This window comes from Cebidichthys violaceus, unplaced genomic scaffold (genome assembly GCF_023349555.1).
Source record: "Cebidichthys violaceus isolate CVI_PGR_0920_01 unplaced genomic scaffold, fCebVio1.0.p SCAF_62, whole genome shotgun sequence".
In the NCBI taxonomy this organism is placed as follows: domain Eukaryota; kingdom Metazoa; phylum Chordata; class Actinopteri; order Perciformes; family Stichaeidae; genus Cebidichthys; species Cebidichthys violaceus.
This window is the reverse complement of record NW_027176839.1, coordinates 6,582-125,924: the sequence shown is the minus strand read 5'-3', so window position 1 is coordinate 125,924 and position 119,343 is coordinate 6,582. Positions and strand designations below refer to the sequence as shown.

General features: G+C 40.3%; 6 protein-coding genes and 6 non-coding genes across 14 annotated transcripts; 2 read left to right on the top strand and 10 right to left on the bottom strand.

The window, feature by feature from the left end:
- Positions 1-23,787: 23,787 nt before the first annotated feature.
- fam151b (family with sequence similarity 151 member B) lies at positions 23,788-34,902 on the bottom strand. The gene is made up of 6 exons (XM_068734282.1): positions 34,760-34,902; positions 34,494-34,619; positions 33,024-33,183; positions 32,731-32,945; positions 32,406-32,541; positions 23,788-24,260 (listed from the first exon to the last, which is right to left on the bottom strand). Exons 1-6 carry the CDS (start codon positions 34,845-34,847, stop codon positions 24,155-24,157), a joined length of 831 nt encoding a protein of 276 aa, XP_068590383.1. The 5' UTR covers positions 34,848-34,902; the 3' UTR covers positions 23,788-24,154.
- A 3,978-nt stretch (positions 34,903-38,880) lies between these two features.
- LOC137890145 (perforin-1-like) lies at positions 38,881-43,411 on the bottom strand. The gene is made up of 2 exons (XM_068734268.1): positions 43,333-43,411; positions 38,881-39,547 (listed from the first exon to the last, which is right to left on the bottom strand). The coding sequence occupies exon 2, from the start codon at positions 39,531-39,533 to the stop codon at positions 39,147-39,149; it is 387 nt and encodes a 128-aa protein (XP_068590369.1). The 5' UTR covers positions 39,534-39,547; positions 43,333-43,411; the 3' UTR covers positions 38,881-39,146.
- A 5,761-nt stretch (positions 43,412-49,172) lies between these two features.
- Positions 49,173-56,946, bottom strand: dhfr (dihydrofolate reductase). Its single transcript, XM_068734294.1, has 6 exons — positions 56,745-56,946; positions 56,497-56,546; positions 52,679-52,784; positions 51,108-51,231; positions 50,604-50,719; positions 49,173-49,290 (listed from the first exon to the last, which is right to left on the bottom strand). The coding sequence occupies exons 1-6, from the start codon at positions 56,834-56,836 to the stop codon at positions 49,209-49,211; spliced, it is 570 nt and encodes a 189-aa protein (XP_068590395.1). The 5' UTR covers positions 56,837-56,946; the 3' UTR covers positions 49,173-49,208.
- A 487-nt stretch (positions 56,947-57,433) lies between these two features.
- Positions 57,434-68,147, bottom strand: gtf2h2 (general transcription factor IIH, polypeptide 2). 3 transcript variants are annotated; one of them, XM_068734285.1, is made up of 15 exons: positions 68,069-68,147; positions 65,647-65,707; positions 64,389-64,466; positions 64,000-64,036; positions 63,316-63,402; positions 63,171-63,221; positions 62,504-62,558; positions 61,680-61,785; positions 61,442-61,532; positions 61,051-61,246; positions 59,312-59,375; positions 59,102-59,205; positions 58,699-58,801; positions 58,581-58,620; positions 57,434-57,923 (listed from the first exon to the last, which is right to left on the bottom strand). In XM_068734285.1, exons 2-15 carry the CDS (start codon positions 65,700-65,702, stop codon positions 57,813-57,815), a joined length of 1,179 nt encoding a protein of 392 aa, XP_068590386.1. In that variant the 5' UTR covers positions 65,703-65,707; positions 68,069-68,147; the 3' UTR covers positions 57,434-57,812. The 3 variants fall into 3 exon arrangements, with proteins under 3 accessions (XP_068590386.1, XP_068590387.1, XP_068590388.1); XM_068734286.1 differs by having other exon boundaries at positions 68,065-68,127; XM_068734287.1 differs by lacking the exon at positions 68,069-68,147 and adding an exon at positions 68,035-68,055.
- Positions 68,148-78,124: 9,977 nt separating this feature from the next.
- On the bottom strand, positions 78,125-78,331 carry trnas-gcu (transfer RNA serine (anticodon GCU)). The gene is made up of 2 exons: positions 78,295-78,331; positions 78,125-78,169 (listed from the first exon to the last, which is right to left on the bottom strand). It is a non-coding gene; the product is annotated as a tRNA-Ser (tRNA).
- Positions 78,332-78,798: 467 nt separating this feature from the next.
- Positions 78,799-78,880, bottom strand: trnas-gcu (transfer RNA serine (anticodon GCU)). The gene has a single exon. It is a non-coding gene; the product is annotated as a tRNA-Ser (tRNA).
- Positions 78,881-79,363: 483 nt separating this feature from the next.
- trnas-gcu (transfer RNA serine (anticodon GCU)) lies at positions 79,364-79,445 on the bottom strand. The gene has a single exon. It is a non-coding gene; the product is annotated as a tRNA-Ser (tRNA).
- Positions 79,446-79,909: 464 nt separating this feature from the next.
- Positions 79,910-79,991, bottom strand: trnas-gcu (transfer RNA serine (anticodon GCU)). The gene has a single exon. It is a non-coding gene; the product is annotated as a tRNA-Ser (tRNA).
- A 460-nt stretch (positions 79,992-80,451) lies between these two features.
- Positions 80,452-80,534, bottom strand: trnas-gcu (transfer RNA serine (anticodon GCU)). The gene has a single exon. It is a non-coding gene; the product is annotated as a tRNA-Ser (tRNA).
- Positions 80,535-82,285: 1,751 nt separating this feature from the next.
- On the bottom strand, positions 82,286-82,367 carry trnas-gcu (transfer RNA serine (anticodon GCU)). The gene has a single exon. It is a non-coding gene; the product is annotated as a tRNA-Ser (tRNA).
- A 12,064-nt stretch (positions 82,368-94,431) lies between these two features.
- On the top strand, positions 94,432-97,182 carry gp1bb (glycoprotein Ib platelet subunit beta). Its single transcript, XM_068734303.1, has 2 exons — positions 94,432-94,769; positions 95,936-97,182. The coding sequence occupies exon 2, from the start codon at positions 95,948-95,950 to the stop codon at positions 96,569-96,571; it is 624 nt and encodes a 207-aa protein (XP_068590404.1). The 5' UTR covers positions 94,432-94,769; positions 95,936-95,947; the 3' UTR covers positions 96,572-97,182.
- An 11,617-nt stretch (positions 97,183-108,799) lies between these two features.
- Positions 108,800-109,855, top strand: LOC137890144 (transcriptional and immune response regulator-like). Its single transcript, XM_068734267.1, has one exon. It carries the CDS (start codon positions 108,947-108,949, stop codon positions 109,247-109,249), a length of 303 nt encoding a protein of 100 aa, XP_068590368.1. The 5' UTR covers positions 108,800-108,946; the 3' UTR covers positions 109,250-109,855.
- The last annotated feature ends 9,488 nt before the right edge of the window (positions 109,856-119,343 follow it).

The window sequence follows — 119,343 nt, the reverse complement described above, 5'->3', positions numbered from 1 at the left end:
CCAGCGGAGAGTGAGGGAAGGAAGACATGAGCTGGAGTACTGGATTGGACTCATTCAACACTTAATTTTTTTTCACATTTACATGTTTTCAGGAACTACTCATTGCACACACCTGCATTTAAATACAAAGTGTCACCAATCAATCAGAGAGATGCTGGGATTTCCAGGGCTGCAACTTACAACTAGTAACTTGATCATGATAGATTCAAGTGGCTGATTATGTTGCTGATTAATAGAAGAATTGACATAAAATGTCAGAAATGACTGAGTCCATGGTGATGTCAGCAAACAAGTAGGGATCATGATACAGAGCAATAATTATCAAAACTTGTTGGAAATCGATTAATCAACTAATTGTTTCACTTCTTATTGGAGAAATAATATTTGAGATATATAAAATAAGAGATGAATTACAAATCAAATTGAATGAAATGAACCAGTGCCAGATTAAGACTTCCTTCATGTCAAATATATCAGGGGCATCAACATGTACATTTTTATACTTATTGAATTGTCCTGTATCTACCTGTGCCATAGTCTATAGGGAAACGTGTTACTCTGACAATTTCCACGAAAACAATGTATAGACTGATAAAAAAAAGAATCCCTCTCAATCATCCCTTGTGATCATAGAAGTGTTTGGCATTGAAGATCTACAGGCTGCATTCATTCAAAACCCAGCACCTTCCTGTGTGGATGTGATTATTAGTGCTTTGGAACGAAACGGCCATGAAGGAATCAGAAAATAACCTTTTATTCTTTATTCACAGCTTTGTTCTCATTAAGGAGTATCTCTCTCTCTCTCTCTCTCTCTCTCTCTCTCTCTCTCTCTCTCTCTCTCTCTCTCTCTCTCTCTCTCTCTCTCTCTCTAGCTCCTAGATGACAGGTAAACTTTGAATGCCATGTTTACAAGCAACAACTGAAATGTGACTACATATACCTTTAATAAAGGGTTAATTAAACTGTCATCCATAGCAATCTTAAACTATATATTTTAGAACATATTGATTTTACCACTAACCAAGTAACATTATTTTCATAAACTGTATTAACTATGAATCATGATTTAGCATTTTTAAATTGAACAACTAATGTATTCGCCACTATGGTTTTAACTGATTTACTGACTATTGACTATTTTGGAGGAAATTCACCGGCATTTTTTTTTTTCAGAAAGTGTGACATTCTTGAAAGGAATACAAATTACAAGACACTGAACTCCAGGGTGTATGTCCTGCATCCTGAATGTGGTTAGATTTGGTTAAGGCGAAATACTGAGAAAGTTAACGCCTCCTTTCTGTCACCATTGACGTTTTCAGTGTTTAACCAAAACAACTTTTTAATAAAGTAGTCTAGTTTTACACTTTCAAGTGCCGGTTGTAGATCGATGAATTGTTGCTCCCCAGTTCACTCAACTTCCACCCCCACTTTTGGGAGCAGGGGTGGAGGGAGCTTACCCAGCACCTTTCTGGTTGGTGGAGGCCTCTATGGTAGGTTGACGAATGCCTTACTCACCCCCTCTCCACCTTCCACTCCTACTCGCACTCCCACCCCCAACTGCATCCCCAGGCCCTGATCCCAGCATCAGGCTTAACTCCAAACTGCTGCGTTCACAACAACAAAAAAGTTTAATTAAACACTCAGCGAGGAGGTGGGGCAGGGGGGGCAGAGGGTGGCGTTCAACAAGCGGCATGCAAATGTAAAGTAGTGAGTCACAGCAGCTCCACATTCCTCAGTGACTGGCTGCTGAGCATTAAAGCAGCAACACAATAGTGAAATAGACAGCAGGCTGACATGGAGCCTCAGCCAGTTGTCTGTTTGTCTGTACGTCTGTCTTTCTGTCAAGGAAAAGTGAGGTACAAATGTCATTAACATATACTGTGCCATGTTTTCCCTGAACTCAGCTCACTTTGTGGCTCCCTCTATTCATCGGTCTTATGACACAACATATAGAAAACATTGTAAATAGAGGAGTAGTGGCCTGTTCCACACCTCTTAATTACCCCATCTCCGACTTATTCGAGACCGCTACGACCTGCATGGAAAGGGTTATGACTCTTTAGTAGAGCTAACCTACTGCTAGCGAGCTTTTTTAATAGCATGTTTACTGCTGGCAATGAATTTGATAATTCTGTTAAATGCATTTATTTATGTTACAATAGATAGATTGCAGTAGGAGATGATATTTTACAATGCAGTGCTTTTCTTTCTGCTAAGATGCCATTGATCTGATTCATAATCATAATATGTTGTGTTTCCAGGCAGACAATCTGAATAGAGTTATTGGAAGTGTTTTGTTGGGTGTCAAAAGGATAACTACACCTTCAAATTTTGCTAGAAGAACTCTTCCTCCAAACATATCTAAAAAAACACTGCAGTGCCTGTTCATAGCCATATCTTGTTCTCTCGGTTGTTGAGAATCGCTCATCACGCGTTGCCTCCAGGGAAGTGAAGAAAAGTTCAGTTGTAATGGCAGTATATCATATATATATGTATGCAGCAGCAAAAGTGAACTGCAGTCTGGACGACATAATTGACTCAACTTGTGGCATCCTGAAGCCCCGGCCCCACTGTTGTGCAGAGTGTTATTGATCGTTTATTCAAAGTTTATTAATGTTGAACTTGGTGCATATCCAAATTCCATCAAATCGGTAGAACATCTAATGAACAAAATTTATGAAGGACACATACACACATAAACACATATATACACATCCATACAGACAGAAATTCCTTGATTTATAGTTTTATATAGCTATTGGCTACATGGTACCGAATTTGCCAGGGACAATTAACGATTCAATATATACACATGTCCACCAAATGTGGTTGTGTAGAGGAAAAGAAGTTCAGACCAGGCCAGTTGATGAAGTCTAAACTAATGTTCCCCAACTCTATTGTTATTCTTACTTAATACCTATTGGTGTCCAGATGATCTTTGAAGAACGCGCTGGAATCAGACAGAGTTTGATGCAATAGAGTTTATTCTTCAAGCAAAGAACACAACCCGAGCCATTCTCCGAAAAATGGCTGACTTATTCTGTTCTTACAAAGTCTTACATAGTGTGGCTGACACCGGATTTGCCCTTTTAAGCTCTTCCTCTGTAGGCTGTTCCAGCGGTGTGTGAATGGGTATGAATGATAGTTAGAATCCTGATGGGCAGGTGGCACCTTGCATGGTAGCCGCTGTCATTAGTGGGTGTGAATGGGTGAATAATGACATGGAGTGTTTAAGTCCAATACACTTGAACACTATATCCTGTATATATGCTAAACAAGTATACTTTTATAGCATATACATACCATTTGTATACAGACCATTTACCATTTAACTGAACAAAATGTAAAGTTTGTTGTTATAGCACCATCATCTGGCCTCATTGCACCAACTTCAACACTGCACGTCCTTGGGTCTCCACATCGCCTTGTGGCTACATAGTGTTACGCCGGAGGTCAAGGGACTTGGGGGAGACAGATTGACCACTGTGTAGCATGGACAGCAATGTAGAGCTGCTTAATAGTGAGAGCTAACCAGCCATGAGAAGAAGCTACTGTCAGACACTGTTTCTTTACTGGAGAGCCGGGAGTCTGGTGGAGCTTTGACCACCAGACTAGCCATCAGCAGAACTAGATCTCTAGATCTTGATGAATGAGGCAGGAGTTGCTCAGTGACATGCCCTGGCCAGAGGAAAATGGAGAATGACACAAGATCACAAGGCTTCTATGCCACAGAAGGTTCTGTCACTGTCCAGCAGCATGGCCGATACAAGGCTTATAATACCAATGTGGCTCGAAGGATATCTCAAGTAAAGACAGTAAGCTCCATTAGCGGTAATAACATAGTTAGTGTTAGTTAGTGGTAGGCCACCAAATAGTCTGAAGCTTCATTCACAACATTGACATTTGAATCATTATTATTAACAAAATACAGAACCATTGCATGCAAATCCTCTCTCTCTCTCTCTCTCTCTCTCTCTCTCTCTCTCTCTCTCTCTCTCTCTCTCTCTCTCTCTCTCTCTCTCTCTCTCATACACAGCAACGTGGCCATTCACATTTATCTAAAAAAAATGTTCCATCTAAATCCACATTTGTTGGCGCTGTCAAAAAAAAGTTTGTTCTCCAGCTTGTTGGCTGGCACACACCTGTATGTACCAGTATGTTTATCCCTCTTAGGCTACTCCCCATCATAAGCAAGTTCAACTACTTCGGATTGGCATCCGAAATTAGCAGAAACCAAAACTGCTGCAAAAAAAATTGCACTGTGAAATACATAAGTTTCGGGTTTGGTTTGGGATGGCACATAGAGATAAATAGATAGGCTCAAATCTTGAAATTGACGTGTGATTATTTGCACGCAGGGTGATTTCACTTCCCTCTTTCAGAATGCAAATCAAATTCATTGTCAATAGTTTTACGGTACCAAATGGCAGAACTAATCATTGAAAATAAGGATATTTTAATGATCTACAAGGGCCGTTTATCCACGGTGCCACACAGAACAGTGGTCAGAGGGATCAGCTGGAAGTGGTCTGTGTGGGTAAACAAACATGCCTACAATACAAAATACAGTCACAAGAAATGATCAACTTCACACCAGGAAAATAGCAGCTAACAGGAAGCCAACACTCCCTCCTCTTTTACACCTGCACTGTATGGTAATACAGAGAGATTTACAGACTGCAACAGGAGGATTAACAGATTAACCACGCCACAAACATCTAAAACTGTGTTAAACAAGAGGAATACCAGGTGTTATATTCTGACTTTTGTTGTTGTTGTTTTAACTTTTTCTTTTCACATCTCTATTTTTTTTTGTCATTGCTGGTTAAACTTTTAACTGACACTGCAGAGGCCATGTTTCGCATCCCATCACCTACCAACAGTCAACATTACATTCTTTTAACAATAGTCAATAATTAATAATCAATAATTTATGTGCAAGAACCTAACCAAATTTTAGCCACGAAGGAGACATATCAGAAAACATATTTACATTTAGGAAAACACTGACAAACAATATAGAGGATATAATAGCCAAAACAGATTCGTCAGGACTAAGGCTGTTGATACTCTATCCAACTGTGAATTGAACCTACAAGTATTGTGTATCAAAGTCCGATATCTGTTCTTCCTCTGTGCCATAGAGCTCCATTAAAACACATCAATGAGCCTTGCTGTTGCACTGCATGACCTGTTTTTAAAGATTTACATATTCAGTAAAACCAATGGGTTTGGAACTAACTGCCACAGCCAGGGTAGAGAAATTATTGAGAGATGGACGAACACATTATTAGCTTTGCTCTTTACATGTGGTTTGTTGAAATAAGGGAAATAATACCAGCCTTATCTTTGACATATCTTGATTTTTTTTGGGGGGAGCTGGGGATTTATAACCTCACAAAGGTATAACCTCACACCATCATAGTGCATTAATGTGGGGTTTAGACATATAATCTAAATCCATCACAATTAAATCCAAATAAATAACACATTATTAAACTGCGTATAATCTCTGAGATTAACATGCACTTGCTCTTGTGTCTGTATCTCTGTCGGTTCCACAGGTACAAAGCTGATGCAGAGCAAACACTGTTGGTGGTATTTTACAAGCAGTGGGAAGAGCAGCAGCTGTCTGCTAATGGGCTACAAATGCTAATTCTGCTTTTGAAAGGTAACAGAGGTTTATGACTGTCAGTCATTGCCCACTGAGGTGTTGCCATTAACAACTGACTACGACAGTATGCCAATGTCCAAATAACACTCTGACAAATTTGACAATGTGTCACACATATCAGACGTATGCAACACATGAAATAAAAGGTTAATGGTTCTTTAGAAGAGAGTGTGTAACAGTGTGATGCCTCTCATTCTGTTTTTTCTTCAAGAAAAATTCCAGCTTACACTTTCCTTTGAGAGACTGAGTTGTTTATAATTAATGGGGTACCTTATAAAGTTCCAGACGGGATTTGCTGTGGGTTCTCTCTCTCTCTCTCTCTCTCTCTCTCTCTCTCTCTCTCTCTCTCTCTCTCTCTCTCTTGCACACAAACGGGCACACCACACACACACACACACACACACACACACACACACACACACACACACACACACACACACACACTTTTCCTTCCCCTGCACATCTTAACATCCATTCCTGTCTGACCCTCCACAACAATGGCATCTCAAAAGAGCTCCAATTGCCTTGTGACCCTTAACTTCACCCCCTCACTCCCCCTCTTCTAAACTATGCCAACAAAGAATGCTGCTGGAGCTCAGATGGGGAGGCATTCAAACATCCAATCCATCATTACTAACGGCCATGTTCAAAGGTTCCCATGTCCACAATAGCTCAGCTCTGTACTAAACTAAAGTGTTTATTTCGTTGCATTTGAAAAAAAGTTGCCCGTTTGAACTACCGACCCTGAAATTAATTGAGGTGAAATAAATGAAACACTCAACCCAGTCACAAGAACATTTTTGGCATTGTATGTTTCTACAAACCACGGATACATTGAAAGTCGATGTTTCCGAACCAAAAAGATGTTTCATATATACTTTTCATGTCAGCTATGTATCACGCTAATCTAAAGGCTTACAATGCTCCTACTGCCAAAAAAACAAACCACTGGGTGAAATTAACTTGGTAAATTTAGAGCAAGGAAGATTTGGCTGAAGATTGCTGAACATGACACAAGCACACGCCACTGAAGAGGATAAATAGTGTGTAGATAGTGTGTAGATAGTTTTAAATAGTGAACATAGCAGAGGAGAATGTACTCTACGGTGCTACAGCTAAACATCTGGGACTTATAGACAGTCTTTACTCCCTGCAGAACACCCAGCTCACTACAGACTGACCCAGTTGGACCGGATGATTACCCAGAAATGACATGTACCAATGGAACACTGCCACTACCATATGCATGATGTAGAGGAAGTTGTGTCCACGATACCAAATGGCAAAGTCTGGATTCCTTCAGACAGCATTGGATAAAGCGTTGACCCTGCTCACAACCTTTAACACCTCATTCCTTAGGTTTCCGGTGGCTAAGGATACCATTTAGCCTGAAATTATCCCCAGAACTATTCTGATAACAGCAGAGTGGCTGAGGCCTGACCCAGCAAAAAGAGGGGCATTAGAGCGCATGCCATCCCAGACCAACAGAGATGGGGTCCGTTGGTTCTTAGGCTTTGTAACATGCCACAATTCAAGTATGCCATAAATGGCTGGTCTTTAGTGTGTGTCCATGAACAGCTTTGCATCAGTCAGTGATGAGAAATACTCAGAACTGCAGGAATGCACCAAACGTTAATCTCCAACCGACAATTGAACAAGACTGGCCTGGAAGTGCCATTCCCAGTGCAGCCGCCAATCTCACCTGGGTATAGTCAAGAGCAAGCAGCGAGCCCGGAAAGTGCTATACTGGCCAAGCAAGGTTCATTGAGGCAGAGGAACTGAAAGACTACCATCGAAGTACTGAAAGCCCAGTTCAGCAGACACAGCATTTCCACCACTCTTTGGTGGAAATTAACTCTGACTTCTGTCAGGGTTACAGTATCTCGCATTGAACATTCTCGCTTCATGTGCCGCATTCAAATGGCAAAGCAGGACGGGAAGTGCAGACAGTCAAGAGGCTGTGGAGACAATTGAGAGCATTTCTTTTTCTATTTGGGAGTAGTGTGTTCCAGAAGCCGTGAGTGACCTTGACAAGTAGGCTACAGGCTGATTCTCCTGCAGAAGGGCTGCCTCTAATCCTTTACTACTGGCCTAACAGAGTATTTCAGCAGTTTTGTGAGATCAAAGTATCTAAGGACTGGATGAAGCACGCACGGTGTGTTGAACGCCTGCTGCTGTGCTGGTTGCCATTTGAATTCCACAACATGCCTCTCTTTTAGCTGGGTCAGGTCTACGCCTCTCTGCTGTTATCAGATGTCCAACTTATGGCACCAATGCATGACGGATGTGGTATTTCTTAAAATTGAGCCTCAGGTTGTAGCTTGTGGCTCTCTCAATTACTTTCCGCAGGATGGTAACACCCCTACACTGTGGGTGCTGCTATGAGAAGGCTCCATGACACCATTGGATTATAAGGCACTGTTTTAAACTGGTTCTCCTACTACCTCAGATGCAGAGGCCCTCTTGCGAACGTGTTTTTAAAAAGCACCGTAGCTTGTAAGTGTCCTGTTGTGCTATGGTGTCTTGTTGCTGCCTTGGTTAGTCAACCCAGGTTAGCAAATCCAGTGTAGCTCCAAACACCAAGACGCTCAGTCGCAAATAAAACACATTCCCAGCCATAACATGTGCAACGCTTCTCCGACGCTGTTAGCCAGAAATACCGTTCGTAATTGCTGGACTGAAAGTGACACACATCCTTTTCCTGGCTGGGTCAGGGCTGACGTCCAGCTTTTCTTGAAATGTCCTTCTCGAGAAATCTGTTTCTCCTCCTCCTTCAGCCATTGTGTTAAAAAGTCAAAGCTAGGTAAAAAAAAAGGATACACAGGCCTCTCTTCTTACCTAGAGACATAGGGGAGAAATCTGATTGGATAAAAGCTCTACTTAAAACAAGCTGCGCTGGAAGCAGCACTGGATGCAGAGCAACTGAGGAAGACAGTAGCTGTGCAATGAGAAAAAAAGCTAATGGGAAAAATTATTAGAATGCATGTAGTGTATTTATGAAAAAAGATTAAATTATAAAATAGCTATAACTTTGTGATTCTGTTTAGGCCAGCAGAGAAGGCTTTGTTGAATTAACCACTGGTAGTCAATCAGCAATCAAGACTGTTGATATTTGTTTTCTTCCGGAAAAGAGTCACGTGATAGGGGCGTGACGAATCAGGGAAGGACATGTCATGACTGATCAAGTAGCAAACTCGGTTGTCTACGTCATCTTTTTTCAAAGTACTTTGGTTCTGCACCTGCAGCAGATATGCATTTCCAAACGCAAACGTAGTAGTGTGGATGTAGCCTTAGTTACTGTGGACCTACCCTCTGGGATGCTTTGCTTGACGAGCTGTGATCTATGAAGAGTGCGTACATTTAAAGCTAAGCTTTAATCCTCACTGTTTTCTAAGGCCTGTGAACAGCGTTAAAGTGTGTGTGTGTGTGTGTGTGTGTGTGTGTGTGTGTGGGTATTGGGTGTCAGTATAAATATGTTGCTTTTCTTTTGGTGTTGCATTTTATTTTATTTAAATTAATGTCTTACTTTAATTTGTCTTTTATTAAATGTAAAGCACATTGAGTTTTTCTGTATTGAAATGTGCATTATAATAAAGTAAAAAAAAAGATCTGTAAAGAATTGCATTGCCTTGACTTACCCAAATCCCAAGCCAAAAACCCAGTGATATTGGTCTACAGAACTACACAGCTGGAAACAGTGGGTCTGTGACCAGCCCAGCTCCTCGTGGTCAGAAGACCATGAAACAAACTGCAAACTGCAAGAGCACTTCTTTCCCTACATCCTATTGGATGCGCCTGTTGGATAAAAGCAAGGACATCAAGAAATAACAAAATTACTTCAAGGGAGCAAGAATCCCATTTACAGCCAGCACCTTCGACCAAGCACACCAGTTGCCAATCAATCACGACACTGGATATGGGAAAAGCCGTGGACTGAGCAACAAGATCCATCTGGAGGCATTATGAGAAAGCCCGCATTACCAACGGGGGTTGAGGAATTTAAAAGACAAAGGCAAAAAAATTGTCTATGGTTGAATCTAATTGCCTGAAAATGATATTTACAGACTTTATATGTTGTCCATATGGCACGAGAGGAAAGCTCAGTGAGTGTCCAAAAGGGTCCATCTTCTGAAGAGCAGGAATATCCTCAGTAAATTTAGCTGATCTCTGTTTTTTCATATTAAGTTTGATATTTCTCGTGTTCAAATGGAATCTTTGACCAAATGCTGGCACAACAGGAAAGGTCCTGGGTTTCCCAGAAACAAGAGGGTTAATCAATTTGGGCTCATGAAAGTCAACTGCCAAGTTAATGTAAATGTGGCCAGTAGTTTTGGGATACCTTGTCATGGATAGAAATGTTGGCCACCCTTCACTGTGGTGACTGTGGCTAAGTGGAGAGCAAGGTCGTCCTTCAATCAGAGGATCGGCGGTTCAATCAGCTTAACCCCAAATATTGCTCCCATAGCTGTGTTTACGGTGTGTGAATGAGTTAGTCTGATAGGCAGGTGGCACTTAGCCCCTGCCATCAGTGTGTGAATGGGTGAATGATGACAAGTAGTGTGAAAGCGTTTTGGGTAGTCGGAAAGACTAGAAAAGCGCTATACAAGTACAGACCATTTACCATTCATGTCCCGTGTGGAATCAAAAGTCAAAGGTGACTTTTCGCTTTCTAGGCAATATTGTTACTCTTGTTACAGAACATTTTTCTGTGAGAAAGTGGAAAGTTGTTATTTACTTACTATGGAAGCCCATTTCCACCACTGTGAGGAAAAAATAAAGATCCAGCTATCTCGAAATTTTGACTTACTGTCTTGAAATTTCGACTTACTGTTTCGAAATTTCGACTTACTAGCACAACAGCTTGTGACCGCTGAAAGCGGCTTTCAGTGTCACTTTAACAGTAGTTTAAGAAGCGGCAATAAGGCTGTATAGACATGAGGCAACAAAAACATCAGCCCATAACTTAAATCTAATTTAACAAGGATAGTCCTTACAACAACAGTCCTCTCGTCATATTTCTATTGAAATATATATCCATATTTCTATGGAAATGAAAATAGAAATATGCCGAGAGGACTGTTGTTTTAAGAACTATCCTTGAGGACGTGTTTCACCTGTGTATGGAACTTATGACAGAGCACAACCTGACAATGTCTGATGATGTGTATGAAATTACAGCCCTTTATCTAAGACTTCATCAAATGATTACTCATGGGCTGGGGGAATGAAGTATGTGCTATGAGAAAGTGTCAGCTAGGCCTACTATTGTATATATATCTATGTCCTGAATTGTTTATTGTAAATGCCATCTGAAATACAGGCTGGAAATTAGATTTAAGTTATGGGCTGATGTTTTTGTTGCCCCATGTCTATACAGCCTTATAGCCGCTTCTTACACTGCTGTTAAAGTGACACTGAAAGCCGCTTTCAGCAGTCACAAGCTGTTGTGCTAGTAAGTCAAAATTTCGAGATAGTAAGTCGAAATTTTGAGATAACTGGATCTTTATTTTTTCTTCACAGCGTCGGAAATGGGCTTCCATAACTTAGTGTTACGTTATTATTTTAACACGTACAATAACCTTTTTTTCTAACCTTAAGCAAGTAGTTTTCTTGCCTAACCCTAACCAATTGCTTCACAATATTAACCACAGGGCAATGTGTGTTTCTGAAAACCTATTTTATTGGTTCAGAAATGTTGACATTCAACGCATCCAGTTATTTTGCAGGGGTCCATGAAAATCTGTACAAAAAGCAGCCTGACATCTGAGGCCATGATAAGAGGCTGTGATAACTCTAACACAGCAGTTCATGTCCTCCACGAGAATTAGTGTGGATAGTGGGAGTAACAGTAAGAGGATTCTGGCCCATTCAAGCATCTTAAAGAGCAACAGCACTAGATGCATGACCAAATCCCTGAGGTTTCTCATGGAGGGAGAAATGTTGTTGCCTCGCCTATACAAATCTCTGTTGTAACTCACTAATTGCTCCGGCTGTCTCTAATACCTGATTAGCACAATGAAGTGATTTACACGCCAACTGGGGGCTTTCGCACTACCTGTCTTTGTGGGGGTCTTTGTCCTCTCCTGGCTCTTATTAAGGTGTCATCCATGCTCGTCTGGAGTCTGCAAACTACTGTATATAATAAACTAGACGGATGTATGACTAAATCTCCAAGTTCAACATGAGAATGGCTGTGGTTCAGACAAACAGCTGACCTCTTCTCTAATGATATTTTCTCTGTATGGTATAAAGAGATTGTCAGGCCTCAATCTGTTGTCCTGTCCTCTGGCCTCCTGTCTGCAGTAATCTTGAGAAGGGGCTAATAAGCCAGAAACACAGCTGCTCCCAGCAGTGGTCCCCTGGTGGGCCCCACGACCTTCGAAAACATCCTCCGTTAACCCTTGATCACCCAAACCTGGTCTGAAGTATGCTCGCTCAAATGCTCAAGTAATGAAAGGGATTTGAACAAAGCTTGGAAGGATCAAAGCAGACATCCTCCCGTAATATTTGGAAGGCAAATATAATAGTAAAACATTGCATTCCATGTGTTTTTTAAGATGATGTCTGTCTCTTAGCTTAGCTCGGACATTACTACTAGGAATTCACAGCAGGGGACAGAAGACCAGACATGTTTTTGTTGTTCAGCTGCATACATTTTTCTGTGTTATAGACTCTTTGTGGCAGTTGTTATGTACCTGTCATAAGAAAGTGCTATATGTTTACAAGGAAAGCAATAGAACATAAATGAGAAATGAATGAGGTTTGTAATGCTTAACTTAAAGGAGCACTCCGCTTATTTTACACATAAAGGTCCCTTTACTTGTCATAAGGATCACTAATCAGCTTAGTAATGTCTTTAGTGTCTCTTGAGAAAATATCCTGATGATACGATAACATAGAGTGGCATTATGGGAAATGTAGGATTTAGTGTTTTCGGAGCTCAGCCTATAGTAGGGACTAAAAGAGCAGAATATCTCAGCCTCTGCTGCAACAATTTAAGACATGGTCTTCAAGCACTAATAGGTCACATGTTTAGTCTAGTTTTAGTTTAGTTTATATTCACAATTTAAAAATAAATAAATAAATAATATCACAGTGCAGGAAGAGGCAGAACTGGTCTTACTTGAAGCCTCCACCTAAATAATGTTAAAAATGTCACAATAGTAAGGAGAACACAACATTCATATACATAAAGATATGACTACGTAATATTGATGACAAAGTACTTCAACAAGATACAAAATGAACCTATGAATTTGCTTTAAAGTAGGTCTTGAACTGTTCAGGAATAGTCCCTTTATTTAAAAGTAGCTTTTGAATAAAAATACATATTAGAGAAATATTGACGTCATCAATAGTAAATAGATTGTTTTTTTTATTAAAATGTATTGATAAGGAATAACAATGGTCCAAGAATGGACCCCTGTGGAACCCCACAGATCAGTCCGGCTTTGTTGGAATAGCAACCCATAACACAAACAGTCATCTGTTGGAGATATCACATTTTTAACGATTCATACATAGTATCCTGAAAACAATATTTATCCAACTTTGCCAATAAACATTATGGTTAACTGTATCAAAGGCTTTTGAAAGTTCTATGAAAACACTGCAAATAAAATAATTATTATCAGGTGCAGCAATAACTTTGTCAATCAGGTGATGTAAAGCCATATACGCATAATGCAAATAAGTGGAAACCATACTGATGTTTTTAAAGAATTGAATTAGAATCTAGATGAAACAGAATCCTTTTTTATATATAATTTTTTACAAATCATTTTGAAAAACATGGCAAAATAGATAATTGCTAAAAATTGATTTTCTGCTTGAGTGGATTGTTGGAATAAAATCAGTGGATTAAAATGACAAGCAAGAATATCGTTAGCTAATTTATGACCATCTCATCTTCAACCGCTTATCCGGGATCGGGTCACGGGGGCAACAGCTCCAGCAGGGGACCCCAAACTTCCCTTTCCCGGGCCACATCAGCCAGCTCTGACTGGGGGATCCCGAGGCGCTCCCAGGCCAGTTTGGAGATATAGTCCCTCCACCTGGTCCTGGGCCTCCCTCGGGGTCTCCTCCCAGCTGGTCGTGTCTGGAACACCTCCCTAGGGAGGCGCCCTGGTGGCATCCTTACCAGATGCCCAAACCACCTCAACTGGCTCCTTTCCACGCAAAGGAGCAGCGGCTCTACTCCGAGTCCCTCACGGATGACCGAACTTCTCACCCTATCTCTAAGGGAGATGCCAGCCACCCTCCTGAGGAAACCCATTTTGGCCATTTGTACCCGCGATCTAATTCTTTCGGTCATGACCCAGTCCACATGACCATAGGTGAGGGTAGGAACGAAGATTGCCCGGTAGATAGAGAGCTTTGCCTTGCGGCTCAGCTCTCTTTTCGTCACAACGGTGCGGTAGAGCGACTGCAATACCGCCCCAGCTGCTCCGATTCTCTGTCCAATCGCACGTTCCATTGTTCCCTCACTCGCGAACAAGACCCCGAGGTACTTGAACTCCTTCACTTGGGGTAAGGACTCATTCCCTACCCGGAGTGGGCAATCCACCGGTTTTCTGCAGAGAACCATGGCCTCAGATTTAGAGGTGCTGATCCTCATCCCAACCGCTTCACACTCGGCTGCGAACCAATCCAGTGAGTGCTGGAGGTCACAGCCCAATGAAGACATCAGGACCACATCATCTGCAAACAGCAGCGATGCAATCCTCAGCCCACCGAACTGTAAACACTCCTCCCCACGACTACGCCTCGATATCCTGTCCATGAATACCACAAACAGGATTGGTGACAAAGCGCAGCCCCGGTGGAGGCCAACCCTCACCAGAAACGAGTCCGACTTACTGCCGAGAACCCGGACACAGCTCTCGCTTTGGGCGTACAGGGATTGGATGGCCCCCAGAAGTGGCCCCCTCACCCCATACTCCCGCAGCACCTCCCACAGTATCTCCTGGGGGACCCGGTCATACGCCTTCTCCAGGTCCACAAAACACATGTAGACCGAATGGGCGTATTCCCAAGCCCCCTCCAGGATCCTTGCGAGAGTGAAAAGCTGGTCCGTTGTTCCACGGCCAGGACGGAATCCGCATTGTTCCTCTTCAATCCGAGGTTCGACTATCGGCCGAACCCTCCTTTCCAGCACCTTGGAGTAGACTTTACCAGGGAGGCTGAGTAGTGTGACACCGCGGTAATTGGCACACACCCTCTGGTCCCCCTTTTTGAACAGGGGAACCACCACCCCAGTCTGCCACTCCCTAGGCACCGTCCCAGACCTCCACACAATGTTGAAGAGACGTGTCATCCAAGACAGCCCCTCCACACCCAGTGCCTTCAGCATTTCTGGACGGATCTCATCAATCCCTGGGGCTTCATGACCAATATTTACAAAGAATTCATAATTTGAGCAATATTAGCAGTTGCATGTTTCGCAATGAATCTGTTGTAACTTGACTTTACATTGTACAATCTGCCCCAAATTTCACACGTGGTATAAGAGCCCAGGTCTCAAGGCATCTAAAAGCCCATATTGATTCATAGTGCCACCTGACAATTGGACATGCTGCTGCTGGTAGCTAGCATTAATGTTGCTAAATTTTTGTTTTAATTTGTTGTCATATGAAAAAATACACGCAAGGCCGACCACTCACCCAGACGTGATGACCAAATGCAATGGTAAGCGGGTCTCCCTCTAGTCTAGAGGGAGGAGAGCCGAGACGGAAGTTAACCTTTTTTACTGCCGTTTACATTCAACAATTATTATTTTTTTAAAGTTCTACAACAATGCGCTACTGTTTTTTTTTTGGGGGGGGTTGTCATGTTTTTTCTTTCTTCTGTAGCAAAATAGGCTACAACATTTTGTTGTGCAACCCTTTGTTGCATAATGAGGTCTACACATAATATAACAAAGAAAATTGTGTTTGTCCCCTTCCTGTTTCAACATGGCAATGTCCCTGTGTAAAAAGACAGCTCCATAAAGAAAAGATTTCCTAGTTTGGTGTGGCCTGCACAGAGCCCTGACCTCAACCCCATCCAACACACCTTTGGGATGAACTCGAGCACCAACTTTGATGATGATGATGGATAAAATAGAACAGGGGTATTCAATTAAATTTCTAAAAGGTCCAGATTGAGAAAATCTCCTCGGGCAAAGGTCCGGAACATTATAAAAATATCTAACCTGCGCTATTTAGTGCCATATATATATATATATATATATATATATATATATATATATATATATATATTCAAGAAGCCTAGTAGTAGCAAAATCGTCTCTGTGTAGCCAAAAACTGTCAAATCAAATAAATAAAGTACACATCAATTATATTTTAACAATTATTATTCTCAGTTTTCAAATTTAACTGGATGGATTATGAATAATACATAGAAATATATAAATAAATGTTCTTCTTCAAGTAAAATAAGGGCTGGATTAAAGAATAACTGACATGACAGAAAGATTTTGAAAAATGTGCATCTTAAAATAAAGTACTTAATTTTAGAAAAATGTATTTCACTGAATTGTCCTGCAGCTTTAAATTCAGTTCATTCAGGTGTGAAGTGATGCCAATCAAAAAAAGCCACGATTTTATATTGTTCTCATCTTCTAATAAGATACATTTTTGAGCATGGACTTTATCTGTGGTTATTAAACCACTTGTTTCAGCTCTATTCTCTCTGTTAACATCAGTGTTGGTCAGTGAATTCATGTGTTAGGATTCTGATCATATTGGACTCTTAGGTTGTTTATTTTCTGTGACTTCATTTCAGATGTGAGTGGGTACGTTTGCTCAAAAGAGTTGTGCTTTGTCTCGTAGTGATGCTTCACATTACCGCTACATTACATGTGAGACATACTGGTTTTAAACTGTCCGTGGGAAGAATGAACATAATAATGAGACATTCATAAGAGTCTGTTCATTGTTGGTTAAAGACTCTGGTCTCTCTGGTCTCTCTGACCACTTTTCTCTCTTTGGAGAACGTCATGTGAAATAACTTCTCTGACTCACATAATAATTCTCCTACTCCTCGTTCTCTTTCCTCATCTCCCCTGTGTGTGTACATCTCACTCAAGTCAGGAACAGAATACACACATTTGATTGGCTGAGCTGCATCACGTGATATGATTTACGCCGCTGAACAAGTGCCTTAAAGGCTGAAAAAGCTGCACTGGTTAAAATAAAAGCGCTCCGTCAAAATGTAATAATTCTCAATTATCTATCGGTTTTAGGTCCTGGGTCCGGATACAACGGCGTCTGGGTCCGGATAGTGACCCCTGAAATAGAACATTGAATACATCACTACTATATATAGTGATACCGAAGATAAATAATACATAAAGTACTAAACTGACTGTTAAGTTTAACAGATGATATCTCCACAATATTATAGAAGAAATACGTTGTTATTAAGTAACTGCAAAAAATGCCATTATAGATAACTACAGAAGAGAAAATATCAGATACACACACCATAGTATGTTCTTAGTGTGATTACAGTGATGTTGATTTCTCATCCTCTATTAGTGGAGTGAATGTTTCAGATGTTTCAGAACTCCTCCCACCAGGTACAGGTTGCCGGTCACCAGCACAGAGCCGTAACTCGCCTCCATCCACACTAAACTCCATTTTTAAACGAAAACGATCTCCTTCCTCACGGCATCAGCATCATTTTTGAAATGATCTCCGTCCAGACTAAAACGCCTGAAAACGAATATCACGTGACTATTCACGTACACTACATCTCTCTCTCTCACATCAAATTTACTTTAAAATCAACACTTACACATAAAGGTTTACTAGATTATGGGTCTATAAATGTGGTCAACACACGTCTCTCACTCGTTTCCTCAGTTTCGTTGTCTGTTCTTACTCGTAACTGCTGGTGGCTGAAGTCTCTGTTGTACTGGAGAGCCGCTCCCTAATCGCTCCAATAACAGCTGCTTCCTCCGCAAAAATGCAGACTTTAACTGCACAACAGCTGTTAGTAAAGACAACAAGGTCAGCAACACCTGTAATCAATTGTCCATGTTGAATTAACCTGGCAGTCGATCGGTAATCAAGGCTGTTGTTGTTTGTGATCTTCCGGGAAAGGGTCACGTGATAGGGGCGTGACGAATCAGGGAAGGACACGCCATGACTGCTAGGAACCAATCAAGTAGCGAACGTTGGTGTGGGCGTCATCGTTTCCAAACGTATCCGTTTTCGACCGTCCACACGAAGAGGCAACCCTGGAGTTTTCAAACGTATCCGTTTTCGGGAGCGAAAACTCCAGTATAGTGTGGACACTCAGTGTAAACGTGGCAAAACATTTGCGTTTTAAAATGGAAACGTAGCCGTGTGGACATGGCCTCAGTCAGGGTGCTCAGTGGACTGAGGAGGGATCCACCTTGAGGCCGACTGCAGCTCCTTTCGTTGGCTGATCCACTGGAGGGTGCTAATGATGCAGGAGAACACCATGCTGTGACTCACAGAGCTGCTCACCAGATGGCGATGGTGGTGATCTGTTGTGTCTGTTACATTAAAGCTCTTCCTTCTGATCTGGTTTTCTCTGCAGCAGGCCAACATGTGCTGCGCACACACACACACACTAATGTTGTGTTGAGCTGCAGAGAACCACAGCACAGGTAAAGCAAGAGTACATGTGACTGACTTTAATTTTTGTGAGGCTGTATAAGATTTCAAATCAGGTTAAGAAAAAATCATAAACCAATGGATTCATAAACATTTGGACCTCTGAGCTGTCAGTCAAGTGTTAAACTCCTATAGTGATCTGCTTTAACATAAGTGGGACATGTAAAGGTATTGTACAACATTTCAGATCAGAGTACATGTTCCCCTCAATTTAAGAAAAGCATCCCTAAAACACTGATCCTGTCGAAGTGTCCAGTTCTCAATACAGAATTTAGAGCATATTTATTGCCTCAACATGGCTCTCAATTTAGCCACTGCTGAGCCGACAGCTAGAAGCTAACATTGCTAACAGCAGCAACAGTGCTGACTGAGCTAACAGTGTAACCTGAGTGGGAAGTGAAGGGTCGGGACGGCGTTATCAGCTGTAATCACTGTATGAGCGCAGTGCAGAGCGGCAGCCATCTGCTAGCCTTTTGGATACGATACACTCACCTGTACTAACATGTGAGATATGATGTGACTGGCTGTCATGGCAACAATTGAAGAGGAGGAAGTTACACAGGCAGGACATGTGGGAATGCAGCTGAATCTCCTGTGCAGACAGACGTCTTGTCCTCGGTAACGCTTGGACAGCAGGGGGACATCCGGGACGGTCCTTTAATGTCCTCACCTGATGGTTGACGACGACCGTCTCACCTTTTACACCATGTCTCTGCTGAACGAGGTGCAGGACGGCGAGCCGAGAGATTCCCGTCTCCGGCGAGCTAATTAGTTAGCCTTCCAATTTATTTCTACTAAAGAAGCTAAACCTGCAGCGCCATGATTTGTGGAACTTCCAAAACCTTGCTTCAGAGCTGGAGATACAACAGAAGGCATGTGCGCAACTTGACAGTGCGCGCTACACAGAGCAGATTGACAAGTGTCTGTCAGAGTTTGACAAACACTTTCAAGACTTTGCTTTCCTCGAGCCAGTCGCTACATTTATATCTTACCCATTTCGGGAAGATGTTGAGGTTAATTCACTCGCATTAAAAATTGCAACGCTGTTTCACCTGAACTCGTCTGGAGTGAAGGATGACATTTTGACACTACAGGCTGACATTCAGCTGAAGTCCAGGGCTCATGGACAGTTTTGGAACTTACTCACAGAGGAAAAGTACCCAAAAAGCTACCTTCTTGACTGCATTATTCGGCTCTACTTATTTATGTGAGTCAGCCTTTTTCCACATGAAGAATATTAAGTCCAAATACCGTTCCACCATGACTGATGATCATTTGGAAGTCTGCTTGAGGCTGGCTACCAGCAGCTACTGTCCGGATTATGCAACTCGATCTGGTTGATTTCATTCAGTGCAAGTCATCATAGTAAGGTATGACCAAAAATGTACGGAATTGTATTGTGCCATAAGGGTTCATGCAGTTATGCAAGGTACGCCAACATATATTGTAAATATAAAGTATACTCAGTATATATGTATATATAAATAAATAGATATTTAGCATTTTTAATGTATACATTAAAGGTAGATAATTTTGACTTGGTCATTTTAAAAGTAGCTTGCAAGCCGAAAAAGTGTGGGTACACCTGTTCTACACCTTCATTACTTACAATCTCTCAAACACTCAAATAATTCTCAAACACTGTCTTAATCTTGGACTGAAGAACACTTTGTCGTTCAAGAAAGTGTCAAAACCGGGGAGAGGCATTAGTGTAGAGCTTGAGTAATTGATGATTAATAAGGATTGTGTTGCTTTTCAACTAATCATAGTCTTTGTTTTTGTCTTTTTTTGAATTATAGTTTTGTAAAACAGCAGATTTGCTGAGAATGAATGCCTTTTCTTTTTAAGATCTCCTGATTTCACATATTGTTACACAGATTATCGTGGAATCTCACGTTGTTCACGGGTGGTGCCCGCGAGCGCTCCACTTCTGAAACGCTCCCGGTGGGGCAGATCGCGGCGCACACGCTCCCGGTGTAATCAAATATGTACCTTACCTATGTGTGTGTGTAAATAATGCTGATATGAAAAACAACCAGTAGTCAATGTGCAAGCTGCCAATTGAATGGTGATTTAAGCTTCTCTATTGGGTTCATATATTTGTAAATCTGACTTATGTAGTGTCAGTGCCTCACCAGCCACGAACCTCACCACACTTCACTGCAGTTGTGAGTGTTGATTTGAACTTCAAACCTACATTGACATTCATGTAGCCTGCATATATTCACAGATGGTCTGGGCCAATACAGTTCTAGTCCTTTACAATCCTCAGGTATCAAAGCGCCACACACTGAAGATAATGTTAAAAACAGTATCTCAAATAAGCACAAACTCTGAAGAGATCTAACAGGATATATTGACACATGTTTACTGTGCAAAAGCCAAGTGTTGTACCTGCTTGGTGCTGGCCTCTCTCCACCAGTAGTTGTGATCTCGGAGGTGAGATGGCACATCACACATCTGTAATGATTAACATCCAGTTTAGGAGTGGACTCTGCTTAATTCAACAACAGCATTTTAGGCCTACTGAAGGAGGTGTGTGCAATATGCAATATTTCATTTCATTTCAGCTAATGTAAACTGGAACTATTAGCTTGAAAAACAGCTTTCGTTTCAGGATTTGGCAGCTCTATCCTCACATTTAGTTATTAACACCAACGACCAACAAGTAAGCAAGATGGCGCCGCGGATGGCAGCCTCGGTACTGCGCTCTCGTATTTTTTTGTCTCGCTTCCAGCTCGCCCTCTCTGATCACATTTAGCAGGGAGGAACTTTTAAACATCCGACAATCCACTGGTCAAACTTTTTCACCATATTTCATTGAACCGGAAAGTTTTACAGAGCTTTTAGTTGGAGGAGCAGCGGCTCTTCTCGGGATTTGCCAGAGATGCCGACGGGGGAAGCGAGCAGGAGCGCTCGTTAAACTGCGTCAGCAGGGATTCAGAACTGCGCTCCCGTCAATACATCTGGCGAATGTTCGTTCTCTGGCCAACAAGATGGATGAACTGCTGCTCCTCAACAGAGCAAACACAGACTTTAGCAGATCCGCCGCCCTGTGCTTTACTGAAACCTGGCTTGGTGAGCACATCCCGGACAGCGCACTACATCTGCCGGGCTTCAAACCCTTTTCATAGACTGTAAACCATGTTATTCACCGTGGGAGTATTCCTCATTCATTCTGGACGGTGTTTACATCCCACCTCAGGCCTGTGTGAGTGAGGCACTCCAACACCTGGCTGAGCAGATCAACAACATGGAGGACAAACATTCAGACTCCCTGCCCATTGTTCTTGAGGACTTTAACAGAGCAAACCTCAGCAAAGAACTGCTTAAATACAGACAACATTATTAAGTGTAGCACCAGGGACAAAAACACACTGGACCACTGCTACACTGTAATAAAGGATGTCTATCACTCAGTCCCCCGTGCAGCTTTGGGAGTCTTTGATCATTGTCTGGTTCATCTTCTCCAGACCTACAGGCAGTCTGTGAGGAGATGGACCAACGAGGCAAAGCTGGAGTTACAGTCCTGCTTTGTCTGCACTGATTGGAGTGTTTTTGAGGCTGCTGTTACAGACCTGGATGAGCTCACTGACACTGTGACATGTTATATCAGTTTTTTGTGAGGACATGTGAGTGCCGACTAAAAAGGTAGCAATGAAGAGCTACACTGAAAAGTTGGAACACAGGTACTACAGGAGACCCCCCCACACACACACACACACACTGAATAGAATCACCAACTGGCTGACGACCTGAATGTTTTCTACTGCAGGTTTGATAAGCCCACTTCCACACCCACCCCCCCCCAACTGCCCTGACATCAAACAAAACACCTACACCCCCTGCCTCCTTTTCACCTCTCCCAACCGACTTCCCGCCGGCACCTGCGAAGAGGATGTGAGTCAGCTCTTCCACAGACAGAAGATCAGGAAGGCACAAGGCCCAGACGGTGGCAGTCTTTCCTGCCTGAAAGTCTGTGCTGACCAGCTGGCCTCCATCTTTACGCAGATCTTCAACCGATCACTGGAGCTGTGTGAAGTCCCCTCCTGCTTCAAACGCTCCACGATCATCCCGGTCCCCAAGAAATCCTCCATCACAGGATTAAATGACTACAGGCCCGTCACCCTGACGTCTGTGGTCATGAAATCCTTTGAGAGACTGGTGTTGACCCACCTGATGGACATCACAGGCCCCCTGCTGGACCCCCTGTAGTTTGCCTACCGTGCAAACAGGTTGGTGGATGATGCAGTCAACATGGGACTACATGCTGCAACACCTCGATTCCTCAGGGACATACGCAAGGGTTCTGTTTGTGGACTTCAAATAACTAGCGTAATACACTGTAAATACATGTGACAACACAGCGTATCCCTTGTTCTAACGTCTTTCTTCTAATTTTCACCTCATCTATGCTGAGGCATTATAGAGACCAACCAACTTGGACCAAGCTCAGGAAAGCCACTTTAGGATGCAATGATAAGACAGCATACAAATGACATGGTACGTCTGTATTAGACAACATTAATTTATATTTTAAATGTGAGTAATTAATGACATCTGTAATTGAATACTGCATTTTCTTTGTCATCAGCAGAGAAGAATGATGTGGATGAGGCCAATATGGTGATTGAGGATTCCCAGCCCTTTACTATTGTGGAGGACAAAGGGTTCTACCCTACCTATGTTCTCCCCACAAGGCACATGAAACATTTTTCCACATTTCCCCATTCCAAAAGTGTTCTCTTCTTTCCGTTAGGCTTTGAAAGCTATGGTGGAGGACAGATATAAGGAATCCAAGGAGAAAGCCAAAGCCATTGTGTCGAAGGCATCTGCAGTTAGTTTAACATCAGATATGTGGACCTCTATCAACACCGATGCGTATCTAGCTGTGACATGCCATTTTATAGATGCAAGCACCTCTTTGCATTCTGTTGTTTTAGGGGTGCAGCATTTCCCTGAGGCACATACTGCTTGGCAACAGTAAAAGTAGCACTTATGTCACAGTGGGGTATTACACACAAAGTTGCTTGCCTTGTGACTGATGGTGCAGGAAATATGGGTGCTTGTGCCAGGAAGCTTCGTTTGCGTCACACAAAATGTGATTAATAAGTTCATAGTTTGTATTGGCATCACAAACATTCATTTAGTCAATTCAAAGCTTCACACACCAAAGCGATGGTGTCATTATAATAACTCTGCCTGTTTTACATTTATTGTCCACTTGATGGCACAGTAGAGCAATAAGTGAACCAATTGGATGGAAAGCTAAACACCCCAAAAGCTAAAAGACAAAACTTGCTTTAGTTGAATAATTATTTTATTATTTACAAATATCACAGCCGTCACATTTTATTTTACAATCATAAAAGCAAATCTGATTCAGAAAACTTTAATAATGTTTCATTATTTAACACACTACACCTTACATAATAATGTGCTTAGGCGTGGTAAGTGTTGCGCATGGACACACACACACACACACACACACACACACACACACACACACACACACACACACACACACACACACACACACACAAACCAGTTTGCCATTTCTTTTCCATGAATCTGACATTCCGAATCTCCGTTCCTACTCACCAAAACGTGACTCTGCTTCTCAGTGTTTGATTGTAACAATTTCTAGAGCCAGAAGTATAACTCTACAGCATTTCACAAGTTAAACAAATACATTAGAGAAAAGTCATTATTTGTGCAGAAAAACAACAGAAATGCATGCAAAAAACTACATCCATATGACTTCACAGTATGTGCTGGCAGATTATCAGTTATTGTCTTGCAATGTCATATTGAGCTCTGTCCTTCGAGAGTCCTACAGGTCATAGTAGATCCGACTGACGTCAAATTCTTCTTTGTAGGGCAGCAAGTCCTGTAGTGTAAACTCGTCATTCTGGCCCGTCCACACTGTTAGAGTGTACCTGTGCAGAACATGGGCAAGCATAAGCATTCAATGAATAGCTCAAAGTTAACATATATGTCAATGCAATGTCAGACAAATTATTATTCGTTCAAGAGGTCATCTACTGTTGGTAGGAGCAGTGATAGCTACCATTACTGAACAAAGACCATCACTTGTAGATTACATTACCGTATTTTTCGGACAATAAGGCGCACTTAAAATCCTTACATTTTCTCAAAAATTGACAGTTCGCCTTATAATCCAGCGCGCCTTATGTATGGTTACTTGTTGTGCTTATTGATCGATTTTATGTGGTACAATGCGCTCAAAAATCTGTCGAAATGTGTAAGTACGACTTTGGTAAGCAACGAAGCCGCTCCGCTCAATGGATATTCGGAGCATTACGGTACGCACGGGAGGCAACGGCGGGCTAGTTACGCCACTATCTGCCAATGGATTGCTGATGCGTGGGCTGAGGTGTCGGTCGCAACTGTTGTCCGAGCTTTCACGAAAGCTGGAATCATCACTGAACAGCCAAGTACCGATAACAGCAACAAGACTGACTCGGAAAATGACGAGAGGGATTCGGGCATTCTTGATGCCGAAATCGCACAGCTGTTTCACTCAGACACTGAAGATGAAGAATTCGATGGATTTGTGGAAGAGGAATGAATCGATAAGTGAGTGTATTTTTCCGTACCGGTATTTGTTGTTACAACTGAGTTGAATAAAGTTTGATTTACCGGACTGTGTTGTTTTGCTTAATGCGCCATATAATCCGGTGCGGTTTATGTGTGAACATAGACACGTTAATTCACAGTGCGCCTTATAGTCCGAAAAATACGGTACATTACAGTCATTTAGCAGATGCTTTTATCCAAAGCGACATACAATAAGTGTATTCAACATAGTTATTCAAAAGAACTACTGGTCACCAGAAGTCATAAGTACATCTCCTTTTTCAAACAAGCATCTAAGAGCATAACCCAGAGCCAAAGTACAGTGCAGAAACAAACGAAAATAATAAGTGCAACAAAGTAATACGAATACAATAAGTGCAACAAACTAGTATGAATACTAAGTGCTAAGTGGAAGGCTCAGGGTAGTACTTCCTGAAGAGGCGAGTTTTCAGCCTGCGCCGAAAGATGGGCAGCGACTCTGCTGTCCTGACGTCAGTGGGAAGTTCATTCCACCATTGTAGGGCCAGGACAGAAGACAGCCGTGACCGGGTCAATCGGCCGCAGGGACCTCTGAGCGATGGGGCAACCAATCGCCCCGAGGCAGCAGAGCGAAGTGGTTGGGCGGGGGTGTAGGGCTTGACCATGACCTGGAGATAGGAAGGAGCTGTTCCTTTCACTCCCCTGTAGGCTAGCACCAGAGTCTTAGACTGGATGCGAGCTCTTACAGGGAGCCAGTGTAGAGAACGGAGAAACGAAGTTGTGTGGGAGAACTTGGGGCGATTGAACACCAGGCGAGCTGCGGCTTTCTGAACAAGCTCCAGAGGTCTGATGGCCGTCGCCGGGGCTCCGGCGACTAGAGATTTGCAGTAGTCCAGGCGGGAGATGACAAGAGCCTGGATGAACCTGCGCTGTCTCGTCAGTGAGGAAGGGACGAATCCTCCTGATGTTGTAGAGCAGGAATCTGCAGGAGCGTGTAACAGATGAAATGTTTGCTGAGAATGACAGTTGGTCATCCAGGGTCACACCCAGGTTCCTCGCAGTCCGAGTTGGTGTCACCACGGTATCATCAATGGTGATGGACAGGTCTCGGTGTGGGCAACCCTTCCCCGGGAGGAACAGTAGCTCAGTTTTGTCTAGGTTGAGCTTGAGGTGGTGTGTCATCATCCACTTCGAGATGTCAGCCAAGCACGCAGCGATGCGCGTCTCCACTTGGGTGTCACCGGGGGGAAATGACAAGACCAGCTGGGTGTCATCGGCATAACAATGGTAGGAGAAGTCATGCGAGCGAATAACAGAACCCAGAGATGTTGTGTAGAGCAAGAAGAGAAGGGGGCCCAGGACTGAACCTTGCGGAACCCCCGTAGTCAGCATGCGTGGTTCCGACACGGCCCCCCCTCCAGGTCACTTGGTAGGATCGACCTGTCAGGTAGGATGCAAACAGGGAGAGTGCATAGCCTGAGACGCTCATCCCCTCGAGGGTGGAAAGGAGGATCTGATGGTTCACAGTGTCAAACGGCGTAGACAGGTCCAGGAGAATCAGGACAGAGAGTTAGCTCTCGGGAGAGAGAGTTAGCTCTTCATCCTCTACTTGCTACATCTCAGCAACATCATACGCCACCATGGTCTCCACTTCCACTGCTCTGCTGACGACACTCAGCGCTACACAGCGGAGCACTTTCTCCAACAGAATGATCCAGCTCCGCTGTCATAAGGACAGGTACAGGAGAACATTCCTGCCTACTGCTATAAGACTGTACAATAAATCACCTCGGGCCAAATCAAATCGTTAAACCTCTGCACTACTGTTTATTTAGTTGATTTAATATTATTCTGTTCTATTCACTGTGTATATAGTGTGCATTTTTTTTATATAACATCTTTACTATATTATAATTGTATATATTGTGACGTGTATTTTTCTTTTTTTCTTTATATATAATAAGATTTTTTACCTGTGACCTATTGCTGCTCTGTAACCTATTGCTGCTTGTAACAAAATAATTCCCCCTCGCGGGATCAATAAAGTTAGTATCTATCTATCTATCTATCTACATCTCCACCAAATCCATAACCCACTGCCTCACAGATATAAAAACCTGGATGCAAGCCAACTTTCTCAAACTCAACAGCGACAAATCTGAAATCCTCATCAAATCACTAAACAAATCCCTCCACAACTTCTCTCTCTGCATCGATGGCTTCACTGTTCCTGCTTCCACACATGTTCGTAATCAAGGAATCATTTTTGATCGAACCCTCTCCTTTGTCAATCACATCACAAAAAACACCTTCTTTCGTCTCAAAAACATTGCCCGTCTATGCTCCTCCAGTCGCTGAAACATTCATCCACGCCTTCATCACCTCTCAACTGGCATGTTGAGAGGTGAAGAATGTGGCTAAGTGGAGAGCAGGGCCACCTTTCAATCAGAGGGTTGGCGGTTCAATTCCCCAGCTTCTGCTTTACTAGTCTCACGTCAATGTGTCCTTGACACTTAACCCCAAAATTGCTCCCGTAGCTGCGTCTACGGTGTGTAGATAGATACTGAATTGTAAGTCGCTTTGGATAAAAGCGTCTGCTAAATGACCATAATGTAATGACTAGACTACTGCAACAGGTGTTACTGCTGATCTAGGTGTGTGTGTGTGTGCCTTGCTGATGACATGTGACGCATCAAGCTGTAAAAAAGAAGAATGCAGAAGCATGCATCTAGTTTTGTAAATGACTGTTATTTCTTTATTTTCACATAATAGGCAATCATCTTAAGTAGATTCAGATCAGGATTGGGTTAGACCTTTTAGACTAGGTATGTGACTATGGTTACCAAGGGTCTCCAAATAGCCTTTTTGGGAAAACGCCTAGACATACCCTTAGAAAAACATGTGTGAAATATACATTTTCTCTGGTATTGTTATCAAATTTAAACTTGGACTAGGTAATGATGTGGTCCCATTGTGTTTTCCAGCTGATACGTCCCAGCTATAGTCATCTGCAGGCATCTGTTTGCAAAGAAATATTCAGGCGGAAATAAAAACCTTCTACTTCAGTGTGTTCAAACTTCTATCACTCAATGCCAGTAGCACTTACAGTGATTCTGACTGTTGGGAAAAAAAAAACTGTTACATTTCAAAAGAGACCAAAACCATGCATGTACTCCAAATGGTTCAACAGCTTTCAATTTACTTTGGGTATGCTTTGGATAGGCGTTTTAGGCTAATTTTACAGGAATGGTTACAGGTATGTATGTTTTTCTTTTTTTTCATGCTGTTCCTTACTCTTATGTCATCTATTTTGTTTTTATTGTAATTACTTCTATTGTTTCTGTTTTTACCATGTAAAGTGTCTTTGAGTACCTTTTAAAGCACTATACAAATACAATGTATTATTATTAATAATAGACGAAAAACAGGGCTGGACCCCCTGTCTGATTCCTGTTAAGTTACTACTGATGAAAACCCAACATTTCCTGATTTTGTTGCTTCAAAATAAAAGCTTTTACATGACAAAATAATGGGGGCATATCATGGTGAATAATTTATTGGAAATTTCCTTTGCAGCTATGAGCCAGCTATGAGAACTACAAAGTGCAACGCCAAAAGGACATATTACAAAAATGTTCAATAACTTCACTTTTATGCAGTGCAGTGTGGTCAAAATCAATTCATACACCAATGGGCTTCTACTGGTTAGACTACAATCCTTATTTTGGAAAAATATGTTTTTGCATAATTTTGGTGAATTTCTATAGGGACAATGCAATGTAGCACCACAAAATTCAGTTCAACCACCAAGCTGTGGTCCTCCTGTGGGTTATACTAAAACACTTATGATGGAAAAATGTGCTTTGGCATAATTGTAGGGATTTTCTGTTGCGACAAATATTCATTAACTTTCATGTTATGCAGTGTAGTTACAACAAACGTACATATAAATGCATACATTTGGGTATTTTAATTTGTTGTAAGGCTGCTTCATGAGTTTGGCTAACTCTTATAGGAGGGTTCAGCTCTGGAGAATTTAGGGATTGCGTCATTAACTACTCCCATTACGTTGTAAACCGCATGTCAGGCAAAAACAAGGCCAAAAAAAGGAAACAAAAGGCTGTGCTGCAAAATATGTTTAACTGAAATCATCATGTCAATTTTTTTTATTCTATATTTTTCCGTTTGATTCTATATTTTTCCTTGCAGAAGAAAGTAGTAACCAGTTTTGCCCTTTCTTTTCAATATCAAAATTAGGATTGTGGATTTATTTAAGAATAATGTACAGTAAGATTTGTGGTAAAGCTATTCAATTCAATGTATTTGTATTGCCCAAAATCACAAATTTGCCTAAGAAGGATTTACAATCTTTACAGCATAAGGCATGCTCTGTGCAGGAGTACTTGCTTTTCATATAATTGTGCAGAATCAAAACTCATAAAAATTTAAATTTATGTCTTAAGGCTGAAACATATCAATATATGCACATATATATAGTTTCTTGCAGATTAAATGAGTGTTCTACATTTGATGGCTCTTCTCTTGAAGTATGTGAAACTATGGTTTTATTCAAGACGAATGCACAATACAAAACAAAGGTCGACAATTACATCAGTTTGACCAAATCACTGACACTTTATAGTTTTGTCACTCGGAATCGTCACCATAAAGAGAACGTCTGCCAAAAGTGATCATAAATCTTTTCACTTATTGGTCACCAAAAAGAAAAGGAGGTTCACAAATAATTTCCTCCACAAATACTTTTATTTTGAGACTGTAATGCACCAACAAGCTGTTCAGAGTGAACAGGTAATAATTCCCTCTCTAATATCATCTTCAAACAACTGAATTTATTCAAGTGTCTTGCCAAAAACTGAATTTTACTAGATTACATTTGAATATATCATGATAACATAATTTACATTCGCCGAATCCCCATTTCTTTCTGTTTGGACCAGGAACCCACCATAATGGAACTGAATGGAACCTCTGTCCATTAGCATTTAGCTCTGCAATAAGCAGGAGATAGAGAGAGACTTTGTTATCTGCAGAGGAGTCGGTGACTTTGATAACTCTAGACAACATACTTGGAAGTGAAATACATCGTAGGCCTATGCGTATGGTTAAGTTAGTTGTTCCAAATGTTGCTATGCTGTTACCTTACACACGTTTAAAATAAAAATAAAAACATGAAGATATGAACCTGTGTATTATTTGAATAGCTTAGTATTGAATGCACAATAACAAGGTATGTTTATACATAGTTCTAGGCCCAGTTTAATACAAAACACAATTTTATACAATATATATAGTAGGGGGTCCCTGCTCCATCTCTCTATCAGTTTGGGGGTCCTTGGCCTGAAAAACATTGAAGACCCCTGATTTACGGCCAAGAAGTTGTTCAACTGTTGAAAAAACGCTTTTTCAATTATTTTACTTAAAAATGGGAGGTTTGATATTGGACTATAATTATTCATTGTTGCGGAGTCTAAATTAGCCTTCTTTAGGAGTGGTTTAATAACTGCAGTTTTTAGGGCTTGTGGGAAGACACCTGAGAGAAGGGATGTGTTTACAATCTGTAAAAGATCAGTGGTCATGCAGTTTGAAATGTTTTTTAAAAGTGTGTTGGTAGAATATCCAAGCAGCAGGAGGATGACTTCAGATGTTGTATAATGTATTCTAGGCTTCTAAGGTCGATTGAATGAAATTGTGTCATGATATTTGAACGGATGTTATTGAGAGATGGGGACAACACATATCCTGTGGTTGGTGTGGAGGCACTGCTTGTCTAATTTTCTGAATTTTGTCAGTAAAAAAGGAGGCAAATTGATTGCATGCCCAGGTGGATTGGAGCTCAGCAGCTACTGACACTGGAGGGTTTGTTAGCCTGTCGACGGTAGCAAATAAGAAGCGTGTATTGTTATTGTTTTTGGTGATGATGTCAGAGAAGAAGGACTGCCTTGTTCCAAATTATAATTGCGAAGTCTCTCTTTATAGATGTCACAGTGAACCTGGAGATTTGTTTTTCTCTACCTGCGTTCAGCTTTCCGACACTCTCTTTTCTTTATTCTGATCAGCGTGGCATTTCTCCAAGGAGATCTTTGCTTACCCAAGACAACCTTCACTTTAGTGGGTGCAATGACATCAATAACATGTTTAACTTTAGAAGGTAGTACTATGAAGGTAGATTTGTGTCTTTATTACGCAAACAAAAAAATATGTTTTGAAAGCAAATTTCTCGCACTGCAATCAAAAATCAAGTTTGTAAGTGAAAATATATAAACTGAGAATAAATTATTTGTTAGTTTTGCTTATGAAACTATAATTTTTGGTTGCAAAACAAAAACCTTTGCTTTCAAAACGAAAAGCTACGGTTTCAAAACCAAAAGCTACGGTTTCAAAACCAAAAGCTACGGTTTCAAAACCAAAACCAAAACGTAAAGCTACGAGTTGAGTTTGGACGTAGTGGGCGGGGCATACGCTGCTGAATGAGCCAGGAGTTTCTATTGGTGGGTTCGACTTACGTCACATGCACGCAGAAAGTGAAGCTTCATGTCAACAACACCTCATGTCGTTCTTTAAAAAAAAGAGACTCTACGACACTAACAACATGAAAACAAAGTGAAGTGCTAACAGAGCAATATAATGTCAACTTACCTCCATGCCGCTCATCACAGTAACCTCTACAGTGGAAGTAGAAGTAGGAAGTAGTCATATATTGTTTTTATATATATTTTTTGTTTATTTGTATATTCCATGTCCGTACGTTGTGAGCAATATGTAATCCGGAGTCAATAAAGCTGATTCTGATTCCGATTTATGAAGCAAAATCTAGGTCCACACAGTGTAGTATGTCTGACATTGAAAGCTATTGTACGAGGTAAACCGTAATTGTTATTGGTAGAGAGCTTAATGGTAAGAGACGAAACAATCATTCCATGTCTCTTGATTAGCTTGGCTATATTTTTCAACCATTACTTAAAAAAAAAGACAACTGTCCTCTTTCTGCGTAATTTAACGTAACAACTCATACCAGAGTACTTGCATGCCTGCTATGCAAAATGCACACAGGTTACCAGGTTTGCTGATGTGAAGGACTGGCCTTGCTGTGTTATTTAATTACCGTATTTTCCGCACTATAAGGCGCACCGGATTATAAGGCGCACCTTCAATGAATGGCCTATTTTAGAACTGTTTTTATATATAGGGCGTACCGGATTATAAGGCGCATAGAATAGAGTAGGAGTAAGCACAGTACCGGTGTTTACCGCTATTACTTCGGCGACGCCCCTGACTACGGTAGCCGTAATGCTGCAAGCGGTGCGGCTTTGTAGTTTACCAGTCGTACTGAAACATTTTGACAGAGCGCCGTGTACAACCAGTATGGATCAACCAATTAACCAATTGATCCATATATAAGGCGCTCCGGATTACAAGGCGCACTGTCGTTTTTTGAGAAAATTAAAGGCTTTTAAGTGCGCCTTATAGTGCGGAAAATACGGTACCTGTCCGACTGTTGGAGCAGCCATGAGAGCTGAGGGAACGACTGGGCCAGGAGAGCTGCACGCACTGGGAAGGTGACTGGATTTTCAAGGCCTCTACATATCTCCTCCATCACACGCACCACATTCCAGCTGTAACCTAAAAAAAAAATGCAAGCATCCGTCCAACATTATCTACGAGTTCCACAATAAAAGCCAACTGAGTCCCCACAGACTTCTGTGAACTCGGACATGATAATGAATACTCTGACTGAGGTTTCATTCTTCTATAATTAGTAGAAACAAAGCCTCCACATAAACAAAGCTAGTAGTACTGAAGTGTCTTCACCTGCGTTATCTGTCCCAGCAGTCCATCCCGTAGTCCACCCAAGCGAAAGCACGGTGTGAGTAGGAAGAGTTTTCACAGAAGAAAGGAAAGCCTGGGGGTCCAGAGGTGTGGCCTGTCCCCCAGGACCAGAGAGGATATCTGCATTGATCCACACAGGACGGTTTGGCTGATACAGCTCCTCCAGCAAGACGACAGATGGAGACACCGCCTCCAGGCTGTGTGGAGAGGACACCACAGTGTTGGCATAACACACAACCACATGTTGCATTTAACAAATATAAGATGCGTCTCACCTCTTGAAATCTAGTTTTATTCCCTTGTTGTAATCTTTCACTCCTTCCAGCCACTCTTTCAGTGTGATATCACTGTCTGTGTCAGGGGGATGGGCCATGATTGGCTCTTTGGGGTCACGGCCTCTGATTATTACGTCGGCTTCAATCATATGAGTGGGACCTACGGGTGAAGGTCGGTGGTCAAAATAGTCAGTGATGAACCGCATGGGTCAAAACAAAATCAAAATGTCTCGCACTGTTCATTTCCAGCTTTTGAATTTACATTATGATCATGCCTGTTCAGTTCATTGTAAAACATATTATAAATCTTCCATTCATGAAGGGTCTAATGACAGGGTTCATACACATTTTGACCAATGGATTTCCATGACTTTTCAATAACTTTAAACAAAATTTCCATGACCAAACATTTTTGTGAAATCTCAGTGTATACATGAAAAAGTGAGAAAATGTAGTATTTAAACTAACAGTGAGAATTCCAAAGCATACAGTATACCTTAAATGACACAAATGAATGAGACAATAGTTTGATTAAAAGAATAAACATTTATAAATATACTCTGGTTGACAGGCATTCATAACACTGACACATCAATAAGAGCTTTAGTAGGTAGTAGCAGCCAGCTAGTTCGCATTCGTGCTTTCTTTTTGTGTTGCACGCATAACACACGCGCATGCATGCTCCCTTGAGAGGCTAGTGAGAGAGAATAGCTGGTGGCAACCTGACCAAGTTGTAATGAGAGAAAAAAAAAGTGCTTTCTTGCGTCTTACTGTCCACGGGACCCTGAACAGTCACCTGCCAGATTAGCGTTTCATTTCTGCAAGCTTCGCATCTATCTGCTTTTCAATCTCCAGCAGAGGTTCCTTCTTCTCTTTCGTAGTTCGGCGGAAGCTGTTGGATTTGGTGATGAAGGTCAGTTTGCTTTTGGCTTCTGCTTTCTCAGCATATTAATTTGCTGATTTCTGAAGTGCGCCGATATCAGTCTCCATTCTTGCCCTCTTCTTTTTCAAGTCATCCAGCTCATCTATGAGGGCCTTTCTCTTCAGGGCATTGGCAGAGAAGATTTGGCACATTTTTCATGGGTGCAACCCACATACTCAGCTCTGCTGCTCATCCCACAAATGCATGTTCCTTACAAATGTGGCACCATTTAAAAAGGTAAATAAACAGGCTTTCCAACGGTATAAGATGTATTGCCAAGAAGCATAGTTACAACAAAGAAATAATCTAGCAAACACACATTTCCTTACTTTTTGTGCTATTATTAAGTCCAGTTAACTTGACTTAACTGCTGTATTGATTGCATTATTCTACTTTGACTGTAATGCTGGATGTTGGATAAAATGGGTGGCACAACTTCGCAGGCATTATGTGCAGAGTTATTTTTCAATTTTGGAATAAACAGTCAAAAGAATATGGACCCACTGGCCCGCTGTGGTGTCGTCGTGGTGAACGCGGCGTAGACCCACCTGAGAGCGCCTCCGTCAGCCTGCTCCTGCTGTTGACAGCGTGCGACCATCTGACCTCGGCAGCGTCCCTTTTCTTAATTTGACTCCGACTTAAGAAATACTCCAGCGTCTGGTCAGACATCCTCTCTACAAAATAAAACGTGTCATAAATCGCTAAAAGACAGAGACAAGTAATGTTGCCGTGAGACCAAGAAGGCAGCGTAGTGTTAGTTCATAGTTTTGTAGATTGCCATACGTAACTTCGATGGTATTTTTGGCTGTTTTACCATTTAAATTCCAAACGACGAAAACTATAAAACATCCGAATAAAACTAAGGCAGTACTGCGCCAGTTAGACAAAATAATCCTCTTCATAGCTCATTTCCATGATTAATTAATATTGCTGCTGCTGCTGCTGCTCCTTCTTCTTCTTCTTCTTTGGTGGTTTTACAGCAGCCGGTATCCATACGTTGCATTGCTGCCACCTTCTGGAACTAGACCATGGCTGCAGTTGAACAGTCATTTTTGCTACAGGGTGCATCCTATGAAATTTCTCGCACTGCAATCAAAAATCAAGTTTGTAAGTGAAAATACATAAACTGAGAATAAATTATTTGTTAGTTTTGCTTATGAAACTATAATTTTTGGTTGCAAAACAAAAACCTTTGCTTTCAAAACGAAAAGCTACGGTTTCAAAACCAAAAGCTATGGTTTCAAAACCAAAACCAAAACGTAAAGCTATGAGTTGAGTTTGGACGTAGTGGGCGGGGCATACGCTGCTGAATGAGCCAGGAGTTTCTATTGGTGGGTTCGACTTACGTCACATGCACGCAGAAAGTGAAGCTTCATGTCAACAACACCTCATGTCGTTCTTTAAAAAAAGAGACTCTACGACACTAACAACATGAAAACAAAGTGAAGTGCTAACAGAGCAATATAATGTCAACTTACCTCCATGCCGCTCATCACAGTAACCTCTACAGTGGAAGTAGATGCCGGGATCCAAGTCGAACCCACCAATAGAAACTCCTGGCTCATTCAGCAGCGTATGCCCCGCCCACTACGTCCAAACTCAACTCGTAGCTTTACGTTTTGGTTTTGGTTTTGGTTTTGAAACCGTAGCTTTTGGTTTTGAAACCATAGCTTTTCGTTTTGAAAGCAAAGGTTTTTGTTTTGCAACCAAAAATTATAGTTTCATAAGCAAAACTAACAAATAATTTATTCTCAGTTTATATATTTTCACTTACAAACTTGAATTTTGATTGCAGTGCGAGAAATTTGCTTTCAAAACATATTTTTTTTGTTTGCGTAATAAAGACACAAATCTACCTTCATAGCATCCCAAGTCTTTTATTTGCATCACTGTTTCCCTCACTTGCGTCTTTTCTTTGCGTCTTAGTCCCTCCCACTAGAGATGCATGGAGAAACGCAAGGAAACCATGCAAGGAGAGAGGAAACGAGGAAATATGTAAAGAGATTTATTTATTTTTTTCAAAGCGAACATTAAAGTGTTTCACAGGCAGACATAAACAGAACAAACACTATCATACAAATACATGATATAAATATATATTTACAAACATAAATCTGAACGAGGTCTGCAAACTACAAGTAGCCTACAGCTCGGATCTAACAGGAAGTAACTGTTTCTTTAACTTCCTGTATATTCTTTGAAGGCGGCTGAAAACTGTCCGACTTGACCGCAGTCTTTTGTCACCGCCCCCTGCTGCTGTCGCCTGCTCTCGTCCACTTTCAAGGTGAGGCGGAGCTCTAATTTCGAACGAGCCTCTTATCTTTTTTTTATTTTATTCAATACAAAAAACAATTCACAAATTGTCAGTAAGAAACGGCAAAATACTGACATTTAAACTAATATGCCCGGGGGGCAACTGCAAACATATAGACAGAAATAAAAACGTCAATGAATGACATAAAGAGAAAAGAGGACACTAAGGCATAAACTCTGATTGTGTAATTACAAACGTATTACAGGCTATGTGCCAATACGGTTCTTGTGGCCTTTTTGTAGGAACAGCATTTCAGAGTTTTTAAATACATTTCAAACTTATTTCAAACCCTCTTCTAACCCCAACCCATGAATATAGAATTTGGCAAAAATAATCAATACATTTATGATATACGCCCTTTCCTCAAATTTTCTGTCATAGCTAAAGAATCATTTTGAGACATTTTCCCATAACTTTTTAGAGTACTGACAATGCCAAAAAAAGGCACAGTTTTAGGTTGAGCTGTGCAAAAGGTATATGTATATCTTTTTAAATTTCTTGAAAACATGTTCTGCAGGGTAAAACTTGTGTTTAATCTTAAAGGAGACCTCTCTAATCTTATTTGTAATACAATATTTGTGGGGCAATGGCCAAACTTTTATCCAAGGAATATTCTTAGCAAAGTTACTCCAATATGTAATGACATAAGGTTTTGAGACAACTTCACACTGAAAAAGAGAGCGAACAGCTCCGTTCTTATTCTTACAGGATGGTGAGAAACAAATTTTACCCCAAGGGGTGTCAACAATATTAACCAAAGAAAGTCCAAAGTATTCACAAAGGAAGCTGGTGAACTGGATATTTTGATAGATGCTTATGGTTTTAGTTCCGTTTTGATTTGAAAGACTACAACCAGATGCAACACCTAACTGAGGGTAAAGCTGGCATTGAATTTAACTGAACTTGAAGTCAAACATAAATGTTTTTTTAAGCATTTTATTTAGACATTTTTCTTTTTTTTTCATGAGCACCAAGGTAAAATTTGCAAAGTTTTTTTAAATGGAAGCTGTGATTAATTCTTGTACCTGATAGTAACAGTAAACGTATGTAAAATAACAGAAGATATATATATTTTTTTATCATTCTTTTCTTTACAAATTATTACGAATTATGTACGGTATTAATCCTAATTTTAGGTGGTAAATAACTTTATTGTAAAGCAAGTATCTGTAAAATTACATTAAAATATTGTATTTTTAATCGTATAAACATGTAATTTTACAATTTTACATTTCTTTTTCAGCCTCATTAAAATCACAAATACATTTCATATAACAATACATCTATTTAGAATAACAGAATAACGTTTTCTATTACTACTACTTTTTCTTCTTTTCAATAATAAAAACTATATTTTTAACTGTATTTTGTAACCAATGCTAAAATATATTATACACTCTTAAAACCCATATTCAACATTTTTGTTCCATAATTATACAAAATATCAATGTCAATTAACAATAAAATCTATGTGAAATTACAGAAACAATGTTTCTTTTACTGTTAATTGTCACTTATCTATTTTAAAACATGCATTAACATGATTAAACATGAATCTAACAATTATATCTATTAAAAAAAGTAAATATTTGTGAAAGGATGATACATTTTCTTTTTATGTGAAAAATAATCTGGAAAATGGTAATTTTTTTTTCTTCACAGTTACAGGTTTGTCATGTTATTTTACATTAGTTTTTACACGAGAGGAAAATTCTGTATTTTTTTTTTACAATATATTGCTGGTGATTGTTTGTTTTAATAATTGATACAATTATTAATCAGAGTTCTAAAATGATAGTTTGGTATACTTTGTTTTCTAGTTCATTAGACTACATAAATTGGTTACAACAATTTCCCTTTCTTAAAAGGGGGTGTCTTGAGGAGATTTAAAGTAAATTAAATCATATTATTCAACATAATTAATAATTATTTGTGACAATTACTAATTACATCTGATAGCCATTTAAATGGCTGTTTGAGCTACTGCACCTACATCATTTTGGTGCCTTGTTATCATTATTATCTATGAACAATTTAATTAATATTAATAATGGTATTGATATTAATATTTGATATTTGCTAATAACCAGACCAGGTCATATACCCGTTACCTGGATTACATTCAGTGGCAATGGGTTTTAGTTTTAACATTCAATGCCAATGATTTTAAAAGTCGGAAATGTTTTACTATATCTGCGCAAGACAACTACGGTATGATTTTGATCAGGATTAATGCAAAAAGGCAAATGTTAATTGCAGGTCTGTGACTGGACGCCGTCTCCTGTTTCCTATGTGGAAATCCACGAATCCAACCCTTACATGTGGCATATTTCTTCCTGTATTAGCAATGTTGGCGTTTGTCAATCTTTGACGTCTCAGTGAATAAATGGGAAATGTGAAATGTGTATTAAAAGAGCAACATTTTTTACTTTGTTTCAACTCTCCCATATATGTACCTTACTCTCACAATTGGTTTGCAAGAATTTGTGTGATTATTCATAATAAACTAAACTTTATCAGCCCTAGTGGGTGGTAAACTCCTGTCAAGAAGAAGAGGTAAAATTATTAGTTATATCTTTCACTACCACAGTATTATGCTAAATGACTGAAAACATATACACTTTGGTTGTTCCAGCACACTTTATTTCTTATTGACAATCTAAGAAACAGGGTAAAATAGCCAATGATAGTGTGACAGCTACCAGAACAAGGTTTATTGATTAAGTTAATGAGTCACACTTTTTCTGGTCTAATCATAATTCTAAATTACAAATCATAGATTTGGGACTATTAGAATGAAAACAATCCTCAGAGCCAGTCTGAGTGAATTGTAGGCTGCATGTGAAGACTTAAGGTCAAATACATCTATACATGCCCAATGACTGTCTCAACCGAGTGTGTAGGTATAATGGAGGGTGCCACCTTTCTTCAGGAAGCAGTCATGCTTGTGTGTTCCCAGTTTGATCTGACGCTGGCAGACTCCCAGCAAGTCATCGAAGACAACGTCACTGTCATGAACCTCAAGCCTCAGCACGTCATTCTCCTGGGCCTTAAAATTGGTGAACTCCTCCTCCCACCAGGGGTTTGGGTCGTTGTTGCGAATAGACGTTTCACCCAGAGAGGCGGATCCACAGAACACTTTGACATAGCCGTCTGTGGTTCCCAGGATGCTGGTGGGAAGTTCGCTGCCCCGCAGGTTAAACAGCTTCAACTGGGCATCAGCCAGAGTCAGACTGCACAGGACCAAAAGCAGGAGGGGACGACTGGAGGCCATGGCGTCACAGGAGGCTGTGGAGAACGAAACGCAGCATTTTAATAGAGGATATGGATTTACACTGCAATGACTCAACCGTTAGGATTAGTCTTATGACACACTCTTAGCTTATGATGCCTGTGACCTCACTATTTTACCCACCGTAGACCTCTTCATGTCTGCTTTTGAAACAGTGGACCATTACATTCCAATTAGCTGTCAAAATGCTACGCTGTTGCACTTATTGTATTCGTATTACTTTTTTTTGCACTTACTGTTTTTGGTTGTTTCTGCACTGTACTTTGGCTCTGAGTTATGCTCTGCTTCATGCTCTTAGATGCTTGTTTGGAAAAGGAGATGTACTTATGACTTCTGGTGACTAGTAGTTCTCTTGAATACCTATGTTGAATGCACTTATTGTAAGTCGCTTTGGATAAAAGTGTCTGCTAAATGACTGTAATGTAATGTAATGTAATGCCGTGTGTAGTGTCGGAGGGGCACCATGCACCATGCTGGCGCTAAAATTTTAATATAAATTACTATAGGGTTAATGCTGAAATGTGTGCATGGAGAAACCCATGACCAGGAGGAAGATACAGACAACCAACTATCTACCAGTTCAGTTTCACAAGATAAGCACACACAACCAGCTGAAGAGAAACCTACTAACACTCTCAAAAATGTCACCGTAAAATAACGATAAATTATTACTACTGTAAATTATTCTAACAGTGTCTTACCATATATTACATTTTTACAGTAATTTTACAGTATATATCAGCATGTTACCGTACATTTACAAAAAGTAATACATTCTGCTACTTTTGCATTTAATTCCCCACAACAACAAAAAAGTAGAAAACACAAGAATTCATATACAATACAACATTGCTGAAGTTTATTACTTGTCCTCAGTCATTTATACAGCTGGCTTTATAAGACAGATAATATTAGGAACATTTATATTCCAAAACTGAAGAGGTACTGCATGTTTAGAAGAAAAATAAATAATTACACACACATTTTACACACGTAAATGTGAACTGCATGAACTACATGACAGTGTTAAGGAGAGAGAGAAGAGAAGGAGAAAGAGAGAGCGAACGGTGAGAGAGGATTTGACTGCCTCACTTCTTCATCGTCTTAGAGACACCTTTTGGCAACTCTAGGTCTCAACTCCCTTTTGTTTCTTCGGGTTTAGTTCTACAGTCGGCTCTATAATAGCACAACAAAAACACAGTTAGGTAATCAATGTAACATCTTCACATTGTTATTGGCGATTAACTTTACTAACGTTATCTTTGCTGGATATGCTGTTAGCTAACTAATGTTACTACAGCTACTTGAGCTCAAGCTAGCTAAGGTTACAGAGCAAAACATTATCTGAGATGTTAACAAATCAATAATCATGAAAACAAAACAATACTGGACACAATCAAGTCAATTTTTGGTGATAAGCGTAACTTTACCTCGGCTCCTCGGTTGATCTCCTGGCTGTACTCAGAAGGATGACTACTGAAGCTGTGCTGTCCGAAGTCACACTCAGGAATAGCTGGTTACTCAAAAATGATTAGTGGGCTATGAGCAAATTTGATTAATAAAAATGTGCTATCATCATAGCAGAAACATTAGTCTATAATCAACAGTACGATGCAGATGGATAGTGACTAACTGAACTTGCAAAGAGAAGCGTATTTCCACCACTTCACAGAAAATACTGGATTATGCTGATAAATTACATGTGCCGCCATGGTTAAATGACAGCATTACATGGTTAAATCACAGCTTTAACTGTACATTTACAGGTGAAGGATGAATATTTAACTGTATGTAACAGTTATTTTGAAATGCTGTAAGATACCCCACAGCAACACAGCACAGAATCCCACATAAATTTATTACAATTCATTACAGTGAGTCAGGGCTACTGATATTACTGTCATTGTATGGTTCAGGATTTCTTTTTTGTGTAACATTTATAATGACAATATATTTCTTTGGTTTAAAGGAGATAGCGCCTCCAAAAATGTGTGGGTGTTTTTTCCCTTTTTTTGGGGGGTGGACCACCCCCAAGCATTTACCTTTAGTTCACCCAAATGGCAGCAGCAGTCTTGAAAATGAAGTTGGCATTAAAAGCACAATCCTGGTATGGTTGAAATTAATTAATTAACTTATTATTTACTTTTTCAGTCAATATGGGCAGTTTCATATTCTACTTAGCTGGTATTCCCTGTGAGGTCCCTGAAGGATCACTGTTAGGCCCCACATTTCTTGCTTTCTCTTGGTCAAACCATTAAGGATTGAATTTATTTGACTGTTATGCACGCTTTCACCAGACACAAGTTTATTAAAAGAGACTTGAGTTTTTTTAAGTTAAAATTCGTACTTTCTACAATATCTGTAGAAAGTCACATCCTATTGTCCAAATAGCCCACTACTACTGTCAGTATACAGCAGCTATATAGCAGTTACTGTAGTCACTCCATAGGTGTTGAAGGGATCCCGGGATTACAGGATGTCACATTGATATAGTAACTGTTCTTGGATTCAGTTGGACACTTCAAAACTCGCTTAAACACCTCAATGGTCCTGTGCTCATTGCAAATAATTCTAATAATGGACTAATACATGTGAAAATAAACCTATAAAAACAAAGAAAAGTAATCAGTAATTCTTCTTAATATTCCAGTAAGAAGAAAGGAAACACTTTAGTTTTGATACAAAGTTTAAACTTTTTTATGAAACGATTTAGTTTATTATAATACCTGGTTTTAGTCATTGCTGTAACAAATTCATCTAGACCAACTACAAAGACACTGCAAAGAGGATTGTGCAACATGGAAATGCCATAAACAGTATCTTCCTAATCTCTTAAAAAAAGCAGCTCAGTCAATCCAGACACCAAATATTACGACTCATTGAGTTTTCAGCAGTCAGGGTTCTCTGACTTCTCTCTGAAGATGATAACACAGAAGTGTTATCATCTTCAAAGGAAAACAGTGTGAAAACTTAGCCTGATAACAGCTGTATTTAAAAAGGAAACTCCCTTTGGTTCAGATCAACGGGGTGACAAGCCATTTGTTTCATCATAAGAAACAAATGGCTTGTGTATTGAAACTAGACTTTTTGCAAGTGTGATTTTTTTTAGTCTTTTTCTTTTTAAATTCAGACCTTCAGACTCTTGGTTGGTTATCAGTGTTGGTCACAGTGGACTGAAGGATGAATCCCTCAAACACAGTTGCATTTAATTTAAAACACGTAATGGAAAATAATCAAGGGCAAAATAAGAAATTTATTATTTAAAAAAAAAGAAACAACTATGGTTGGAACAAGAAACAGAAACCAAAATAAAGACTTTATGAAATGTTGGGTACCACAAGTTTTCTTTAAAATAAGAATCGCCAAGTATTCAAAACTAATGGAAAATTAAGGTTAAAAATAGGGTATACATGTGACATAAAACAAGAATGAATGAATTATATATATATATATATATATATATATATATATATATATATATATATATATTCTGCAAAAGGGAAGACCTAAAAAAAAACTGCGGACGACAGAATTCTTTTCGGCATTTTTTTCCTTTTCTTCACAATTTCTATTTATGAAATTAAAAAGAAAATATTAGCAACACAATGAGCAAATACGCCAGTTTGTGAGACCTGAATAGCCTGATTAGAGGTGATGAAGAGTATAGATATCTCTTCATAAACAGGTAAAAAGAATGGCTTATGGGCATGGATTTGTTTGAAGAAAGTAAAAGGGATAATACAAACACTATACTAAAGCGCAATTACAGTTCAAGTCTTACCTGTAGTCTTGAAATCGTGTCTCTCGCCACGTATGCAGTCCCATACGTTTTTAAAGGCCAGCAAACCTCTTATCAGCTTCATCTTACCCTCCCACAAAAAAAACAGGCAACACTCAGCATTACATAATATGACAGAACAGGGATTTTAGGCTTTTGGTTGGGTTGGATTTTACTTTTCAATCATAAGCTATTCATTTTTTCAACTGAAAAGATTGAAAAGAACCCAGCAAGCATTTTTCTACTGAAAAGACATTTAAAAGCCAACTATAGTCACCAGTGAAGTTCAATATTGTAAAGTTAAAAAAAAAAGTTTTGTTAATTATCGGGTCATCAGGTTTGAAAAATATGAACCGTACATAATTGTTTGATTAATGTATTCATGCTAAGATTTGTTCTATTTAGTTTTTTAACCATAAAACTCTTTATTAATGCCAAGTAAATTACTGAAGTTAGAAAGCATATTCAACTCTGCATGTATATGCAGCCACAGAGAGCAGATCATCGGCCTCATCAGGGACGGTGATGAGTCTGCGTACAGACGGGAGGTTGAACAGCTGGTCCTCTGTGGTCAGAACAATCTTGAGCTGAACAAGCTCAAAACTGTGGAGATGACTGTGGACTTCAGGAGGAGCCCCCCAACACTGCCCCCCCTCACCATACTCAACAGGTCTGCGGTGGAGACCTTCAGGTTTCTGGGATCCACAATCTCCCAGGACCTGAAGTGGGCCCCCAACATCGACACCATCTCAAAAAAGGCCCAGCAGAGGATGTACTTCCTTCCTGCAACCTGCAGAGAAAATCATTGGTGCCAGCCTGCCCTCCATCCAGGACTTGTACATCTCCAGAATCAGGAAACATCACTGTAGACCTCCCCTCTGGTAGGCACTACAGAGCTCTGTACGCCAAAACCACCAGACACAGGAACAGCTTCTTCCCACTGGCCGTCACTCTGATGAACACTTAGTCATACAGTATCAGAAACAAATCCCTGTGCAATAATCTGGTACTTTTACATTATATATATATATATATATATATATATATATATATATATATATATATATATATACACACACACACACACACACACATTTTCAACCTACCTCATGTACATTAAGAATCCTGTGACAACTTTTCCATATTTATTAAAGCATCCTTGCACTCTGTTGTGTTTTATGTTCATATATATATATATATACTTTGTATATACATTTACATGTGTACATAGTTAAATGTTTATGCTTACCTTTGTTCTACTTTGTTGTCCTTGTTTTTGTTTATTTGTTGATTTCTGTGTATATCCTTGTATGTACTGTATATGCATACATTACCAATAAAGCTGATTCTAATATGCTAATTAATTTCCCTTGTATTTGGATACTGTTAAGGCTAATGTAATAATATAAAGTGTAATATATATTGTCATTGTATAGTTCAGGTTTTCTTTTATGTATTTAAAGAAGATTGCACCTCCAAATATTTGTGTGTGTGTGTGTGTGTGTGTTTTTCCCCTTGTTTTGGGGGGTGGAGCATCACAAAGTACAGTATTTACCCTTAGGACACTCACATGGCAGCAGTGGCCCTGAGACCTACTAATACCAGCTCCTTCTTAGCTGGTATTCCCTGTGGGTCACTGAAAGATTGCTATAAGGCCCCATATTACTTGCTTCTCCTTGTTCAAACCATTGCAGGGTTATAACGTATTTGATTGTTACTCCCTCTTTCACCATACAATAAGTGTCATTTAAAGACATTTTGACACTTGAGGCAACCACTTGCCAGAGATTCAATGATCAATTAAAACATACTTTTTACAACCTACACATGGCAACCACTCTATGGTTAAGAAAATATTCTACAGTTAATAGAAAGGCAAGTGTTAATTGCAGGTCTGTGGCAGGGTGAAAACTCTCAGACATGCTACATCTCCTGACCTACACACCATTTTTTTCTACATCACTGCATTAGAATTAGTAATCCACAACTGTGAAAACCAGTCGTACAATACAGCGTTTCAATGCATGTGTGAGACAGAGCTGCTTGCTTGCATGTAAAGTTAGATTAAGGCAACATCACATAGTTAGGTTTGGTAAAACAAAAATCATTGTTTGACTTAAAATAACTACCTACAGTTTGGGTATATGCAACAAAACCACTTAGGTTTAGAAAAATCATCACAAATGTATGGTTTAGGGGACAATGAACAACAATTAATACTAAGTTACCAGCTCTGACCATTACATAATTAGATATATGCATTTAATTTGTGTGTCCACCACAAAAAAGGGTCCTTATTGACTTACCATTGCCATTGATTTCATTCTGAGGAACACAAAAAAATAAACGAACAATTTGTGCCCATGAACACAAAACCAATAGATTGCATTTTGTGATTATTTCATAACCTGCCCAAATACTGGGTTGGTACACCACATATCATGACTCAATGAGTTTTTAGCAAGCAGGGAGAGGTGTTATCATCTTCAAAGGAAAAGAGTGTGAAAACTCAGTGTGGTAACAGCTGGATTTGTATTCCATTCACTTTATCTCGAATCAATCCAAACACATATTCATGGAGTGGACACCTTCAACTTGTGACCTATTTGTGTCAGACCCACTGTCCATTTTAATTCATTAATCTCAAGCAATCTTAATCAAGTTGGCTCGAGCCAAATCTTTTCCATGTATTTTCAATTATTGTTCAAGCTCTCAGTCTTCACTGTTGCAACTGAGGTTGAGAGAGAAAGTGTCTTTGGTTCACTTCAATGGGGTGACATACCATTTGTTTCATCATAAGAAACAAATGTCATGTGTGTGTTTTTTTGTTTTATTTATTAATTCAAACCATGAGACTCGCTTGTCAGTGTTGGTCACAGCGGACAAAAGAATGAAACCCTCAAACACAGAAGCATAATCCCAAATGAAGGGCACAGTGGGACGTGTTAAGTTAAGAAGTAAAGAAATCATTTGAAAAAACAGGATGTGGCTTTAACAAGAAACAGAAATAATTTGTTTATGAAATGTTGGCTACCTCACATTTTCACTAAAGTAAGAATCAAGACAAAACTAAACATTAAATACAAAAAATTAAACAGATGACAAAAACAACCACAAATCAAGGTTATAATGTGATATCAAATAATATGACTGAATAAAAAAAATAATATACAGGAAGAGGGGAGACCTGAAGAGATCATGTTATCAAAGTACATCTTTTTTTAAATGATAGTAGGTTGAGCAAAAATATGGGGCATTTCTTTATACCGTGTTAGGCTGTTTTCACATTTGTCATTCAGAGCTCTATAGATGCCAGTACCTGTTCTTTTGGGTTTCATAATTCCAGTTCACCTACAACAGGCCAGCCTATTAAAAATACCATCAGGCTGAAAAGTGTACATTGCAAAGCCGTTAAGCTGCAACCACTCTCAATAATTCCTATATTTGCATGCGAGCCTGTGAGTGATTGCTAAACTGGGAAAACCTAGTTTGAATAGATAGATAGATAGATAGTAACTTTATTGAGTTATGAGTGAACTCAACACAGATGACTTCCGTAGCTTGCAAGACTGTTTATTCTAATAATATAACAATACAACAAACAATAGTGTGTGCATGGCTACGCATTCCAAAACTGTGTTCATCCCGATCTCCAATCACTCAAATCACTTCCACCTGTCCTGGTGAGCTCGCCTATATGCCTTCCTGCACCAATACACCACCAAGTGTTACAATAGAATATTACAACAAATAACTCATACATATAAAATGGCGGCAACGCACCGGATCTTAATTGTTAAATGGCTAGAGACATAACAATCCACTAAACATAAAGCCATTACAGCTATAAAGATAATATAAAGATAATTTATGATAGCCATATTATAGTCCATTTAGGATATCATATTCATGCATACTGCTTGGTGTCAAAGGTGATTAATACTTAATCCAACGCTGGGACCAAGTTTTTTGCAGCGGGTCCAAACAAACAAGTTACTGTGCTGCTTGTGATCTGCCTTTCCAATTCTCTAGTCTTTGTCTGTCTGTCTGCCTAGCAGCCAAGAACTGCGAGAGCCCTAGAGTCAGATATCAAGACTATGTCTGCACGAACAATATTTCTTTTCTCCTTATTTCGCCTGTGCCACGCATGTATAGCAAAAGCCCATATTCTTGTATCCATTATTCCCAGAACAAGTCAAAGAAGTACTGTTTTTGTTTCCAACATCTCTTTGAATAATAGTCTGTGCTGTCAAAAAGTCTTGGTAGCAACACTGGTTTGTCTTTCATTGTCAACAGAGAATTGGGAGTTAGAGCTTTCAAATCATTGGTATTATCAGACACCTTTGTAATGGGACGGTCATTAGGAATAGCCTCCACTTCACACAAAACTGGGCAAAAGCCTTTATCGTCCAACGTCTGCTGCTGCAGAACTGAGCTAAATATCTTTCTGATCATCTTAATGAACCATTCCCATGTCCCTCGGTAGTGGAACCAATTCAATTTGTTCTATTGTCTGATCCCATGTGTGAAACTATGTCTACATAAAGCATAGATACAAGAGCCTGTGTTCATAGAGTAAGCACCTTCCAAATGAACAGCCCTGCTTGCCATCCATGTGAAACGAACACCATAGCATTTCACTAAACTGGGCCCTCTTTTCACCTGAACAGGTCCAAAATAATCCACTCAAACGTTAGTAAATGGAGGATGGTCAGGATAAGTTCTGTATGTACTACCATACAGCAGAGATGTGGACTTGAGTCACTTGACTTGGACTCTTGGAATTTGATGACTTCAGACTTGTCACCACCATGGCCGTGCCCCTATCTATCTCTTGTGTTTCCTCTTTGCCATTCCTCTTGTCTTCCATGTCCCTACATGTGTGTGTCTCTGCCTGTGTTTATTTCAAGTTTTTTCAAATTGTTTCTTCGTGTCCTAGAATCTGTATGCCTACTCGCCTGCTGCTTTCCCACTTACAGCCTGCCATCTCCGTTACCCTGCCTTGCTTGGCAGTCAGCTCCTTCAACCACTGCCTTTTTGGATTTGTGACTTCATTTGGATTTGAGCTTTTCGACTTGAAAATAATTGATACTTCCAAGCCCAAAGATGATAAAGTAGCCAATGTTATTTAATAAGTTTGCCACAAATCAATTTATTTGTCTTCATTTCCTAAATGCTGTGAGGAACCAATGAGCACATATAGTAGGTCATAATGTGTCTTAACCAGTAAGAACATGGACTGTAGAATCTACAGTAGATTATTCAGTAAATAAAGATACTTGCATAACAAACAAAATATGGTTAGAAGCTGCAATGGATGAACTACACTGAGCACCTACTATCTGCTATAATTAAATGTTCAGGCACGGGTGACTTAAGGCTGTAGATGCAATATAGCTCTAGCTGCTTGAGGCATTTGACTGTCATCATTCTGATATCCAGACTTGTGGCATTGATGCCTGTAACTTTCAATATAGTCACTCCCATGTTAAGATATTGAAATTTTGAGGAAAATTGTAAACATTTCAAATATTGGTTGATGTATTATGGGTCCTAATATAACATTACCTGGTCCTCATGAAATATTTGTTTGTGCTCATTGGTATAAATAATGATTTTACCAGATTTGGAATACATTTCAAGCATTGTTCTGATTTGTGATCATGATGCAGAGCTGATAAGACAGAGACTGACCAACAATATTCAGCTGGTCTGTAAAATGCCCGACAAAATATAGGACTATGTTAAGGATAACCCGTTGTTTAAATACATACAGTATATGTGTTTTTTGTTAAATCCCTACACCTACAAATAACTAAAAGTAAATCACTAAAAGCCCAGAATTTACATTCTTCTGGTTTTATTTTTCATACTTCACTTCATTGCTCAATGCTCTCATATACTTCAAATCTGTACTGGATACCATTCTCCTCCTGGAGCTCTTGTGGTACTCCTGGAAACCTGTGGGAAAAAAACAGCATTTCTGTATGTTTTATCTTGTATACATTACATTACATTACAGTCATTTAGCAGACGCTTTTATCCAAAGCGACTTACAATAAGTGCATTCAACATTGGTAATCAAAAGAACTACTAGTCACCAGAAGTCATAAGTACATTTCCTTTTCCAAACAAGCATGTAAGAGCATGAAGCAGAGCATAACTCAGAGCCAAAGTACAGTGCAGAAACAAGAAAAACAGTTAGTGCTATAAGTAATACGAATACAATAAGTGCAACAAGCTAGTATGAATATAATAAGAGCTAAGTGGAAGGCTCAGGGTAGCACTTCCTGAAGAGGTGGGTTTTCAGCCTGCGCCGAAAGACGGGCAGCGACTCTGCTGTCCTGACGTCAGTGGGAAGTTCATTCCACCACTGTGGGGCCAGGACAGAAAACAGCCGTGACCGGGTCGATCGGCCGCCAGGACCTCTGAGCGACGGGGCAACCAATCGCCCCGAGGCAGCAGAGCGAAGTGGTCGGGCGGGGGTGTAGGGCTTGACCATGGCCTGGAGATAGGAAGGAGCTGTTCCTTTCACTGCCCTGTAGGCTAGCACCAGAGTCTTAAACTGGATGCGAGCTCTTACAGGGAGCCAGTGTAGAGAACGGAGAAACCTTAACACATAGTGTTAAAGGTTTAATGTGCATCATTTCATATTAAAACGTTTTTAATTTTAGCAGCCAACAGCTGTCAGTGACCCTCACTGAGACACACCTCAAGGGATGTTACTGAACAAATAAAACATTTGCTTTTACTACCATGATTTGGAATTACTGTTAATTTTTAATTTTTTAGAATGTATAGCGATTCAACTTCAAGGGACAATTCAACTTTATTAAAAGTTGGGTATTCATTTCCCCAAGTTATTCAAACTTATTGAGATGAAAAAAACAAAGGCGAACAAAAGAGATGATGACCCAGACTGTCATTCTGTGTTTGTTGTAAACATGCATTGCAGTTTACAGACCAACGTCCTGCTTTAACTTTGACCTAAAAACAATTTTTCTTGTACAATGAGGGATTATTTGCAATATTTCAGGTGTGCTCACTTTCAGATTGATCTCCAAATAAAGTGGTTAAAATGATCTGGATAAACTGTCTGTTCGTCTAACTGCTCGAGTTTCTTGACCCATCGGATGTCAACTTGCTCCAAGATCTCAGCAATTACCTTAGTAAGTACAAGATTATCATAACTGAAAAAAATGACTCATAATACTCAAATTGTACAACGCCTGAATTATACATTAAAATGTGCTGAACATGTGTGCTGATCTTACTCTGGCAGTAGACGATATTTGTCTGGAAGGATTTCAGGGATAAATGTGTCACACTCAAACTGCTTCAGGATTTGCGTGACAAACAGTCTCCTGGTCCCCAGGCTCTCCATCAACTCCTGGGTAGCCCAAAGCAACCAAAACATAATTACAGAAAGAAGAGAACTGTCTGTAGGCAGTGTGTGTAAATTCAGCTTATCCTGGAGGAGGTTCACCATGACTTAATGGCTGCAACCAGTTGGACAGTAAAATGGAACACTGGATAATTATTTAGATGTTATTTTCCATTGTTCATTAGTAATCAGATACCTAAGCCTAGTTGTTATTTGAAAATGATCTGTTTCTGTGGCAGTTTTCCACCAAGACTACAAAACTATGACAAAAGTTTAAGACAATTAAACAATTAAAGAATGTGTAAGACAGTAAAATTCCCCAACATTGTAATTTTTTTTTTACAGATTTTAAAACATCCCAACCCTTGTGAGCAGTGGATGGTCCATGAAGTACCTTGTAGAGAGAGCTTCCCCCTATAACCCAGACCTGGTCAACCTGTTCTGCCAGCTCCATGTTGACCAGCCTGAGAGCCGAGTTAAAGTCTGGTGCCAGGTGATGTGCTCCTGCAGGGGGCGTTCTGGAGGAGATATGTTAAGTCACTGCAGTGAACAATATTCGAGACAAAGTAACATTTGCGTCAAGGCTGCTGAGCAATGTAGTTCGCCCAAATTACTTAAAAACATATTTTCTTCCTCACCCCTACCATCCATGCAGATCATTCTGGCTTTTTTTCTCCATGTTTTGTAAAATCTGTCCCACATATTACTGCCTCCACATCAGTAAAATTAAGTTGAAAGGAATTTAGCCATTCGTCTCTCTTGATGCAAACCTAATTAATGGTAATGATTTTTGTCCTCCATTTTGACTTCTACAAGCTGCATTTATCAGAGGTCCTGTCTACTAACAATATATAAATATACTATACTAAAAATTAATTGCAGGTGAAAACTGTACTAATACCACCAGATTCATCTCTAAACTCAGTACTAAAAGCTAAAAAAAGTTAACATTAGAATTTGAACAAATGGAGCAACAATTTAGTAAGACCGAAAAGCCCTTTAAGCTAGATATAGTGCATCTACAGTAGAACATCAGATTTCATATGTACACATATGTAAAGCAACATTGACTAAAGGTGCGTGCACACCAAACGTGGCGCGAATTATTAATCGTGTCATTCGCGGCGTGTTCACTCGCCGGGGACCATTTGTGGTCATTCGAGTGAATCGCCCTATTTGCGCCAAACCTGCCAGAGAGGGGGCGTGGCTTATCACCCTGGAAGCCGTTCGACTGTCCGCCATTTATTTCCGCCATCAACCATGGAAAAAAATAACCTCTATTTCTGCTTAGTACTTGTTGTGGAAGTCCCAGATATCCCGGGAAACTAAACGCTGTCTTTTCTGGGTACATAACATCATCCGGAGGTGCTGCGTGGATTTTATCGAGCTGTATTCACTGTGTCTAGCAAGCCACACATCAGCTGGTTTACTACAGCTGTACGAACAGATTGTGTTCGTACAGCTGTGATTTAACTGTAATAAATGGACAAAAAGGGATGCCAAAATAACTACATAATGATGCCGATTTGTAAAAAGTTTGAATTCATGTTTTGTTTCTCTTCGCAAGACAACAAGCAAATAACTTTTAAAATGGTTGTTTTCTCAATGGACCTCGGATCGATCGGTGCTATTCCAAGCTAACATTGTAGCAGCTCCATCAACACTCAAAATAACGTCATCTCAGCGTAAATACAGCAGCGTCTTTTTCATTGTTTGTACCATATGGTTTATACATTTATACACATAGTTTGGTCCGGTCTTTATTGATATGAGGAGAAACATCTCAACACTGATTTTTTTCGCCGGAGTTGAAAAATTTCAACTCACGCGTTTGTGGTGTTTGGCGATTGACGCGCCAAATTCGCGTCACTCCAGTCTCATCGCATCTTTGCATAAACTTTGTATGTAATCTACTCGTGTGAATAATTCGCGCCACGTTTGATGTGAGCGCACCATGACACATACTTGAGCTCCCTGCTGAGGACGATGTTGATCCTGTTGTTCAGAGGTCTGTTCTTCTCCGGGATGGAAAACCACGTTTTTCTACCCATGATCACCACATTCTGCTTGTCTGCAGGACAGAAAGTTTTGAATTGAATAATTTTTAGTTAACTCGCTAGTGCTGGTGAAGCCGCAGATCCGTCTCAGTTCTCTTAGTTAGTGATGGATTTTAAAAACAATTCTATTGAATCTACTAATATTGGTTTGAAAAACACAATATATTTCTCTAATACTACAGAGCCTTCCGAATAGGGTTTGACACGAATATTTGATTATTGGGTTTTTCGTTCATTGGGTAGGTATTTGGTTTTTAATTTTGATATTAATTTTCTTTTCTTCTTTTTAAACTCCTTGGGATTACAAAAGTTCATAAAATACAGCAAACCTTTTGAAACATAGTTCTAATTCAATAACAACTAAAAATTCAAACAATAACAGCACACTAGAATGACAGAATCCTTAAAAACGAATGCCTTTAATCTAACCTAAAGACATGTCACAGCACTGTGCCGTCTATCTCAGGCGAGAATGGAGAAATGAGTCCTTCCGAGACTTGAATTTAATGAGTCAAGCCAGAGCCCTTGTCGCCATTGTGCTGCTTTAATGACACAAGTGTTCCATACTAACTGAAAGGTTAAAGTGCTCCTCCGGTAATGGCGGTCTTACAGGTTGAGCCCCCACCCCCACCCCCTCCTGGCCAAAGCTCAGAATATTCACTATTGATTACTACTGAAGCTGTGGAGCCAAAACAAAAGCTCTTTGGGACAGCCCTACTTGATACTTAAAAATCTACACGAGGGACCATTTTTATGTTGAAAAATGCCATAAAAAAGTGCAATTTTCAACACTTTCCAAAGACTTGGTGAAGTGAAGTTCACATATGACAAGCAGTTTGTAAATGCAGGTTCAGCATATAAATGTAACAGCCATGTTTTTAATGAAAATTTCAAATTCTTTTAATTAAATACATATATTTCTTACATGTATATTACATGTATTTATGACAAATATTTGTGTGTGCATCAGAAATATATTTGTGTTTTTTATTTTTTTATGGATATGTTTACATTACTTTTACTATGTTTGAATAATATTTTTGTGGAGAGAGTAATTGACATATAAATTACAAAATATATTTATGAATCCTTTTAATTTTTTACAGCAATGGCAGAAGAGACGGTATATTATCAGCACTTCTGAACAAAATTGACATGTGTATTAAAACATGTCACTAGATTAACCCCTACTAAATTAGTTGATTTAGGGAGCATTTACAGATAACAGATGGATTCTGGTTAGCAACACTAAATGTAACCACAAACAGCTGTTCTCTCAATGCTATTTCATCCAATGTTGTGGAATTATAGAAAAAAGCTTCTTAAAGGGATATTTGTTTTACTGGGTGGGGGAAGTTCAATCTTAGATCATTACATCAGGGCATGTGATTAGTGGTGGATGGAGGTGGGGAAATGATGGTATGAGATACTTGTACTTGTGTTTCATGTGTTCCCTCTTTATGACTTTAATGTTTCTCTCCTGTTTTACAATGCATGTATTTAAATGTATTTTTTGTTTTCTCTCAGGTAATGTTAGTCTTACCTCGTCTTTGGTGTATAGCTGTAATGTCGGTTTGCTATGTGTTGTTTTAAGCCGATTGCAGCTGTGTGCAGCACTATTGCCCAAGCAAAATATCCTTAACTTACAGAGCTAGTATAATAAAGTTAATGTTACACAACAATAGGAAAGGGTGCTGTTTTTGTCATACGTTGCTATTGGTATGGATTTAGAATGCATATCGAGACTTCTTTACAGTAAACAAAAAACGTAATATATGGGATTGTCAATGGAACTTGAAGACTCCTGCAATGTGACAGCACCCTCACCTTGAGTCTCAACTCCCTGGGTTTTGCAAGCCTTTCCTTGTCCTTATTTGAATAAACCAAACATTAAGATTCCTATTGGTTTGGTCTTCATTTGTGAATACGTGCAAATGTCGTGTTATAGCTGTAATTAATGGTGTAACGGATCATAGATCGATCTGTTTTTTTTGTTATTTCTTACAGTTTAATCATCATAGTGTGTGATAAAGTTGTACTGCTCCTGTTCCTTTTCAAGTAACAAGTCCCCAAATATCCACGCAGAGTGTTAAAAGCATTTAACGGTGAAAGTCATGGCGAGCGGAGGAACTTGAGAAGCCACCGGCGTCATTGAAGTCGCAAGTTTGGGAGCATTTTGTCTTCACTGTAACTTATAATGACGGGATAAGGGTGGTGGACAAAAGCGTTATGGTATGTAGGCGTTGTTTAAAGAGAAAGACACACGACAACGGCAATACATCAGGCATGTCCACACATATGAAGAGACACCATCCCGGTCTGTCAGCGACGGGGGACACTCCGTTGTGGAAAACAAAGGATTTCAAAATCTGGTTAAAGTGCTTGAGCCACGCTACGAAATCCCCTCACGCACCCAACTCAGTGTAAAGATCGTTCCTCTATGAAGAGGAAAAGACTGACCGCTCATCACGGCGGAGTGGAAATTCAAAGTCCGGTGCTGCAGACACTGTGAGAGTCACACAGACACATCTGGCGCTACCCTTTACCCAGATAATGTAGATATTCGCATCTTTTTGAAAATAAATATCTTAAATATTGTGGTTTTCATTGAAGACTATAGCCTAAGTGGTCTTGAAGTTCTTTAATTAATAAATGGAAAGCAAAGTTATATTTGTCTCATCTCCCTTTTCTTTGCTGATCTGAACCGTGACTCAAAAACCGTGATCCGAACCGAACCGTGAGTTTTGTGATCCGTTGCACCCCTAGCTGTAATCTTAATCGATAGTAGGATTGCTCCTGCTGAACTTGAGCTGACCATCCCCATGCAGCACAGCAAACCATCGGGGAGACTATATGCAAGGCAACACAGAGGAAAGGGTACAGACAAACTGACAACTGACATGCTATTCATGTTTCTGAGTTTATTAGAAATATATTTAATCTATTAATTGAGGCAAATAAGTGCATAGTAAAAATACATATATACAATATTTACAGCATTTTTTTTAATATACCTTTTGCATGCAAAAAGTGACAATAAAGTTATTACGCATTTGAATATATCATGTATATGTTAATAAGCGCAGGGGTGCATGACACTTGTAAACAGAAAGATTAATTTAATTCCACTTATTTGCAATGGATTTCTTAAGACAACACACTTCACATCATCGTGCTGCTGCTGGTAGTCCACTGACCCATTGTGCTGTAAGTGGACAATCATTGACTAACTTGTTGATCTCCTTCTGTCCTTTCAGCTGTGTGCTTACACATAAATAGACACTACACTTGGAGAACAAAGCTGGACCAATAAAGGTAAAGAAGAGACCACTATTACGTACCCACGTGGAAAAAAATAGGTGATTTATAAATTCTATATAAATAGATAGCCTATAAAAAGCAACAATGAGCAACAACATGAATCGAAAGTCCAAGTCAAGTGTTTTGTTTGTTGTAAACTATTCAACCAGTGCAAATGAATGGTTACTGAATGGAAGATTATGTACAGTATTTGAATGTATATCCAGATACAGCAAGTAGGAATATCAGCAGTGACAGATAATAGTAGGTAGGTGTCTATACCTGTTCAAAACACTCACATCAATACATTCTTTACAGAATGCTCTATAGCGAAGCCAGTTACAGGGCAACGCACAAACTCATAGATTCGGAGTTACATCAAGTAGCTGCTACTATCACGTAAACAAACCCCAGAATTGAAGTTACCTTTCACAGATGGCGTCGCTGTCATCCTTCGGAAATGTTTGAATTCGTTACTATAAGAGAAGAACATATAATTCAATTATTTACTAAGTTAATACATGTGAAGGTCGTTGTTGTTGAGCGTCAGCGCGGGCGTCAATTTCTCGTGCTCTTCATTGTTTAAACACCGAACGCTGACGCCTGATCGAGCTCATTTCGAGGTGTTAATATTCCTGCATTAACAGAAACCCCCATCCATCAACATGACTTACTTGAGTCTGATAGGATGCCAGGGTAGGTTTCCATTACTCCCGATACCCAGGTCAGGACACACCGCCACGATGCCGTTAAGGATGCGGGACATGGTAAAGAGACAACTACGCTATGTATCGGTAGCCGTGGATTATCACCGGCAACCGTAACTTCCTGGCGGCAATCGACTGTGCAGTTTTTTTCTTCTTCTTCTTCTTCTTTTGCTTCGGCGGTTGGCTAACAGCTTTAGAGTGCATTACCGCCACTAACTAACCTGGAGTGTGGACTGAGATCTGGACTGAGGTCTACCCTCTCTCAGATCCGACAACAAAGAAAACTACATTTTAAGAACCTTAAGGAAACACAAATGGGACCCTCAATCCTCAAGATTTCTGTCGTGGTGCATTTAGAATCTCTATTCGAGTCAAAACAAAGTAATTGTGCTTGGAATTTGAAACTTGAAAATCTTTATTCACTTGTTTCCAGTTTTCAGAATTGTGTGTGCATAGTTCAATATTTTGTGTGCATACAATAGAAAAAGCAGTTTTTTCCAGGAATGTTGCCACAGATTTCCAGTCTGTTATACTGCAAATATGTAAATATTGCAATAGTTTCATTAGTGAGCCATAGGCTCAATTACCATTGTGTTACCTCCTTCAGTGATAGTGACTTAACAGACATGTATTTTAATGAAACTCTTTGAAAGCACTTTAACAAGTAGAAAAAATATGTTTTATTGTAAATGCCATGTCACAAACAGAACTGTAGTACAAAAGTGTGTATAAACAATGCCCACAAAATTCATTTCTGACATATAGTGGTGTGCTATTTTACAGCTGAAAGTGCAGCGGCTCAGCGGCCTAACTTTAGCAAGAAGCTGCTGAACCTTCAAATGATATGGATAAACCCAAATAGTCCAATATTGTATGCATATCTTCAACAACTTTGAAATATGGTCCGTTGCCTGTGTGCATCATGACTATTCTATCAGAAGTGGACAACACTGATAGGACGGACACAATGAGTCATTAAGGGGACATGACCACTGAGTTTATTTCAATCTCTGTCCAACTGTTAGCCTCTCAGTTTCAGGGGTTGCTCTGATTGTGAATACAGCAGGGGCAGCAGTGCAGCGAGTCATGGATGAAGAGATCACACTCCACACAGAACACACAGCGACATGATGGACAGGTGAATATCTAGACAGAGAGGGGAGAGCAGATAAAGATGGATGGACAGACTGAAGTTACAATGAATAAACAAATTCAAGTATACAATTTTCACATGGGATATGAAGATATTTTTTAAGCAACTGGCATTTTATGACTGCAGTTTCACATAGTTGACCTAAAAAAAGAATAGTCAAAATTGAAGCAACGACCAAGAGAGCTTCAATGACACTGGATCCTACAGTTCCTATATTAATTCAATAACTAATAAACTCCACACCTCTAGTTTGTATTGCAGACCTGTCTGTTGTAGCTGGAAGATTACTGGTAAGTGTGACAGTAAATATGATTAAAATCAGTGTGGGGACCTATATTTCGTTCCCCATCTCTCTTCTCTCATTTCCTGTTATCCCTCTACTGCCGCCATCTAAACAAAAAGGCATAGAATGCCAAAAAAAACAATGGGAATAATTAAGACAACTTTACATTATTAGGGTTATTTTCTCATACTTGACAAGGTTCCTTCAGAGTCAAAGAAGGTATTTTACAACTATGTTTTACAAGCTGAAAAATACTTTGTGATGACAAACTGAACTTTTAAATATGTGGCCCTTTAAAAGGAAAACACTGTTCTATCATCTGAATGGCCTCTACAGATCCAGATGTACAGTCAACTATTGTACTTACACTTGTATCTTTCAGCTCCCCTTGACAAGCTTGACAGAACCTGAAACCAAATTACAACAAGTTTAGCTACACAGCAGCACTGTATCTGTGAATGATTGTGTGAATGCATGAGAGCCACCTGTCTGCTTGGAGCTCCCTCGCAGGACTCTCTGTAAAGGCTTGGAGGGGGAAAAGGTGGTGGAAGGATCTGGCGAGATGGGGCGCCGCCACCAGAGTCAAACCTTCGAGACAACACGCCGGTCAGAGCTACAGTACCTCCATTGGTTTTAAACACAAAGTACTTTTTAAGCAGCAAAAATAACTAGTACTTTTTTGACACAGGAAGAAAAATTAATCAAAGTCTCCTCTAATCTTACACACACACTCTCTCCTCTCTTCTCCCCCACACACACACACACACACACACACACACACACACACACACACACACACACACACACACACACACACACACACACACACACACACACACACACACACACACACACACACACACACACACACACACACACGACACATACCACAGACTTTACACTCCACCGGAAGCTCTGTGTACTTGGCGTGGCATTGCGGACAGAAGTATCCTCCTAGAGACAGACCGGCACCACTGCTGCTGTCCAGATGACTGGAAGACACACAACAGGAGCAGCCCAGCGCAAAGACAATTCACTTTAGTAGTGGCTGCCAACAGTCCTGGCCAAAAGGTTTAAATAGCACTGCTTTTGACTTACGACATGCTGAATGAAGGCTTAGCATCCTGGTCAATCAGAGAAGCAATGGTGTGCTGAGGAAAACCTGAACGAACAAGTGGGTATGAGACAAATATTCAGTAGATGTTTTTATAGTCACAAATAATCTTACTATTTTGAAGAGGAGCAAGAACAAATGTAATTTAGGGAAACAAAAAACATTATATTTGTGTCTTCCTTGTCTAATGGGAAAATGGGGAGGGACTATTCTTTAGGTTCAAAAGTGCTTTGCTCCCAAGGTTGACTTAGAATTTCCATTTGAGTGAAAACGATGGAATTGTGCTTCGAGTTCAGCAGTCTGGAGTATTGAGCTGCGTCCAAAATCCCATACAAACGTGCTATTTTTCTGATTTGTGTGCATAGTTCAAATTTGTGTGTGTAGGCAATGGAGAAAAACGTGCCTGATATTAGACAGAATTGTCAACTTGTTACACTCAGTTTCCATCTTCTGTCTGTCATTCCCTCCACTCTTATCAATTTCCATGGGGGATGGGTTTGATTTTTGCTAATCATGACAATTTAGTTTGTGCCGGTGCCGTTCGGAGCGAGTTAAAGAGGAAAGTAAAAAGAACAGAACTAGCCTGTGATGTATGAAGATATTGAGAAGATATTCAAGGATGATTCATTGTCATTATGCAACATTACAAAACAATTAAACAAAAGTAGTACAATTCTGTGCATTTTCTGAATAAGCATCAAGAGGACATTCAACATTCCAACCACGAAAGAGAGGACATTGAGTGAACGATTCAATAATGTCTGAACCGTTCTCCATTGTTATTACTCTTCAGTTCCAGCGCACAGTTGACAATGCTTGACACAAGGGTTAGTCGCGCCCCTGGCCCTGATTGGTGAATTTCCTTGTTGTGCTTATTTGACAATTACTATCTAATTGTTTCATGCAAAGTTTTATTGCAATATTTTCATCAGTGGGCCATAGAATCAATCACCATTGTGTTACCTCCTCAGGAGACAGTGACCCAACAGACGTTTATTCAAATGAAAATCTTTACGATTGCCACTTTAATCTTCTTTCAAACTAATTATTTCAAATCCTAAGCAATTCAGTAATGCCCGAAAACAGCTAGTCATGATAGTTTTAACAAACCTTACTGAAACAGGAGAAAATAGTACATTTGTTTGGGACTACTTTCAGCACCGCAGTGATCCACATTTTGGGCTTCAGTGAGTATCCGAGAAGCAGGATGGCATACGTGCGATTTAGTCTACTACAGTGTGTGGTCATGGTCATAATGATGGAACACATGGGATTTGTTGACAGTAATAATAATATATTGCCAGCCTTTCGCTCAAGAACAACCAGAGTTTTCACCGTGTTACCAGTGAGATTTTACATTTAGATCCCTACATATTAAAATGAATTGGCAAATGCATCACCTTGCCCTCAAAGTGGTATCTTTACGCCTACAAAAGTCATATCGCAGTAACTCGGAGCTCATACAGGATACCGACTATCTCTGTCTTTGTCCCTTTGTTAATATTGTTTCATGTTTAAAGACGCAGTCCTAGTTCTGCAACGGCAGCAGAATGCTTTTTGTTTGTTAGGCCAACATTTCAGCCAGTTCATAAGTGCTGCTATTCAACACTTGATGTCTGATAACTCTGTTGTGTCTTATGTTACAACTTAGTTTAGAAACAGAAGAGTAGCTTATCCTTCTTTCTCAGATGGAAAAAGATGGAAACTGCCTCTGAATACTGACCCATGCGTATTAAAGAGCATTCAGATGAGGAGCTGGCTGGAGGGGGTTTGACATGCAGCATCAGTAGCTCTTTGAAGTGACTCTCATCCAGGATAACGTGGTAAGAGCCGCCCGTTTCCCTGGTCAATACCGTACACACCCTGACCTCTGCTGACAGGCCGATCACAGAGACCCTCACCTTCAGAGACTTCAGGGTCTGACAGAGAGGAACACGGTTATACATCACAGTATTTGTTTTAGGTTTTTCTTAAGAGCATGAAAGACACACTAGAAACGTCAGGAAAGAGAGATTCACATTTTCATTAAGTTGAAATTAAACTAGTAAGCTTAGCAGCAGAACTGCATATCAACAAAGGTTATGACTATCCCCCCTAAGGAAGGGTGTCTGTACCTTAATCAGCTCACAGATGTTTGCTGGGTCACATGTAGTGAGGCTGCTGAGGATTACCAGGATCTCCCGACTCGTATGTCCAGGCATGTTCCTTCATACAGAGATCAAGGAACAAGCTGAGTGACACTCAGTCAGTAATATTACAGAAATGACAACTAACAATAACAACTATTAAAAAATAATAGAAACATGACTTATAATAATAATAATAATAGGACTGCAACACTGCAGAACATACTTGAGGGTCTGTATGGCCAGGTTGAGAGAGTTGTAGAGGGACGGCTCGCCTACGCACACAGTGTCCACTGCTTTCTTCAGAGCAACAATGTGTTTCTTTGGATTTCCTGGTGGTGAACAAAATACATCACAGTACATTAAAGCGGCACCCAGTCCCGGCAGCATTGGGGGTCTGGGCCCAGCCACTGAGGTCACCTGTGCCCGCCTTGGATGAGTTCACGTCCCCAAAGACGGACTAGTTAAATGTAATGAATATTAGCCACCACGCACACATAGTGTTGCAAAGTGCCCCAGGATGTAGCTGAGTTCCATTTCCTAATCTGCAGCCAGGTGAATTCTATTTCTCCTGACCGGCTAAATGTATTAACAACATATGTTGCTTCCAGGTAGATCAGTGAAAATTCAGCCTATCTTGGCTGTTGCACAGGATATGGAATACAGCCTTTGTGCGACGCACAATAAGCCCACTCACGGAAATCAAATGCTCGGCCACTGATTTCTGTCTCCCTGCACGTGGTAACTTCACAGACTGGAGGCTGTAGTTGACACAAGTGAAAAGTTTGAACAGATGACACTAGCACTGATCATGGAGGATTGTAGCTCTGTTTCGACAGAGCCGTGGTCACTGCTGACACATGGTTTATCTAAGGCATCATCAGCTTGAAAGTGCCATTTTTCTTCTGTTGCAATAGAGACAAAAATGAGAAATCCTAACATTAATAACATGCCCCAAGCAAAAACATGTTCATTATTCATTTCACTATACTCCTTTAGGTATTACATTGAGAGGTGGAGTCTAACATTAGCAGTTTACGTGATCCTCACCTGCCAGGTCAGTCAGCTTCTCGGCTCTTTTGTTCTTCGTGGTGATAATACCCAGCTGTAGACACACAACACATGTTAGATCAACCACTGCAAAATTATTGTTTTAACTCTTTTGCAGATATTGGATGATTGTATAAGAAAGATTGTTTCTGATTGGGGACTGACAGCAGTGCTATGTTACCATAACGAATGGGCCTCCAACACTTTTTCTGTTGCTGGTCTATGTATTTTTCCCTCAATGACTCATTTATGAAGGAGAACCATAAGTGCCAGAAAGATCCCTTACAGTCAATGGTTTTATAATGTAAATCTGCTGTTGTGTATCCTGTTGAAGCTTTTGCCACTTGGTAGCCATCATCTACTTTTACCCTGCATGGAATATAATATTCAGGGAGTGGATACAATTGGTAAAAAAATAATCTAAAATGATAACTTTGCGTCACAAGTTATGAGGCAAGTACCTTGGCCAAAAGTATTTGCCAATGCAGCAATAAGGATCGGGAACCCTTCAATTTCTGTGTACTAACAATATGATGGCGCAGACTTACACTCTTTTTCTCCAATAAACCAGAATGTGCCATGTTTAAATAAGAACTGATGGGATATAAATGTAAAGTATTAAGTTCAGTATAAAACATGCACAGAACTCACGATTGTATAAACATACCTGACTGATGGGGTTTTGGTCAAAATACTCCTCGACAAAAGTTTCCATCAGCTGAGGAGGAAAGTAAAAAGGAGATGGTGCTTCACAGCTGATCCTACCGTATGGCTGCTGGTGTACAGGGTGATTGGTCTGCTATAGAATATACCTTTAGAGAGGAGGTGAGGCGGTTTGGTTTCAAGTCCTGGTCTTCCATACTTCTTGAACAGTCAATCACCACATGGAGGTGTCGCATCTAGAGAACAACATCCTTTAACACCTTGACGTTTTTGGTAATGATACATTCTAAACATTATATTTTATTTTCCTCATAGCAAAATACACTAATCCCAATATGGCATTTAATGTTATGCTGAGTGTGTCCACAGTAGTCCCTAGTACAGTGTTCTGATGGCCAAATCATTTCTTTGCACCGCAACCCAAACAGACCAGTTAACACTAACAACTGAAGCTGTCAGCTTATTTGATTTAGGTATCCCAATCAGTGGCCTTGCATTGAATTGGTGCCTTGAAAATTTGTTGTTTTTGCCATATTCACAACAAGGGTCATTGCAACCTGCAGTGCCATTCATGACTTATATTAACAGTTATATTGTGAAACAAAATAAAAATGAGTTCTGTGCTTTGCATCTTTTGTCTGATGATATGATCCCATATTAATCGAAACAGTTACAACAATGTTGACCAAAAGTGTAAGTGGCTATTTTTGCCTTTACATATATATAAAAATAATGTGGTGTAGTATTTTGCCACCATGCTGACATGAGATCTCTAAAATAATACAGATAAGTGAAGCACGAGGCTCTGTAGGAAGGAGGCAGAACTCACTCACCATTCCAAGCCTCACTTGTCCATGGCTCTCGGTTACCCTATGAGGTCAACAAAGCAGCAGATACGTTTGATGTAACTTTTGGAGAATTAAGTGACTTCTTCTTTGGACTGAGCAGTACAGAGTACTGGGGTATACAAATATATACAGCAGCCAGAGGAAAAGGTTCCAGAGACAATCTAGTAGAACATACCTTGATCAAAGAAGGAAGAGCGTGAGAAGAAAAATGCATTTCAAAAGTGCCAGCAGAAGAAAATAGGTCTCATTTACATCATACAAGCGAGGTGTCTAAACAAATAGAATGGAGTCTGAAGAATAACAACGAATTATCAAATCAACAATTTTCACGTTTCTTTGTACTTGTCAGACAACAGGCACATGCACACACAAACCTTTTCCTTTTAGACTGGAACAGGATCTCTTCTACTGTGGCTTTTAGTGAGCCAGAATCATCCTCTTTCAGCACCTCCCTGTAGGAAAACACATATATTCCACAATGTTGCACCATAGAGAGTCATGGACATACATTGTACATATATGACCTGGGCTCATTGGTTAGTAAGCTTTATTCATGCTTTGTTTCTAAATATCATTGCCAATAGTACTCCTTTATTTTAGCTCCTTTCAGGCACTGGTGTTAGTATTACTTCTTATAAACTTAGATTTGTACTCTTGTTTTTAATCATATGTTGTTGTAATTTACATTTTCTATTTTAGTTGACTTTTTTAACTATATTTATCTCACTCTTATTGCTCTTCTATTTTTGCACTAGTGTCAGTATTACTTCTTCAACACTTAATGGCATTATTATATTGTTTATAACATACTCCAATTTTTTTTTTCTTCTTCTGTTGTAATCTTCGATCAATCTCTGGCACAGGAGTTTATTTTATTTCTCTCTTTGGAATTAATAAAGTTCTATTTTATCTTATTCAGTATGGTCATTTATTCAGCGCCTATTGACAAAGCTTTGTCTAATTCAAAGCCTGATTTTTTTGGCTATTCAAAAGGTCCTGAATAAATTCAGGCTTTTACTGAACCCAGATAAGACTAATTACACTCTCTTCACTCGATACATGAGAAACCCTCAGTACAATAACTGGGGCTCAAATAAAAAGTCCTGTGTTATAAATACCCATTATTGCTTAAATCACAGGTCTCTTAAATGTATTGCATTTAGAACCCATCATTGTAACCTCTATGAGGAGGTAGGGTGCCCCATCACTTACCACTCGAAGGGAACAACACTGTCTATTTTGTATTTACCAGGCAACCATTTTATTTATCATCGCTTAAAAAGGTATTAGAAATATGCCATACCAAACTTGTTCATTGTTCAAAGAATGCATTACCTTGGATACCCCATGTATGAATACGGAAGTGAGAAAAACTGCATTCTCCTATTATGCCCTTCATAGGTGGAATACATTCAGGACTCCCTTAAGTTAGACAACCCAGGAACAGTTTACGTTTCTATTGATCGATAGTGAACGCTCCTGTTTTAGTAAATTTGTCTGCTTTGTCCTTGTTTTACTGTTTGTGTTTACTTATTTTTGATTGTGTATCTGCAGGGCACCATTGTGAAATATATTTATGTAAACAACAACACATATTTCAAGTTGAAAACTGAATTAGTTTAATGGTCTTACCATGTCCTCTCATAGCCCCCTTCCCAGCGCTTGGCTCTCTCCGGTTCTTCATCCATTATGTCTGCCAGCAGATATTCAAGTAAAGTTAGAGCCAAAAAACAGAGAAAATTCAGCTTCACATCAATACACAAGTCTTCTGCGCAGGGTGTTAAACTTCATTAATAGCCCAGGAATTGCAAGGAGTCACTTATCATGCTGTTTAGCCATTTTACTCTAATATTAATATAAACTAAAGCTAAAACTGGTTTATTACAAATATTTATATGACAAATACTAGTATTCTATATCAGAAGACACTAATGATTCCTAAAAGGCTGTGTTTGAAACGTAATGACAGGAAATTAAGACATTATTCAGTTGCAAGTATATTTAATGGTCAAAGCCAAAAACATCATCAGAGATTCTAGCGTTACCATAAACAGTCAATAATGGTCTGTACACGAAGTACAATTCATTTGCCGTTCTTCACGTTGTTTGATTAACAATGTCAGTTTAGGGGTGTTACCTAATGACTGTAATGTAATGTAATGTACCTAATCTCATTGGTCCACTTGTGTTCATGTAAATGTGTTCCGCAAAGTGAGAGTTCGTTGTTCGATAGCCGATGCTGCCTAAACGCGGTGAAAGCTTTGCCTGTGTTATTGTCGCATTAAATAAACACATGCAATGAAATTCAGCGCACCAAAAACATCAGTTCCAGTTATCCAACTTTAATAATGACAACTGAGTAAGGAAGTCGAGAGTTGGAAACAGAGACAGCTCGTCTTCAAAGTAAAAGTTGCGCATTTTCAAACGTGTTTGCTCCATAGTGCAATTTAAGGAGAGCTAAATTAAATAAACAAACAAATAGCCAAAATAATTAACAGAATATATAACTGTGATAGTCATATTTCTGCCACTTTCCCACAGTTGAACATGAATAAACTGCACAAACACTGAATTATTTGTATGCAATGATTCATTATATTATCAATTTATGTATTTAAATAAAGGCTTCTATTCACTATTTGGGTGAATGTTTCAGGCTGTTGTGTGGAGACTTGCAATGAGTCTGACTTGAACTTTGATTTTATTGCTGGCTCTGTTGTCATGACAATGAAGCCACTAAGCTATTCAATGCAAAATCCTTCAAGTTTATTTACTGTTTACACTTTTAACTATTCTACATGAAATAAAATGAATTAATAATAACAGGATAATCCTCTTGACTGTGTACAGAATGCTTCATCATCATGACTTTCCACCAAATAAGAGTCACTTTCAAGCATCCTCTCATACTTTAATAGCATTTTCAATATGGCAGTCTGCACATGTTTCTGTTTACAACACAAGCCTGTGTTATAATGCTTATTAACAACAGTGATAACATACTGTATAACACAAAATTTCACTCTCCAAATTGCTATATTTTTAACAAATTACAGTTGTGTCTGCTGCCCATTGGCATCATGGTAACATGAATTTCAGGCCAGCCAATCAGCTCCTTCCCCATCTTCAAACTTTATTTCAGAATCTTTTGTTATCTACTATTAAGTAGTACTAATCCTTATTATTGCAGTATTTTTTCTTACAGGATCTGAATATGAAAAGGCGAGTTTGTTCAGGAGCAATTCACTGTTCATTAAAAGTGGTTTAATGAAACCCAGAACCTGTTAATTAACTATAGTGTATTGACCATTTTAAATGACAAAATAGCATGAAACTTGTTGTGCTTTGACAAACTTTGACACGTGTATTTGAGGACAAATACTGAGGTCATAGAACCAGCAGATCTAGATTTTTCTCTCATAAAGTTATTGCACGAATTAATTTAGCTTTCATGTGTGCGGTGTCTCTGTGCAGCCTACACTGAATCAGTGCGCTGAATTGCATTGAACAGTGGCAAATTAATTATACTACGTGCACGGACCAATAACGTTATGTTAAGCCGAATTGTTTGCTGACCGTTCAGATGATCAATAGCATTATGCATTATTATTACATGTCGTTAATTGTACCGAATACTGGAGCGAATGTATAAGAAGACGCTAAATTGTTATTAGAATAGCGTTCGACACAACAGCCAACACTAGTTGGCAGAGCTGAATGATTTGCTAACATCACATTTAATCACTAGTATTATGCACATCTTATTTCAAACACTGCAGTAAGATAAAGTAGTTTATTGTACCCTTCACGTCACTTGAAGTAATTAACGTTAACTTAGCATTAACTTTTTACACAGCGAGCTAGCTAACAATTCTGTTCAAGAGCGTGACGTTAGGTTGTTTATGGAACGTTAATTCAAGCTGCTAATGTGAACCAAGTTAATGTATCATCTAGTTATTATTTATTGTTGTGTACGATACGAATTTATATCGCACTCATGAACATATAAAGACAACTTACGTTACGTGAATAACAAAAAATCAGTTGTACCTACAATGCCGTTTGAGTGCAATGCCAGATGGTGCAACGGATATTTCTTCCGGAAAGAAACACGTTTTCCGGAAAAAAAACAAAAAAGCGCGTTGTCCGTCTTCTTCTTCCTGTACTCGTTCTCATCTTCTTCTCTGGTTTTATTGGCAGTTGGCAAACACGCTTAGAGAAACCCTACCGCCAGCTACTGGACTTGAGTGTGAACCAGTAGGTTTTGCAGGGAAAAGTTATTACTGTTGTTAATTAGAAGCGAAGCAAAGCTGCTGCTGGGCGCTTAGCTCTCCTCCTTGTTGCTGCTGGAGGCTCCACTGAAGCCTGGGGTGAAGCACATACATCTGATTTCCAGCAGAATCCGACAGAAGTACAGGAAACAATATTTAAGAAAAGCTCTATAGAAATAGCGAGTCTTCTCACTCATGGTCTCGTTTACTTCTGAAGGTCATATCATATACTGGTAAATCTATTGTTCTGAAGCACTTTCTTGAACAAAATAATGTAAACTTTGTTTGCTTTCACAAAAGCCACATTTGGGCTATTCTCAGCCTGAAACTTCAACTAGGACCCTAAAATATGAAAATTCAGTTTTGGGCAGTAAAGTGGTAAAACCATCATGTATCAATTAAATCAACATTGAATACATATTTAGTTCTGAAGAACTTTCTGGAAGAATGTCATGTGAACTGTGTTTTTTTTTTCTTCAGAAAATCGACTTTTGGACTATTCTCAGTCTGGAAAATCTTTTGTGAGCCTAAAAGAGGAAAATGCAGCTTTGGACAGTAAAGTGATGAAAACTTAAGGTATTCATGAAATCAACTTTGGAATGGTAAATCTGTTCTGAAGCACTTTCTTGAAGTGCTATTCTCAGCCTGAAACATCAACTTAAAAAGGTGAAAATTAGGGTTTAGGCAGTAAAGTGGTGAAAGCATCAGGTGTTCATGAAAATGACACAAAACTGTAAAATCATGTTTGCTTTCACAAAATCCACTTTTGGCTTCTTCCCAGCCTGAAACGTCTTTTAATGTAAAAAAAAAAAAAAAAAGTCATAAAAGAACAAGTATAATATATTGAAAAAAGTCATAGTATAGTTTGTTGAATAAAACAGTATAAAAAGTAAATACATATAATGTCCAAAAAACATTATGAAAGGTCATCGTATGCTATGTCCAAAACAATTAATTGTATTTTATGTAAAAGAAAGTCATTTAAAAGACCAAGTATAATATGTTGAAAAAAAAGTCATAGTGTCAGGAAGGGAGCTCTGGAGGAGGACTCGGACGCAGAGTAGAGGTTCAGCTGACGATCTTTTATTTCCAACAAAAATACACAGGGAAATCCCTGGAAACAAAAAACTCCTCCGAAGAGGGAAGAACAGGGAAATGCTCTGGCTAAACTAATAGAGCTGGGCAATATTAAATACGGGAAGCCAACAAAAACCTCTCTTAGCGAGGAAAAAAGAAAATAACAAAGTAGAACTAAAAATGCTCTGATTTAACTCAAAGAGCTGCAAAGTCAAACGGCAAAAACCAAACCAAAAATCTCTTCTCGAGGAAGGTAGTAAACTACAAGTAAAAATGCTCTGATTTAACTCGAAGAGCTGAATAGTCGAAAAGGCAAAAAGCAAAACCAAAATCTCTCTTACCGAGGAAACAAGAAAATAATCAGTCACTAACAAAAAGGCTGTGAAGCAAAAGACGGCACAAGGCCAACCAAGGACTCTATAACAAGGTTCGGAACAGACAAAACTATGACTTGATACTCGCATAAGGCGGGTGTGCAAGACGAAAGGACATGACACACTGGCACAGGACAAGGGGAGACGCAGACTATAAGTACACATGAGGGAAGTGGGGGAACAGTTGGACACAATCAGGAATCAGGGAAGACAATCAGACTGGTGACACATGAGGAAGGGCAAGGAACCTGAAACGAGAGGAGAGTTCATTTCCAAAATAAAACAGGAAGTCACAAAACAAACGTGGAGACAGGACAAAAACCCAGCTTGACATACAGGTGTGACACATAGTATAGAATGTCGAAAAAACATAATGAAAAATCATAGTGTCCAAAACAATTCATTGTATTTTATGTCAAAAAAGTCATAAAAAAGACCAAGTATAATATATTGAAAAAAAGTCATAGTATATAAGTAGGTCAAAAACAAGTATTTTATTATAGTATTTTATGTAAAAGACAGTCATTTAAAAGTCCAAGTATAACACACACTACTACTATACACACTATTACATGCACTGCCACACACACTACATATACCACTACACCAGTAGGCCGTCAGGGCCAGCAAAGCCTTCTCTGCTGGCCTAAACAGAATCACAAAATGATAGCTATTTTATCATTTAATAATTTTTCACAAATACACTATATGTATTATCATTTTTTTCCAGCTTTTTTTCCAGCTTTTTTTCTCATTGCACAGCTACTTCCTCAGTTGCTCTGCTCCTAGCCTGCAGCATTGCTTCCAGTGCAGCTTGTTTTAAGTAGAGCTTTTATCCAATCAGATTTCACATCTCTATGTAAGGAGAGAGGCCCAATGCCCTCTAGGTACACTTTGCAGATTAAAGTAAATGGGGACGATATTGTTGATTGTCATAGAGTTCAACCAATCAGATCTTTAGTTTGACATGTTGGGCGTATTCTTTGACATGCAAGAGGCACGTGCGTAGGCTAACGTACTTCTCGGTAGCCTACAAGTATGTTAGCATTAACGTGCAGCTCAGCACTAACGTGCGCCGTGATTGATCAGTGGGCTAGCGTGACTGTTGTGAAGCTGAAGCTAGCTAGCAGAAGTTAGTATTAGTAGTAAGAGTTCAAGTTGAAAGATATGTAAGTTATGACATTGACATGACATTTTTATTTTTTGCAGATTCTTTTGTAGATTCTTTTTTTTTTACCTAGCTTTGTTTTATTACACTTTTAACACTCAATGGCTGAAGGAGACGGATTTGGTGGCGGAGTGTAATGGTAATTTTTACGTGGTATATTTTTCTACTAGTATATTGCATTCAAGCATAAGTAATTTTGCTCTGAACTTTGTTGAACTTCACCGTGTCTCTGTTGTGCAAAAGAAGAATTCTCTCTTGCCTGTTCACAAAGATAACTAACTGTGTTGTATGAGAATGTTCCACCACCGAGGCCTTTGGGCCGCTTGTTTTAGTTGCTGGCCGATTGTTTTTCATTGTTGTTCCTATCAGTCTGAGCCCAAAATATCTGTAATATTGGCCATTGGCCCCCACCTTTGCTCATTCTGTATAAAGAAAGCTTGTTCACTTTTTTCGAGGTTCTTCCTCACTGAGACTGTACGCATTCTGTTGTGATGATTGAACCTTCTCTGCGCAGAGAATGAATACTTAAAAGACAACCTGGTTTTTGGTAGTATGTATTTCAGCATTAAAAGACTCACGTAAAGCGGGTATAGGAATATTTTCCACCACAAATTGGCGTCACAAACAGGATCCCTTGTAAGATCGTCAGGAGCCAACAGGGATGGGCGAACTGGCCCTTCTGCCTCTACTTACCTCCAGACAAAATTAAGAGAGAGAGGCCCGATCCCTGTCCTGATCGTTTTCACTGGGATCTAATCCTGATGGACTCGTTAAGTCCAAATAACTACAAATTCTCATTTGGTAAGTCGCTGAATTTTTTAAAAATAATTGTATGAGTGAAATTGATCCAGGAAGACTATAAAGGTATATTTGTGTCTTTATTACGCAAACAAACAAAAAAGGTTTTGAGAGCAAATTTCTCGCACTGCAATCAAAAATCAAGTTTGTAAGTAAAATTACATAAACTGAGAATAAATTGTTTGTTAGTTTTGGTTCTGAAACTTGGCTGCAAATCACAAATCAAAAACGTTTGCTTTCAAAACAAAAACCTTTGCTCTCAAAACAAAAACCTTTGCTCTCAAAACAAAAACTTTTGCTCTCAAAATGAAAACGTACGAGTTGAGTTTGGATGTAGTGGGCGGGGAATGAGCCAGGAGTTTTTATTGGTGCATGTAACATCAGCCTGCAGTGGGTCTTTAAAAAAAGAGACTCCATGACACAAACAACATGAAAGCAAAGTGAAGTGCTGCTACATTTAAAATAATTTTGACAAAACAGAGCAATATAATGTCAACTTACCTCAATGTCGCAGTGTTTCCCCAAGGTTTACAGCTTTGGGGGGATGGGGGGAGGTGAGGACACCGACACAAACACTTAAAGGAATCATGGTTTTCATTGTGATTCTTTTAATGACAGCAGTCAATATAACAACTGAACAATTATTTGAACTGTACATTGAACTAAACATCGAAATCATATAACCCACAATAATCCACAATTTTGTCACTGCAGTGTATCTTTCAGGGCTTCTGGATGAACATTTCCAGAGCCTCTTGATAGTTATTTGAAAGACAAAATGTTGTCCTACATCAGAACTTCAACTCTGATTAGTCCGTCTGGTTTGTATGATCTGTCAAGTACAGATCAGAATACTCACAGCATGGAGGAGCAGTCTGTCAAGCAGCCAATTCCTGTTCTCAGATGTGACTGGAGGCAAATCCCAGGAGAGTGCCAACTCATTAATAATGTTCTTTTCTTTTGATGACAACTCTGCTGTACCCTCCAACTAATAATGACAATTAGAATTAAAGCTGCAAGCAGCATTGATCGGGCCCTCGCAACTACGCGCACGTCGAGGATACCGGCAGGACTCTGGTTGACGCGGTCATGCATTTCTGTGACCATCATACACTGCGTGCACGAGTTAGATGATATTTCTGCGTCGACCAGCAGCATAGCAAGATCATGTTGCCAGGCATTATGCCTCAAATGTTTTGAGTTTACTCCGATGCAATCATAAATGTAAGCCTGTTAAGATCATTAAGAAAATGAATGTGCGTGAATGCGCTTCAGTGTTTGGAACATAACAGACTTGTCAGTTTACTGGGTGCAGTGTCCTACTGATTGTATTTGGACTCACATGAAAGTTAACAGAACAGTAGTGTAATTTGCTTGTACTTGAACACTTTAATTTAACACTGTTTTCATTTTAAGCTCTTCTGTAACTTTAGATTGTAGTGTGAAGCATTCATTGCAACATTTATTCTGATTCTCGAGTAGAAGCTCTGGACAGATCATTTATACTAATGCCCACTGATATGGTTTGAGAACCACTGTTGTCTAACTTTTGCTCTCCAAGCATCTTAGTTTGCACATCGTCGAAATATTGTAGGGGGCGCTATCGAGCCGAGTTGCCACTCTGAAGCATTAAAATCACATCAGATAATTACATTCAGGATTTTAAATGTGTGTTACAAGTTTTGATTTTGTTTTGAGTATTTTTAGCCCCTCAAAAACACCTTTGTTTTTCATGGCGAGGAATGCATCGCCACGGCAACGGCATTTCACGAAACAACAAGCTTTGAGTAACTTTTAATCACAAAGGTCTTTAGATTGTTCTGACCAAATTCTAAGTTGATCTGATTAATTCCCTGGGAGGAGTTCGTTAAAGTAGAGCGCCTGGAAATTGAAAAAACGACACTAGAAATTCAGACTAAATTCAAAATGGCTGACTTCCGGTTGGGTTTAGGGCATGGCCCCAAGAGACTTTTATTTAAGTCCACATGTGATACATGTGCCTACCAAATTTTGTTAATCTATCACTGACATTTTGTTCTCCAAGCATCTTAGTTTGCACATATTTAGATCAGAGAAGTCTTTTTCTCATGGTGTGCCCACAAACCCTGTTTGGGCCGCTGTTATTATAGAATTCTGTTTACGTTCGTGGTTGCCAGTAGGTGGCGCTATGACTATGAGTTAATATTGGCATGCAGAAGTCCTAAAATCACGACAGCAATCAAGCATGTCAAGTTTGGGGCAGTTTTGACAAAGTAAGGTTGAGTTACAAAAGCTTGATGGATGATGGCGAATCATGTAAAATTGACGCTACACCAAGTCCATGTTATCCGATGAAACATCAAGCTTTTAGTAACTTTTAATCGTTAAGGTCTTTAGGTTGTTCTGACCAAATTCTAAGCTGATTGGATTATTTCCCAGGAGGAGTTCGTAGTGCAGCACCTGGAAAAGGAAATAAAACCACAAGAAATTCATACAAAATTCAAATTGGCTGACTTCCGGTTGGGTTTAGAGCATGGACCCCTAAGACTTTTTTTTAAGTCTACATGTGATACACCTGCTTACTTAATTTCATACATCTCGGTGAAACGTACAGCGAGGGCTGCATCGTCGAAATATTGTAGGGGGCGCTATCGAGCCGAGTTGCCACTCTGAAGCATTAAAATCACATCAGATAACTACATTCAGGATTTTAAATGTGTGTGACAAGTTTGATTTTGTTTTGAGTATTTTTAGCCCCTCAAAAACACCTTTGTTTTTCATGGCGAGGAATGCATCGCCACGGCAACGGCATTTCATGAAACAACAAGCTTTGAGTAACTTTTAATCACAAAGGTCTTTCGATTGTTCTGACCAAATTCTAAGTTGATCTGATTAATTCCCTGGGAGGAGTTTGTTAAAGTAGAGCGCCTGGAAATTGCAAAAACGACACTAGAAATTCAGACTAAATTCAAAATGGCTGACTTCCGGTTGGGTTTAGGGCATGGCCCCAAGAGACTTTTATTTAAGTCCACATGTGATACATGTGCCTACCAAATTTTGTTATTCTATGTGAAACGTACTGCGAGGGCTGCTTCGTCGAAATTTTGTAGGGGGCGCTATTGAGCCGATTTGACACTCTGATTGAATAAAATCATATTATATAACTACATTTTGGCCTTGTGATCTGTGTGTCAAGTTTGCTTGTGTTTCGAGCTTTTTTAACCTCTCCAAATGACCATCGTTTTTCACGGCAAAGACTGCGTTACCACGGCAACGGCGTTCGACAAAACATCAAAAGCTTGGAGAACTGGCATTATGAACTTCTTACATTTGTGTGGAACAAATTTGATGTTGATCTGATTTTCCAACTAAGAGAAACAAGCCAAAGTATAAAGACTTTAACTTACTGTTGCCAGTAGGTGGCGCTATGACTATGATTCAAAATTGTCATATACATGTGTTCAGGGTCAGGATGTTATGACATCTGAGAAATTTGGAGCAGATTAGGCAATGTACAGCCGAGTTACAACAACTTCCTGTTTCATGGCGAATGGTGTTTTTTTGCTGCCACGCCACGGACACATAGTTCGATAACTTTTTGATCTTTGAGTATCGTTTCACTGCCAAGGTCTCAAGAGCATACTGACCAAATCTGAAGGCAATCGGGTTTAATCTCTTGGAGAAGTTTGTTAAAGTAGAGCGCCTGGAAATTGAAAAAACGACACTAGAAATTCAGACTAAATTCAAAATGGCTGACTTCCGGTTGGGTTTAGGGCATGGCCCCAAGAGACTTTTATTTAAGTCCACATGTGATACATGTGCCTACCAAATTTTGTTATTCTATGTGAAACGTACTGCAAGGGCTGCTTCATCGAAATTTTGTAGGGGGCGCTATTGAGCCAATTTAACACTCTGATTGAATAAAATCATATTATAGAACTACATTTTGGCCTTGTGATCTGTGTGTCAAGTTTGCTTGTGTTTCGAGCTTTTTTAACCTCTCCAAATGACCATCGTTTTTCACGGCGAAGACTGCGTTACCACAGCAACGGCGTTTGACGAAACATTAAAAGCTTAGAGAACTGGCATTATGAACTTCTTCCATTTGTGTGGAACAAATTTGATGTTGATCTGATTTTCCAACTAAGAGAAACAAGCCAAAGTATAAAGACTTTAACTTACTGTTACCAGTAGGTGGCGCTATGACTATGATTCAAAATTGGCTTGCAGATGTCTTCAGGCCTGAAGTTTAATCAAACATGTGAAATCTGGTAAAGATCTGATGATGCGGAGTCGAGTTACATCAGTTTATTCGTTCATGGCGAAGGATCGAAATTCGCAGAGCCGCCACGTCGCCACGCTTCGACAACTTCCTACAATTTTCACAATGAAGCATTATCAAGGTCTTAAGGCTTTTGTGACAAAATTTGAGAGGGATCCGATTAATCTGTGAGCAGTAGGGTGTCAAAGTACACAACCTATGACTTCCAGTTGCCACTAGGTGGCGGTATTACTGTGATTCAAAATTGTCATATACATGTGTTCAGGGTCAGGATGTTATGACATATGAAAAATTTGGAGCAGATTAGGCAATGTACAGCCGAGTTACAACAACTTCCTGTTTCATGGCGAATGGTGTTTTTTTGCCGCCACGCCACGGACACATAGTTCGATAACTTTTTGATCTTTGAGTATCGTTTCACTGCCAAGGTCTCAAGAGCATACTGACCAAATCTGAAGGCAATCGGGTTTAATCTCTAGGAGGAGTTCGTTAAAGTACGGCGCCTTGAAACGGTCCAAAAACGTCATAAAATTCAAAATGGCCGACTTCCTGTTTGGTTTAGGATATACCTCCTTTTGACTTTTTTGTACGTCCCATCACGTTCCACATACCTACCAAATTTCATACAGCTAGGTGAAACCCAAAGTTGGGGCTACTCTGTAGGGGGCGCTATCGAGCCAAAATGTCATGCCGCAGCTGGACACCCCAATAATACTGGAATTTTCACCACGACTGAATTTTGTGCCAAATTTCAAAAGATTCCCAGTATCCCAAGCACCTCCTTTTTGCGATGAAACTGGTACGATAATAATAATAATAATAATAATAATAATAATAATAATAATAACAATAATAAAAAACATTAGAATAACAATAGGTCCTCCGCTCCGACTACGTCGGTGCTTGGGCCCTAATAATAATAATAAAAAACATTAGAATAACATTAGGTCCTCCGCTCCGACTACGTCGGTGCTCGGGCCCTAATAATAAAAAACATTAGAATAACAATAGGTCCTCTGCTCCGACTACGTCAGTGCTCGGGCCCTAATTAGAATAGATTGGAATTCCTGAGTTCTGAAGACTTGCATATTATTCAGATTTGATACAACAAATAGGGATAGGACAACTTGACAATAACTATCAATCATGCGGTTGACAACACCCACTGGTCTCAAACCACATGCCAAATAATGTCATTTTGTATCACTTTTGAATAGCATGTTGGGAACCTGTTAAACTATGTTTGCTCTAAAAACACATTTTACATGATGACATCCATCACTATAATTAGATTGTAATCTCCATTTCAGATGTTTTCTTCAATAAAACGTGTGAGGACATACAGACAAAGAAACACTGGTTTCTTCTCAGTCTATGGAGAATACAATGGATTAGCAATGCATCACCTCAAACACTCGGCCACCTCGTCTTTTGTATACAGCATGTCTAGGTAACCTTATAGCGTTTTTTCTGTGACAAGGATGGGATTCAAACCCACGCATTTAGAGCAAAATGGATTAGCAGTCCAGCGCCTTAACCACTCTGCCACCTCATCCTGCGTAAAGCACTTTTTACCTCACAAGTCTGATCCAAGTCACTGTCCAAAGTGTTTACATTGACCTGGAAAGTGTAGAAAAGTGTGCAATGAAGCAGGCTAGGCGGTTCTACCAAAATGTTTATTTTATCGGGGAATTAGCTCAAATGGTAGAGTGCTCGCTTTGCATGAGAAAAGTAGCTGGATCGATACCTGTATTCTCCACAAGTCCAAAGTACTTTTATTTTAGATGAGGAGAAATTGAGAGAAAATGACGTACTAGGAATCGACTTGGTTATCCTGGTGACTGGCAGCCAAAACCACAATCTGTTTGTCATTATTCAGCAAGATTTGTCATAGTACAAGCAGCATGCGCTTTGGAAAAGGAAATGTACTTATGACTTCTGGTGACTAGTAGTTCTTTTGATTACCAATGTTGATGCACTTATTGTAAGTCGCTTTGGATAAAAGCGTCTGCTAAATGACTGTAATGTAATGTAATGTAATGTAATGCTTTACCATTTCTCTGACTCCCCTGTGAGTTTACATTGTAATCTCCTGTTCAGATGTTTTGTTCAATAAAATGTGTGAAGACATAAGAAGAAAAAACCAACTGGTTTTCTTCTGCGACGAGGATGGGATTCAAACCCACGCGTGCAGAGCACAATGGATTAGCAGTCCATCGCCTTAACATTGTAATCTCCAGTTCAGATGTTTTGTTCAATAAAATGTGTGAAGACATACGAAAAAAAAAAAAACTGGTTTTCTTCTGCGACGAGGATGGGATTCGAACCCAGTAGCAGTCCATCGCATGAACCACTCGGCCACCTCGTCCTGCGCAGATCACTTTTTAACTCAGAAGTCAGATCCAAGTCACCTTTCAAAATGTTTACATTGACCTGGAAAGTCTAGAAAAGCGTGTAATGAAGCGGGCTAGGCGGTTCTACCAAAATGTTTGCTTTAAGGGGAATTAGCTCAAATGGTAGAGTGCTCGCTTTGCATGAGAGAAGTAGCGCAATTGCTACCTGCATTCTCCACAAGTCCAAAGTACTTTTATTTTAGATGAGGAGAAATTGAGAGAAAATGACGTACTAGGAATCGACTTCGTTATCCTGGTGTCTGGCAGCCAAAACCACAATCTGTTTGTCATAATTCAGCAAGATTTGTCATAGTACAAGCAGCATGCGCTTTACCATTTCTCTGACTCCCCTGTGAGTTTACATTGTAATTTCCAGTTCAGATGTTTTGTTCAATAAAATGTGTGAAGACATACGAAAAAAACAACAACTAGTTTTCTTCTGCGACGAGGATGGGATTCGAACCCACGCGTGCAGAGCACAATGGATTAGCAGTCCATCGCCTTAACCACTCGGCCACCTCGTCTTGCGTTGATCAATTTTTACCTCAAAAGTCCGATCCAAGTCACCTTCCTAAGTGTTTACATTGACCTTCAAAGTGTAGAAAAGCGTGCAATGAAGCGAGTTAGGTTACTCTACCAAAATGTTTGCTTTAAGGGGAATTAGCTCAAATGGTAGAGTGCTCGCTTTGCATGTGAGAAGTAGCTCGATTGCTACCTGCATTCTCCACAAGTCCAATGTACTTTTATTTTAGATGAGGAGAAATTGAGAGAAAGTGACGTACTAGGAATCAACTTGGTTATCCTGGTGTCTGGCAGCCAAAACAACAATCTGTTTGTCATAATTCAGCAAGTTTTGTCATAGTACAAGCAGCATGCGCTTAACCATTTCCTTGACTCCCCTGTGAGTTAACATTGCTTCGCAATCCATCACCACAAACACCTTTTATTTTGTATCCTGCACGTTATGGGGAAATTCCTTTCATGGTGACCTTTTAACGTTTCTTCAGCGACGAGGATGGGATTCGAACCCATTCGTGCAGAGCACAATGGATTAGCAGTCCATCGCCTTAACCACTCGGCCACCTCGTACTGCATTGGTAGATTTTTACCTCAAAAGTCAGATCCAAGTCACCTTCCTAAGTCTTTACATTGACCTTCAAACTGTTGAGAGGCGTTAAATGAAGCGGCTAGGCGGTTCTACCAAAATGTTTGCTTTAAGGGGAATTAGCTCAAATGGTAGAGTGCTCGCTTTGCATGCGAGAAGTTGCGCGATTGCTACCTGCATTCTCCACAAGTCCAATGTACTTTTATTTTAGATGAGGAGAAATTGAGAGAAAATGACGTACTAGGAATCGACTTCGTTATCCTGGTGTCTGGCAGCCAAAACCACAATCTGTTTGTCATAATTCAGCAAGATTTGTCATAGTACAAGCAGCATGCGCTTTACCATTTCTCTGACTCCCCTGTGAGTTTACATTGTAATCTCCAGTTCAGATGTGTTGTTCAATAAAATGTGTAAACACAAACGAAAAAAAAAAACTGGTTTTCTTCTGCGACGAGGATGGGATTCGAACCCACGCGTGCAGAGCACAATGGATTAGCAGTCCATCGCCTTAACCACTCGGCCACCTCGTCCTGCACAGACCAAGTTTTAACTCAAAAGTCAAATCCAAGTCACCTTTCAAAGTGTTTACATTGACCTGGAAAGTCTAGAAAAGCGTGTAATGAAGCGGGCTAGGCGGTTCTACCAAAATGTTTGCTTTATTAAGGGGAATTAGCTCAAATGGTAGAGTGCTCGCTTTGCATGCGAGAAGTAGTGCGATTGCTACCTGCATTCTCCTCAAGTCCAAAGTACTTTTATTTTAGATGAGGAGAAATTGAGGTACTAGGAATCGACTTGGTTATCCTGGTGTCTGGCAGCCAAAACCACAATCTGTTTGTCATAATTCAGCAAGATTTGTCATAGTACAAGCAGCATGCGCTTTACCATTTCTCTGACTCCCCTGTGAGTTTACATTGTAATCTCCTGTTCAGATGTTTTGTTCAATAAAATGTGTGAAGACATACGAAAAAAAAAAGAACTGGTTATCTTATACGGCGAGGATGGGTTTCGAACCCACGCCTGCAGAGCACAATGGATTAGCAGTCCATCACCTTAACCACTCAGCCACCTCTTCCTGCATAGATAGCTTTTTACCTCAAAAGTCAGATCCAAGTCACCTTCCTAAGTGTTTACATTGACCTTCGAAGTGTTGAGAGGCGTTAAATGAAGCGGGCTAGGCGGTTCTACCAAAAAGTTTGCTTTAAGGGGAATTAGCTCAAATGGTAGAGTGCTCGCTTTGCATGTGAGAAGTAGCGCGATTGCTACCTGCATTCTCCACAAGTCCAATGTACTTTTATTTTAGATGAGGAGAAATTGAGAAAACGTGACGTATTAGGAATCAACTTGGTTATCTTGGTGTCTGGCAGCCAAAACCTCAACATGTTTGTCATAATTCAGCAAGTTTTGTCATAGTACAAGCAGCATGCGCTTAACCATTTCCTTGACTCCCTTGTGAGTTTACATTGCTTAGCAGTCCATCACCACAAAGACCTTTTATTTTGTATCCTGCATGTTATGGGGAAATTCCTTTCATGGTGACCTTCTAGCGTTTCTTCTGCGACGAGGATGGGATTCGACCCCACGCGTGCAGATCACAATGGATTAGCAGTTCATCGCCTCACCCGTCGGCCACCTCGTCCTGAATTGATACATTTTTACCTCAAAAGTCAGATCCAAGTCACCTTCCAAAGTTTTTACATTGACCTGGAAAGTCTAGAAAAGCGTGTAATGAAGCGGGCTAGGCGGTTCTACCAAAATGTTTGCTTTAAGGGGAATTAGCTCAAATGGTAGAGTGTTCGCTTTGCATGCAAGAAGTAGCGCGATTGCTACCTGCATTTTCCACAAGTCCAATGTACTTTTTTTTTAGATATGGAGAAATTGAGAGAACGTGACGTACTCGGAATCGTCTTGGTTATCCTGGTGTCTGGCATCCAAAACCACAATCTGTCATAATTCAGCAAGTTTTCTTAAAGTACAAGTAGCATGCGCTTCACCATTTCTCTGACTCCCCTGTGTGTTTACATTGCTTAGCAGTCTATCACCTCAAACACCTATTCTTTTATATCCTGCATGTTATGGGTAAATTCCTTTCATGGTGAACTTCTAGCGTTTCTTCTGCGACGAGGATGGGATTCGAACCCACACGTGCGGAGCACAATGGATTAGCAGTCCATCGCCTTAACATTGTAATCTCCAGTTCAGATGTGTTGTTCAAGAAAATGTGTGAAGACATATGAAAAAAAAAACAACTGTTTTTTTTTTGCGACGAGGATGGGATTAGAACCAAGTGTGCAGAGCACAATGGATTAGCAGTCCATCGCCTTAATCACTCGGCCACCTCGTACTGCACAGATCACTTTTTAACTCAAAAGTCAGATCCAAGTTACCTTTCAAAGTGTTTACATTGACCTGGAAAGTCTAGAAAAGCGTGTAATGAAGCGGGCTAGGCAGTTCTACCAAAATGTTTGCTTTAAGGGGAATTAGCTCAAATGGTAGAGTGCTCGCTTTGCATGCGAGAAGTAGCTTGTTTGCTACCTGCATTCTCCACAAGTCCAATGTACTTTTATTTTAGATGAGGAGAAATTGAGAGAACGTGACGTACTAGGAATCGACTTGGTTATCCTGGTGTCTGGCAGCCAAAACCACAATCTGTTTGTCATAATTCAGCAAGATTTGTCATAGTACAAGCAGCATGCGCTTTACCATTTCTCTGACTCCACTGTGAGTTTACATTGCTTAGCAGTCCATCACCACAAACACCTTTTATTTTGTATCCTGCATGTTATGGGGAAATTCCTTTCATGGTGAGCTTCTAGCGCTTCTTCTGCGACGAGGATGGGATTCGACCACACGCGTGCAGAGCACAATGGATTAGCAGTCCATCGCCTTAACCACTCGTCCACCTCGTCCTGCATAGATAGATTTTTACCTCAAAAGTCAAATCCAAGTCACCTTTCAAAGTGTTTACATTGACCTGGAAAGTCGAGTAAAGCGTGTAATGAAGCGGGCTAGGCGGTTCTACCAAAATGTTTGCTTTAAGGGGAATTAGCTCAAATGGTAGAGTGCTCGCTTTGCATGCGAGAAGTAGTGCGATTGCTACCTGCATTCTCCACAAGTCCAATGTACTTTCATTTTAGATGAGGAGAAATTGAGGTACTAGGAATCGACTTGGTTATCCTGGTGTCTGGCAGCCAAAACCACAATCTGTTTGTCATAATTCAGCAAGATTTGTCATAGTACAAGCAGCATGCGCTTTACCATTTCTCTGACTCCCCTGTGAGTTTACATTGTAATCTCCAGTTCAGATGTTTTGTTCAATAAAATGTGTGAAGACATACGAAAAAAAACAAAACAGGTTTTCTTCTGCAACAAGGATGGGATTTGAACCTATGCTTGCAGAGCACAATGGATTAGCAGTGCATCGCCTTAACCACTCTGCCACCTCTTCCTGCCCGGATCACTTTTTACCTCAAAAGTCCGATCCAAGTAACCTTCCAAAGTGTTTACATTGACCTTCAAAGTGTTGAGAGGCGTTAAATGAAGCGGGCTAGGCGGTTCTACCAAAATGTTTGCTTTAAGGGGAATTAGCTCAAATGGTAGAGTGCTCGCTTTGCATGCGAGAAGTTGCGCGATTGCTACCTGCATTCTCCACAAGTCCAATGTACTTTTATTTTAGATGAGGAGAAATTGAGAGAACGTGACGTACTAGGAATCAACTTGGTTATCCTGGTGTCTGGCAGCCAAAACAACAATCTGTTTGTCATAATTCAGCAAGTTTTGTCATAGTACAAGCAGCATGCGCTTAACCATTTCTCTGACTCCCCTGTGAGTTTACATTGTAATCTCCAGTTCAGATGTTTTGTTCAATAAAATGTGTGAAGACAAACGGAAAAAAAAAAACTGGTTTTCATCTGCGACTAGGATGGGATTCAAACCCACGCATGCAGAGCACAATGGATTAGCAGTCCATCAGCTACACCGATTCTACCCACTTACATTCTGCAGAGGGGATTTAGCTCAAATGGTGGAGTGCTTGCTGAGCATACGAGAGGTAGTGTGATCACTGTTGTTTACCAACTGAATAGTGGACAAAGAAGATATTCTGCAGTTTTCCTGTTTTTCAGGGTTTCAGTGTTCTGGAAACTTTGGTGAAGACCTGTCCATTTCAGGTATTATATGGCTTGCTTAGTCATGATCACTAAGTCTTAGACACAGCACACCAAAGTAGAGAGAACTCAACGAGAATGGCAATCGAACCCACAGGTGCAGAGCACAAGGGATTAGCTGTCCAGCACCCTAAACAATCGGCCACCTGGTCTTTTGTATCCTGCATTTTATAGCAAAATTCCCTGACAGGTGACCTTCTAGCATTTTTTCATGAGCCTGGAAAGTTTTCAAAAGTTTTCTGTAGAGGCAAAATAGCTCAAATGGTAGAATGCTTGCTTAGCGTGCCAAAGGTAGTGGGATCGATGCCCACCTTCTCCAGAAGCAATTTGTTTCTTCTGAGCTTGTGATTAGTGGAGAAAAAAAAGATTAAATTTAAGAACACAAAATGGGAAGTCTTGCAATAGTCCCATTTGCAGACTGCAGTTGAGTGTGGTTGCACGACAACTTGTTCATTGCGATCAATGTTGTTTACCAACTGAATAGTGGACAAAGAACATATTCTGCAGTTTTCTTGTATTTCAGGGCTTCAGTGTTCTGGAAACTTTGATGAAAACGAATGAATTTCAGGTATTACATGGCTTGCTTAGTCATGGTCACATCTGAGCCCATTCTTCCAATGACAATCGAGCGTCATATTCCACGTAGACACGGCAGACCATAGTGAAGTGGACTGAACAAGAATGGGAATCAAACCCACAGGTGCAGAGCACAAGGGATTAGCAGTCCATCACCCGAAACACTCGGCCACCTCATCTTTTGTATCCTGCATCTTATAGCAAAATTCCGTTACAGGCGACCTTCGAGCATTTTTACATGAGCCTGGGAAGTTTTGAAAAGCGTTATGTGGAGGGGAGGATGAGAAAAGCTACATACAGTTGTGGTCAAAAGTTTACATACACTTGTAAAGAACATAATGTCATGGCTCTCTTGAGTTTCCCCGTTATTTCTACAACTCTGATTTTTCTCTGATAGAGTGATTGGAACAGATACTTCTTTGTTACAAAAAACATTCATGAAGTTTGGTTCTTTCATGACTTTATTATGGGTTAACAGAAAAAGTGACAAAATCTGCTGGGTCAAAAATATACATACAGCAACATGAATTAGCAATTTTGGTGACTTAGAAAGTTGGGTCAATGAAATGAGCTTCATAGCATGGCCTCTTAACTTCTTATAAGTGATTATGAGTGACTACAGCTGGTGACTTCTCTGAGGCCATTTAAATAGGGCTCATTGGATACAAACACCCACAAACGCTACAATGGGAAAGTCAAAGGAGCTCAGCATGGATCTGAAAAAGCGAATCATTGACTTGGAACAAGTCAGGAAAGTCACTTGGAGCCATTTCAAAGCAGCTGCAGGTCCCAAGAGCAACAGTGCAAACAATTGTTTGTAAGTATAAAGTGCATGGCACTGTTTTGTCACTGCCACGATCAGGAAGAAAACGCAAGCTATCACCTGCTGCTGAGAGAAAATTGGTCAGGAGGGTGAAGAGTCAACCGAGAACCACCAAAAAGCAGATCTGCCAAGAATTAGAAGCTGCTGGAACACAGGTGTCAGTGTCCACAGTCAAGCGTGTTTTGCATCTCCATGGACTGAGAGGCTGCCGTGCAAGAAGGAAGCCCTTGCTCCAAAAGCGGCACCTTAAGGCTCGACTGAAGTTTGCTGCTGATCACGTGGACAAAGATAAGACCTTCTGGAGGAAAGTTCTGTGGTCAGACGAAACAAAAATCGAGCTGTTTGGCCACAATGCCCAGCAATATGTTTGGAGGAGAAAAGGTGAGGCCTTTAACCCCAAGAACACCATGCCTACCGTCAAGCACGGTGGTGGTAGTATTATGCTGTGGGGCTGTTTTGCTGCCAATGGAACTGGTGCTTTACAGAGAGTAAATGGGATAATGAAGAAGGAGGATTACCTTCAAATTCTTCAAGATAACCTAAAATCATCAGCCCGAAGGTTGGGTCTTGGGCGCAGTTGGGTGTTCCAACAGGACAATGACCCCAAACACACATCAAAAGTGGTAATGGAATGGCTAAATCAGGCTAGAATTAGGGTTTTAGAATGGCCTTCCCAAAGTCCTGACTTAAAATCCCATTGAGAACATGTGGACAATGCTGAAGAAACAAGTCCATGTCAGAAAGCCATCAAATTTAACTGAACTGCACCAATTCTGTCAAGAGTGGTCAAAGATTCAACGAGAAGCTTGCCAGAAGCTTGTGGATGGCTACCAAAAGCGCCTAATTGAAGTGAAAATGGCCAAGGGACATGTAACCAAATATTAGCACTGCTGTATGTATATTTTTGACCCAGCAGATTTGATCACTTTTTCTGTTAACCCATAATAAAGTCATGAAAGAACTAAACTTCATGAATGTTTTTTGTGACAAAGAAGTATCTGTTCCAATCACTCTATCAGAGAAAAATCAGAGTTGTAGAAATAACGGGGAAACTCAAGAGAGCCATGACATTATGTTCTTTACAAGTGTATGTAAACTTTTGACCACAACTGTATATTCTACCAACATACCTTCTCCAGAGGGGAATTAGCTCAAATGGTAGAGTGCTTGCTTTGCATGCGAGAGGTAGTGGGATCGATGCCCATGTTCTCCAGAATAAATCATTTACTTCTGAGTTTGTGATTAGTGGAGAAAAAAAAGATTACATTTAAGAACACAATGGGAAGTCTTGCAATAGTTCCATTTGCCGACAGCACTTGAGTGTGGTTGCACGACAACTTGTTTATTGCGATCACTGTTGTTTACCAACTGAATAGTGGACAAAGAAGATATTCTGCAGTTTTCCTGTTTTTCAGGGTTTCAGTGTTCTGGAAACTTTGGTGAAGACCTGTCCATTTCAGGTATTATATGGCTTGCTTAGTCATGATCACTAAGTCTTAGACACAGCACACCAAAGTAGAGAGAACTCAACGAGAATGGCAATCGAACCCACAGGTGCAGAGCACAAGGGATTAGCTGTCCAGCACCCTAAACAATCGGCCACCTGGTCTTTTGTATCCTGCATTTTATAGCAAAATTCCCTGACAGGTGACCTTCTAGCATTTTTTCATGAGCCTGGAAAGTTTTCAAAAGTTTTCTGTAGAGGCAAAATAGCTCAAATGGTAGAATGCTTGCTTAGCGTGCCAAAGGTAGTGGGATCGATGCCCACCTTCTCCAGAAGCAATTTGTTTCTTCTGAGCTTGTGATTAGTGGAGAAAAAAAAGATTAAATTTAAGAACACAATGGGAAGTCTTGCAATAGTTCCATTTGCAGACTGCACTTGAGTGTGGTTGCACGACAACTTGTTCATTGCGATCAATGTTGTTTACCAACTGAATAGTGGACAAAGAACATATTCTGCAGTTTTCTTGTTTTTCAGGGCTTCAGTGTTTTGGAAACTTTGGTGAAAACGAGTGAATTTCAGGTATTACATGGCTTGCTTAGTCATGGTCACATCTGAGCCCATTCTTCCAATGACAATCGAGCGTCATATTCCACGTAGACACGGCAGACCATAGTGAAGTGGACTGAACAAGAATGGGAATCGAACCCAAAGGTGCAGAGCACAAGGGATTAGCAGTCCATCACCCTAAACACTCGGCCACCTCATCTTTTGTATCCTGCATCTTATAGCAAAATTCCGTTACAGGCGACCTTTGAGCATTTTTACATGAGCCTGGGAAGTTTTGAAAAGCGTTATGTGGAGGGGAGGATGAGAAAAGCTACATATATTCTACCAACATACCTTCTCCAGAGGGGAATTAGCTCAAATGGTAGAGCGCTTGCTTCGCATGCGAGAGGTAGTGGGATCGATGCCCATATTCTCCAGAATAAATCATTTACTTCTGAGCTTGTGATTAGTGGAGAAAAAAAAGATTAACTTTAAGAACACAATGGGAAGTCTTTGCAATAGTTCCATTTGCCGACAGCACTTGAGTGTGGTTGCATGACAACTTGTTTATTGCGATCACTGTTGTTTACCAACTGAATAGTGGACAAAGAAGATATTCTGCAGTTTTCCTGTTTTTCAGGGTTTCAGTGTTCTGGAACCTTTGGTGAAGACCTGTGCATTTCAGGTATTATATGGCTTGCTTAGTCATGGTCACATCTGAGCCCATTGTTCCAATGACAATGGAGAGCCATATTCCACTTAGACACAGCACACCAAAGTAGAGAGAACTCAACGAGAATGGCAATCGAACCCACAGGTGCAGAGCACAAGGGATTAGCTGTCCAGCACCCTAAACAATCGGCCACCTGGTCTTTTGTATCCTGCATTTTATAGCAAAATTCCCTTACAGGTGTCCTTCTAGCGTTTTTTCATGAGCCTGGAAAGTTTTGAAAAGCGTTATGTGGAGGGGAGGGGGAGAAAAATTACACTAATTCTACCCACTTACATTCCGCAGATGGGAATTAGCTCAAATGGTAGAGGGCTTGCTTAGCATGTGAGAGGTAGTGGGGTCAATGCCCACATTCTCCAGAAGAAAACTGTTTCTTCTGAGCTTGTGATTAGTGGACAAAAAAAGATTAAATTTAAGAACACAATGGGAAGTCTTGCAATAGTTCTATCTGCAGACTGCACTTGAGTGTGGTTGCACGACAACTTGTTCATTGCGATCAATGTTGTTTACCAACTGAATAGCGGACAAAGAAGATATTCTGCAGTTTTCTTGTTTTTCAGGGCTTCAGTGTTTTGGAAACTTTGGTGAAAACGAGTGCATTTCAGGTAATACATGGCTTGCTTAGTCATGGTCACATCTGAGCCCATTGTTCCAATGACAATGGAGTATTAGTCCCAGATCAAATTTTTTATATTTCTTTGAATGATTTAATCATTTTAATGAAAAACTTTAAACCAGCAGAAAGGGGCTCCTTTGAGGTAACAAATGGACCAACTTGATGCATCACTTGTGCTGTGAGTGTAATTATTTGAAATACTGCTAACCCCACATATTTAATAAATGCTCCTGTTGTTTGGTCCATTAAACTCTAACTCAAGTGATCACGAGATGAGAGATGTCATGACCACCACCTCAGCCAAACTGTTTCCTGGTGAACTTGCTGCAGCCCAGTGCTTCAGGCCTTTGCTTACAGCAATAATAACGGGCCGAGGCGGAACCAAACGCACTGTCGGCAGAACGACGCGTCTTCTTACGGGCGCCGCATGAAGACCTGAAGTAGCATAAACAATCAGTGGGTCAGCTGCCTGCAGTACATACAGCCAGAGAAAGTGAAGACAGGTGTTACTGCTGCTTCCAGTAGAGGGACACAGGCCAACATGAGGGATTACAGGCAGAAACCATATCACAGCAACACGAGACATGATGTGACTGGCTGTCATGACAACATTTGAGGAGGAGGAAGTTACACAGGCAGGACATGTGGGAATGCAGCTGAATCTCCTGTGCAGACAGACGTCTTGTCCTCTGTAATGCTTGGACAGCAGGGGGACATGCGGGACGCTCCTTTAATGTTCTCACCTGATGGTTGACAACGACCGTCTCACCTTTTACACCATGTCTCTGCTGAGCGAAGTTTCAGCATGTGTTTCACTGTAACTTGTTACGTCTCGGTCGTCCCATTGTCACAAACATGACATGACAGTTTTGAGTGTTGATTTTAACTTCAATCCTACGTTGACATTCATGTAGCCTGCATACATTCACAGATGGTCTGGGCCAATACAGTTCTAGTCATTTATAATCCTCAGGTATCAAAGCGCTACACACTGAAGATAATGTTCAAAATAATAAATTAGCACAAACTGAATGATTGACTATAGCTTTGCTTTGACATGTTTGCTCAAGGCTGTTTATTGCCTACTGTGGATTGTCTTTGTTGTCTGGTCTTGAAAGCCAGGCATCGTGGGTTTGAGTCCCACATGGGGTGACAGACAGCAGAGTGGCGCAGCGGAAGCGTGCTTGGCCCATAACCCAGAGATCAATGGATAAAAACCATCCTCCGGTAACAGCATTCCAGTCTCGCCCACTATATTCGAGCTGACTTGATGACGAACACAGTATACTCTATCGGAGGGAAAGGTTGCATTGTTTGACCTTTACTCTACCTTAAAAAGAGGTTCCACTGAGATTTGAACTGAGAACACTGTATTCAGAGTTCAGAGTGCTAACTATTACACCACTGAACAGCTATTCACCAGAGCAATACACAGGCTTCCTAGACAGTTTCTTATTTGGAATCAGAATCAGATCAGAATCAGAATCAGAATCAGAATCAGAACCGTTTATTGCCATGGTATGTTGAACATACGAGGAATTTGACATGACGAGAGGTGCATAACATTTAACAGTCAACAACAAACACAGTGCAAAGAATCTGCTAATATGTTATCTGTCCAGGGAATAGGACATAGAAGGCATACACTGGTACCAATGACAAAGAAACTAACAAGACACAGCAACCGCTACAGGCTAACTTAAGAATTTTAATAAGCTCATCAGAGGATTTTGGAGGATCACAATGGATTTGGGAAATGACAAGTCAATAAATTGTTTTAAAAGACTTCCTACAAACAATAAATCCAGGAGCATGTAGCCCAACTGTATACAGACACATGGTAAGATTACACTGGTTGATAATGTAAAGGCTTACAAATGCTGCGGTTGCAGTAGTAGTGCAGTATTTTGTCAAATGCCTGCTCCTTAACATACAAAGCAATGCTGACCTTTCTTTCACAATATCTTTTTTACAAGCAACGGATTCAGTGAAAAACAGTTGTTGTCAGAAGTGGGATTTGAACAAATGCCTCAAATGGAGACTGCGACCTGAACGCAGCACCTTGGACCACTCAGCCATCCTGACTGAAAAAGTCCTAATTTCAATGGAAATTATCATAAATATCATAATATAGTACATTAAATACGTCATGAGATCGTATATTATTGGTATACTATGCCATGATATATCATGTCTCAACTTTTGCCGCAATGCAGCGTCTTCCCTTGAAGCATACCATTCATGCAAGTGCACATTCCTCGTAGATTACTTTGTACTATTAAGGCGTTAATAACCATAGGATTTGGATTTGACAAAAATAAAACAGTTCCTGCAACGATAAGTTTCCAGAGTTGAAAAATCTGGTCTGTGAGTACTCTAAAATAGTTTGCTTTGTTTTGCCATCTGATGAGCCTTTAAGTGTATTAATCTGTTCCACCAACACAACATTTTGAATCAGTATTCATTACAGTTGACCCCACCAACACAGATCCTTGTGTTTTTTTAACACAGAAATGGTTGGACACAGCCCCCATCTGACATCGGAAAGCTGTGGGTGGATGGGGTTTACAGAGTTGGTCGACCGTCCAACAAAGACTTCTGATGGACTATAGGGGTCCCTTGATGATGAACACTGTAGACTCTAACGGCAGGAACCAAGTTGAAATCTCAGTCAAACTTCTTTTTTTATGGTGATTACAAGACACAATTCAAAGTGTTTGTGTCAAATGCCTGCTCCCATACAAAGCATTGCTAACCTTTCTTTCACAATATCTTGTTACAGGCAACAGAAGAAGTGAAAAACAGTTGCTGTCCACAACATCCACTGGTCGTGTACTTAATGTGAACAGTCTTTGTATGCCAAGCCACGAAAATATGACACTTTTCTTTAATGTTTTTTCTGTTAATAGGTCTCACTCCTGAAGAGATGATTCGGACAGTTCGGGGGAACCTGACCCTTCGGAGCGTTTGGAGGGATTGGTGTCGTGGGTCCAGTGTGACAGCAGTCACAAATGGAATCACACCATGTGTGTGGGCTGGGACGAGGAGCTGGATGATGAGGATGATAATTTTAAATTATATTTGTGTCCTGATGTTTGATTTTTTTTTTTTTTTTTTACATTTTTATCTCGTCCATTTTTGAATAAATGTTTGTATCATCTTTTCAATCAGTTGCACAGGTCATTTTTATTTTGCCTAAACAATGTGTCTTTTTAAACATGAATACTTGTAAAACTGGCTCTGCAGGACGCCGCAGCACGGGCAGAGAAACACAAAATGTCAGTCAGGATACTTGTGAAGCGGCTGCTTTTGTAGATCTTCAACAAAGCAAAGGCGAGCGTGGATCCTGGAAACCAAAAGGCCGTCCTCGAGCACCTGTTTCAAAACATATGGGCTGGAGTTGAGGAAGCAGTGCTCAGAGCTGGAGCCGCTGCAGGAAAAACATCAACTGCTGAGTCACGTTTATCTCCTGCAGCCATTCTTCCTCTGCACACTGCACACAGCATCTTCTTCCTGCCAGTCAGAATAGATGTCACATCAGTATGAAAGAGACACATACAGATGCACTCAAAATTATTCAACCCCCATTGAAAATTAGGTTTACTGGCAAGATGTACAAACTTTCAGCTGTTTTCAATAAACAACTCAAACAAGAACATATTAAATAGCTCAACACAACTAATACTACAAGTAGTTTCTCCAAATTCAACACAAAATGCCAATTTTAATAATGACTACTGCAGTCTCAAAATTACACTCTAGAAACTTTCAGGACTTTTTCTAAAATCAAGCCTTGGTGGACTTTGAGTTCAAAGTTAAAGAAACACTGGCTACACTACCTGGACGTGGCAGAAAGCAGAAGCTATCAACGGCTGCCACCAGATTTCTGAGGAGGCAGGTGACCAAAAACCCTCGAGTAAGCTGCATACTAAATGCTAAATGTCTCCATGCCCGAAATCCAAGACATACACCACTACTGACCCAAAAGCACAAGAAAAGTCAGCTCCAATATGCTCAAAACCATATTAATAAGCCACATAAGTTTTGGGATTCTGTTCTGTGGAGCAATGAAACAAAACTGGAACTTTTCGGGCCTATGGCTCAGCGGTGTGTCTGGAGGGGGAAGAATGAAGCATACACTGAGAAGAACATCCTGCTTATAGTAAAGCATGGCGGTGGTTCGGTGATGCTCTGGGGTTGCTTCTTTTGACACTGGGAACCTGCAGCGTTAGGAGGGCAAGATGGATTCAATCAAGTATCAGGAAATCCTAGGAGAAACGTCATGCCGTCTGTGAGGAAGCTGAAGCTTGGCCGTCATTGGACCTTCCAACAAGACAATGATCCCAAGCATACCTCAAAGTCCACCAAGGCTTGGTTTCAGAAAAAGTCCTGGAAGATTCTAGAGTGGCCGTCACAGTCGCCTGACTTGAACCCCACAGAAAATCTCTGGTGGGATTTGAAGAAGGCGGTTGCAGCACGCAAACCCAAGAATATTCGAGAGCTGGAGGCCATTGCGGAAAGGGTCAATAAGATTCTTCAGGAACGCTGTCAGAACCTGGTGTCTCGTTATGCATCACGTTTGCATCAGGTCATAACAGCAAAAGGGTGCTCTACTAAGTACTAAAGATGCTTGTCATGAAGGGGTTGAATCCTTTTGAGACTGCAGTAGTCAATACCATTTTGTGTTGAATTTGGAGAAACCACTTGTATTAGTTGTGTTGAGCTATTTAAATTGTTCTTGTTTGAGTTGTTCATTGGAAACAGCTGAAAGTTTGTACATTTTGCCAATAAACTTAATTTTCAATGAGGGTTGAATCATTTTGAGTGCAACTGTATGTGTATTTTCTGTGCCGAGACTTTGACTCACACATTTTGTGGTGGAAGAATACTAAGATCTTGTACTTCTGTAAAAGTAGCAAAACTACAGAAATACTGAAGAAAAAGTCCTGCTCTGAAAATGTTACCTCGTGCAAAAGTAGAAGCATCAAAATATACTAAAAGTACTCATTATGCACTATGGCCTTTTTCATGATAATGCATATTAGATTACTAGATTATAATTATTGATCCATTAAAGCTTTAATGTTGAAGCTGGTAAAAGTAGAGCTAATTTTAAATACTTTATATACTGCTGGGTAGTTGGTGAATATCCCCGCGGGGATCAATAAACTTATCTTACCTTATAATGATACAATGATATAATGATTATAAGTTATTATTTAATTATATTTTGTATTATTAGTCAGAATCTACAGAGTAACCAGTAACTTAGGTAATCAAATAAATGCTCTGGAGTAACAAGTACAATATTTGCATCTGAAATGTATAAATGGAAATAAATGAAAGTACAAGTACCTCAAAAGTGTAGTTGGGTAAACAACCACTTTATATTACAGATCTGTTATTTTCCCAATAATCTAAAAAAAACAAATTTGATGCTAATTACAGTGAAAATAGCAAAATGTCCTGAAAAGAACATCTTCATTTAAACTCATAAATATTAATAAATATAATTTATCATCGTAAACTTTATTTTTCTCACATGTTGAATTGTGTTCCTGTGTTTAGCTGCTGTAATGTGACTAAACAGCTCTCTAGGTTACACTAGTAATTAATTAAAGACAATAGTAACTAACTCATTGAACACTGTCTCTATTTTACCTCTAAGTACATTACGTTACATTACATTACAGTCATTTAGCAGACGCTTTTATCCAAAGCGACTTACAATAAGTGCATTCAACATTGGTAATCAAAAGAACTACTAGTCACCAGAAGTCATAAGTACATTTCCTTTTCCAAACAAGCATCTAAGAGCATGAAGCAGAGCATAACTCAGAGCCAAAGTACAGTGCAGAAACAAGAAAAACAGTTAGTGCTATAAGTAATACGAATACAATAAGTGCAACAAGCTAGTATGAATACAATAAGTGCTAAGTGGAAGGCTCAGGGTAGCACTTCCTGAAGAGGTGGGTTTTCAGCCTGCGCCGAAAGATGGGCAGCGACTCTGCTGTCCTGAAGTCAGTGGGAAGTTCATTCCACCACTGTGGGGCCAGGACAGAAAACAGCCGTGACCGGGTCGATTGGCCGCCAGGACCTCTGAGCGACGGGGCAACCAGAGGTACCAAAGTACCAAACGGTTCTTTCCAGAGAGCTTCCTGCAGTAGAAAGTCATTCGAAATGAAGGACCCATAAGATAAAGCGTTACTGAGATACTTCTCATGTCCTGTTAGACGTCTGTGTGTGTGTGTGTGTGTGTGTGTGTGTGTGTTGTACTGTACATGTGTGTGTGTGTTCATATCAGTCAGTGGTCTTTATCAGTGAGTGCCAGCTGGTAGTAACACACACACTCTGCCTCTCAGAGCGACTGTAGAGACACAGTTCTCTCCTGAAGACACGCAGCACTGAAGGTAAATTACTCTTTAGTTCTGTAGCTGTCTTTAACATTAATGACATTAAAACAGGGTTTCCTGACCCATCACTCAATGTATTGCTCTTAACATATCACAGAAAGCTTGGGGAAGTTCAGTTTGGCAGAATAACTCTATTCTGTTTGTAAGAGGAGGAAGGATCTTGTAAAAGATACATTTCAAACTTGTTTTCCGATTAAAAAAGAATCAAACTAAAATCTCTGTAAAGTATCGGTGCTTTGTGTCTCTGTCTGCTCATCAAGCGACCTCAAGGTGGCCAAATGTGGCTGGTCGTTCATCAGTTTTTATTGCCGTCAGTGCACTAAATGAACAAAACATCCAAAGGAATGCTACATGTTTTGATATGAACACATTGTGTCAATATATGTTAACACTATGTTTTGGACCTGCTACTTGAGTAAATCCTATCATGTACGTGTTTGATACTCAACTATTGTTAAACTAATTTTAGGTTACTCAGTAGAACATCACATGTATATTTAATTTCATAAAATGTGTATGAAAGTCGGCAGAAATATTCTATTAGTTTGAGACAAATTGCACAAACAGCTTGTCCTATTATATACAAAGCAGGTATTGTAGATGTACATTTGAAATAAACAGAGTGACAAGAACCATTTTAAAACCTGCACAGTCCAACAACACTACAATTTACAGCCTCACATGAAAATAAGTTTCATGAAGATAATGCTATTATATCGATAATGATTTGCCTAATAGCTAGTGGGGTGCCTGTTTGGAGCGGCCCAATTGCGTGGCCCCCAAAAGTGATCATTGCAGCGCTGTCGAGAACTAAGGTGATTAGTAATGGAAGAAGTGCTCAGATCATTTATTTCAGTTAAAGTAGTAATACTACAATGAAGTAGAAGTTCAGCATACAAAATGTTACTTCAGTAAAAATACTTTGTATAATTCATTTGAGTTTGCAAAGTAACTAATAAATATAATGTTAAAAGTACAATATACACCTCTGAATTGCAGCAGAAGTATAAAGTAGAAGAAAATGGGAAATGTTCAAGTACCTCAACATTGTATTGAAGGGGACATATCATGAACAACTGACTCTCCTCTCCTCTCCTCTCCTCTCCTCTCCTCTCCTCTCTTCACCTCTCCTCTCCTCTCCTCTCCTCTCCTCTCCTCTCCAGTGATCAGTAACCATGAAGGGACTTCTGCTCCTGTGCCTGCTCCCCTTGTTCGGAGGTCAAAGGTCATCAGAATGCCCCCACCTTTGCTCCTGTCATAGCAGTCAGGTGGATTGCAGCAGCAGGTCTCTCACCTCCTCCTCGCTTCCCACCAGTTTTCCTGCTGGAACCACCTCCCTCCGTCTCCACGACAACCGGCTGACCAGCCTCCCCAATGAGCTCCTGGATGATCTGACCTCCCTCCGCTCCGTCTCCCTTCATGGTAACCCCTGGCAGTGTGACTGCGGCGTCCTCTACCTGAGATCCTGGCTGCTCCGTCAGCCCGCCACCCTTACATCACACCTGGGCGTCAACTGCAGCTTCCCTCCAGGCCTGAGAGGGCGACTGGTGGTGTATTTAACGGAGAAGGAGGTCTTGGAGTCCTGCCACTACTGGTACTGTGACCTGGCTCTGGCCTCTCAGGTGTGTCTGTTTGTGTTTGTGCTGGTGCAGGCCGCTCTGCTGGTGGCTCTCATCGTGTTCCTGAGGAGGTTCGAGAGGCTTTCCAAAGAGGCGAGGAGGACCACGGAGGAGAGCTTCACAGCCGGGGAGAGTCTGAGGAAGAACGAGTATGCGCCTTTAAAGGACAACAGCATCTGAGATGGAGCTGTGATGTGTGATTTATACAAAAGAAGGAGAAGAGCTATTTACCATTTGCTCACCAGAGACTAAATGCCTCTCACATGCTTTTGTGTTTCAGACTATAAAACCAAAGTATTTTTATGCACAAGCAATTATTACAAGTGTAATTAAAATAATATAATATATAACACTTTTTAACATACTATACTATGTACATTTCATGACTCTTTTTAACATTAAACTATGACTTTTTTCGACTTTTTTACTGTCCTATTGTTTTTTATGAATATTTTTGACATACTATACTATGACTTTTATGTGTCTTTTCTGACATAACTAACACCTTTTCCATTTGTTGTCCCTTCTTCGATCCTTCAGCCATCCTGTCTCCATCTCTCTGTGTCACTGTCTTGGGTTGGTTCTGTTATGCTTCCCGGTATGTTCCCTGCTGTGTTACCTGCTACCCTGTATGTATCCCTTGTGGGTTTTTCCTAATTTACCTGATCCTGTTTTGTGTTTTACCCATTCTGTTTTTTCTTGGATTTTTTGTTATACATTTTTTTGACTCCCCTGCTCTGCAACTTTTGTTTTGAACATTTTCTTTATTATTAAAATCCCCTTTGATCATCCCTCTGTTCCCATGTGTCTCTCTGTGTTTGGGTCCATCCCCTGCTACCATTTTTGCTTTAACCCTGACACTCAAGCGGCTGTCGGTGTTGCACCCGCTTGTGTGCTGCAGCTTTCACGTGTTTCTACTGATGGTCAGCATGTGAAACTCTGTGACAGTGATGAGGGATGGAAGATGGGCATAGATGAAAGGGTGGCTGCAAAAGATGAAAAGGGGACCACAGAAGTCAGGAAAAGTGCCTTCCTCCCTCCCCTCTTTGATACAGTGTGGACATTGTGTATTGGTGTTGTCTTAATATTAAGGTATCAAATGGAACACATTTGAATTAGTTTTTATCATCCTAAATTCTAAATGATTAATTCATTAACAAGTTGTGCTAATGTTATCATCCACACTCTAAAAAAGGTTGCATGTTGACTGCCATGTTTTGTATGTATTAATATACATTTTATAACCATTGTTCTGTCTTTTCTAATGCAACTAAAATGTGTATGTGTTAGATATTTATATTATATAAATAATATATTCAAATTAAATAAAAATAGAATTAAGCTAATTTTAATGTGTCTTTTATAATTGTTAAAATATGAGATTTGCATGATTCAAGTTTAAGTTATTAGTAGTACTTGTACAAAATGAATATTGCTACTCTGAACACTGAGTACTTGAACCATACAGTAGTTCCATAGGTAGCTGAAGAATTCCAAATTAACTTAAGTAGTCAAAATACAGTAGGCTAGCCTTGTGGTAACATTACTACTTCGTATGCCTAGTAGTATTAGTATTAGCCTAGCAGCAGTAGTGGCAGTAGTAGTTGTAGTATTAGCATTAGCATTAGTTTTTGGTCCAGCTGAATTTGGGAATATGTATCAGAACTTGAGTTTCAACATTGATGTTGGTCTCTTTGAAAGCTTGATCATCAAAAAGCTTGGAGGGATTTTTGATTCCCGTCTCATATTCCAGTCTCATATCAAGGATATTACCAACTAGACTCAATTTTATTTTATTAAAAAAAAAAAACACACCTGAGTGTCAATATACCCTGGAGAAACCAACTTTGACTACTGGAGTACACACACTTGATTGCAATGAAGTCCAAGACTTGTTGAGATGCTGCAGGAAAGGCCCATCACTTGTTTGCACTTCACAACATCACCACCAGAGAGCACTCTGGTCATTTAAAAAAATCCACCCATCTGCAGTAAGCCTGAGCTGCCTGTAGTGGGATGTCACGCATCAGGTATATCACAACAAATCATTTGGTCTCATCAGGAGTCTTTAAGTCATGTAAAAAATAATTTGACACTGGAGATAACACATTTTTAAACTCAAAAGTAGACTACGTGGCCTTTAGAGATGGGCTGATATTGCTGCTGGATGGCGGAGCATTGGAAAGACAACTGGCTTGCGTGACAGAACCACTGTGGAAAAATGTGACTCTATTGACTACACACAAAACACAACAATGTAAATTATGAGGCTGATGGAGTCCTGCCAGGGACAGTGCAGTCTGTTCCACGCTGCTGGTCTGACCTTGATGATCAGACCGCTGATTTTCCAATTCCCCTGCAGGCAAAGATCCATATCACATCCCTGCTGTGGAACCGGGTCAAATCCAGCTTCAAATGTGACAGATATCAGTCTACTGTCTCAGTCTTAATTCTAAAGACGTTTGATCTCACTTAGAGATCAATTGAGATCCAATTATTGATCAAGGGGTGACCCCGACTACTCAACTGTTCACTAAATCGATCTAAGGAGCCTAACTCGATTACAAATCTCAGTCTAATCGTCGCAGTGACGGGAAAATGTGGTGATGAAACAAAGGATAATTCATCATTCATTAATAACAAATGGCTATTTGTATCTATTGTCAGAGCACTCACAGAAGAATGTAACACTATCAGAGTACGAGATATATTTAGGAGTGAGGATACTGTCAGCTATGGGAAAGAATACAAAGTTTGGTTCCAGTTATATTTGCTGGTTTAGTTATTGTAATAAAAAATATAAACTATCATTTTATTCCAAAAGTTCCAAATTCCAAAAGAAAGCAAGGGCAGTAGGCTAAATATTAAAGCCTTGGTGGGCAGAAGTGGATGAACCTGGTTGTGCCTGCCATGGACTCAGTAAAACAAATGCACCCTGATCATTTAGCACTACAACTTGCATTCTATTGGTCTGGACTCTCCGGCGCTGAGCTCTCCTCTTACCGCTTGAGCTTCCGACTGCAGGTAGAAGGCTGCAGCAAAGTCAAATCTGGTTCTGTCCGCAGTGGGCTGGTTGCTGCTGGAGGCCCCGCTTGAGTCTGAGGTGAAGGAATTCCTAATAATAACTTTATAAAAAATAATATATCTTCTTGCTGATGGTGGTCTATATTTATTAAGGTCACATAGAGGCATCAGTATTAATTCAAAACTGTTTCATAACTACAGTAGTTCAAAATTCCTCACAGTAACTTTAAATAAGTGCATTTACTTGAATGCAGTTTTCCACCACTGCAGCTTGGTGGCTTCATTTATAACATGCACAATCATAAATATAAATTTTCTACAAACCCAACATGCATTGTGCATTGCAATACAGAGCGACAAGAATATAGAGGGAAAAGACAAACTTAATGGAAGATGAGGTGTAAAGACTATTCTACATCAAGCACTCTCCATTCCCCATTAGGATCCAGTGAAACTCCCCTATAACAGCATTTTATTTTGCATGGGGACACTGCAATCGGGTTGTAAATATGTAAAAACACACATGCTGCATGCAGAGAGCCATCTTTGTTGTATTTCTTTCTTCTGTCATGCTCCTGAACCAGCCCTTCAATCTCTGCAACAAATCTTCCCCTTTGGTATTAGCTTTTCAAATGTTTAAAAGTCTGCATATTTATAAAGTCTTTGAGCCATTCTCGGACTGTTTTGTCTCCATTCCTTATCTTCTGTGCAATCATTCCTCTATAATCAAAACAGAATATGTGATGTTTTCTTCATATTTTCACCAGAGCTTGAAAATGAAGGCTTGAGCTGCATTAGCCTATACACACGGCAGCTATTTGTTGACCCCATGTGGTGCTACACAAACTGGAGCATGGGGGATGATGCCTGTACTGCATTCCATCCTACTGCGACAATCAGCGGCCCTGTACTTCAATGCAAAAGTTTTAACCTTATGATTCCATAAGTATTGCAGCGTCTGCATGCTAAAAATGGAGTGACTGTTGGTCCAATTCCTGCATCCCCCCCCCCCCCCGCCCCTTCCCTTCTCTTCTCTGTTGTTGTTGTCACATATTCTCAAAAAAAATAGATCTACTTTGTGTTTTCCCCATTCTTCTTAGCAGCTTTCTATGTTATCTGCCATGGACATACTGTAATACACAAGAACCTAGTGCTGAGTTAACTCATCCACATGACTGATTTCTCCTACTGACAGACCGGTTTGAACCAGCCTGAAGCTGAAACTAGCCGAGCTCTCGGTTCCACACCCAAGCTACCACAGTAAGCACCATTAAACTTCCCTGAGCTCATAGAATTTCCAGTTGAAGGACTTCCTCTTAATCTGTCTGGCTTTGTTTCATTATGCAACACTGATGCATGCTACTACATATGGGTTCTTTTGTTATTCAATGTTAAAAAGATACACATCATATAATTCTTGCATTTGAGCAATTGGTTTTGTTGTGCTGCCCAGAAGCTGCGATCGGCTGGCAGGAACAGTCTCTTAAAACTAACCCCAATGACGAGAAGTGTTTTTTTTTCCTTCTTTACAAGTAATGTTTTCCTCTGTGTCTCAGCAGCAGTCTAATTGTGTTACTGAAAGTGTTTCAGACTGTCAGTCACACCTTTTAAAAAGGGACGAGTCCGTTTCATGGCTCCCATGTGTCTGATTTGGGTTAAACAATGTGGAGGCAGGTGCCAAAAAGTACCTTTCATGTAATTTGAATAAACGAGCGATGGCGCTCCTGAACGACTTCTGCAGCAGGCCTTTACAGGCCCTGGGATCTATGCTGCATTTCACTTTTGCTGCTGGTTGTACTAACGTTACAAACAAACTGTTCTTCAGCAATCAGCCCACTCCGAACGACACCGCTGCAAGCAGCATTACTGCGAGCCTGTTTCCGAGAGCGCACAGGCTCTGAGCGGCCATGTTCCATACGGGCACTGGATCAGAAGGGCAAAACTAGTCCAAAACTGTTCTATCTGAAGAAAATCAGTTTGGTCTTTGTTTTTATTCAACACTTTCAGCCAATATTATCAGAAATAGCTAATTTTGTGAAATACAGTTATTTGCTTACTTGTAAATAATTGATATCACTCTTTTATGTGAGAGTGGTATCCATTGTATCCAATTCTTGACAAGAATGTGAGCATATTTTCCAAAAAGTCAAACTGTTCCTTTATTTTAACACCTGTCTCTGGAAGATGTGGCCTAAGAATACCTATACTGGAACTAGGTAATATTGTGCAACCCATACATTTCTGTTAGCATCATCTTCATTGAGTGTTTAAGTAAAAAGCAATACAAACCCAAGACTTGACACACGAGTACACTCAGCGTGACATTTCCTTTCAAACGGTGTATTGTCTCAGATATGTCAAGAGTCCTTCCACAGATGACTTGTTCCTCCCTTCGGACTCTCTAAAATGACCTCGCCACGATGAACAATGGGCCTACTTTCAACAGGCTCCAGCACTTTCCTTTACACGGCGCTGGACCAAACCCCATCAATTGATGTGCTTCTCTGTCGTACTGCTTTATGCGGGGTCAGCATATTTGACCATCTCACATCCGTCCATTTATGTAGCCGTTGACGAGCACGAGACTGTGGTTGTGCTGGAAATCTCCCCGTGTCTGTGTGAATTCGCCAACTATAACACAGATAGATTTGATGAATAAATGGAGCATAAAGGTCAGGGTGAAGAGGTTAAAATGTTACTTACAGTTTAGTTTGTTCATTTCAACTATGTGATTTACAAACCAAACTGTGTGTGAGAAATTGTGCGTGGAAAAAACGCCTAATTCGGGAATATCAAATGCAACATCATTATACTGTCACCACTTCCAGATCACCCAGGCTCCATTGAGACTGTTTCTGCCTTAAGTATAACAGGATGTTACACTGAGTCACTGCTTGTTTGTTGGCGCAGTGTTATGGTGACCCAGTCAAACTCGCAGTATCCTCCCTGCATCTCCACTTCCAGCCACTAACTCTCTTGTTGCCCCCACTGTATTGCCATGGAGACAGTAAGATATCTGAGCCCCTGCTAAGCTGTCACCAGCGGCGCGTCTAGGGTTTCCTCACACATGGGTGGAGAACCCTTCAGCTCGTGATAAACAGAAACTGTAGCCGTTTTGGTCTCCATGCCGATCTGAGGTATGGAATGTGGAAATAGTACTTGAACCTTAACCGTCAAGCCTGTGCAAGATTGTTACCACGTTTTAGCATATATCACCAAATTAAAATACACACTGCACTTAGTTCTATTTTACATGTTGCAGCAAATTAGTTCAGACCAGGAGAGCTTAAAAATAAGATGTAGAGTCTGCGGCCACACGGCCCTGTACTTCAGCATATTGGCACTTTAAGGAAAATGCTAATGTAAGCATGCTATCATTCTCACGGCAATAATGCTCATATATGATGTATGTTGACTAACTATGTTCCTATGTTGAGGATTCGTCCCTTCCTGACTGACGAGACGGCGCAGGTTCTCATCCAGGCTCTTGTCATCTCCCGCCTGGACTACTGCAACTCTCTACTTGCCGGAGCCCCGGCGTCGGCCATCAGACCTCTGGAGCTTGTCCAGAAAGCCGTAGCTCGCCTGGTGTTCAATTGCCCCAAGTTCTCCCACACAACTTCCTTTCTCCGTTCTCTACACTGGCTACCTGTAAGAGCTCGCATCCAGTTTTAGACTCTGGTGCTAGCCTACAGGGCAGTGAAAGGAACAGCTCCTTCCTATCTCCAGGCCATGGTCAAGCCTTACACCCCCGCCCGACCACTTCGCTCTGCTGCCTCGGGGCGATTGGTTGCCCCATCGCTCAGAGGTCCTGGCGGCCGATCGACCCGGTCACGGCTGTTTTCTGTCCTGGCCCCACAGTGGTGGAATGAACTTCCCACTGACGTCAGGACAGCAGAGTCGCTGCCCATCTTTCGGCGCAGGCTGAAAACCCACCTCTTCAGGAAGTGCTACCCTGAGCCTTCCACTCAGCACTTATTGTATTCATACTAGCTTGTTGCACTTATTGTATTCGTATTACTTATAGCACTAACTGTTTTTCTTGTTTCTGCACTGTACTTTGGCTCTGAGTTATGCTCTGCTTCATGCTCTTAGATGCTTGTTTGGAAAAGGAAATGTACTTATGACTTCTGGTGACTAGTAGTTCTTTTGATTACCAATGTTGAATGCACTTATTGTAAGTCGCTTTGGATAAAAGCGTCTGCTAAATGAATGTAATGTAATGTAATGTAATGTAATGTAATATATACAAGGTTCACCATCTCGAATGCTGGCCCAAGATAAAAAATGAAACGTCATTAGAATCTAGTCTGAGGGAACATATGAAGCAAATTCTATGGCAATGTGTCCAATAGTAGGATTCCTCCTGTGAGGAATATTAATGTCAGTACAAAAATGTTGTGAAAAGTCACTTGCTTAGTTGCCAAGTTATTTCACTGATGAAGTAGAAACCTTGACCTACTAATGGCGCAAGCGGAAATTCTGATGATCGTGTCATCAAAATCCTCTTCTGGGGAATATGAATGTCTGTATAAACAGTTTTTGTCCAATGGTTGTTGAGATATTTTAGTCAGCACCAGAGTGGTGGACCGACCGATTGCATTGACATTCATGAACACAGTTAGTGTTGATGTTATGAAGGAATTATCTCCATACAGGAACAGTAATCATGTAGAACAATGAGAATTGTGTAAGACAACAAAAAGCTCTCCAACCACCTTGTAAACCAGTGACCTTAACATGATGCACCTGATCCAGTGGGGCCTGGACATGGAGGCACAGGTCATGATCCTGACTGGGGAACATCGCCTGAACATAAGTACAGTAGATTTGCCCTTGGGCCCCTGTGGTGCAGTCAGCTGTGAACTAAGCAACAGTAGCCTGATTTAGCCGGTTTCAGTGTAATGGATCCTTGCCCCTGGTGGGTTCAGCATTCAGGCAGAGGTAAGAGGAAACATGAACTCCACTTCAGGGGGTGCAAGTGTTACAGTTGGATCTATTGTGGATCTGATGCTGCTCACGGTGAGAACATGTACTACTCCAACCCAACCCATTTAAAAATGTGGTGATTCCAATGAAGCCTTTGCGAAGGTTTCAAAACAATTAGCACATTTTCATTGCATTCTATGCATTCTCTAACAAATGAGCTACATTACATTACATTACAGTCATTTAGCAGACGCTTTTAGCCAAAGCGACTTACAATAAGTGCATTCAACATTGGTAATCAAAAGAACTACTAGTCACCAGAAGTCATAAGTACATTTCCTTTTCCAAACAAGCATCTAAGAGCATGAAGCAGAGCATAACTCAGAGCCAAAGTACAGTGCAGAAACAAGAAAAACAGTTAGTGCTATAAGTAATACGAATACAATAAGTGCAACAAGCTAGTATGAATACAACAAGTGCTAAGTGGAAGGCTCAGGGTAGCACTTCCTGAAGAGGCTAGACATAAAACACAACATAAGAATATTTTTGAGGCAGCTGTATAACTGTATGTATGTTAAACTTTTTAAAAGTTTGTCTGATATTTAAATAGTAACAATTTCTATGGCAAGCTGGGTTTATAGTCTGCTTGCAGTGTGTCACAATGTACTTCAAGTAAACCCAGTGCACCTTCTTCTGGGAAATCTGATCCTGATTAGCATTTTGCAAGGTCCGGTTTTTAATTGGCTCAAACTTGGCCCCCTTCTCACAAAATGCCCTTAATTAATAATACAAGAAATTCTGTTAAAATACTTGACACCCACAGTGCCTCCAGGACCTGTATTTTCCCCAAATGACCTTCCCTTCATGTGCCAATGCTACACAAACAGCTTGCCAAACAGACACGCTGGGTGTCTGCTGCCAGCAACAGATTCCTGGTAGGTCAGATATATACTGAATGAATGAAGACACGCATTCTCTCACTGCAACCACAAAGCCTGCGGTCACTCATTATTCATCGTTATTAGCAGTGCATGTAGTCACTCACTAAGATGCCATGAGTCATTTGCTTCTGTTTACTGGTATCGAACGTTGTAACAGCTGTTGTTTGTGTCCTCGTTATTCCTCCAGCGCAGTTTTTTTTTTTAGTTTATTTATACTGTGTTTAACTGGAATAGGTAAGTTGGACCAGTAGATTTATTTACCATAAAGCGAATCAGTGTTTCTCATAATCCTAATGAGGGCATATCAAGGGAGCACTGTACGACATTCAGAGCATGAATATAGCAGCAAGCAACTCTCTGCTATGTAAAGATATAGTTGAGTGATGATGACCTGAGCAGAGATTGAAGTCTCTCTCCCTCTGTGTGCGTTGTTATCAGAGCTTCTCCTTGCTTTGTTGACATAGCCTTTAGTGCATGACTGTGTGCGTGCCATATTTGATTGCTCAGGGCTGCTCTCACATTGCAGTTACAGCTGATAATGCCATAAGCTTAGCACCCACCCTCCAGTTCCTCCTCTGGTGATCACCCTCAGACCTGTCAACTCGTGTGCCCGAGTGATATATCTGGCCTCTGTCCCCCGAAACAATAAAACAAGACTCACAGGGGGTTGCTGAACCAATCCAGTTACTTCCATAATTTTGACCCAGAAGAGAGTGGCAGCTAACTCGAGGCAAGAAAGTGAATAAACATAGTTCCCAAGATGTCCATCTGTTCCTTTAAGCACACAGTAGAATGAGACACAGTGCCATTCGCCATCCATTTATCTATTTTCAAGGTAGACACTGTCGTTTTGACCCCAGGGCTATTCTGCTGTCATGTGATTTATTTTGAAAAGCAGTACCAGGATTTGTTGATTTATGACGTTGAGGCACCGCAATGACTTTCTGAGAACACCAGTGTTAATGCTTGTTAGAATAAAAATAGATAAAGATAAAGCATAAAGAAAAAACAGTTCAGGGAACTGTTGTGAATTACTTATTTACTATGTCTAACAGGACTTCCATTATTGATAGAAAATATTGTCTCAATGATCAATGTAAGGTTCCATATCAAACAGCTGTAAAGCTATTTATGTCTGACTAACTGGTGCATAACACAATCTCCCTGCTGTGTCCCACATTGTGGGGTTATGATACGTGAAATCAATCTGAAGCATTTCAAAATCCATTCTTGATTTGAAACTTAAAAGATTTTTTGAACTGAGACAGAGTAAGACCTTCCTGTAGCTCAAGACATTCAAACACCTGTGCCTTCAGAGACATAGACTATTTATTGCCTCACGTACGGTACAACCATAAACAAAGACGACGACGAGGTAATCACAGCCAAGTTAATCTAGATGGATAACGCTGAACATGTTACACATTGACTGTGTTACATCATCAATAGGACTCCTAAAACTTGTCTCAACATGCTGCCTCCTTTTCTTATCTGTGACCTGGACTCTATTTAAGGGACATTTGGGAGTGTGGTTATGTCATTAAAGCCAGATGCATGCATGCACAAGGATCCTTAACTTTAAGGGTACATGAGGAAGTAAATATACTGTCTCACGAGAGGCAATTCCGCCCCATGGGGTGGGGGGGATGACATAACTTTGTCCCCCGGGTAAATTTAGTGTGTTATGATAAGCATGAGTGCTTGGTGTGGACTGGAGAATAGGGTCAGCGGCTCAAGGTCCCAGTTTTCGTCTACCCGCTGAAGCCTCATTGTGTGTTGCCTGTCTCTCATGCAGCAGGGACGACTTTGGGGTCATAAATATGCGCTTTCCACTAGCCGACACTTTAATTTCTTTGTGTCTCTCCAGTTATATCTGCCATGCCAGCTCAAAAGAGATGGGTATCTTTGGCGACACATTGTTCTGACGCTGTCAGTGAGGAACTGGGTATTGTTTCACCGCAGACTCAGCTAGGATCCAATGCTTTAATGCTCGACTCAGCATTTAAAGCAAATGCCACATGCCGAGCATATGGACTTCATTGTGCAGACTTCTGGGGGGAAACGATACACTTCCTGCGTCACTTATGGCCATTACCCCTGACTTTGACTTTTTTTTCTCATATAAGGGACTGGGCTGTTGTCACACTCGTAGAAGGGTCAGCTTTTCTTTTTTAGGAAGGCATGAGCGTTACACCAGCATGAGACTGACACTTGTTTATCACAAAGAGTTGCCTCTCGAGGGGGAACGCCTTGCAGCCTTATCAACGCAGATCAGCTGGACTGCATGGGCCACGGTTCAACTCCACTTGTAAACAGAACTCACTAACCTTCCATGTCAAAGCCAGAATGCAAACCATTTATTTTTGGCACTGCTCACTGGAAAAGGGCCGTCTGTAGCAGTTTGGGGAATGGTAGAAAAACACACACTACATGACAAAAAAACTCAAAACTCAAGTTGATTACAAAGTAAATGTCACATCAAAAACACTATTTGAAAATAGCATATATAACATAGTTTATAACATGTAGCCTACATTTATGTCACAGCTCCAGCCGGTGTAAATGTCCCAACAGGAAAGGAATATAAATAGAGAGCAGATTCACAATTTTATTGGTCATATTGATACTCAGATGAGCTGAGACAGCATGCCTTGATTGTCACTTTGGTGTTACGCACATGTTAGGTCCCTGGTAATAACATCCTGATATACAAATATACCACATATCGCATACATGATATGTGCATGTCTTCTTTCTATTGATTGCAAAGTAGAACAGTTGTGGAATGTAACTAAGTACTTTATAATGCTTTATACTTCCACTCTGATAATGTCCTTTTTCACTCAACTGATTTGGACAGTCACTACTTTATAGATGAACAAAATGCTCAATGAGTGTATTAAGATGTTTAGATTGAACCACCCAAAAGTAAATATATAGTAGGCCTATAGCGCCAACCGAGCCCAACTGCTACAGTAAAGGTATTTCTTCTCCATAAAGTGTTAATCATTGAAGTACATTTTGTTGATACATGTATTTTACGTACATTTTAATGCCAGACTTGTGTCGCCTAATGTAGTGCGTGCACACTGTGATAGTTCTACTTTTACTTCAGTTTTTATTGATATATAGTTGAGCAAAGAGCTTTTTTTTTAAGCCAACAAAATAAACATTTTTTTTCAATATTGCATTTTCAATAGTGAAGTGAAACTACTCCTAATGTTTTAGTGACCGCTGGCAATGGCCGCGGTGCAATACATGGCGCGTTATATCACAGTGTTCTATAATATCTCTGTGTGCTTATTTGTTTACTTCAGGGACAGGAAGGCTTATTTGCACATCGGTTTCATCAGTCAGACTGCCGCGCGCGTAAAACGTAAAAGGGGGGGGGGGGGGGGGGCGCAGAGTCCCTGTCTGCCTTCAGAGACTGCTGATGTCACAGCTGTCCCGGCAGAACGAAACCTCCCACCGCTCCTATAAATACTCTGAGGCTCAGCGCTCCGGCGCACACTCACTCCCTCGCTCACTCACTCAAGCCTTAAGCCCCTCCGGCCGCAGAGTGCGCATCCCTAACGGCTCCTCCGTGTCGAGTTGCGGGGCCACGATCCGAGCGGAGAAAAAAGCCACACAGAGTCTCCAACTGGAGAAAACGAAGACGGAGATGTCGTCCTACGTCTCCTCCGAGTGCCGCCGCGTCAGCCCCTCCGTCCGCGGCAACAAGTTCGACACGGCGCACCGCAAGAAGGCCGTCGCCAACATCTTCGAGAACGTCAACCAGGACGCGCTCATGAGGCTCTTCCAGAAAACGGGTGACGTGAAGGCGGAGGAGAGAGTGAGGAGCATCTTCTCCTACACGCTGGACCCGGAGGAGACGGCCCGGGCCCTGATGGCTCTGAAGCAGCGGAAGAAGGATAAGTTCCTCCAGATCGCGGGCATGGTCCGGCAGCTGCTCAAGATGCGTTGACTGTGTTTTAACAGTTCTTTATTATTTTTTTGGTCGTGTCTCTCTCTCTCTCTATCTCTCGGCTCATGTCTGAGTCGAATGTGAAAAGAAACGCTCCCGATATCACTGGGTCTTCGCCGAGAGCGGGTCCCACCTTTTCGCATGGAAAATGAGCGGAGGAGAGTACCGCCGGCCTCCCGGAGAGGGGGCAACACGTAGCGGCTGTCGCCTCAATGGACGGTACAGAGGTGACAGCGGAGAGTCCCCCTCCCGGAGCGGATGGAGGAACTGATCGGGAACACGGAAGGGCATGTACGTCCTTTCACTGAGACTTGATTTCTATTGATGCATTCCTGTGGATGCCTGACTGTGAAGCAGCCCCCGTGTACGAGGTGCACGTCGCCGCGTCCGATGGCGGTGCACAGCTGCAATCTGAGACTTTATGGTGCCGAAGAATCCGCCTACACGAATGCCTGAACACATGCCTTGTCTCTCAGCTTCACTTTGTTATATGAAAAGGACTCGTTGGTGTTCACTAATGTGTTATTGTCACACGATGATTTGCATTCATGATGTGTTCCTTTGTACATTTTCTAAATAAATTATTTAATTGTTTATAAAATGTGATACCTGGTTTGTCCTTTTTATTTTACATTATTGGTCATGGCGTCAGGTCATTTCATGTTAAGATCCTCCTGTTTTTATTATATAAGCCGAGGCTGAATTCTTATAGGTGCATTTACAGTGGCGTTGACCTTTTGGATCAGGCGCAAACTGTGAGGATGGACTGCAGGAGCAAACAAAGGAAGAAAAAGAAGCCCATCTTCAGGAACCCTCAGAAAATAATATATGACTGCAGTGTAGGCTTACATCATCAAGGTGAAAATATCTTTCTAATTACTTGTTATGAAATTACTTATCAACATGATGTTTTGACATGAAACCTGTCCAACAACCTTTTTGGCAGTCATAAACAAAACACTAAGGTCAAACAACCCACAATTGCCACAGCAATACAAATGGAGTTAGTCTTGACCTGTGATATTTGGTGTAGAGGAAAATATTGCACAGAAGTGTAACAGCTATTGTGCTGAGTCGTGTGATCAAGGAGTAGATCCATTTCAAGTAAAAACATAAATAAAATAGGCATACGATGAGCACATTTCTGCCTGTGTTGTCAGGCAATCTGATGCAGCAGAGAGTATTTTAAGGGAACAGAGTTCCTCATGAAAGAGAATGTGGTTAACCTTCATTGGGTTTCCCTCACAGCATTGTGTGTGTGCCTCACCAGACCAGTGCAAACCAGTTTAGCCCTGTTCAGGCTGGGAGGGTGGGGGCTGGACGGCTTTCCCTGCACAACATGTTTGTGCCGGAGTCCATTTAATCATCCCCCTCCACTCGAGATAAGAGCCTGTCTAAGTAGCATTAGACGAGTGGAGGCTTCCCTGCCTCACCCTCTGATTCTTCACTCCCAAGATGAGCATAACTGATCCCTTCATCGCTGCAAACATCTACGTTGTAAAACTACCACATTTCACAACCGTTGTGGTATAGCGTTTCATCACTGGCTGGGTGTGTAAGAGGGTTTAGCTGCAGACGGTGGATGCTGATTGCCTGTACCGGCTCAAACCAGTTCCCTGCAGGTTGCTGTGCGTGACAACACCTTTGTGTGAGACACGGGAAGCTCCAGTATCAGTCACCCCGGGTTGCAAATGACTTGTAGCCCAGATGATCTCAAATTAAATCTTTAAACTGTTGCTCAGAGACAATTTTTAAAGATGAGGTAGAAAGGGCTTTACTGTACTGGTTAAATCCAATTTAAGTAAAAGGTATAGAATAATGCAAAGTAAAAATAGCGTGTATTTTCTTCAAATTCATGGCAGTTAAATCATCACTTATGTTTTTGCCAAGAGTTAGATGAAAAGCAAGAAGTATAGTCTGTATGCTAAACTAACTTGTGTTATCTTAATATATATTATACACACAGACGCTCTTGGCAAGGAAGTGAATAAGCGTATTTCCACAATATGTCTCAATTTATTTGAAGGAAAACCAATCATTTATTATATTTTTTCAGAATTCTTTCTAAATTTAAATAATAATCTTCAGCCCCCCCCCCCCCACACACACACACACACCTTTTGATTTACCACTTCATCACAGTTTGTCAAACATGCGTCTATTTCTGCTCTTTTATCTCTCAGCTGTCCCTTTTTGTTTGGCTCGTGTATCTCACACTAGGCGGCTTTTTTTTTTTATTGGCCCCCTTTTCCCGTTCAGGGTTATCTAATTGTTAAGAGGGAGAAAAGCTAAATATTCAAGGCAATTGTCTTGGCTGCCTTGGCTGTGTTGGCAGCTGTGTGCAGCACTGAACGCTGTCCTCTCCCACCCTCTTCCTGCCTTTCATCGGCATCACAAACGGTGAATGCTTTGATGTCAACAGACACTGTGGCAGACAGCCTTCGAGCCTGGAGGACAGTAACCAGAGAGAGAGAGGAAGACACAGGGTGGAGGTGTGTGTGTGGAACGGGGTACAATAAAATCATTAGAAATGTTGCGTGCTTGAAAGGTTAAATATTCTTCTTCTCATACACGCTGCCGGTGGGGGTTTGATAAAGAAAGAGAAAGACAAAGGCGAGCTGGAGAGGAGCTGGATCAGTGATTACCGCGCAGGGAGTGGCAGTCTACCCGATTCCAGTGCAAACCGGTTCAAACCAAGTTCTGTGATGAGGAACTAAGCATGAGCTGTACACATGGAGGCTTAGGATTAGTCAGCTTTTGGCTGGAAGATCCTGCCGTAAAATCAACAGCACTTGATACAAGTCAGTGTCCTGTTTGATGACACCGTGTGGGCTGCAACACTTGGCCTGTCTCACATTAACAAAAGACTCCTCTTCATTCTATATTAAGGTTGTTATTTCATTTTATAAATCAAGCCTACTGCAGCATCTTTCCAAAGAAAGGCATCAAAGAAGGATCCAAAAGAGAGAGATTGACCTTTGCTATCACTTCTCGATGGCACGCTTTGGAAATTGTATTTCCATCTTGCACAACAACTACATGCTTTTTCACTTGTTTTGGAAGCTTAAAGTGAGAAATGGCTTTACATGGAAGTAAATGGCAGTTGTTCATGAAATGTACACAAAATTGGAAAAATGTGCTGTCTAGAGGCAGTTACTAGAAGAAAATCATATCTACTGTGTGTTTTCACATTATCCGGATTTGAGTCGAAAAGTATTTTCGGAGCTGAAAGTGAGAAATGTTGCCTTTAGGTACAGTGATGGAAACTACATTTGTCCATGAAAAGTACATGAAAGTGGAACATATGCTGTTTAGAGTCAGTTCCTCATCATGCAGAAACGTGTCGGACAATACTCCTTGCGTTCTCAGGACTTCTTTATGCTCACTGTCCCAAATGCCAGAACGGAAATGGGTAAAAGGGCTTTTGTGTACTCTGCACCCTTATTGTGGAATATGTTGCAGAATGATTTAAAACTCAAAGAACTGATATCACTTACTGCTTTTAAATCTAAAATGAAAGAAATACAGGCAGGTTCCCAAAAATGTAAATGTTTTTTTAAATTAACTTGGATTTGTCATTGTCTCTTACTTTTAGTTTCTTTTAACTTGTCTTGTTCTGTATTTTCTGTCTGTAACTATGTGTTTCTTATGTTGCTGCCTGTCTTGGCCAGGTCTCCCTTGAAAAAGAGATTTTTAATCTCAATGGGACTTTCCTGGTTAAATAAAGGTTAAATAAAAAAAAAATAAAAAAAGTTACTAGAAATTCACATATACTGTGTATTCTTTCACATTATCCAGATTCGAGTGTTCCTTGTGCAGAAATGTGTTTTGGCAGCTTAAAGTGAGAAATGGCAGCTTTAGGCTGTATAGTGAAGTGAACTGCATTTTCTCATCAAAAAGTAAAATCTGCTATTTCAAGTCAGCTATGTGATGACAATTATACACTGTGTTTTCGTTCACATCCAGATTTGAGAGTGTCTGATGCAGAAATGTGTTTTGGGAGTTAAAGGTTAGAAATGGTGCCTTTTCCAATATTCACTAATAGGCGGACCGTAGTCCGGATCCGGACCCAGACGACATTGTATCAGGACCCAGGACCTAAAACCGATAGATAATTGAGAATTATTACATTTTGACGGAGTGCTTGCATTTTAACCTGCGCAGCTTTTTCAGCCTTTACGGCACTTGTTCAGCGGCGTAAATCACATCACGTGATGCAGCTTAGCCAATCAAATGTGTGTATTCTGACAAGTTTCCTGACTCGAGTGAGATGTACACACACGGGGGAGACGAAGAAAGAGAACGAGGAGTAGGAGAATTATTACGTGAGTCAGAGAAGTTATTTCACATGACGTTCTCCAAAGAGAGAAAAGTGGTCAGAGAGACCAAAGAGACCAGAGTCTTTAACCAACAATGAACAGACTCTTATTGGTGAATTCTTCCCACGGACAGTTTAAAACCAGTATGTCTCATATGTTTAGAGACCGTGACGATTATTAAAAGCGGTAATGTGAAGCGTTACCATGAGACAAAGCACAACTCTTTTGAGCAAACCAGGGACGTGTGGTCAGGGGACTGTCATCATGACAAAAAACAAATAATGCTAAAATAAAATAAATATTAATATTTCTCTACTGATCTGTGCTATAAATGTAATTTCTGTATGATTCCAATTTCAAGCAATTTTATAATCAAAATCGCTGAATTAGCGCATGTCCTGTTCAAACAGAGGAGACACGTGAGGTGAGGCAGCGACGAGCTGTGCCTCACCTCAGATTGCGCAATTCCTCACTAACTGGGTTGAGCGCTGCCTTTTGCTTTCTCATTGTTTGTCACCACTGTAATATTTGTAGACACTTTTATTACATGTCCTTTCTTTCCATATAATAGATACTGTATTTCATGTCTGTGAAGAACATATTTCGAAACCGCAGTGAAAAAGCACAGAGGGGAGGCAAACACTACTTTGCCTCAAAGAAGAGGGCGTGCGAGAGCCCACTGGTCGGGTTTATGCTTGTTCTGTCGTTGCTCTTCTTCTACACTTTTCTTCTTCTTCTTATATTTAGCTTTGACCACAAGAATGTAAGACTATATATCCAAGCTTAAAAATGTCTCAAAAAATAAGGAAATATGAACAAATCAACAGCAATTCAACATCGGACAGGTAAAGTAACCTTTTATGTGTTTGTTGTTCTCTTTATACATCCGTGGTTGTTACACAGATTATCGCGGAATCTCACGATGTTCGCGGTTGGCGCCCGCGGGCGCTCCGCTTCTGAAACGCTCCCGGTGGGGCAGATCAGTGGGGCAGATGGAGGCGCACACGCTCCCGGTGGAATCAAATATGTACCTTACCTATGTGTGTGTAAAGAATGCTGATATGAAAAACAACCAGTAGTCAATGTATAAGCTGCTGAATGGTATTTTAAGCTACTCTATTGGGTTCATATATTTGTAAATCTGATTTATGTAGTGTCAGTGCCAGCCACGAACCTCACGGCACGTCACTGTAGCAAACGTACCCACTCACATCTGAAATTAAGTCACAGAAAATAAACCTAAGAGCCCAGTATGATCAGAATCTTAACACATTAATTCACTGACAAACAATGATGTTAACAGAGAGGATAGAGCTGAAACAAGAGGTTTAATAACCACAGATAAAGTCCATGTACACACATTTATCTTGTTAGAAGATGAGAAAAATATAAAATCGTGGCTTTTTTGATTGACATCACTTCACACCTGAATGAACTGAATTTAAAGCTGCAGGGCAATTCAGTGAAATTATTTTTTCTAAAATAAGGACTCTATTTTAAGATGCACATTTTTCAAAAGCTTTCTGTTATGTCAGTTATTCTTTAAATCCAGCCCTTATTTTACTTGAAATGAGAAGAACATTTATTTATGTATTCCTATGTATTATTTATAATCCATCCAGTTAAATTTGAAAACTGAGAATAATAATTGTTAAAATATAATTGATGTGTACTTTCTGTATTTGATTTGACAGTTGTTGGCTAAACAGAGACATTGTTACTACTACTAGGCTTCTTGAATATATATATATACACTAAATAGCGCAAGTAATGTTCCGGACCTTTGCCCGAGGAGATTTTCTCAATCTGGACCTTTTGGAATGTTAATTGAATACCCCTGCTTTAGGCGATGCAGTGACGGAAAGTAGTTTTTCATGAAAAGACAATGAAAGTGGAAAATCTGCTGTTTAGATGCAGTTACTTGTAAAAAAAATCATACTTTCACATTATCCTGCATTGAGTGTTTCTAGTGCAGAAATGTCTTTTGAGCGCTTAACACATTCAAGATCTCAAAAGACAGGATAGAAAAAAAATCCTTCTTTTGTTAGAACCCAATGAACGTAGTATTTGCCGAGTCTCATTTAGATAAATCTGAGTAATCATCCATAACTGGTTCCCACAGCTCGATCCAGTCATTAAAGAAAAGTGAATGACTCGATCAAAGGTTGCTGTGAATGACTTTAAAGTGTGTCACAGTCAGAACTTTCATAATCCTCAAGCACTCTTTCCCTCATCCTGAATGACGATGTGTAGATTGTGTTTGAGGTTTTTTACTCAAGCACAAACATATTTTCTCCACTACATGTCAAAAGCAGCTGGTTGACTGGACAGACAGGTCAAAGGTCAAGGGGTTATGATGATGTAAGAGCCATACAGGAAGAGTCAACGGTGTGAGCCAAAGAAGAATGCAGGAAAAGAATGGGCACCGACTGTCAGAGTTTTCCTTTGAAGCGCCGGCCTGTCTGACTCACAGCTTTTCCCACAGGAGCCCCATGTGTTTAGTGGTATCATCCGGATTAGCTGATGATTGAAATATAAAGAAAACCGACTGAAACACATTCCTCAGAGCCAAAGAAGGATTCCTGGAACTTGGCACATTTGCATTTTCTGATTGTCTTTGTGCCGGTGTCATTTTCTACAGAGCAGAGATGGACAGTCTGAGGATTTTCTTTATTGTTTTGGAATGAGTCAGTGCATTGTGCATACTTGTCCTTGCTATATGTTTTGCGTCAGTGGGCTGCTTCGGAGGCGACTGCTGCCATCAGTACGGCACCCACAGGGGCATCCTGAAACTTCATCCATCATGGCTGCTCTGGGCAACAATGTGGTTTGTGACAGAGACCCTTCCTGTCGCTGCGGCTGCTTGACGTTGTGACAAACATGGGCTGGATGCCAGTGATGACTACGGCATATTGGGTAGAAAATATTTCTATATATGGTATGTATGGTGCTGTTGTTCCAAGGAAAAGGAAGAGTTTCCATGTGGTCTGGTTGCAAGATGAATTCTTTCCCCTGAAAACTGGTCATGCTCTCCCATTCTATCATTGTACTTGATGCTGTTGGGACCAACTTCAAAGCTGTGTTAGACAAATACTGTGTGTAGACCCATCTTATTAGCTTTCATCACAAACTGGGACTAGAGACCCATTCTAAAAAAAATATCACATTCCTCTGAATGAGTACTGTTGGTCACCCACTCTGTCCAAATAAAACTCTGTTTGGATGGAGGAAAGAGACGTCGGAGCCTGTGACTGACAAATCAACTGAAACTAAAAACAAGTCTGGCAGAATGTACGTACTCAAACTAAAGCATGTCTGGCACATTCCTCAAAGTGCTGTCACAACAGTTATTGAGACAACTGTAAAGCTGCTGGTGGAGGAGGATCAAAGTCATTACAATACATCCTCTGGAGAACATGAATATCTGTAAAAATTTCACAGCAATGAATCCGACAGTTTCATATAAAAACAGCACAAAAAGTAAGGAAATTTGTGTTTGGTAGATTATTTCTTTGTTGTAACAATGCTTCTTGTTAATAAATCTTATACCGTTGGAAAGCCTGTTTATTTCCCTTTTAGATGTTGCCACATTTGTAAGGAACATGCATTTGTGGGATGAGCAGCAGAGCTGAGTGGGTTGTGCCCATGAAAAATGTGTGGTGAGGTTCGTGGCTGGTGAGGCACTGACACTACATAAATCAGATTTACAAATATATGAACCCAACAGAGTAGCTTAAATCACCATTCAATTGGCAGCTTGCACATTGACTACTGGTTGTTTTTCATATTTCATATCAGCATTCTTTAAACACACATATGTAAGGTACATATTTGATTGCACCGGGAGTGTGTGCACTGCGATCTGCCCCACTGATCTGCCCCACCGGGAGCGTTTCAGAAGTGGAGCGCTCGCGAGCACCACCCGCAAAAATCGTGAGATTCTGCGATGATCTGTGTAACAACCACGGATGTATAAAGAGAACAACAAACATGTAAAAGGTTACTTTACCTGTCCGATGTTGAATTGCTGTTGATTTGTTCATATTTGCCTGTTTTTTGAGACATTTTTAAGCTTATATATAGAATCTTAAATTTTTGTGGTCAAAGCAAAATAGAAGAAGAAGAGAAGTGTAGAAGAAGAGCAACGACAGAACAAGCATAAACCCGACCCATGGGCTCTCGCACGCCCTCTTCATTGAGGCAGAGTAGTGTTTGCCTCCCCTCTGTGCTTTTTCACTGCGGTTTCTGTCAGATCAGCAACACTAAATAGGTTCTACACAGACGTGAAATACATTACCTATTCTATGTAAAGAAAGGACAAATAATAAAAGTCTACAAATATTACAGTGGTGACAAACAATGAGAAAGCAAAAGGCACGCGCTCGGGATTGCTCACTCACTCGGGTTAGTGAGGGATTGCGCAATCTGAGGTGAGGCACAGCTCGTCGCTGCCTCACCTCACGTGTCTCCTCTCTGTTTGAACAGGAATACATACAAAAATTACATTTATAGCACAGATCAGTAGAGAAATATTAATATTTATTTTATTTTAGCATTATTTGTTTTTTACTTTTCATGATGACAGGTGAGCCTCCCCTGACCGCACGTCCCTGCCTCAACCCCATTGAACACTTGTGGGATCAGCTTGGACGTGCTGTTCGTGCCAGAGTGACCAACACAACCACGTTGGCTGACTTGTGACAAATGCTTTTTGAGGAATGGAATGCCATCCCACACCAGTGTGTAAGCAGGCTGGTGACCAGCATGAGGAGGAGGTTCCAGGCAGCTGTGGCTGTGTATGGTTCTTCCACACGCTACTGAGGCTCCTGTTTGTTAAATGAATAAATTGTTAAATTGCCAATATGTCTTGTTTCTTCAGACTTCAATCATCCAATCCACCAAACGGCACCAAACAATCAACAGCAGAATAAGCTGTTTGGCATTGGCAGGGACGATTTGGCAAATTTTTCATGGGCGCAACCCACATATTCAGCTCTGCTGCTCATCCCACAAATGCATGTTCCTTACAAATGTGGCACCATAAAAGGTAAATAAACAGGCTCTCCAACTGTATAAGATTTATTGCCAAGAAACATTGTTACAACAAAGAAATAATCTACCAAACACAAATTTCGTTACTTTTTGTGCTATGTTTGTATATTTCAGCCTGGAGCAAAGTGGTCCGACCGACTGACCGACCACCATTGCCACACCGTTAGCGTGGCTTTAGCGCTAAACTAATAACACAACACTGTTGACCATGCTCGGACGGCCAGCCTGCACATTTGCGACTTAGAATATTTAGAAAAATAACATTTTTAAAATCATTTTGGAACAGAAACAGGAAACCTTCTGTCAGAAGACACTTGCTCACCAGCTCTAAATCCTCTCCTCTGTCAGGCATTTGATATGATGTCAAGCAAGTAGGCATACATTTGTGACAAAATAGTGAGGTGACTTTTGATCGGGATGCCTTACAATATTGTGATGATCACCAACTAGCTATGCAGCTTCATATTTCAAATGTTGTTCTACTTCCACAGGGATGAATCTTCTAATATTCTCTCCTTTAGTAACCTCTCCTTTGTAGCTGTCTCCCAGACAGGACAGTCTGTTCTTTGAGTTGATGCGAGATGAGTCCCTGGAGTTACAGCAGAATCATGTCCAGGGCTTGGTTCAGGATGGGGGCCTCTATTGTTCACATTTGTCTCTATCAGTGTGTGTTTGTATGTTGTGTAAGAATTTGCGTGTGTGTAGGTGTGTGTGTGTGTGTTC

Coding starts and splice junctions, on each gene's coding strand:
- fam151b (XM_068734282.1), bottom strand. CDS start 34,847: ATGAAGAGGATTATTTTGTCTAACTGGCGCAGTACTGCCTTAGTTTTA. Junction 32,946..33,023: donor ATAAAACTAGATTTCAAGAG/GTGAGACGCATC, acceptor CTCTCCACACAG/CCTGGAGGCGGTGTCTCCAT. Junction 32,542..32,730: donor TGCTGGGACAGATAACGCAG/GTGAAGACACTT, acceptor TTTTTTTTTTAG/GTTACAGCTGGAATGTGGTG.
- LOC137890145 (XM_068734268.1), bottom strand. CDS start 39,533: ATGGCCTCCAGTCGTCCCCTCCTGCTTTTGGTCCTGTGCAGTCTGACT.
- dhfr (XM_068734294.1), bottom strand. CDS start 56,836: ATGTCCCGCATCCTTAACGGCATCGTGGCGGTGTGTCCTGACCTGGGT. Junction 51,232..52,678: donor GTCCTCAGCAGGGAGCTCAA/GTATGTGTCATG, acceptor TATCTCCTCCAG/AACGCCCCCTGCAGGAGCAC. Junction 50,720..51,107: donor GGGGAAGCTCTCTCTACAAG/GTACTTCATGGA, acceptor TGGGCTACCCAG/GAGTTGATGGAGAGCCTGGG.
- gtf2h2 (XM_068734285.1), bottom strand. CDS start 65,702: ATGGATGAAGAACCGGAGAGAGCCAAGCGCTGGGAAGGGGGCTATGAG. Junction 63,403..63,999: donor GACAAGTGAGGCTTGGAATG/GTGAGTGAGTTC, acceptor GTTGTTCTCTAG/ATGCGACACCTCCATGTGGT. Junction 58,621..58,698: donor AGGGAGCTCCAAGCAGACAG/GTGGCTCTCATG, acceptor ATTTGGTTTCAG/GTTCTGTCAAGCTTGTCAAG.
- gp1bb (XM_068734303.1), top strand. CDS start 95,948: ATGAAGGGACTTCTGCTCCTGTGCCTGCTCCCCTTGTTCGGAGGTCAA.
- LOC137890144 (XM_068734267.1), top strand. CDS start 108,947: ATGTCGTCCTACGTCTCCTCCGAGTGCCGCCGCGTCAGCCCCTCCGTC.